At 39.2% G+C, this 121,896-nt stretch overlaps 15 protein-coding genes, 1 long non-coding RNA gene and 2 other non-coding genes across 22 annotated transcripts; 9 read left to right on the top strand and 9 right to left on the bottom strand.

The window, feature by feature from the left end:
• Window positions 1-771: 771 nt before the first annotated feature.
• LOC117731281 (tetraspanin-5) lies at window positions 772-10,333 on the bottom strand. The gene is made up of 10 exons (XM_034533527.1): window positions 9,851-10,333; window positions 7,710-7,760; window positions 6,287-6,433; window positions 6,024-6,194; window positions 5,801-5,926; window positions 4,427-4,474; window positions 3,647-3,763; window positions 3,507-3,568; window positions 2,688-2,740; window positions 772-2,568 (listed from the first exon to the last, which is right to left on the bottom strand). Exons 1-9 carry the CDS (start codon window positions 9,932-9,934, stop codon window positions 2,728-2,730), a joined length of 819 nt encoding a protein of 272 aa, XP_034389418.1. The 5' UTR covers window positions 9,935-10,333; the 3' UTR covers window positions 772-2,568; window positions 2,688-2,727.
• Window positions 10,334-11,773: 1,440 nt separating this feature from the next.
• acer2 (alkaline ceramidase 2) lies at window positions 11,774-24,366 on the bottom strand. The gene is made up of 6 exons (XM_034541327.1): window positions 23,907-24,366; window positions 23,387-23,501; window positions 20,667-20,808; window positions 20,006-20,143; window positions 14,436-14,573; window positions 11,774-14,105 (listed from the first exon to the last, which is right to left on the bottom strand). Exons 1-6 carry the CDS (start codon window positions 24,018-24,020, stop codon window positions 13,919-13,921), a joined length of 834 nt encoding a protein of 277 aa, XP_034397218.1. The 5' UTR covers window positions 24,021-24,366; the 3' UTR covers window positions 11,774-13,918.
• A 1,379-nt stretch (window positions 24,367-25,745) lies between these two features.
• Window positions 25,746-29,017, top strand: rps6 (ribosomal protein S6). The gene is made up of 6 exons (XM_034541452.1): window positions 25,746-25,812; window positions 26,414-26,545; window positions 27,004-27,214; window positions 27,802-27,948; window positions 28,512-28,669; window positions 28,883-29,017. Exons 1-6 carry the CDS (start codon window positions 25,807-25,809, stop codon window positions 28,976-28,978), a joined length of 750 nt encoding a protein of 249 aa, XP_034397343.1. The 5' UTR covers window positions 25,746-25,806; the 3' UTR covers window positions 28,979-29,017.
• Window positions 29,018-29,403: 386 nt separating this feature from the next.
• Window positions 29,404-32,011, bottom strand: LOC117737177 (perilipin-2-like). Its single transcript, XM_034542921.1, has 5 exons — window positions 31,903-32,011; window positions 31,430-31,601; window positions 30,781-30,863; window positions 30,432-30,681; window positions 29,404-29,636 (listed from the first exon to the last, which is right to left on the bottom strand). The coding sequence occupies exons 1-5, from the start codon at window positions 31,921-31,923 to the stop codon at window positions 29,467-29,469; spliced, it is 696 nt and encodes a 231-aa protein (XP_034398812.1). The 5' UTR covers window positions 31,924-32,011; the 3' UTR covers window positions 29,404-29,466.
• A 574-nt stretch (window positions 32,012-32,585) lies between these two features.
• On the bottom strand, window positions 32,586-32,667 carry trnas-cga. Its single transcript has one exon. It is a non-coding gene; the product is annotated as a tRNA-Ser (tRNA).
• Window positions 32,668-34,609: 1,942 nt separating this feature from the next.
• Window positions 34,610-42,271, top strand: LOC117733783 (WD40 repeat-containing protein SMU1-like). The gene is made up of 12 exons (XM_034537671.1): window positions 34,610-34,698; window positions 35,796-36,006; window positions 36,093-36,245; window positions 36,329-36,439; window positions 37,098-37,220; window positions 37,744-37,863; window positions 38,211-38,327; window positions 38,578-38,705; window positions 40,285-40,411; window positions 40,518-40,679; window positions 40,781-40,933; window positions 41,110-42,271. The coding sequence occupies exons 1-12, from the start codon at window positions 34,673-34,675 to the stop codon at window positions 41,206-41,208; spliced, it is 1,530 nt and encodes a 509-aa protein (XP_034393562.1). The 5' UTR covers window positions 34,610-34,672; the 3' UTR covers window positions 41,209-42,271.
• A 981-nt stretch (window positions 42,272-43,252) lies between these two features.
• On the bottom strand, window positions 43,253-50,735 carry dnaja1 (DnaJ heat shock protein family (Hsp40) member A1). 2 transcript variants are annotated; one of them, XM_034530936.1, is made up of 9 exons: window positions 50,609-50,735; window positions 48,930-49,081; window positions 48,333-48,525; window positions 47,718-47,822; window positions 47,232-47,459; window positions 47,034-47,148; window positions 46,706-46,821; window positions 45,430-45,530; window positions 43,253-45,123 (listed from the first exon to the last, which is right to left on the bottom strand). In XM_034530936.1, exons 2-9 carry the CDS (start codon window positions 49,059-49,061, stop codon window positions 44,890-44,892), a joined length of 1,224 nt encoding a protein of 407 aa, XP_034386827.1. In that variant the 5' UTR covers window positions 49,062-49,081; window positions 50,609-50,735; the 3' UTR covers window positions 43,253-44,889. The 2 variants fall into 2 exon arrangements, with proteins under 2 accessions (XP_034386827.1, XP_034386836.1); XM_034530945.1 differs by lacking the exon at window positions 50,609-50,735 and adding an exon at window positions 50,414-50,602.
• On the top strand, window positions 50,731-53,763 carry aptx (aprataxin). Of its 2 annotated transcripts, XM_034530958.1 has the most exons (7): window positions 50,731-50,944; window positions 51,344-51,390; window positions 51,523-51,801; window positions 51,932-51,991; window positions 52,078-52,304; window positions 53,071-53,174; window positions 53,284-53,763. In XM_034530958.1, exons 1-7 carry the CDS (start codon window positions 50,815-50,817, stop codon window positions 53,436-53,438), a joined length of 1,002 nt encoding a protein of 333 aa, XP_034386849.1. In that variant the 5' UTR covers window positions 50,731-50,814; the 3' UTR covers window positions 53,439-53,763. The 2 variants fall into 2 exon arrangements, with proteins under 2 accessions (XP_034386849.1, XP_034386856.1); XM_034530965.1 differs by lacking the exon at window positions 51,344-51,390 and having other exon boundaries at window positions 50,839-50,944; window positions 51,640-51,801.
• A 442-nt stretch (window positions 53,764-54,205) lies between these two features.
• On the bottom strand, window positions 54,206-54,279 carry trnai-aau. The gene has a single exon. It is a non-coding gene; the product is annotated as a tRNA-Ile (tRNA).
• Window positions 54,280-54,600: 321 nt separating this feature from the next.
• scpp1 (secretory calcium-binding phosphoprotein 1) lies at window positions 54,601-57,548 on the bottom strand. The gene is made up of 9 exons (XM_034536913.1): window positions 57,386-57,548; window positions 56,979-57,033; window positions 56,510-56,557; window positions 56,173-56,226; window positions 56,038-56,064; window positions 55,867-55,932; window positions 55,627-55,668; window positions 55,459-55,518; window positions 54,601-55,370 (listed from the first exon to the last, which is right to left on the bottom strand). The coding sequence occupies exons 2-9, from the start codon at window positions 57,030-57,032 to the stop codon at window positions 54,840-54,842; spliced, it is 882 nt and encodes a 293-aa protein (XP_034392804.1). The 5' UTR covers window position 57,033; window positions 57,386-57,548; the 3' UTR covers window positions 54,601-54,839.
• A 3,519-nt stretch (window positions 57,549-61,067) lies between these two features.
• Window positions 61,068-64,827, top strand: sparcl1 (SPARC-like 1). Its single transcript, XM_034538218.1, has 10 exons — window positions 61,068-61,121; window positions 61,219-61,284; window positions 61,377-62,453; window positions 62,729-62,837; window positions 63,189-63,310; window positions 63,402-63,522; window positions 63,613-63,749; window positions 64,001-64,149; window positions 64,481-64,629; window positions 64,799-64,827. The coding sequence occupies exons 1-10, from the start codon at window positions 61,068-61,070 to the stop codon at window positions 64,825-64,827; spliced, it is 2,013 nt and encodes a 670-aa protein (XP_034394109.1).
• Window positions 64,828-71,097: 6,270 nt separating this feature from the next.
• On the top strand, window positions 71,098-80,015 carry odam (odontogenic, ameloblast associated). The gene is made up of 9 exons (XM_034531174.1): window positions 71,098-71,157; window positions 71,235-71,270; window positions 71,373-71,420; window positions 71,537-71,788; window positions 71,882-71,938; window positions 72,023-72,145; window positions 72,673-72,705; window positions 79,802-79,864; window positions 79,980-80,015. Exons 1-9 carry the CDS (start codon window positions 71,098-71,100, stop codon window positions 80,013-80,015), a joined length of 708 nt encoding a protein of 235 aa, XP_034387065.1.
• LOC117735380 lies at window positions 73,363-76,967 on the bottom strand. Its single transcript, XM_034539955.1, has 13 exons — window positions 76,837-76,967; window positions 76,622-76,744; window positions 75,141-75,263; window positions 74,618-74,638; window positions 74,498-74,518; window positions 74,367-74,393; window positions 74,216-74,242; window positions 74,066-74,095; window positions 73,951-73,980; window positions 73,784-73,819; window positions 73,650-73,685; window positions 73,506-73,565; window positions 73,363-73,418 (listed from the first exon to the last, which is right to left on the bottom strand). The coding sequence occupies exons 1-12, from the start codon at window positions 76,960-76,962 to the stop codon at window positions 73,518-73,520; spliced, it is 648 nt and encodes a 215-aa protein (XP_034395846.1). The 5' UTR covers window positions 76,963-76,967; the 3' UTR covers window positions 73,363-73,418; window positions 73,506-73,517.
• Window positions 77,798-78,689, top strand: LOC117735389 (spore coat protein SP96-like). 2 transcript variants are annotated; one of them, XM_034539968.1, is made up of 4 exons: window positions 77,798-77,868; window positions 77,959-78,032; window positions 78,151-78,225; window positions 78,348-78,689. In XM_034539968.1, the coding sequence occupies exons 2-4, from the start codon at window positions 77,976-77,978 to the stop codon at window positions 78,558-78,560; spliced, it is 345 nt and encodes a 114-aa protein (XP_034395859.1). In that variant the 5' UTR covers window positions 77,798-77,868; window positions 77,959-77,975; the 3' UTR covers window positions 78,561-78,689. The 2 variants fall into 2 exon arrangements, with proteins under 2 accessions (XP_034395859.1, XP_034395869.1); XM_034539978.1 differs by having other exon boundaries at window positions 77,823-77,868; window positions 77,935-78,032.
• A 443-nt stretch (window positions 80,016-80,458) lies between the features above and the next one.
• LOC117736694 lies at window positions 80,459-82,192 on the bottom strand. Its single transcript, XR_004609988.1, has 10 exons — window positions 82,094-82,192; window positions 81,571-81,591; window positions 81,451-81,471; window positions 81,320-81,346; window positions 81,169-81,195; window positions 81,019-81,048; window positions 80,904-80,933; window positions 80,737-80,772; window positions 80,603-80,638; window positions 80,459-80,518 (listed from the first exon to the last, which is right to left on the bottom strand). It is a non-coding gene; the product is annotated as an uncharacterized LOC117736694 (long non-coding RNA).
• Window positions 82,193-84,721: 2,529 nt separating this feature from the next.
• LOC117736611 (spore coat protein SP96-like) lies at window positions 84,722-85,544 on the top strand. 2 transcript variants are annotated; one of them, XM_034542058.1, is made up of 4 exons: window positions 84,722-84,792; window positions 84,883-84,956; window positions 85,075-85,149; window positions 85,272-85,544. In XM_034542058.1, exons 2-4 carry the CDS (start codon window positions 84,900-84,902, stop codon window positions 85,464-85,466), a joined length of 327 nt encoding a protein of 108 aa, XP_034397949.1. In that variant the 5' UTR covers window positions 84,722-84,792; window positions 84,883-84,899; the 3' UTR covers window positions 85,467-85,544. The 2 variants fall into 2 exon arrangements, with proteins under 2 accessions (XP_034397949.1, XP_034397958.1); XM_034542067.1 differs by having other exon boundaries at window positions 84,747-84,792; window positions 84,859-84,956.
• Window positions 85,545-93,574: 8,030 nt separating this feature from the next.
• LOC117729630 (spore coat protein SP96-like) lies at window positions 93,575-94,336 on the top strand. The gene is made up of 4 exons (XM_034530928.1): window positions 93,575-93,618; window positions 93,725-93,798; window positions 93,917-93,991; window positions 94,115-94,336. Exons 2-4 carry the CDS (start codon window positions 93,742-93,744, stop codon window positions 94,334-94,336), a joined length of 354 nt encoding a protein of 117 aa, XP_034386819.1. The 5' UTR covers window positions 93,575-93,618; window positions 93,725-93,741.
• A 4,610-nt stretch (window positions 94,337-98,946) lies between these two features.
• On the top strand, window positions 98,947-99,714 carry LOC117737610 (spore coat protein SP96-like). Its single transcript, XM_034543680.1, has 4 exons — window positions 98,947-98,984; window positions 99,064-99,137; window positions 99,253-99,327; window positions 99,450-99,714. Exons 2-4 carry the CDS (start codon window positions 99,081-99,083, stop codon window positions 99,672-99,674), a joined length of 357 nt encoding a protein of 118 aa, XP_034399571.1. The 5' UTR covers window positions 98,947-98,984; window positions 99,064-99,080; the 3' UTR covers window positions 99,675-99,714.
• The last annotated feature ends 22,182 nt before the right edge of the window (window positions 99,715-121,896 follow it).

The raw sequence follows: 121,896 nt of genomic DNA, 5'->3' as shown, positions 1-121,896 counted from the left end.
GTTGTTGTGTTGTAAACGTGGTGGAATGCACAATTGTATGTCGTTTTGCATAAAAGTGTCAGCTCTATGAATGTAATTTAATGCAAAACTACTGATGAACGTTATCAAGGGACAATAACATCTTGAGCAGTACCCTGGTTGTGTGCTAATCAGTAAAATCATCTGAAATTACAGAACCAAAGTGATTTTGACAATTCTTTGTCAAATAGTGCAGTTGTCTGGACAACAAAAAGATCAGAAGAAGGGTAATTTACAGTAGTTGACTGTTGACTTCATTTATATTATGTTTGAGAGGAAGGTTGATTACATCAAGTCTGCTATTGAGTCCAGAAACGGGCCGGAAGTAACACTGAGGCATCTGGCCAAAGGTCAGGTCATAGGTTTGCAATTAATTGCCTGATAACACAGCAAAGACTTACGCTTATCAAAGCTGCGTATCTAAATTGCAAAGTATCAGTGTTGTGTTGAAAGAAAAGTCTGTCTCTGTGTGTGTGTGTGTGTGTGTGTGTGTGTATATAATCTGTTTTGCCCTTTCCAACAACTTTTCAGAAACTGATGCAGCTGAAATTGTGATTATTTGAGAAATGTAATAGAGACAGCACTCTTGAATGGATGTCTAGTGGTATTCTTCAAGTTTGAGCTCCTCTCAGGATATTCATGATATATTCAAATAAGAATTAAGTGGCAGTCCATTACTTTTTTTCCCCCAATGTGTGATCTATATAAAGTGTGTATGCTATCTATATAAGATGGGTTATCCACAGACAAGAGTTTACAAAGACCCACATTTATTTAGATATATATATTTACAACCAGCTATTTACAAGAATTAGGAGTACACATAAAGAAAAGTTATAATCAGGGGGATGTAGAAATCTCAAATATGGCACTGAGTGGTAAGAAAAAGTGTGATCAGTCAACAACAATCATATGAAGCTTATAGTGGAAAAAAGGATATTTAACCCCACTGCAGCTGTATTACATTGAGAAGATTTCAAAATGCTGAAATGCATTTATTTCATATCTTTTGTGTAAGGATGTTCAGTTCAGTTCATCAAGGCTGCAGAAGATTTGACTGCAAAGAAAAGCTCTGTGTAACACACTGCAGGCTCACAGCGCCTCTACATAAAACGGCTGCTTTTACTTTTCATGCTGTGCAGTTCTATTAATAAAGGTCGACATAAAGTGACGTCTAGAGAGAAAACATATAAGTTGTATCTCAGTTTGCATTTAAAATAATGCTGGTGAGAGCTTGTGTGCTCTACTTTCAAGTAATGTATCTATGTCGGCTATAAATCATTACTAGGTTCAGGTCAGTTCCACCAAGCAGCATGCCGCACGATGAGTATTGGAAATAGCTTGTATCCTAATTTTCCAGTGAAAACTTACAGATCAAAAAATCTAAAACACAACAAACAAAGGTATCTCATCAATTAGGCAGATTTCATTAAAGAAACACACCTCAGCAACAAACAAGAAAAAGAAAATAAGAGGAACATGACTGTGAACACTGACAGTAAGATAATGTGCAAGGAACGGCACAACACTCATATCATAATGTGCTGGAAAACATTTTCTGTCAATGCTTTTTGGGAGAAAAAAAAAAGAAAAAATGACATTATGGAGCACCATGAAGTAACAGATGCAGTTTGAAAGTGTTTAAGGAAAAGTGCCCCCTCCAGTGGCTGCTGTCAAAATAACAGCCCATCATGACAGAAATCACTTATAAGATTAAAGTGCTTAAGGCTTAAGTTTTAGTTTGGATGTCACATATTCTGGTTTCTTTCAGTATATTTGGACATTTCTTTTAATGTCACTGCCAAAACTCTCAGCGAAATGCACCTTTTGCAAAGCCTACAATATCAATCACTTCCCTTCATCATTCTTTATATCCACCTCGGCTCCACAAAAACTCTGCTTACAAACTGTATCTGTAAAATACGAGCATAATGTCACAGATGGGGAAACGGAGACTCTAAAGTTAATTAGCTGTTGCTTTGAGAAGAGTCCATTAAACATTCAACAAAGTGCCAACCAGCCGATTCACTCTCAACTATTGTGACTATTTTACAAATATTTTTAAAATACTTAACATTAATGAAATACATTTAGGAAAGCCGATGTCCTACCAGTAGACAATAGGCATGCAGTGCATTTCCAGAATCACTTTTATCTTTGTACACAACCTTTAAACGCAGTGTTAAAAACTGCAGCTGTGCGACATATAAAACCAAGCCCCTTCTCTGAATGAAGCACTACCTCTAATAAAAACATCAAATCTACCAGTTAATCTAGTTATGACCCTCTCCGCTCTTCACTTGTCCTTTGAGCCACTACAGCATCAAATCTGCTTGTATTGCGATACATTTACATTGCATTTCTTTGATTTGTGCTGTACGAGAGCTACAATACCATTTAGAGGCTGTGCTTCATTCAGAAATAGGGCCACAAAAAACTCTAAAAATAACTCTACATTTACTATTTACATGTCAATGAGACTCTTCGCTCTAGACACGTGAGCCGATTCATTTATTTCCCTTCATTGCTGGCGTCTGAAACTGCAGAGTCCTGTAGACACAAAGAAAACATTTCAGTGCAAAGAGACATGGGAACATCAATTGATTCAATCAATATGAATATAAATATGTATAGGCTGCAACATTAATGGTGAATCTAAAAGTGCTTACCTGGTACATCCGTCGTGCCTTTGGAGATGCTGTGGAGATCTTAGGTAAACAAACTGCACAAAAACAAAAGAAAGATTTAAGTGCGGATGAAAATGTTGTAAAATTAAGACATAAAATGAACAACTACATAACAAGACTTACCGGCGGTGCTTGGTGGACAACACAATCTGGCACAACTTTATATATATGTATTAGTGTTTGTAAAAACTACATAAATACTAAGTGTTGCTGGAGTTTTGAGTCTCAAGGCACTTTGGGTGAAATGCTACTGTCTGCATGCTGCCATCCTCACAATGAACATGTCTAATGTTTACTATGTTCAACCTTTTTAGTTAGGAATGTTAACATGTTAATATTTGCTGTTTAGCAGTAAATACTCAATACAGCTGAGGATGGTGGGAATGACATTAGTTAGCAGGTATATGTTGAAAAACCACGAATGCCAACCTCATGGTGGCGCTATAGGAAAAGTCAGAAGATCCCCAAAGTCTGTAAGGAGTCATTCTCTACAAACCATGAATCTCTACACCAAATGTTATGCTCATCCATCATGTATATGTTACAAAATCTCTCAGGATTAATTAACATTTTGACCCGTTGATGGTGATGGCTATAAAAGGGATCACCAGAGTTAATCCTGGGGGGAACATGAATCTTGGTATCATATTTCTGTACCATCCAATAGGGGATATTTCATTAGTCCTAAACTTCTACAGCTAAAGTAAAATGATTCTTCATCAATTTCCCAAAATGTATTATTAATAAATCACTATTCCCAGAGTAAAATTGTGCTTGAATGAACACAAAGCTGCCACCTACCAACTCTCTCGCACAGCTTCGATGTCGCTCACAAGATTCTGTGCTAAACAGATGCCAAAAATCTAAAACAAAGAAATATGGGTAAATACAAAGTAAACAGAGACGAGATACTAAAGTAAAGCATTCACATTGTTCCTCACCTGTAGTAATGCAATCCCAATAAAGATGCCTGCCACCACTGTCAAGTTGTCTTGAAGCCACTTCTCAAACTGAGGAACGCATCCTTTGATATAGATGAAGGTCCGCTGCTCAGAGTCCTGACAGAACATTAAAAAACAGAGTTAAAGCCCAACAGGTAAGTGCGGATGAAGGATTTGGCTTTTACTTTGTTTATCCTTGTAAAATTAAAAAAAAAAAAAAAGTATTTACTTTGCGGCACTTGACAACATAGTTATTTTTAATGGTATGACATGATTCTACTTGTCATTACATTACATTACATGTCATCTTGAGGTCTCCTTGAAAGCCCTTCACAATCAAATCTTTCTGTACTAATGTTGCCTGGTTGTTAACACACACTCAGCTCAATGTTGTTCTACTCTGACTCTCAAAAACCTAGTCCACTCTGCCTTTTACCCCACATTTCAAGTCAATAAAACAAACACAGCCTTTTCCTTACATTATGCTGCTGTGGAGTAAGGCCAAATCTAATGATGGGGGAGGGGATTCAATTCCCAGTGCATTGCTGCAGCATGAGTAATACCACCCGGGCCAAAGTGCTGATGGGGAGCCAGCTGCTGTATTCTGAAGACCGTGCAGTTGAGAAACATATTGAAAGAGGAATATTGTGCCCAGGGTGGAGTACCTGATGCATGACCTCATGCAGCCAAATACACCTGGACGGTTTTATAGCACTGGCTTACTTTAAGATGAGGTTCTCAATCTCTGTTATGAATGGAAGTTTCTGTTAAGCCACTCACCGTTTTTGCCCGAACGTCGTAGCCACACTGAGTGTTGATGACATCCTCCTGTGAAGAGAAGATGGTTCACGCTTAAACATTTTTCAAAAGTCAAGACACTTTTAAAGACGGGATATCGGGAAGATGCAAGAACGGCAATGCTGCTTGTTTTCAACCTGGACTTTATTTTCATATTTGTCGCTGCCGAGATTAACATATTGGTCTAATGTATTACTATTAGTTGCTGTGAACTAAACCAGCGCAGACCAAGGCTTGGATTTCACTCAGATTTAAGTCACAAATATTGGGACTTTAGACTTGAGTGCTGTTAGAGTTGACCTGAAACATCAAACAGACACAGGGCAGGCTTGGATTGACAAAACTCTGGTGATGCTATTTTTCTTTTTGTCAACAAATCCCATGCAAAGTCTAAAAAAAACAGCAATTTAACCTTTTAACAAGTATTGTAAGTGCTGAATATAGCTCATTATTCTGTGCCACAGAGCTCCACTGTTGAGCTAATGCACTCATTATTCCTCATCGATTTTGCTACAGAGAACTACATAACCCAGCTGTCTGGGGAAATTACAACCTCTTGTTTTTCTGTTTTTTTTAAATAACACAGCATTTATGACCCTTTTAAAAAAGGTAGGAAATAATTAACTCAGACCGAAGGAACTCAGTAAATATTGAGAGAAGAGCAACATTATTGGTTTTAGTGTTTTTATGGTCTTTGATGACAGTAAGAAAAATACCAACCTTATTATTTAATTGTGGTTTCATTTTAATGGTCAGCAATCAGAGATCCTAAAGACTTGTAATTGACTTGCATTTTATTTATTTAAAAAATTGTGATCGCCTCAAAAGACTTAAACACACCTTTGCTTAGCACTTCAGAGTGCTTTAATTTTGAATCATGTGTTAAATATGTTATATCCATGCTAGTTGTTATGAAGTGCTGCTCTCAAAGAGGATGGCCTTTAGGTCAGCAAATAAAAAAGACTCGCTGCTGAAGCAGCAGTTCAAGCATTTTTCTGGCCCAAGATAACTCCTCCTATTCGCTTTCATACTTTGCTGTGTTGGCAGGGTTAGAGCGGACTAAACACTGAGGCCTTGACGTCCTGTTGAAGGCAAGCCATGATAGTCGACAGCGTCAGCCAGCCTGCTGGAGGACGCAGATAACCAAGCCATGAGTCACAGGGAGGACCTTCAAAATATTCCCCCAAACTAAAGGTTTCAACATGTTAGAAAGGGACTTACTCAATTTGTACTCCAACTTTTAGACACAAAAGGGCCAAATTCCACCCCAAAGGCTTGTTGTGTTTACCGTAAATGTGAATGAATTGGCTGTGGATTAGAAATATTGAAGTGTGGCGAGTTTATGTGATGACGCACCGCTGGATCTTTGGTGCAGCAGGAAAAGGGCACTCCACATTTCTCACGACTCGGGTTTGAATCGGTGCAGTTGAAGTAGATGTTCAAGTTCCAGTCGTCGGCTCCGAAGGCTCCACAACACTCCCACTACAAGGTTAAATAGACACAAAATAAACTCTCATATATGTCAACAATGGCCAACAGAAATGGTCAAGTACAGTGGATAAAGAAACATCGTGCTCACATATTCCTGGGTGAAGTCTATCAGGTTCTGCAGATCAATGTCGTCTCTGTAGGCCCGAATGTTGTTGTTAATGAAGAAATTGAGCTGGTCCTTGATCCAATCTTTGAAGACAAAGGCCAGGATTCCTGCAGTGAGCTCCAGGAAGAAGATGATACCCAGGAACACGGAGAACTGAAATACATTGGACCAATATCATTATGAGAGCAAAAACAAAACAGCTTTTCTCACTTCTTCACACAAGATTGTTAGACAAGCAAACATACAAATTTGAGCAAGAAAGAGTTTTCTCGCAGCGCTCCGATGCAGCCAGCGAATCCGAGGATGAACATCACACCACCCACCACCAAGAAGAGCCAGACTGGGTCAAAGCCGCCCAAGTCTGTGATGGACGAGATGTTGGAGAGAACACCCTGGAAAGACAGAGAGGGGTTAGAGCAGGGGTCACTAATAGGCGGACCGCGGCCAGGCCCAGATTGGCTTTTTTGGGTGACTTCACTTCACACCTGAATTACCTGAATTTGAAGCTGAAGCACAATTCAGTTCAGTTCATTTTTCTCAAATATTTATTTTCTTTTTTTTAAAGCTTTCTATTATGTATTTTATGTTTGTATCCAGTCCTTTTACTTGAAATGAGAGAAGATCATTTATTTATTATTAGAGAGTGTATTATTTATAACTCATCCAGTTCAAATGGAACTTTCTATATTTGAAATGACAGTCGGTAATTGACTACTTCAATATATATGGCACTAAATCATAGTTAGACATCATTATGATGTTCCGGACATTTGCGTGAGCAAATTCTCGCTAACTGGACCTCGTTGAATTTTAATTAAACTCTCCTGGGTGAAAGGCTAAAAGCCATTATAAAGATAAATCATTAAGTCCACCGTCTCCGTGAGCTTATAGTGTCCACGAACCCAAAACGTCAATTGTGTGATGAGCTGAAACAGCTCGTGCATTGCCAACTGTTTAGATAATCACTTAAAAGGAAGAGTCTGATATTTTGGGTAATACACCTATTCATATTCTTGCCAGAGTCAGATGATGATGTTTGTGTACGGATTAAACAAATGAGGTATGTTGTGTTAGTTAGTGGGCTTCATAGGTGCCTGTAGGTGAATTGTGTTCCCTTTGGACAGAGCCAGACTTCCCTCTGTTTCCAGTATTTGTGCTGAACTAAGCTAACAAACAGCTGCTTCCAGTTTTATACTTAACAAACAGACATGCCTCTTTTTTCATATAATGTTAAACTGCTAATTCAATTGTTGAAGTGATTTATTTAATGTCACATTCTCTGGTTGCAGTCATACATGAAAGATGAAGCAATAATCCACGAAATGATCTTGACCTTTAAAAAGTTCTTCAGTGAAAGTCAAGATGAAACCTCACTCGACTGCCTGTCTTCCCCTTCGACACCCCCGGAGCCGGACCGCAAATGGATATGTGACGTGCATCACATCTTTCCTTCTGTGCATTGTTCAGAGGGGCGTCTGACCGGAAAGCATGACATTCCTTTCTGACTCAGTAAAGCCACTGCCCTCATGTTGTGCACTCAGTTGGGCGTAGGCGAGCGCAGATTCATTGATAGGATCTGCTTCGTTTATGGACCATTTGCAGGTATTTAATTCACACAATACATTGATTCATGTTATTGTTACACAGAGAGATACGCAGTGAAATCACCTTTTCGCTCCATGCCCACAACCCGATGCCGAGGAACGCCACTCCAAGGAACTAGCAGGCAGACAAGGAAGAGAGAGACAAGAGAGCAGGGTTATTTTTTGCTGCGACTGCAACACGTAGTCATCACACAGAAGAGAAACCGCAGAGAGATTTTCCTGGCAGTGATCCGTCAACCTAATATTTCTGGTGTCGATCTGCTCTGCGGTATCGTGAGACTCCCACATGAGAACGCATCTTCTAACAGCCTGAAAGCTGCATGATTTAAGTTCCTCACATACTCGCATGACAACACTCCAAAACAACTGAGCAAACGTTATCTGCTGATGACAACCATCAGATCTGGTTAAAAGCTCTAGAATGTTCACGTTGACTTTAAAATTAGGATATTTAAAATTATAAGACTGGTATTTATCAACAGAAGGTAAATGTCATGAACATTACAAGAATAAAAATCCACTAAACCCACTTATCGAGATCTAAACAACTGCTAGTGCCAATCAACAAATAATGATGCTCTTTAAAAATAACTTTTTTTACAATTAGACCCACTTAAAGACTGGATCCTAGTTACGGTTTGTTCCCCTATAACATACAAAGCACTTTGCAAAAGAGCTCGTCGGGGGATTTTCTTTTGTGAAACCGTTGCAGAGGAAGAAGGCGGGAACAAGATGTGTGGCGTAGCCAACTTCTTCTGATGACATATGAATGGTGAAAGGATCACAGAGGTCACGGGCTGAAGGCTGAAACCCTCGGCAGGGCCTGACAGACGGCCTTCCTCTTCATCACTCTAATGTCCATGAAGGCTTCCCTTATGGCACAGACGGTCAACAAGGAGATCTAATTGCCGGGCACTATAACTCTGTCGACATTCTTTTTTTAATACTTTGATAGTTCTTCTTTTAATGTTGCTGGGACACAGAGGACATTTTGACAATATTGCAAATCTGCTGTTTGACAATAGTTTTTGATGCACATGCATTTTGCATCAAAATGTGAAGTGGCAGTTATTTGTGGAAGTTATTGTATCACAAACAATACATACTAATATCAGGAGGAGAGCAGTCTGCAACATTGCATTAGTCCATCATAAGCGAATTAACTCGCAATAATTCTGATAATTAATTTATCATTGCAGTCAATTATAAAAGCCAACATGCAAATAATTTGCAGTTGTAAAGTTTATGGAGGTCTATAGAACTGGTGAAGATGCTCATCAAACTCCAAATAATTATATTTACTATAATCTAAGCAGTGAATTCTCATCAAATGTTGGCCATCTTTAAACAATTACTCATATTAGTTTTCTGTCAATCGAGGAAACAACTAGTCACCTAATCAGGTTTCAGGTAAGGCATACTGTCATACTTAGTACTTCCATTAATATGGCATTTATATCTTTTTTATTTATACTTGTGTTATATATTGTAGCATTATGTACATCATTTCCATGTTATCTTACATGGCCCTTTATATATATATATTTATATTGTTTTATTTGATTTGGATTACTAATGTCTAACATCCCTAAAGTCATTTGTTTTGCCTTTAACAATAAAGCATACCTTAACCTACTAAAGCACTCAGCCAGGTTCTGTTAACTGGAGGCCCAAAGTGGGACATACAGAAGTCTTTACTGGGCTTACTGGTGGGTTTCAATGCACAAGAGCAGGTTATTCCATCCTGTGAAGGTCTGGTTTCATGGGCGATAGTCTCAACAAAGTATAAATGCATTTGTCCTTCTAAAACCAGATCATGTGTTTGTTTCCCCTACGATTTCACTCAGATCGTGGATGAAGATATATGTTTTGCTCTGCACAAACATCACTGACACCGCAACAATAATAACAAACATGTCCTCAGACGATGCAGCCAAGGCAAGTGATGGTGTCAGGAAAGCCCTCTCGCTGGATGCTGTCTGCACAAAATAACAAAAGGCTGCGAGGTGACACTCGTGCGAGCTCATAGCCGGGGATGACGCAATGAGCCATGTCTCCGAATGCAACCCAACGGGGAGAAAGAAAACGGCTCCGGCGGAAGCCGTTGATGGTTGCGGACACAAACATGTAACGCCAGTGTGTATTAAGCCGAGGGAGGACCAACCAGGCCCGAAGTCTGAAAAACAACAAACAAGGGGGACTTACCCAGAATATGATGTTGAATCCGAAGATGAAATACTTGATGCAGCAGCTCACTTCGTGAGCCTTGAAATGCTTTCCTGACATCATTTGGATGGATGTTGTATCTTAAACGCCGCCCACAGTGGGAAAGGACTCACATTTATCCTCTTATGTTGACAGCCTGGCTGTGGAAACACCTTTATTTTTGTTTTAAGCCTCGACAAACGCGTCGACAATTGTTTTAGCGTCTGCTGATAAACATCCCCCGGGAGCTCTTTCCGCGGACAAAAGGCGCAGGTGAAGCCGCAGAGGAGCGTCAGACCTGTCGGTATCAGCAAAGATGTCTGTTTGTTCCCGAAATAGGTTTTCTCAAGAGGTATAACGGTCAAATAAATCCACTGAAGTCAAGCAGATTAAAGCTGATGGTCTTCTATCTGACCCATAATGTAGACATGGCGAGTCATTTAATTGACATCCGTGGGAGCCAATGATAATGGATGGATGGATGGATGAATGGGAGCCAATGAGAGCCTTTACTGGTCACAGGAGGCGGGACTTCCTTCAGAAGAGGGCGCCACTGCCCTCGTGTGACCATGAATTACAGTATGGCATGATATTAATCACTTTAGAGTATAATTTATTCATATATCCATCCATCGACTAATTCATTTGGCTCATAATATAAATTAGGACTGTAAAAATTAAACTTTATGAGACCTATTGAGCTATTGCTACCCAACGTGTTCAACACAAAGAAATCGCGGTCAGACATTATGTAATAAATAAATACAAGCAACACATATATAAAAAGTTCAATAATAATAACAAGCTTTAAAAGTCAGATGATTAGTATGATGTGTTGTATGATCCCGCTTCATTTCACACTAGCAAGATTTATTGTTAGTTATTTTAGTCACATTGCATTACATTTTTAATTTTATTTCACTATGTCACTCCTTTGTTCTCTGTGTCTGTCAATCAATACTGAAAAAGGTACCTTTAGAAAAAAAACCTGGAAAAACCTTTATCTTCAATAATGAATTGTGAATATAAGTAGAATAAGAACAATTAATACAATTGCATTTACTACGTTTATTCTAGTTGATATAAATTTAAGTTGACCAAAATAGATTAAATTGTGAGATACTGTGAGATGACTTTTCTACTTGTTTACATTCTTACATGCAGTGTAGCTTTTTCTTCATAGTTTATGAATACAACTACATCTTTCGTCTTCTGTAATGTATTTTCAAAAATATGCTGATATTCAGAATGAACCCAAGAATAGATTTAAAGCAGAATTGAATTCATGTTTTAGTTTATATGTACACATCTGCAAATAACTAGTTCATATGTTGCTTTATTGACGAGCTTTTTGTTATTTGGGCCCTCTCATTGGAACAAACTGCCTGATGACCTGAGAATCATTAAATCGATGTGTACATGTTAACCCAATAAAAGGATATTTTCAGGCCTAAACTGTTTCCAACCAGTTTATGTGGTTTGTGTCTGTGAGGTGGATATGCAGTTTGTCAATTTCTTTTGGAAGGTGGGTGTTTTGTTTTTTCTTGTAAACATGTTACCGTTACATACAGTATGTAAATAATATGTATATTTGAATGTACAGTAAATACCCTGATTGCACTGCTGCAGCTGCGTGTATAAATTAAATCAAATATGTTCAAATTTTATTACAGTAAAAACTCAAAAGTTGTTCTGGAGTTATCAGCTGAAGGGAATACAATAAAAGTAGATGTGGAAAAGAGTTGCCCCCTGGTGGCAAAAAGTGTCATTTTGGTCATCTCCAATCCCGGTCCAAAGAACAGGTCAGTTAAGAGACATAAAGCTACAACATGTATAATTGGATGTGAGAAATATTTTTGATGCATTATATATCAACATGATAATGTTTGTAAAATGTAAAATAAACACCAGCAAACATTTGTAATAATTGGCTTGGTTTATTGCATAAAATAAAATATACTAATGTTCGAGTCTATTACAAATATGGGTTTACAAAACAGGATAAATTATGAAAATAAATATTTATGTGCAGTGTGTCTGTATTGTCAATGAAGGCAGAGAAAAACTGAGATTTATATACACATTTGTCCATAAAAATGTGGGAACTCAGTTATAAGATCATAATCATACCTCATGCCAAGACAAACATCACGATGCAGAGGGCAGCATTTCACAGGCTGTCCTGTTCACACAAACTCCTTAATCTGAGGGTGACTCATACCATCGTGGATCAGATGTGTAATTCTGTAACATTTGCAGCACAGTGAAAGTGTGCATGAGCACAACAACAGCTTTGTTCACACATTGTCAATACTGTCCCCAAAGTTTCTCCTGAAGATACAAAAAAATAATAATTAAAAATACAAAGGTTGTAATCATGAAATAACAATCATTCTCCCTTAGAATTTGGCTGCACATCACTTTGAAAAATATATATTTGGGGTGGGGATTTAACAAAATACTTGAAAATATTTATTTCTGTACTTTCTAAATCATGATTTTTCATTTGACCCTACATGTATGCACAAGATATTTTAGCAGGTTGAGTTCCCAGAAGCCTCTGCAGGGGAACGGGAGTAAAATATCAGTGAACACAGCTTGAGGCGGTTTCCAAGAACATTTAAAACAATGGTTTGTGGTGAAAAGCTTTGGTGAAACTTGTGTTTTAGGGTTAGTGTTTAGCTGTACAACACTCAAACATTCTTCCCTTTTATATTCAACACACAGAATGTCTATTTATTTATGTCAAATGAAAACATTAGACCAAGTAACACTAAGTTTAATAAGGTCAGAAGTGATAAAACCTCATCTGTCCCACAATTCTTCCGCTATAATCTAAACATCATTTCCTTTTGTTATCCAACACATTCATTACTCTGCATTTCCCCTTTTAGAAAAAACAGCTTCAGATACATCACACAAGGACACAGTGTACCTTCATTTGCTTTTGTCGTCCGTTATCCTGTTTGATTAAGGCCTTTTGCACCGTTTTAAATTATATTTAGCACAGTCTAAAATACTGAGCCTATAATAAATAACCCTGAAGAGGTATTTAAAAGTTGAGACGTTTGGATGAAAATAAATCAGCTGTAAAAACTTCAGCATTAAAAGCTGTCGGGTGCAAGCAAAGTTTTGAGTACATAATTATCATGGCAGTGTGCATTAAGCCAAAGGCTTTGAGAACCATTCTTCTTCTTTTGTGCAAAATATATAATTATTTCGTTGAATAGTCAATCTTATTTCCATACATTTTAAATTCACATTAATTTTTTTTTGTTTTACTTTGGGTTTTGGCCAATATCAATATCAAAGGGTACCTATTCATTCAGTAATATACAAATGATATGCTTTTCATGGGAAAATATCTGCATATCACATTTAATATATATATATATACACACACACACACAGGAGTACATTAAAATACATTTCTCATATACTATGTTAAAAAAATCACAATGGCATGCTGGCAGCAAAACAGACACTTCTGTAACGTCTTATGAACCAGCTTGTTGATAAGATCTGCTAAGCATTATAATATGAAGCTTTAATGCATTATGCATTAATCACAGTTAATGGATCCAGTGCTTTATTGTTTGTTTCTGTCTGCTTTCATGATGGCCAAACTGCACCTATGAGATGCTATACTTGTCTTTATAAAGCCAATACAATGCTTTATAATGAGGTTTCTTTAAGTTACTATAAAATGTACAAAATCTTCTTTTTAAAGAAGCCAGAAATGCATAATACTAATACTTACATGATATCATATGCAAAGCCTGAGATTATGTTTGGAACACTGTAAAGGTTTCTCGGCTTTACTGTGTGCTTTGAAATGTCCCTTTTTTGGCGTCATGTTAGACTAATTTGCAACAAGTTGAGTTATTTGAAAGAGTTGCACAAACACTGCTGTGTAATGAAACCAGACAGGGATGGGAAAAAAGGAACAGATAAATCCTCACCGTTGGTCTACATCACCCAGTCACAGGCGCACCAGATGCAGCAAAGCTTCCGTGTGGTTTGAATGCATCTTGGCGAGGAAGTGTTAAAGCACAGACTTGGGTCCCCTTAAGTAACCTTGACAGCAGACTTCTTGTGGACGCAGAGAAAGTAAATGTAGGGCACGCCGATGAAGGCCCATTTCTCGTTGGGCCAGAACATGATGACGGGTCCTCGCTCCGGAGCCTCAGTCGCAACATCAAAGTAGGCGAAGCAAACACAACCCAAGTAGGAAGCCAGACAAATGAGGATGTGCCTGTAAAAGCAAAGTTTGAATGAAGCAAACTGCCTAAGAAAAGACTAAGCACATCAAGGTGTTTTCACAGACTAATTTGAGTAAGAAAGAGTTCTCCTTGTGTTCAATTCCAATCACCTCTTTTCTTAAATTTTTAATTTCTTGTTTCATTGTTCCTGATTCTTGCTGCACTTATACTGGTTTCAAGATCCAGACCCTAAGCTCTTAACTTAACTAAAAACAGAAAAGGACTTGATAAGATGGAGATCTTGTTGTGTAAAAATATGTGTTCATTCTAATAATTAGTGTACATTGAGTAGATTGACCAAACTACACTAACTTTGGACTTACCAAGCACAGTGTAAGTAGGGAAAGTTGACAGATGACCACATCTCACAGAATATCCTGTCACTTATCCAGCAAAGCAGAGCCAGTGCCCACCAGATCCCTGAGATCAGACCCAACTTGAACACACGTGGGTTTTCACACCTGCAATGACCAAAGAGAGCACTGAGAAATGTGTATAACTGTGAAAACACACAACAATATGTACTTAGTTTGGTGCATACAATCGGTCTATGCAGATACACAAAATACAAAAACAAAATACAAACCTTTTTTTAGTATCTTTGATGAGCAAATAAACTTAAAATAAAAAATACATAAACTTTTTTTTTTATTGCTTTTCAGACTTGCCTTAGCAGATTTCTTTTTTGGGGCCATTTATTTGATCCAATTACATATTTGTTTGTCCCCTATTTTGGCTGTGGCACAATATTACATATCGTCACCTTTTAATTTGATACAATGTGCAAACGGCTGTCTGCTTTAGCTAAAACTGAGAATTTAGCTACAACTGAGAATGGACCAAAACATTGGTATTATTATTAGTAAACCCCGAAAAGTGTGCAGAAAGATGTTCAAACACTCTGAGGGGCTTAGGGGAACTGCAGACAACATGCAGAAACATAAACCATAGGACGTCCTCCACCTAGTCTCACTTGATACATATGGGAGAAAGAATTTTATTTTCGGTAAATACAATTTAATTATTATAAATCTAAAATTTAATTTGGGATATTATATTTCTTTTATTCCAGACTCATGAGTCCATAAAGCAATAAACACAAATATAACAACAATATATAAAATACAATACAATACAGGGACATAGGTACAATTACTGCAGTTAAAAATTCACTTGTGGTTTAAAAACATACAAACACTTGTTCCAATGTTTCCAGAAACGGGAAAAATACCTTGTATCACTTTGTGTTGGCTCAGTTAAGACTTTTATAATTACATTTTCTGAGTCATTTAATCAACATTTAAATTTGTATATAAAATTCCTCAACACAGCATGATAGATGGGATATTTTTTTTCTCCATATTCTTTCAAACCTGAGGCATCTTCATCCTCCCAGAGTGCAATAATTCAAACAGATTTTATAATGATTTCACAGTCTATGGTGTCCACTCTATCTAGCTGGGGGGGACTGTTATAGTTACAGCTGAGATGTCCATACCAGGATGTTGCATTGTAGGTTGGCACATTTATTTTGTATCTTCTTTCTTTCTGGGAGCTGATGGAACTGTGATCAAAGTATTCTGGTCTCTAAGCAAGTATCTCCTAGAGGACAGACCACTGACCTCCAGAGACGTATGCTAATCCAAAGTGCCACTGCCAAAACTATTCTAGTCCTGTCCTTCTTAGACACACCAGTTACACCCCCGCTGCTGCTGGCTGAGGCAAAACAAAGACAGAGGCAAGGAAGCCTGGCTAAACTGTGTAGTTACTGTGTTACTAGTTCATCACCTTTCTTTAAGACAGAGCGGTTGATGAGATGATATCACGTTACAAGCCTTAAATTTGAGTTACCAGTGTTACATGGAGAGACACAAAGACTTTCCAGAAAGCATTTCAGCGCAATAAGATTTAAATGAAAATGTAAGTCTAAAGCTAACGGAGCAGCCATCACGTCTCTGCATCAATAGAAAGAGAAGTAGTGTGCCATTCAAAAGCTTGTTATTGAACTTGTTATCCTCCTGTAAAGTTGTTATTGCGACTGCAAGAGCAAACAGTTGCTTACAAGCTACTGTAGGACACGATTCATAAAGTCTGTGAAGCATCTCATATATTTGATCAAACGTTAGAACAATATTTCCGTTTAAGTAACATCGTGAGCTACTGGTCATACCAGTCTTAAGTCAGGCTGAAGCAGCAAACCTTTGGGAATATGTTGAATCGAGGAAGGCGTTGGTGTCACGGCTACTCATCAGCAACAGGATGTACACAAATAGCTGGCCAATGATACAACTTCCCAAAAGGAAATAGGCCATTAAATTGTCATCAATATTCTATTTTACTGTGAAGGCATTCGATCGATTATATTTACAGAGGAGCTGTGCACCAGACGTAGTAAGTCGCTGCTCAATAACGGCCTTTACTTAAGAATATGTATATATTATTTTACTTTTTATTGACAAACTATGTGACTTAAAAAAACTGTTCATTGACATTGCCATGAATATATATATTTATCTTTTACATTTTATTGAAAAACTGTAACTTTAAAAAAAGACTTTTTTATTGACATTATTTTGTACTTATTATTGACAAAACTATGTGGTTTAAAAAACTATGATTTCTTTTCTTTTTTTAAATTTTATTGACAGACTATGTGACTTAAAACACTTTTTATTTGCATTATATGATTTTTACAACTGCCATAAGTAGGCAAACCCCACACAGCTGGATACTGTGCCTATCAGCTCAAACAGAAACTTTTAAGATAAGAAACATGACACGAAACCAGGACTTCTGCTTGGAGACGGAAGCATTAGGAAGTGTGATGGAGAGTTTAAATGTTGGAGGCAAAGATAAGTGAAGGAAAGACCAGTCTGTCTATCTGGGGTGGAGCACTGTTGAGAGGCTCCTCTCACTCAGGGGGGAAAAGGAAGAGGATACATAGAATGAGTGAAACAAGGTCTGATATTTCGCAAAGACTGTGGAGGGCTTTCTGCATTGGTTTTCATGTTTTAAATTCTTAACTTTAATGTTAGATGTCAAACTCTGATATGTGACATTACAAGTCAAAACATGTTTTTTGTATAAATCTGGTCTTATTTTCAAATATGTTCAAAATTATCAACTGACCGCTTGTGTTGCTTGACCCATCAGACTTATTTGTAAGCAATGTCACCACATTCAAAAACATCTGCAATTAACTTGATGGGTAAGAATGTTGTGTTTACAGAAAGGAAACGATGGCCAAAACTACAAAAATAAGATGTCAAAGAATCCTCCTTTGCATGCTGACAAAATATGAGAAAGATCTACTTTTTAAAACCGGGACTTATTACATGTATGGCATTTTGATGGATTGTGTGATCTGTTAATACGTGTATATGAGAGTATAGTTATTTTGTATAAACAGTATTTTTTATTCTTATTTGTTTGGGTTATGCCTTTTTCAACACGTGTTTTTTGTTTTTTACATTTGAGTCACGAAATATATCTGTTGTTTCAATCAAAAATAATAAATATCTGGTATAATACACACTATGGATCCACCTCTTAGCTTGGTGATGTGCGAATTAACTTCGCTCTCAAAGAAAAAAAAAAATATATGTATAAAATTGTTTTGTACTGTCCTTTATGAATAACTATTATTGCACGACTATGACTGCTTAAACACTAGTCTAATATTTGAAAAGAATATCCTATCCACTGGACAAGTTGTTCTTGTCCAACTGGAAGTGACTTGAAAAGAGGCCAACAGTCGTACTGTAAAACAAACAAACAACTACAAAACTACCTGTCGTTTCTGGGGGCAAAAGTCCATCAGCGAATGGATCCCAGGAATTCTCTGGCACTTAGCAGAACAAAGACAAGTGGCCTGAATAGATGACTGGCACCTGCAGTAATGTCAGGAACAACCAACAGGTTGAACAATGGATGACTTATAGTTACAAGAGTGACGGTGGCGAGTGAGGGATGTAGGAAACGGAAACAACAGAGCAACTCCACATTGCTGTGACGGAGAAAAAAGCAATACAAACGCACATAAAAAGGGCATGAGTGGCTTGTTTAGTGTTTTCAACGACATTCTTTCACATCATAATATCCTAACAACATGCCATTAGACAATGTCAGTACAAAAGGCCAAAGGGGACATGTTAGCAGACTGCAGGAACTATACATCTTGAAACTGTTTCCCTTTTGTACACTTAACGACTTTACATTACAGCAGCTGATTTCACTGACTAGACGGACATGGTCACTGATATCTGCTGTTACTCGAAGTTCAAACGTAGCCTAGTGAGAGCAAGTGGAGATTTGTGCCTCACGGTTGCCATTTTATGTGGAATTTAGTGAAGAAATATTTACACCTAATATGTGCCGCGTGTAACCGAATTATGTTGAGTGGGTGAGTGAGGAAGCTATCCTGTGCCATCCTTGATTGAACATGGTTTGTATTGACTTTAATGGAAGAGAACTTAGTTGGAGAAAACCATGTTTGTTTTGTTACTTTGCACCCGTCTGACATATTAGTTGCCCTTTATTTAAAAGCTTTAAATAGCCTCAGACCTTAAGTGCCTCGTATTACTATCGACTCACACCGTTGAAAAACAGGTGAAAAGGGTCAACTTCAAAAACCTGAGGAACCAATTGTCAACAGATGGTGCTAAGATATACATGCACGCTACAATTTTCCCACATCTGTCATATTGTATTACCATTTGGTCCCAGGCTGGAAAAAACACTCATTCATGAGAACTTTCAAAACATAGACAGAGCACAACACTTCATACTGTGAACGCAACAACATGCCTGTAACTAGCTAAAAACAAACAATTTCACTATGTGAATTATTATTTTAGCACCCTGTCTACCAGGGATGCAGTCGATAGCTACAATTACACTCGACAGTACATATATTTATTAATATAATGGAGGGACAAGTTGGCAAGCTAAGGTTAGCTATGTGTTAGCAAGTCAACTTACCATGGTAATCTGAAGCACTTGCAAACATAATGCTGCATATCTTTCTGATTTATCCACGTTCAACTATAACACAAGTTGTATGCTGTCATTGAAATATATCTAGCCTAAAACCGACATTTAGAAAAGAAATTGGTGCAAACATAACATGAGACATACTGAGAGTCAAGATGCCCCAGTTACCCCGTTCTTCCTGCTGATGCCTCACGTTTTATTGGATGTATCATCAGTTTTTCTGTTTGGCTTCATATCAAAATTTAGTTTTGGGTTCCATATCCTGTTGTTTACCACACAGCGGCTTTAAGGCATTTTTTGGTTTTGGTTTTTGGTTGCTAACATACAAAAGTGAAAAAGAGGCCCCTTCACGCGATACAAAGCCAACGGAGAGCGATACATTGTTTTACGCTCCAGCGGGGGCTGGACTCAATTGCGCTCCATCTCTGTTAAATGTATCATCACCATAATATAATTACAAAGTATAACCTTATGACCTCTGATAATATTGTCTACCTCCTCCTCCTCCTCCTATAACGTTGCTCATTCCCCACTGGCAGAATGTGTTTCACTATGTTCTAGAAACATCAGGCAAACAAGAGCAGCTGCTGTACCAGAGATAAGTATCTAGTATGCCCAGAGACTGTATACAGGTCCACTGAATTTGGCCGGTCAGCTTTCCCCATTAGAGCTGCACACTTTTGGAACACAATACGCAGCACTATCAGACAAGGCTCCACTCGTCTCCAAATATAAATCATGGCTGAACCATAACCAATCACGTGGCCATGAACCTCAAAAGAACTAACCACAGATAATCCTATCTGATTTATTTTATGATGCAATGTTCATCTGGATTAGGGCTGCACATTCAGCTGCCCTCACTCACATCTGGTGTTACATTTTTTTAAAATGTACTAACCTTTTAAGCTCAGTAATGAGGAGTACGGTGCAAGGGATGCCCAGAGTCATGAGGGACAATGAGTTGACAACAGGTTTCACGAAGGCCAATCCAGTGGTGATCCCTGACAAGATGCCGATGACCACTTTGAACCTTGACCTAAATTGAAAAGCAAAACAAGTAAGAACAACCAAAATAGCAGCAACGTTGCACTCCATGAACAGCATTGGCAAATTCAGAGAGAAATGTCCTCCCAGAAAGCACCATGACACACTAACACTCAGGGAACAAGAATCCCTCAGCTGGAAGGACATTTTTAAGTGACAGCCTGAAGTGAATGAGCAGCCATGATGGCTCTGTGACAATGGAATGAGAAGTAAAGACACGTGATGCAGCTTGTACTGGAGTCAGCTATCTCGGACAGGCCTATTATTAAACAGGGAGTCATAAGAGAGGGGACACATCACGTGACAGTGAACAGTGAGCTGCACCAACACTGTTGGTCTACCTGAAATATGAGATCAAAATTACCTTTGCCTTGTTGTGAAACTGATTTTATGTAAACACAAAACCTAATTGGAAACGCCCAATCTCCTTTTTGGTAAAATATGTGTGCAACACAACGAATACCCTATCAGACACCGTCATCTGTGTGTACACAAAGTTTCACTAGCCAACATACCGATCCCTCCTGAACATCCTGGGTAGGTATCTCTTGGGAAACCACATGGCGATGGCACACATAAGCACCCATAAGATGGCCAGCTCATCCAGCATCTGGCCAAGGAAGCTGAGCGTGGCGTGAAAATATGTCGATCCAATACCTGAAAGAAGATGTGACACGGAAACACACAAATATTTGTCAAAGGAGAGACCTCATCTGAAGATTAATGAGATTGTGTCTCCTAAAAAGAACATTTGATGTGATCAGTGTTGGTTCTCATTATGTCAAAAGAAAGGAAAGTCATAGAGATGTACGGGTAAGACAAAACAGTTTGTTTCAGGAGATAAACTGTTAAGATGTTGCCATTTTCAAAATCGTTTTTAAAAAACTAATAAAGTTGTAAATGTCACCTCTAAATGAGAGCACTTTAAACAGATAAAGTGACAGAGAATAGTAATAGTGACATTAAATGTTTTAGGAAGACAAGATTTCAGGGACAGGAATGAATACTGGAATAAACCAGTTAATTAGAAAGGGCAACTTGGAAACCAGTGTTAAACGTTGTTATCACGGCCCAACAGACCTTCTCTTATCAGAATAATCTGTTTTCAACAGGAGATTCCTACAGTTCAACGAACTTCTTATCCAAAAGGGACCACTGCTCCCAGTCAGAAGTTACTAATCATGACAACATATATTGGATTAATCAATTAGTTGGTCGGAAATGATTTCAATAATCAAATGGAATGGTTGAAGTCATCTTTCTTCCAAAAATGCAAAACATTATCTGGTTTTAGCTCCTCAAATGTGAATATGAGCTGGTTTCTTCTGTGATAGTAAACTGGATCATTGTTTTGAGTTGTGGACTGTAGGTTGGACAAAACAAGACATTTGAAGTCATCACATCGGACTGGATTGGGAAATTGTGACTGCCATTTTCCCTGTTTTTTCTGCCATTTCATAGATCTAACGATCAATCAAGAAATCAAATCAGCAGATTAACCAATAATGAAAATAATCAAACACTGTAGATGTCTTAGTAGCAGGCAATGCAGTCATCCTTAACTTCATGTATAACTCCTACCAAACACAGCTGAGGGCAAAACCAGCAAAAAGCAGCTGAAGGTTGTGTTCACACAAGAACCTATAGGGTTGTTTTGGGGGGGTCAAAGGTCGTCCCAACTACAGAGACAGTTGTTGGAGAGAGCAAACCATGTAACCTCCTTGTCTGCTGTGTATGTTTTAACAGCCTCCAGGTTCCTAACAGTGGATACAGTCAGAGCTACTAGGCCATATATACAGTCAGCATTGTGGTATGGAACAAGAAATGTTTGAATGAAAAAAAGAAAACTGAATTTATTTTGATCACTGGTTTGGAAGGCAGGAGTTGAACAATGTTTGGAGACACAGGACTACTCTGATACAAAAAGAAAAGCTTACTACAAAGGTTACACAAACTGAAAATACATGGACAATAGTTCATGTCCAATTATGCAAATCCTAATCAACAGCTCCTCAGTTATCAGCCAGTCACCTCTCAGGAACACTGGGAAGTCTGTCAGGTTGACTTGGCTGACAGTGCAACCAGAGTGTTTTCATAACAGCTGTAAGGGAAGTAGGCACTGTAATCTCTTTCGGACTGTGCGGTTATGTACATACAGTGGCACCATTTACCACTTGACTGTGTCAAATGAAAAATAGAGGCAGTAGGTTTATTCATCCCACCAATGAATAAGCCTAGTCATGGTAAAGTGTTTATCTTAGAGAGTAAAATTATCCAGAACAACCTAAAGCAATACTGTGGACAGTGACAGAGGCCACGGCTGAGAAACATACACGCGAACAGTTTTGTTGTTGCCGTTTAACAATGTGTACTTTGTATACACCTCACAATGTTTGTGTATTCCATTGCTGCAATTACAGATTATTTCATTATCCATTAATCTGCAGATAATTATCTCAATCAAGTGAACATTCTTTTGGTTTATTTTGTTGGAAAATGCCTTTCACAATATCCATAATTTGAATTCCTTATTTTGTCTGACCAACAGTCCAAACCCCCAAATATTTGTTTGTCAAGCAGTTTATTTTTCTGATAATTTTCATTATTGGTTTATCTGTTGCATTTTTTCTTAATCAATCATTTGGTATATAAAATATCAAAGAAATATCAGAAAATAATCTAAATTATAATTTTCTGTCAAATTAATTAATCGACTAATTGTTTCAGAAGCAGTTTATTTTCTCTTATAATATAATTACAGACCACACTCAAAATAAAAAAATATTGATATTGTTGTGAGGAACTCTGGTCTTTCAACCATAGTTCCTACATGAAACTGCTCACAGCCAGGTCTGTGGATTACATTGAGTAACTGGGTCATAAGAGACATAGCATTTGAGTTTTTCAATTGTTTTTGGCACTTTGAGTGCCACCTAGTTCCATTACACTCTACGGTGATACCTCCAAAACAAGGCAACTCCACACAGAACGATCTAAATGGATAAATAGCACAACAGGTACGAGGAAACATAGGTTATTGTAATTTGTGGTTTAACTGTTAGTTTAAGTATTACCTACAGAAGCTATAAAACATATAACAAATGTAACCATTTACCAAATGTATAGTTAAAGTGTAATTACAACATGAAGGTCTCACACAAAGCCGAACAGACGTGAAAGGTTAAAAAGGTCATCATCACAGAGTGTAGACAATAATGTCAACCAGCCAACTTACCAACCACAACCAGTAGAATCCATATGAGGTAAATCCCACTGTTGAAATGTGTTGCATATTGGCGGAACAAGCACATTAATATGGGCGGCAAAACAAAAAACAAAATGTTGCTGATCTGAAATGATAAACAAAAAGGAAAGCTATGAGCAAACATAAATCACAGTCGAACTGATCGTGTAGCTCAATGACAACATGCTTGTCAAAAGGTGATCAGTGCGCGAGCCTCGCCGACCTTTAACAAACTTGACAGCGAGTGAAAATGAGAAGAAGAAAAAAAAGAACATTTGAAACCTGAAGCTAACAGTAAACAACGTGATGCTGAAGCTGAAAAGCAGCCCAAACCTACAGCTACTTATAACTAACCTGGGAATAGTGTTAAAAAGGAAGCAGTGCAATACAAATAAAAATAAAAAGGCAGACCAGCTGTGGTCTAGCCTTAGTTAGCTGCGTCTGCAACTTACATAAAACTATATTATACACACACAAAACACACACGTAGTTAGCTAACGTTCAAACCGACCGTGTTGTAAAATTCAGCGATGCCGGGGTAAATTAGGTAATTGCCTTCACACCAGTCCACATCGGAGCTGCCAGCCTGCAACTGGTCCCAAAAAATCAGATTGACGTTACTCATGTCTGGACTAGTTCTGTCGGATGGACAGTGACGAGCAGACAACACTCAGCCGACAGCAATGGACAGAAGAAGAGGGGAAAAAGCCCACTTGAGAGGAAATTGTCCCAAGAGCTGAGAGCTCGTTGTTCACCGATAGATTTGAACGTTTTGAGAACTGACTCGACAACGTGGTAAACTACAGAAGTCGTCGCTGAGCTGCATTTTTAAGCCGTTGTCCTTCCACAAAGCCCCCTGCTTGTCGTGACACTGTGCACTGTGCATTGACAGCTGCTCGGTCTGTAGTCAAAGAGTGTTCAAGCGCTGCAAGACCATTCACCCCTATCTGCTTCCTTCTTCGGTGACACGTGACCACAGCGGCATTGAGTCCGGAAGTAGTCAGACCTGCTTTACTTCGACTTGTCACATTTTTTTGTCTGGTATTGTGGGCATGCTGACTTACTGGCATGGGTTACTGGTGTGAATCAGAGCCATCATTATCTATGATCGATACTACTGTTGAAGTAAAAAACAAGTATGTATTGTTAGGAGCTAGAAATCAAGGAACTTGGACACAGTTATTTTATCCAGGTGCTAAATGAACCTTACATTACATGTCATTTATCTGATGCTTTTATCCAAAGCGACTTACAATAAGTGCATACAACCATGTGTACAAACTCAGAACAAAAAGAATCAAGAAAGTAAACCATTCAAACCATTCAAAGTGCCATTCAAGTGCCACTGAAGTTCTAATCGTTTTTTATTCAAGGTATAGTCAGAAAAGATATATTTGTAGTTTCTGGCGGAAGATGTAGAGACCATACTGCATTACTTAAGTCGACATGTAAAGTTATATATCACTCAGGCAATTCTTTGACTGTTATTTGGACTTAACTGGAACGGCTACATGTTCTGTGTTGGAAACATTGACATCAATTAATGTATGATTGTAATTGTAGCCTTGTAAAACTGTTGATGTACATTACTTGACTGATTAATTCAAAGTGGATTTACAAGGGAATAACAACATCTTGGTATCATCATGACAGACAAATGTCATCCTAAATACAATCTTAGTAAATTAAGATTTTGGAAACGGAACCATATGTTCTGACTTTTTATAAATAATTCAATGTAAATCAAAAGATCCCTTCTGGGCATTTGTTTTCTTCAAATATTGTATTGCTTACCTGTATGTATAGATGCTGCTATCTATCTATCTATCTATTATTTGAAAATCCCTTGTGTTTACATCAGTTAAATAAGTTTCAAGTTTGGTTTAGCTTTTCTTTCATTTTATGTATACATTTCCATATTTATTCATCCATTATGTCAAATATGTTGCTCTTAACTGTCTGGTGATTTTGGATTTTGGATTAATGTCTTTTTTTTCCATATTTGTCTTTGTGTTGTCAATAGGGTTCATAAAGGTGTCTGTTTTTTCAAAAGGAATGGAACTCCATATATTGTCTCCTATACTTAAAGTGTAATGTGCAAACGAAAAAAGAACACAAATAAAAGAATTAAATAAATACGAATTTTGAGCAAAACTACCAATTATGTGTACAGGATAACTAAATTAGCATATACTTACTTATATGTTCTATTCAGATAATCAGTTTAATGTAGTTGTGTTGGTCTGCATTAATATTTAGTTTGTAAAATTTGCTTAATAACCTTCAGCTTGAGCCGATAGAAAACTACAGTGATTCAGTTATCGCGAGAACATTTCAGGCCTATGTGAGACCAAGAAGCGGATATCCGGTCTCTTTTTCGTGGCGGACCGTTGTTGGGCCGGTTTAGCAAAATGAAGGTACGATGCTTTCCTAACTATAAATGTTCGTGGAAAGCTATTTTCTTTAAAATACTACCGTGTGGTTGATGCTAAATGTCTGCACTTTATAGCGAACCAGTTTAATGTGTCCACCGCTGCTCTGACTCTTAGGATGACATTTGATTACGATGAGAGCTCGCCGCTGACGAGCCTGTGGCAACATGTCGGCACACTGAGCAAAATGTGCAGCCTTTTCAAGTTTCCGGTTCACTGCAATAAAGAGTTCTTCAAACTTTTCTAGGCTAAATCTTCCGTGTTACACGCGTTGTCAGTTTACAACGTTATCCGTTAAACCGGCTGTGTTCAATGTTAGCGTCGTCCAGAGTGCTAACGTTAGCGAGAAGACATTGATGCTAACGGGCCTCCGAGCTGCTTCGCCTCTTTACGAACTTAAACTCAGATGCGCGGTCGATAATGTGCCACCAGCAACTCCAGTTGTGCCTTATTTCTCCCTACTTTAAGTAAATATACGTCACCTGCTACACCTACCTGTATTAGGACTATCGGCTACCTGTCATGACCTGTGAGGAAACAAAGTACACGCAGTAACAACTACTTTGCAACTCTTGTGTTTTTCCAGCTGAACATCTCATTCCCCGCTACTGGCTGCCAGAAGCTAATTGAAGTTGATGATGAGCGCAAGCTGAGAACTTTCTATGAGAAGCGTATGGCCACGGAGGTGCCCGCTGACCCTCTGGGAGATGAGTGGAAGGTAACGTGACCGTTTGACCTGATCATGTTTTGTGTCAGTGCTCTGTATAACATGGCACAGGAGTGCATGTGTATACGTTTATTAAACCTGATTTTGCACACCAGTAGACCCTTTCTAACTGATCTATAGTCATTAAGGGGGGACGGCTTGTTGCAAGAGTAAATATGGAGCTCCATACCAGATACAACCAGGTCCACCATCAGTAGATGGTTGAACGGTATCGCTCTCACATTGTCTTGCGTACAAAAGTATCAGAAACATAATTAAACTGCTGTTATTATAAGCGTATATATTTTAACCACCTGACTATCCAACTTTAACAGAAATGTGTTTGTTGTAAAAAATGATCAAAGTTGGTGATCTTAATGTATTCTGCAGACTATCTTTATTGTTAGATGTTTCATATCAAGTTACCCTAAATGAAAGCAGAAGTAACTTGTTTATCTCTACTTCTGCAGGGTTATGTGGTGCGCATCAGCGGAGGCAATGACAGGCAGGGCTTCCCCATGAAGCAAGGTGTGCTGACCCACGACCGTGTGCGCCTGCTGCTCAGCAAGGGCCACTCCTGCTACCGTCCCCGCAGGACTGGCGAACGCAAGCGCAAGTCTGTCCGTGGGTGCATCGTTGACGCCAATCTCAGCGTTCTCAACTTGGTCATTGTCAAGAAAGGTAATGCGCACGTTCACCATTTAATGGAAATTATACATTGGATTACAGCAAACTAAGCACAAGCTTATTTTGAAATCTATGTTTAGCAGTTGTACATATTGTTTATGGCACACCAGTAGACCCTTTTCGATTCTTCTATAGTCATTAAGGTGGGACAGCGTGTTGCCAGAGTAACCGTGGAGCTACTTACAAATACGACCAGGTCCAGGATCAGTAGATGGTTGAACTGTATTGCTCTCTCATTGCGTATCATGTAGAATATAGTCAGAATGAAACCACAGCTGTTGCTCTTTGTTATATATAATAAGACTAAATGCAGCAGTGTGTTTGTCCTTTATATTGGTGCAGTTTCCTGTTGATGAACAGAAATTGTCCACAAAGTCTCAATAGTAGTACATTTGGTGCTTTGGGCTGCAGGCAGATGCCTCCTTTCTCTGGGGGACTAAACAATACCTTTTTTGCATGTCCTTTTATTTAGTTTTTAGTGATTGTTGAAACAACTTAGGCAAGTACTTAAGCTGTAGGAAGTGCTTGTAACTGGACTTGAATCAAGTTGACTCATCTACTCCTGATCTGGTTAATTTTAGGTGAGAAGGATATTCCCGGTCTGACCGACAGCACCGTCCCTCGCCGTCTTGGTCCCAAGAGGGCTAGCAAGATCCGCAAGCTTTTCAACCTGGCTAAGGAGGATGATGTGAGGCAGTATGTTGTGAGGAGACCCCTGACTAAAGAAGGTAAGACTAGAGCTGGTTTCCCACTGAGTAAAGTGCTGTTGGATCACTGAATGTAGCTTTCATTGAAGCTTGACAATCAGGAGCCACATGGCATTTATGAATGTTATTGGAAGAAAATTATATAAAATTGAGCTTTTTTTAATCTGTAAATGTTAAATTAAACTACTATGAAAGCACTCTGGGAATGTTAAACATAACTGTTTTTAATGGGTAAGATTGCAGGTCTTGGTATTGAAGCTTTGTCTGGAAATGTCATCCTTTTTTCAGTGTAAGCTGAAACTCCACTTGTCAGTATTCTGTACAGCAAGAAAGTTAATGTAGTCTATGTTTCTGCAATTCTTTGCAGCAACACAATGTAAAATTGTGTTTGGGTCCCTGTTTCAGAATTATTGCACAAAGTTTAATGAGCAGAATCCTTGGCAGTTAGTTCTTCGCACCTCACCTGCATGTAGAAAACCACTTGAGCTGTTGGTGTGAGTGTGGCCAGTTCACAATTGCCCAAGCCTCTACTACCACCAATTTTTACCGTTATCAATATTTAATAATCCTTTTCTTTTGTGTAGGCAAGAAGCCCAGAACTAAGGCTCCCAGGATCCAGAGACTGGTGACCCCCCGTGTGCTGCAGCACAAGCGCCGCCGCATCTCCCTCAAGAGACAGCGTACCCTGAAGAACAAGGAGGAGGCTTCCGAGTACGCCAAGCTGCTGGCTAAGAGGATGAAGGTAATGTTTCTTAGTTTTCCTTCAGTCTTGAAACTTCAGTTTTGCTTGTACTATGATGGTAGGATCAGGTCTTCTGAAAGTTGGGATATTTAGTTAACAATGCAACAGTTGTGTAATTGTTTAAGAAGCCTGATGACTTTACTGTGCTTTGGAGGAATAACTTTTTTGCAAATTTCTGCTTTTTGTATGTTAAAAATGTTTTTGTTCCTGCAGGAGGCCAAAGAGAAGCGCCAGGAACAGATCGCCAAGAGGCGCCGCCTTTCTTCTCTGAGAGCATCTACATCCAAGTCAGAGTCCAGCCAAAAGTGAAATCACAAAATCAAATAAAGTCATGTTTTGCTGAAATTATGCTGTGTAATGTCATCTTTTAATAGCCTAACAATAAAAAAAATACAAAGATGGGTTTGTCAGTTAAATGAATATCAATTAAAGTACCTAAAATAGCTTGGTTGCTAGACCAGCCTTTGGTCCATTAGCCAAAAATAAATGTGCCATTAAAGACTACAAGTTGCGGAATTGGATCCAACTGCCCAAATGTTACGGGACCGCCATGTAACGTAAGGTCCCGTTTTTAAACTGATCCACTGCCAGTTCTACCATTACAGCGTACCGCTGCCAGACAAAGGACAAGGGAAACAATATTTAATGTTCAACTTTTAATTGGTTGCACCATCTCGGCACAATAAAACATCCTTTAACATCACACTCAGTCAAAAGCAGGGATCTTGGTTAGGCGCCTCATGCGGCAGGGAGGCACTGCTCGTGGGTGCACCTGGACCGCAGCATTGAGAGAACTTCTATCCTGATACGATCCGTGGTGGTCTAAGTTGTACATCTGGGAGATGAAGAACAATGCAGACACAAGCTGATGCTGCAGGTACTGAGGCAGCACCTGGATGCTCCAGGTCAAGTTCAGCCAGCTGCTTTCCTGAGCTGCACCAATAGACCTGGACAAATTCTCTATGACCTGTTGCGAAAGAGACAAGTACTTATTTAACCAGGTTTACAAAGATATTTTCATACAGACTAATGGGCCTTTTTAAAAATACTTACTTTTCATGGTAGGAAAAGCACAGGCATGAATAATTTAAGGACACCCGATTGGCATAGCTGCTTTGATTTCAACTATCTCCATTTTATTATGGTCACATTAAACTTGTGTAAAAGTTGAATTACCTGAAGAAAAAAAAAAACTTTCATAGCTGCACCACAAACTCATGACTGCAAAGAGAACCTGCTCATAAGTGTAATTATTCCTATTAAGGAATAGTTTGGCATTTTTGGAAAATAAACTCATTTGCCTTTTTCATTTGTGGAGTTAGATAAGATCACATAGTTGTATTTCAATAAACTCACCCAAAAGTCAAGTATCTTCTCAGAATTCATCGTAAAACCCAGATTTATTGGTTCTACTCTTCTAACCGGCTAGCTTAATATTTAATGGACAGATATTAAAAAAGGGTTAATCCTCTCATACAACTCTTGGCATATAAGCATATTTCCAGGTTGTCAAACCATTCCTTTTTCACTGTACTCACAGCACACCTGAACAGGTTGCATCTGGAAGCCGACCATGCGGTACGTCCTCCAGCACAGCTTGGCGGCGAGTGAAACCAGTCGCACAGGGTATCGTCTCACGAGTGTGGCCGCCTCAAAACCCTCCACCAAATGGGCTTCTTCCTCTAGAAAGACCAAATCATAGTACATTTGCAACGCGACTTCCAGCTGTTTCACATCAGCATCTCTGCATGACGCCACGCACCTTTATCCTCCTCGGTGGCAGGAAGCATGCGGTCCATCAGGGCCTCGGACGTGACCAGAGCCGAGTCCAGTCCCACGCATGCCACACTGAGGGCCCTCTCCACAAGTGATTGGCCCGTCTGGTCATCAGCCTGCTGCACGCTGCCCGTCACCCACGCGACTGTGTGCTCGACACAGCCCATAGTACCGTGAGCCGCAATGCTCACCACATCCTGGATCTCATGCATCTTGTTCCTGGCAGAGGCAACAATCTGGGGGAAACAGTCAAAACCAGGGAAGAGCGTTTTAGTTTATTGTGCCTTTTTGGAGGAGTATGCGTGCGTGTCATTAAGATTTGAAAAAAAGGTTACCTGCTCCGTTGGTGTGTGAATTACTGGGAATGCAGTCTCCAGCCAGTCAAGACTTCTACATGCAACGCCATTTGCAATGGAAACTGTGGACATATTCCAGACAGCGAAGTCAGTTACTCAAATATATCATCTGCATCATCTTTTTCCACACAGCAACCTAAAATGTATTACCTATTAAATGATTCAATGTAAATATATTTTATTACGTACACTTATGCTGTTAATATATGAAACTGATGTTTCTAGCTGTATGACTGCACATGGATTAAATGATCACTGGTTATTGATAGTTCAATCCCTGTAGGGTTGTCATTTTGTAATTTATTCTTGGAAAGCTCGCCCTGTGATAGGTCCTCAATAAACCTTTTATGTAGACCTAAAACAATGAATCAATTATTTTTTCCTCTAAAATGTGAGACTTTGATGTGCTTTTATACGATTCTAATTTATAATCCAATCCAAAAGATATTCAACATGGAACGTCGACATCTAATATCGTTGGAGTCTGAACTGAAGTAAACAAGAAACTTTTCGCCAATTTTTATAATTATAATTAACAGATTCATCAATGATGCAACCTTATTGTCAATTCACTGACAATCACAATTAGGCTCCATCACAGGCAGTGCGAACAGCAGCCTCGACTCACGCTGAGGCTCCAGTCTGACGATGACCGCCGTCACGCTGCTCTCCAGCACGTCACACACGGACCTCAGGTTGGGGTGGCTGCATTTAGTGTCGATGTACAACACTGACAGCTGGGTGCAAGCCGAGCGGACCACGGGCAGCTTGGCCAGTCTGGCAGCCGCACTCTGCACCTTCTATAAAGAAAGAAAACCGCACACATAAAACAAGTCAACATGCAGTCAGTCAGGAGTTTACAGTGACGTGAATGATTGAATTGAACCACTAATTATCAAAATGGAAGCCCTCACTCCAATTAAGATGGAGGACCTTTAATTGAATTATAAGAACCTAGCTTGCGCTCATGTAAAAAAACTATTCAACACCAAATGTAAACTCACTTGGTATAGAAACGAGAAATACATATATTATATGCATGCGGTGTTGATGCCTCGTGAATACAGGTAATGAGGGTTAATCTACCTCGATTGAACTCACCTGGTTGTTGTTACTCGGCATGTTTCGTACACTTTGAGAGGAGGAAAACGGAAATTGATAAGTTGATAAATGTGAATTTCGTTGATTGTGTTGAAATGGATGTTCAAGACATTACAACGCTCACCCTACACAGTGCAGCTTCATCGGAGAAAACTGTCGTGGAGTGAAATAGCGCACACCTGCTGAATGCTGAAGTTCCCTTGCAGTTCTCGCGATAGGTCAACGCCGCTGTGACGAGATGCTAAAACGCTAATATTTCACTGTGCGTCAGAGCGCTTTATTATATTATTATTATTATTATATAGGCTACTAAGATAAGAAAATATGTCATTATTATTTTGTATTCTAATATAATCTTCATCATAACAGTTACGTTCAAGAGCTTTGAATATATATATATATATATATATATATATATATATATATATATATATATATATATATATATATATATATATATTATCTTTAGACGAATTTCATATTCATGGACACGTTTTGCACTAACTTAAGACAACTCTCTATATTGTGCACGTGATTAATGGATTATTGTAAATATTTTTACTTACTTTATTTACCAAACCGTTGAGAGATAGAGAACAAAACCTGTGATATTTACAACATGCAACATCGTACTTAAAGGGATAGTACAGTGGTCTCCGTTATGGGCGGTACCGGTATGTTTACGCTGTGAGTAGTATTTGAATCTACGCGGGGAACCTCCATTGGATTTCGAATCCAACGCCTTAACCACTCGGCCATCACAGCTGATGACGGTTATGTTGATAGTGAGGGAAAGCCTCAAGCGAATGACAGATGGTGCCATAAAGGTCCAACAAACTGACTTAAATGTGGGAGTCTTTTTAATCCTGAACCTTAGGAACAAATCAAACACCAGCTGATCTTTGCAGCCTGCCGTTTTGTTGCAGACCTTTGAGAAGTGATCCACGAAGGATGCTGATTCTGATGCAGAGAACATAAACACATCTGGAGGCCTCAGCGAGGTCAAATTATATTTGACAGTATACACCAGGAAGGCTAAATCCTGTATGTTTCCGTAACCAAGAGGCGTTTGAAAATAAAGCTGCAAGCAGTGGCGGCTGGTGGAATTTTTTTCTGGTAGGGCCATCCAATCAATTTCAGCAAACATCCCAGCATGATTCAATGCAAAAAAAAAAAAAATTCCGACAAGTGCTTCATGTCCCTTACTCCCGTAACTGTCCATGCTGGATTTGTCCCCGTTGATTTATAAAGCACAATACGTCATTAGCACGACAGCATCCAGCTAGCCAAACCTTCTAGGTGTACCGGTCTCTACAGAAGTTTCCTGTGCTGCTTCCCTTTCAGCCAGTCTGTTGTCTTCTTGTGAGGTTGATCTGGGCCCAGTTGTTTTACCTGTAGTGTCTCCGCCAAAGTTCTTCTCTCAAACGGGTCTTGGAGGAGGGATTTTAGTGGGTTGGGTCTTCTTGGAAGAGAAGTGCTTGCACTTACGCTCACACGCTGAATCTATTTTAGGACGCTGATAGGCTAAAGTGTATATCACTCATTTATATCTTTAATCAGTAATTGGCTAAACTGCTTCTTAGAGTCATCTCTTCTGGGCCGAAACAATTCGGCCCCAGTGCAGCTGAGACATGCAGACAGGCGGAGAGGACGTGCAGGAAGTGCAGGAAAAGCATATATTTTGCGCAGATATCCTATTTTACAAATATTACTGGGTATATTCCATATTTACAAAATAATTTGTATAATTTATAAATATTATTATTTCTTTTTTTTGTTGGGGGCTCAAGGTGGGTGGCTCCCTATCGGCCAGCCGCCACTGGCTGCAAGTATCTGAATGTATACAGCCAGAGAAGAAAACAATGTGGCCGTCTTCAGCCCGAGTCAAAGACACATTACAGTCTTGTGTTAATTATCATTATTTGTATTTATTCTGTTTAAATGTGGGCAATTCTCACCATGTAGATTAAATACAGACTATTATATCACTGTAGGCTAACTGTTAATGCCCTCATGTATAATCTATTTTTACGTGGGATTTGACACACACACTGGTGTGAAAAGAAGGTTGTAGTTGTAGTTGTAGTTGTTTTCAGACTGCTCAGCATAGTGATGAAGCATCTGTCTTGGATTACCAAGGCTCCTGTTTACCAACAGGTTTATTTGCCAGTGTGGGCCTGCAAGCAAAGGCAGGCAGATTAAAGAAACACTGATTAACACTCACATCCCACTACACCCACAGTGTGTAATTACAGGAAGACAGTGGTAATCACCATGTGTGGAGGGATCGAGTCAAATAAGTCACAGACGCACCTGCATGGATCTGTATTTGCATACTGATGAGCATCGAGGTGATTTTCTGTTAGAGGACGTTAAGAGCGAGGCTTGTTGTGCAAAGGTTCCTAACAGCGAGCACGCTCTGGGCCACCGCGTTCTGTCCGTGGTGCTGATGCTGCTGCTGTGGCTGACTGCAGCATCTCTGAACGAGGACGCGTCTGCTGCGACGTGTGCAGAGCATATTTCTTCTATGTATCGACATGCGTCAGGGAGGGAGGGAGGGAGGGAGGGGGGGGGGGGGTGCAGCTCCAAGATTGTGTGTGGCAGCGGCAGTCACAAGGATTGGGACTGCTGCCCGCCGGAAATGATATGCGAGACACACTGGAAGCACGTGTGGTGGGTGGTCCTCAGCACACCGCTTTCACGTGGCTCTAGCGAGCGTCGAGCCCACCCGTCGGTCCCGTGTGGCAAAACGGCAGGAGACCACCTCAGCATGGCTACGGAGATGGAGCCCTCGGAGTAAGTGCCATGCCCTTTTTCTTTTCATTTTTTTCTGGGTAAGTAATTTTTCAGTGATAGTTTTCAACAGATAAGTCATTATACGACCACCTGTGTTAGAATACAAAGAGACACTACCAGTGAATCTTGAATGGAGAGTGGTTTGTGAGTTTTATTATGGATACTCCATTTGTGCATTACGCAATTTTGCAACGATTATCGCGTATTTCGAAAAGTTCCCTCTTTCGACAATGTGCGACATTATTAATAATAACATGTGAATTAATCAATACTATCTTTACATTCTTCTGACGCTGCTATTATTTACTGTCTGCGTATTGTGCACCCATGTGAGGTTTGTTCAGTCGGCTGTGGAACCTACAATCACTGCAACGCTTTCTTTAATAATACACTATTTGTTGTGGTGCAACTACATGTGTCCAATGTCGCATGCGAAACCATTTAATCTGTTGTTCATGCTCATAGTGCCAGAGAGGCGGGTCGGGGCTCTGCAGTCACTCTAGTGTCCGTTTCATCCACATGTGCCTTTTGATCTGATTGGCTCTCCACCCCTGGCAAGGATGTGGGTGTGCTTTTTTATTGGTTAATCTGTCTGTGGGGAAAAGTGTGGATGGAGCATTGTTGCCAAATTGAAACTCATCTTGTGGTGGGTTTTGAAATAGGGGTGGGAGGGTACATTGGGAGTCAGCATTCAAACTGGAATAGAGGCCGTGGTGGCTGCAGCGTGGTGCTGATGGAGTTGTGGAAATGAGAAGCAGATGGCTCCAAAGCGGGGCAAAAAAAAATCAAACACATGAAGCATGTGCGGGCTGGCACATGATCTTTTATTTTGAAAGTTGTGCCAGACAATCTCCACATGTGTTTCAGTTTTCAGATGATCACCGTAGTGTGTCAGCAGTGATACACACGGAAATCAAGACTAGACAGAATAGGAACATCATCAGAACCACTTCAACAAAACAGTGTTATGTTGGTGTTGCTCGTACACAAACTGCAACGTGTAAGTTAACTCTAATGCTTGTATGACTTCACTCCTACACTTCAAATGTTTCACAGTAGGTAGGAGTGGGGTTGTAACATGAGCCTTTCTCGTCTAGTGTGATCCGCCTCATAATGCAGTACCTCAAGGAGAACAACCTCTACCGAACACTGAGCACCTTACAGGAGGAAACAACTGTCTCGCTCAACACAGTGGAAAGCATCGACAGCTTCATCGCTGATATAAAGAGCGGCCACTGGGACTCCGTCCTGCTGGCTATCGAGTCCCTCAAGTTGCCCGACAACACGCTCATTGACCTCTATGAGCAGGTGAGGTTTCGCATCGATCAGATAATACTTTCCCCTGCTTGGTTATTTAATAAGCAGAATCTGACGAACACCCATCTCTGTGTCAGGTTGTAATGGAGCTCATTGAAATGAGGGAGGTGGGAGCCGCTCGCTCACTCCTCAGGCAAACTGACCCGATGATCATGCTGAAGCAGACGCAGCCAGAGAGGTACATCCATTTGGATAACCTGCTAACATGCTCCTACTTTGACCCTTGTGAGGTAAGACGACAAAGTGTTCTTCTTTTGAACAGCTGAATGGCCAAGATCGTCATTAAGTAACGTCCTTTCCGATCTCACTACAGGCGTACCTGAAAGGCAGCAGCAAGGAGAAGCGGCGCAGGGCGATAGCCGAGGCGTTGGTGAGAGAGGTCAGCGTGGTGCCGCCTTCTCGCCTCATGGGGCTTCTGGAACAAGTCGGCGTGAGTATATAGATCAATAACACTCTACGTACTCACTCTCTAATTATCTATCAAGGGAAGCTACTTAATCAATATCCATCGGACTCATTGATTGTGAAGCAAAGATCCAAAACTATCTCCCTTAATATTCCCCTCACTGTATGGCCCCACCTTGATTAGAGGTTCTTAAAGGCCCTGAATAAGATTTAGCATTCTATGTCCTCAGTTTTATAATGTCACAGTAATATTTTAACACTAGGATTGTGACCTTGCAGTGATTCCAAGAACGCCATTAAGAAATACATCCCACTGATGTTTAACACAGAGACAGTGGTACTGGTTCCCATGTTGTTTATGCAGGCGCCAGTAGGATATTTGACAGTTGTGTCAGTGTTTTGGCTATACAAGCTATAGCAGCTATACCTGCCATTTGAAATGCAAAAAGTATATTTCAGAAGGATTTTCTTTCTTTATTTTGGAATCTGGGGTCATTCACTATTTGATTTTACATTTTTTCAAGCTGCAAGTAGCTTTATCTCCGTCATGCATTGCATTGTGGGACTCCATTAAACAAACAATTCAATTGAATATTCAAATTGGCATTTCTAATCTTGACATAGGCAGAGTAAAAAGGCCAACATACTGACAGTGTTTTCTTTTGACTGTTCCACAGTCCATGAGAATACAACCATATGCAGATCATCTCCCCACCGACACGACCGTGGACACATCTGTCCACAGAGACAGACAAACGGAGAAGGAGAGCTTTCCAACGCAGCTGTACCGCCACATCAAGGTAGACCACCACCTGTTATACTACATGCTATACTATATATATATATATATATATATATATATATATATATATATATATAAGGATTTAGGACATTTAAAGTCTGCTTGGTAGTTGTGAGAGTTTAAAAAATAAATTTTTGTAGTAAATTTAAAACAGTGAATTTACAATAAAGAAGACATTTCTCTTTTTACTAATGTTGATTTGTAAGGTTGACTGACACACACACACACACACACACACACACACACACACCCACACACTCACACATTAATTGCTTGACACACCTGAAGGCACTCATCTCAGTCTCTGGCTGCGCTCCCATCATTTCCATCCAGATGGAGCCTCATTTGCTCGTCCTTTCCTTCTTGTCCTTGTTTCCTGGCAGCGGTCAGCGTGGCATAAAGCTTCACGCCTCCCTGAAGCTGCCGGAAATTAGTTTGTGTTTTATCTCTCAGAGCGTCGGGGTCACAGGCAGCAATCCATAAAGCTGACCTTATTATCTGTGTGCCGTTTCATCCTGCAGTTTGGCCGGCGGTCACATGTCGAGTGTGCCCGTTTCTCTCCTGATGGCAAATACTTAATCACTGGGTCGGTGGACGGGTTCATTGAAGTCTGGAACTTTAACACTGGAAAAATTAGTAAGGTAAGCCATGTTACATATCATGACACTTAAATATATTTTGTTCATTCTATTTAATTACTTTTGTGGGGCTTATTTTGGAAACTAATACCTGTTAATGCATTGTAACTAGATATTGACTGTAGTGTTTTGTAGCGTGTGGTCTTGAGACTTCGTCTGTTCATGTGGAATGCGTTTGTTCGATGTTGCCGTCTTGGCCAAACATATATTAAACTGTTACCTGGTTAGATAACAGAAACAAACAAATAAATACCAGTCCATATGACAAAATATGATAGAAATGTATAATTCTGCCATTTATTTAGTTTATGTCAGTTTTATTGTTGTGTGTGTTTGCATGAATGAATTAGGATTTAAAGTACCAGGCCCAAGACAGCTTCATGATGATGGATGATGCTGTGATGTGTATGTGCTTCAGTCAGGATACAGATCTACTGGCAACTGGAGCTCAGAATGGCAAAATGAAGGTTTGGATCTCATAATACCATCTTAAAATACCATCAGTTAATATTATTCTGCATATTCGTCAATGTAAGCAACCAGTAATTGTTTCCTCATTGATAAAGTCTCAACTTATGGAAATGTGAATGCCACAGCAATGTCAAAAATGTTTTTAAAGAAATGTTGTGCTATCAGCCGAGTTAATAATGTTTTATTTAAATGGTAGTCTCATTACTTCTTCTATCCCAAAAATGTGTATGCGTGTTGCTGGCCTAGGTGTGGAAGGTTCAGAGCGGCTTGTGCCTGCGAAGGTTCGAGCACGCCCACAACAAAGGTGTGACCTGTCTGAGCTTCTCCAAGGACAACACCCAGATCCTCAGTGCCTCCTTTAACCAGACCATCAGGTGGGATGTAACACAACCCCTGTACACTGCAATAGTCATAGTAGAAACATTACTTATATAAACTGAACTTGACTTACTGGAAACACATTGTACACACAGAGGACAGAGAGAGCTTCAAAAATGGTAAAAAGTGCATGACATTGAACTGGACCGAAAACAGTTAGATCTAAATATATCTATATATGGGGGAACATATATATAATTGATTGTAATACAAAAGTAATAGCTAATACAGTAAATTCAATTTTAGTTATCAAGAAAAGTGAATAACTAACTTTCACAAGTGTACCAACAGTTTTAAAAGATAAACAAAACGTTGCTTGTCTACTGTGGGAGGAAGGGAGAGCTCTCACTGACCTCAGACATGATTCACAAAAGAGTTCAGCTGGAGACCAATAAGCTCTTTTTACATCCCATGGAGGATTAGCATGAAAGTATATGGTTTTTCAAAACTGATTATTGCCATGGAACACAATTCAATATCACCAGGTTATCTAATTTTAAGTTGTCAATATGTTTAATAAAGTACCATTGTATATTTGTTGAATTTGTATTTTTAGCTTAATTCTTGTAAATGGACAGCAGAGGCTCATAATTAAAAACACATGAAGTCAGTAAATGAAATAAAAAACATAATGTTTTGTTAGTAGAGAAGGGACTGTTATAATAGATCAGATTTATATAGCGTCTTTCAAAGTTCTCAAAGATGCTTTGCATATTGTGGATTAAAATAAAGAAGAAAACAAGCAGTGAACTCTTTATCACATAAATAATAAGAATAGGATTAAAGAAAAGATTAGAATAAAGTGGTGTTGAAGGTTTAATGCGCTTTCAGATTCTGCTATTTATTATGCACCTGTTAATATTTTTATTTACCTATTTCTTTGTTGTCCAGTTTTAAATGGTAATTCATTTGAAGTGAACTGCTTTTTAAACCTTTGAAAAGCTCCATCATACCAGCAGTTGATGCCTGATATCACATGTTGCATGAGTACCACACCTGCATGTAAATATGTCAGGGCAAGAGCGTTTGTCTTTCACTTCACTTCCCCGCTCTCTCTCTCTCTCTCTCTTTCTCTTACTCACGCACACACACACACGCGCACACACACTGAATCCCCTTCCTATAGAAGTTATAGAAGTCCTACTTGAGAAGTTGAATATCTATTTCTGACTGCCGGTGTGTGGGCTGAGCCTTCCTGCTGTGTCGGAAGCCCTGTGTGGGTTTAGCTGAGAGAACATGTGCTGAGGCACAAAGCTGCAACGTGTTCCTTCCGTTGCAAATTTTACGAGACGGGACTCTGAATTGTTTACATATGCAAAATCCTCCTCCCAGAGATGGAGCGAATCAGTGAGCATGAGGCTTTTTGTCGTGGTTTAGCTGGTCTGCACCCAGTCACTCCACACAGGAGCTAAACATAACACATTGGCAGCTCGGCAACATGCTTTGTCTGCTTCCAAGAAAACCCACTCTTTAGTTGAATAAACATGGATTTAATAATGAGTCAGAGCTGGTGGTTTATTTGAATTATTTGTTTTTTTTTTAATCAGTTTTTTAACATGTCAATGTTAATTTCAGAATTCATGATCTGAGATCAGGCAAGACACTGAAGGAGTTAAACAGCCATTCGTCGTTCGTAAATGATGCATTTTTCACCCAAGATGGATTCCACGTCATCAGTGCCTCATCTGATGGGACAGTCAAGGTACATTGAGCAACTTCTGTTCATGTCTGTGCTGCGTCGGTATTATTATGTAGCTGGGAGAGTGTCGCTCAGTGGATTTATTTCACATTTGTTGTGCATATTTTAGATTTGGAATACAACTTCCTGCCAGTGCATCCACACGTTCAAGTCTCTGTCCCGGGCCTCAGACGACCCCGTCAACAATGTGATTCCTCTTCCCCAAAATCCAGAGCACTTTGTGATTTGTAATCACTCCAGCACGGTGGTCGTCATGGACATGAACGGACGGGTGAGAGCTCCCTGACTTCTAATGTACACACGATTGCAGGTTTTCATAATTTGGTTATGCTGCTACTCACTCAGTGAATGTCTCCTCCTCTTTCCCCTCAGACGGTGAAGAGCTTCAGCTCAGACAGAAAGGAAAAGGCCAATTTTGTGTGCTGCACCCTGTCACCCCGCGGGGAGTGGATCTACTGTGTGGGAGAGGACTTAGTGCTGTACTGCTTCAACTATACAACAGGAAGACTGCAGAAAACGCTGACCGTAAGCTCTGCTGATAATATTCACTCATTACCAAAGTCTGTTCATCCTCTCTGGGCTGCTAATGTTTTACATCTAGTTGTTTTCCGTCTCACTTGATTCTCTGACTGTGTCACTGCGGCTGTGTAGCAGTCCTAAACCGAGAAAGTGTGGTGATCCATGTTCCTCTGTGCCCACAGGTTCACGAGAAAGATGTAATTGGCATCGCTCACCACCCACATGAGAATCTGATCGCCACGTACAGCGAGGACGGCCTCCTGAGGCTATGGAAACCTTAAAATGTCTCCTGCATCGTCATATGGAAGATCCACAAAGCCTTACACATGCTTATGAAGCAATTTGTTCACTTAAAGATGACCTAAATGGATACATTAATCATCCATCAATAATTACTCACCACAACGTCCATTAAGTAGCTCGTCTTTAGCTTTAGGCCATATCACGACCTTCATCAGCTGATAGATTTGTCCAATTGTCATGGAATTGCAATGTTAAAATGTACAGCAATTACATTTATGCTGGTCAATGTTGCCACACAAGCTGAGGTTCCAAATTAATTTTTTGATTTGAAAATCCGTTTTGAAAATCCCATGTCAAATGGGCCAACTCCATCTGGTGATGAATATAATGTGTTGTGGATGAAAGAAGCACAACAACAGCTGCTTACCGGACCCTGTGGTGAAGTTGTTTCCTGAACTGCTGTTTGCAAAGGTCCAGAATAGACTGGCAACCTCAGATATTAATTGGTATTTTTTTAATAAATGGTGAGAATTTCTGCAAATAAGGTGCTAGCCAGTGAGAGTGTTTCATTTGACAGTAAGAACAATCTAGAATATCACTTGAGTCTTTTGAGCATATTGTTAATCTATTTTAGAAACTAACTGGGTCTTAATTAATATATTTTTATTACGTAGAATGTGTCAGTTATTTATACATTTGTTTTATTGATTGATTGATTTGTAAGGTATTTGCTTTATAGACATTGGCAGCACTGTCTAGGTCCTCCATACACACACACACACACACACACACACACACACACTCTTCCTCATGGATCACCTTCACCAGTGCCATTTGAATCCCCATCTTAATCTCTTCTGTCTTTATGATGAACTGTTGAGCAAATATTTTTTATAGAAAATGCCTCTTGTTTGGGCATACACAAACAATATCAGGTATATCATTTGTCAGCTTTGGTTAATAAAAATACTTTTGTAACTTTAATTCAGATGAAATTACTTGTTTTGTCCTCTGTGTTCCCCGCATGCTACCTCAGTGCACTGTATAAATGTGACTCTACAATAACTTTAGTAGTCCTTAATATGCATGACTAATGATAAACCTCAATGGAGCTCCAGTGACACTTGTTTGTATCCTCTGAGTATATAATAAATGTATTCAGTATTGTCAGTTTGTTGCACTGACTGTGTTCATGTGCATCAGAGACACTGCCTCGGCTAGTATTTATTTGTACTACAGTATTTGGCACTTTCTATCATCTGTCTGTATTATTAATCATTGTTGCAAAATATCTTTTTGTCATTACACTCTATTGTATATTCATTATTGTATATACACTACTGCCAGTGATATAAAACATGATTATCAATCAAATAAAAAGAACTTTGCAGTTCACAATGTTTGTGTGCCATTTCAAAAAAAGAAAGAACTCTCACTGAAGTATCAGATATGTTCCCCTTCATGTCAGAGTATTGTTGGAAAAAGTTGAGAGATATTCACTTTTTTTGTCATACCAAGAAATGACAGACCAAGACATTTTGTAATTAGTCACACTTGGAACCAGTAATACATGTCAGTTTTGATTAAAACAAATTAGACATGATGGAATAATCAAATAATCAAAATAGAATTACTTCTTAACCTTAAAGACAATCAATTTTGTCTGAGTGGAACATAAAATGCAGTTCGGCTATGAAATGAAGACTTAACAAAAAAGATAGTTGCTCCAAATAAAGAAGAGAAGCGCTGTGGCAGGTGTTTTCAATTCTTCTGGCTGATTAGACCTCGGCTCAGGTTGAAGGAGGGCTTTGATGTGAATTACTTAGGTCACATCTTCATCTACCAGTAAGAATGATTAAGGTGTAATTTCTCCCGCCCTAATTGGTTGCACAAAGCTAACGGGAGACTCAGAAAGATGTCAGTCAGTCTGTCCACGCCCACAGGGCCCAGAGAAGAGGTCCAATCAGCCATAACTGAAAACACCTGTGTGGTTGTTCAGAGGGAACCATCATTACCGGGAGCAGGTAAAACAGAAAGCTTGAAACTGTAAACTAAAGTAACTCAGAGAAAGTAATTCCACAATTTAGAGAGACCATCAAACTGCATTTATTAGAAAACATGAGCATAAACAAGTAGATCATTGGTCCTAACACACACATACCTTGGTCAAATTACCAACTTGAAAACACTTATTTTAAATTGAACTTTGAGTTGAGTTCCCTGGACATTAGGAGTACTCACTAATTTGCATCTGCTTCAACAATTAAAGGAATTGCCCTTCTGGTGAGCATAGTTGTGTTTTACAATAGCCAAGGCAAAGTCGTCACTGAGAAAATAAAACCTGCATTATAGCTTCAAGTTAAGTTATAAGGCTTTCAAACAAGCAGACACTTCAATGAGGTACCAGGTGCGCTGATTTTAAGTCCCTCCATAACTTCCCGGCTTATTTGGCATTTACGATTTAAAAGAATTATCTTCTCGTGCGCCTACATCAGTAAAAACCCATCAATAAGTTTCTTTGCTTTAAAAATGTGTAATTTCCAATGATTTTGAAAATCGCATAATCTCAAGAACATTCAATCTTTAAAACAACCTAAACAATCACTCTTTTCTTTGTAAGACTTGGGTGCAACTTGGCACTCGACACTTTAAAGAGAGGGAACACATTTGCCATGAAGAGTTATGGACCTGTTATACGAAGTGGGTTTAACAGGTTATCTGAGATCTCTTTTTGCCAAGTAAAACCACAGAAAATCTTGACCATAAAATGATGTTAAAATACCCATTCTGAATTTGACTTATTCAGATAACCTGCTTCTTGGAAACACCCCTGATCTGTGATTTCAAAATAAAGTGACTTTTTAATCTTTGACCTACCCTGCCATTAATATGCAGTCATATTTGGCTCATATCAAACTGTGTTGTTTACACATAAGATGTTCTACTTTACACGATAGGTTTCCAAAAAAACAAATGTGACATCACCAGACAACTGATGCAGCTCCAACATATTAAACCTAACTTAAATATTAGTTTGAAAATCTACATTAGTGGCGTAAACCTAAATACTGCCATGCCTGAATCATGATCGCCTTTACTACTAACTCGCTTCTTCTTGCCACATTTTCAAGATCGTTAAATGTCTAGAAAATAGCCCTTGAAAGGGTAAAACAGCATTAACGTTCAACTCAGGTCTCAATGCACATCCAACACACCATCTGAGGATTGGTCTTTACACACACACACACACAACGGATTGAACAACTCATCAACAAGTGGTTTACAACAACTGCTTTAGTAACACTATAAAAAAAAGAAGTTATTTTCATCTTAATATTGGCATCCGTTTTAGTGTAAATGCATAAAAAGCAGGCAGTCTTTATTCAGACAAAAGTTTTTCTGAAGCCTCTGATACCCCTCGTCTCTCACAGTGTGATTAAAAAAAAAGAAAAAAAAGAAGTTAAAATAAAGGTCCAATAGATGAAGTGGAGTCCCACTCACCCAGAAGTTTATCCTGGAACTATGATTCTCTACTCCATCCAATGAGTATTATAATAACACGTCAAGACGGTGTTCGGACAGTTTTCTGATTTGAGATTGAAAAAAAAAAAAAACGTTGAAAAACACCAGTTAAATAAAAAGTGCACTAAATTCCAAAAAGGTGCTTTACTTTAGAGATGAGGGGATGGCTTCTGGATTCAGAACAGGCCAGTTGTCACTTAAGACGTCTGGCACTGAACACCACTTGTGCTGGCGTAGTCGTCTTCCTCCATGTAGTAGTACTGATGGTTGTTTCTTTTCCTGTTGTCAAGGTCACAGTCCTCCAGGTCGGCGTAGATGTAGAGGTCATCGTCCATACTATCTGGCTGCTCTGGATCCAGCTTTTCTGGGAGGAAGCGCTCCAGCATCTTCAGCTTGTCCTCGGAAAGGAAGTTGGCTTGTGGGAACACCACCTAAAAAGGAGACGAGCATAAACAATGTTATTACACAAACCATGTTTAGCCTCAGCAGTATATTTTAATTTTTTTCTTTGGTATTTTAAAAGTGAAACAAGAAAAAGCATAACTGAGACAAATGTGAAAGAACAGTGAGACAAACTTCATATTAGGGTTGAGTATGGGTGTGGCAAGTGTGTTGCTTGTTACGGATGATGGACGTGTGTCTGATGTAGATTTATTTTATTTTAAAGAAAAGACAGCATGTGTAAAATATAAGCTGAAAACCAATTACAAAAAAGTGGCTAAGGAAAAGCTTCTTACCGAGAAATGGATAATAAGGCGCCCCTTCTCAAACGGTCTGCGGTACATGGGCATCCCTTCAGTCAAGACACACTTTGTGTCTCCAGGCTTGATCAATTCCCCTGTGATTAAATACAATTGGGCCACATTAGTCATGAAAAAAAATAATATAAAACATGAAAACCATGTTTTATGTTCTCCTGTCATCGTTAACACCAATATGTGATGATTGCATCGAGTGAATAGAGGCGTGGGCTATAATTTATTTATTTATTCTTGATCAAAAGACTGTATATTTCATAGATTGGTAGAGAACCATCAGGCGTTCTTTTGAAAAGTTGGCCTACACTCTGGCGAGTATAAGTTTAGCACCTCTGAATAAATAAGTACAGGCCCCTTCTCTCTGTGTTACTCCTGTATTCCCTGGGCTGTTGTCTCTTTTCCTCTCTGGTAGCTCTGCCCAGGTGTGCTGCATTATTAACGAGGTGCACCTGGCCTGGGAAGGAGGTGCTTAAAAGCTCCTGTGCCAGCAGCAGAAGAAGAATGAGGTCACAGGCGTGGGGGCTGGTGGTCATGCTGCCTCCCAGACAAGGAGTTTGTCTTGTCGGTATGTGTTCCTGTTTATAAAATTATATGGATTTTAAACAGTGTTTTCTGTGGTAGATTTGAGTAGGTGGTGGAATGTTGTTCACCCCAAAAGGGATGCCCAGGGGTGAGGTGAGCCCTGGTGATAACATCTAGCCCAAATACTGCTACCAAACATACATTTGTATTAGTACAAAATAAAATAAAAGTTTGTAGAAATCCAATACATGGAAAGAATGTAACTGTTTTGGGGGAACAAAAGGCATTGGATGTATACTGTGGTCAGAAACACACCAGACTGCATTCTAAAATAGTTTAGTTTACCAGCACATCAGTCCGACTGCTGTCTTTAAAAAGACTCAACATAAAGGGTGTAATTCACACATTTGAGCATCAATACAGTCAATGTATTGGAGTGCACAGCAATGCAGACTTCTAAAAAGTACCTCTCCAAACTCACTCATTGAGTGTTCATGCAGCTGCATTGTTTGTGTGAATAGTAAAAGGGGCAGTGTGATTGATTACAATTCTTTTTTTTTTTTAAACACAGAATTGAATGAAACAATTCCTCTGTTTGTTTACTAGAGTGTGCTGGTGCAAAAATAAAATACACATTTTTTCCTTTCAAATACCGGTATCTTCCAATGTGGGAGCTTGACCTTCAACTTGACATTCAGTAAAGGGTAACTGTGCATTTAATGGTTTGGTTCACCTGGACGTGAGGTGATGAGGAGTGTTCTGTTGTCCAGTGTCTGAACAGGTTTCTTGAAACCACATAAAGCCTCAACCAGCTGCAACTCCATTGACATGACCAGGTCCTCTCCTTTCCTAATGACAGCAAGTTGAGAAGAAAAACAATCAGACCGGTGATTTCACTGTACAGACTGGATTTAAAAGAAAAGTGTGCTGCTATGAGGCACGGGGTAGCATGCCAACTAATATGTGAAGATTTAATTAAAAAAAAATATTTGCAATATCATTACTACATCTACCAGGGTAGGCTACGTCAGGAACAAAAGACACTTGATACCATATAGTACCTGGTGAATTGTGAATGTTCTCGTTGGTCCAAGACGATGATGATGTCCCCTGGCTCAATTCCTGGCTCCTGGTCTCCCTCTCCATGGAAAACAATCTTTTGGCCATCTCTCATTCCTGTGATAGTAAAGTGACGTTGTGATGTAATATTTGTTTTTCTAGTTCCCTCTTCGGGCAGATAGATTTAGATAAACTCTCACCTTTGTCAATGTGGACCTCCAAAATCTTCTTTTGGCGCAGGATCTTGCGACCTGTGCATGCTTTGCAGCGGTCCTTATTGCTGATTCTCTGACCTTGGCCCTGACAGCTGTGGCACACTGTAGACACCTGCTGCACCATACCTGGTATTAGTTGGTGCATGCGCACCTGCATCCCCGTGCCATGGCAAGACATGCACATCTGTGCAGCTCCTTTTCTACTCCCACGACCTGCCAAGAAAAATAAACATCATCACAGACGAAAACAAAAATTAAGGCTTCGTTTCCGGTTTGGTATATTATATAAACTGCGGGACCTGGTGATCGATGACTGGATTACATTTAAAAGAATGATGCGTTTTGTTATTGGACAAGGAGCCTTTTCATTGCCTGCGTGGATCAGCGTGTGGTAAAAATTGGTTTACAGAACAAATCCTGTGACGGACAACAAGAGCACGTAAAAAGTAACTTGCGCAGAAAAAGACGTACCTTCACATCTCTCACAAATAGTATTCTTCTGGAGAGCAAGCTTTCTTGTAGCTCCATTATAAAGATCTTCCAGCGTCACTGTTATCTGATGAACAATGTTCTTCCCTGGGGCAGACAAATCAGAGATGTCAGCAATACTGAGATATTTTAGGAGTTGACTTTTTTTTTAAATATATTGATCTGCCAATATACATTTTCTTTACATGAATACAGCTTTGGGATTTGGTCCCCGTAATTTAATTTTGTCAACATTTGCAAACAAGGAAATGTACTGGGCCGTACATTTTACAGTTAAAAAAATATTAAATTAAAAATAAACGTGTCACTTTGGGGGACCGACTATAGACTTTGGCATTTCTGTGCTTACATTTCTTGTCATTTGATAGGTGAAATTTACACCAATACTATTATCTACTTGGTCTTATGCCACAGTAAATGTAATATTTTGTGGTTTGGACTGTTGATCGGACAAAACAATCACACACACACGTCTCGGATTAATCTATAATGAAAAGAATCATATTTCAATCAGACCTCAAAACTGTTAAAACAGAAATTCAGACCCAAACTGAACATCTTCTCAGCTTAGTGATTATTTCTTGAATATTTCTGTACCTTTTCGCTCTCTGTGCATCCGACTACCCCCACCAAAAAACAAGTCAAAGATGTCCATGGGCGATGCAAAGTTTCCTCCACCACCACCACAGCCAGTCCCGCCTTCCTTTATAGCCTTTTCACCTCCACGGTCATATACCTCTCTCTTCTTGACATCTGACAAAACCTCATATGCTTGCGAGATCTGCTTGAACTACAAAGAGAAGCAACACAAATACATACATACTTTTTAGAGGGTCAAAGCACATTTCTAGCAATATACAACTTCTTAAAAGGTTATTCAACTATTTGGCATTGTATGCACAATAATAATGTAGGCCTTTAGATTTTATAGACAAGTCTTCTTATATAAGATCTTTAAGTTTTTATATGGCTTTGGCATATGCTACAATACAATTTGTATAAACCCATCAAACATAGATTTTACAGTGACAATGTTTTTTTTATCTCTAAAATCCCAGTAGATTTAACATGTTATTATAAGATTAAGACTGGTATGAGGATACTTCCGTTACAAATTCCTATGCAAGGAAAATGACCTGCATACAAATTAAATACAGCTGCAAATGTTTCCAAGTGCAAAAAAAGGGTACTTACTTTCTCTCCTTCAGTGGGATTTTTGTCAGGGTGAAATTTTAAAGCTAGTTTGCGATAGGCCCGTTTCAGTTCGTCAGGAGTAGCATTAGGTTTCACACCCAATGTATCATAGAAGCCCGTTTCCTTGACCATGTTTCTCTTTGACAGATTACCTTGAAAAGTAAAATAAAGTGGAAACACAGGCAGTATTTAGATCTTCAGTTCCAGTTGAGCTCATAAACACTTCCAAAACCTACCAATATTTAGTCTCTGAACTAAAAACGAAACAACTTGGTGAGAAAAAAACGAAACAACTTGGTGAGAAAGTACAGATCTGAACGGTCATTGTGAGGAAAGAGAGCCCTTTAATTATTAAAGGCCTCTCTTTCCTCACAATGATGATATACTTTATTTTGTACATGTATTAAAGATTAATACATAAAAAGCATATCATGATGCTGTGATGTCTGTGAGAGAGGCCTTTATGTTGTTGGTGGAGGAAATGTTAGGCATAGGGCCTTGTGGATTTGGATATGCTAATTGATGTTACTGACAAAAAAAATGTATACATATTCCGTCTCCCTTGTGTAAGAAAATTTAGGTGGACAAAAACATTTTAAATATATGAAATTTCACACAATCAAATACAACACAATCATTAAATATGTGCTCAAAATGAACATTCAGTTGAGCCATCCTTGCAAGACTGTTGAAGTAGCATTACCCTGTACAGATGTAATTAATCAACCATTAAGGACATGCTTAATACAGTATCCCTGTTCACTGCTAACCTGTGGGATTCAAATGAAAAGCGACCTATGCATAGACGGAAAAATTAAACCATGTGAATGTTTCTCAGGTGTGTGTTAAGATTTTATAGAACTAGTTGTTATGCATCAGCATAATTTCAGCCATAACTCGGGCTGTGATAAGGGTCACATGTTATGTGTAGATTAATACTCCCTTGTCCTTTAGGGACACCTGAGATACACCCACATATAACTAATCCAGTGTAAAGTAACAGCCAGGTGATAAATCCAACGTTCACGGTTGTAAGTAGACATTATTTATTTAGTGAATGATCCTAACAAAGTGGTAGTCGTTTCTCCTTCCCTTTTGAAAACGAGCAACGTTAGTTAAGTGTAATGTTGAGTAACAGTATTATTGTGTGACATGGAAAATGATTGATTGTAATAAAATAGTCCATCTTTATCTTGCTTTATATTTGGACCATGAGCCCGACATGAAATGAAGCTGTTACGAGGTAGACAGCTAAAAAGAAATCACAAAAGAGGATACAATAAAAAGTATTTTCTACACGTCATGCTTGTTTTCATTAACGTTACTTGTGTTATCTAGTTAGCTAACTTAAATGTTTCCTCAAATTAAGGGAGGCAAGAGCTATCAACCACGATCCCCACCGCTTTGTGTCACGAGATCCCCACAAGTGTATGTGTTGGTTAACAATAATATTATTTAATCGATGCTGATATATTAGCAACAACCTGCATGATGAAGGTGACCAGGTTTCAGACCTTTTAGGCCCTTTTGACTTCAGCTAGCGGTACTGAACCTAGCACAAGATAGCCTGGCTAATGCTAGCGTGCTAACTCTACACTGTTTTTTCTAACGATTATCAAAAGAATGAAATGCGAAACTGGTATACATAAGGCATGTAGTCACAGTTGATATTTTCCAACCTTGTATGAAACAGTAGTTTGATTCCTCACGACCTCCGACCACAGAGACTCTTCCAGAAGCTTCTCTTCTAACCCGCCTCTACAAAATCTGATTCGTTGACGTCAGTTTCCTGCGACGAGGCGACTCACCAAAACAAAGCGTGGCGCTGGAACAGTTTTGCAACATTGTAAAACAAAACGAATAGCTAGCTACATAAAATGATAAAATGCCGATTTGCTGGCTCACCAGTGATGAGGGTAGTCATAAACCCATTCGACTGCCACACCAACAGACAGTTGTCCTGGGTCGAGGTCCAGAGACGACTATTAAAGACCAAAAATGCTCTCGGCAGCAAGGTAATATAACGACACATTGCTGCGTTAACGCTAGCTCTCAACCTCAAAGAAGGAAAAACAATTGGAAATGTTTGAATTACGAAACAAACTTTAAAAATATCTGATGGTGATTATCATACAATCTGAGTATATGAACAAAATGTATGCCATTTTTTATTTTAGGGAATGATTGCAACTATACAATCCTCTGTTTCCAAAAATGGGTTAATACTATACCTGAGTGTAGGAGATACAATTTGAATTGATCTAAATTACTTATTCCCCCTTATCGTGTATTTGATTGTGTAGAATGTTGTTTTAATAATTTAATAATTGGATACTATATATCTTCTATTTTAAAATCTCAATAATTTTAAAAACAAACTTTAATTTATGCAAATGTTGTCCCTTCTCAACCAGTTGAATTGAAAGCAGAGTGCAACAAAGGTTATGTCAAAGTTAAACAGGTAAGGAACTTTGCTTTTATAATAGGGAAACTCATAAGACATTAGAAATAACTTGTTATGCAGAGTTTTGTTAAAAACTTGTAATCAACCACAATTTCTTTATAATTCTCATTTTCTGTCTTTGTTCCAAAGCTGGGCTTGAACCCCACCTCCATAGATTCTGTGGTGGTGGGTAAGGACAATGAGGTAAAAATGAAAGCTGGACAGCTGCTTCATATTGTCAACCAGCTCTACCCATACACTGTACAGTTCAAGGAGGATCCCACCGGGGACCACGGCGGCACTAAAAGACCACGAGAGCCGTCTTCAGCAGACAGAGAGCGCCGCAGAGAGGAGCAGAGTGTGAAAGCAGCCAAACGGACAGAAAAGGTCTCTGTGTCAGTCAGCCTTGGAGAAGCCACAAAAAGCAGTGTAAGAGAAGGAAGGTAGAAAGTGTGCGCGCAAATATTGTTTTTAAGATGTTCAGATGTTCTTCTATCATATGGATTTTCTATAAAGCCAGTATGTTTTATTTGTTATATTACCTTTTAATTTGTTGTAGGAAAGTTTTGGACATTGGAGCCAAGGTCTGAAGACATCAATGCAAGACCCAAAGATGCAGGTAGCTGTTTACAGTAGTGCGACGCTAACTCCTGTTTAAATGTGACTGATCATGTTTTAACAAAAACAGCATTTACGCTTCTCCAGGTATACAAGGATGACAAGGTAGTGGTTATCAAAGATAAATACCCCAAAGCTCGCTACCACTGGCTGGTCCTCCCGTGGCAGACCATTTCCAGCCTGACGGCCTTCACTGAGGAGCACTGCGATCTGGTGAAACACATGCAGCAAGTTGCTGACCAGATGGTTCGGCAGTGCCCAGATGCTGGCTCGCTACGTTTCCGTACTGGGTACCATGCCATCCCTAGTATGAGGTAAGCAATCATGGTTTGAATGGTGCTATTACAGTGAAAGACCGTATTGGTGTTTCAGACTTTAATACAAATACTGTATATTTTACACCACTGGCAGCTATTTTTCTAAAGCATACTATAGGTTTTTAAATCAATTCACATATTTCCCCTTCTTATAGACAACAATTGATTTCAGTTAAAGATGGTACAGTACAGATTTGATGTTTGTAACAAAAAAATCAAAGGTCTACTTTTTGTTCATCACTTCTGTTTATTGAACCTCAAGCATTCATCATTTTCCACTTTGCACTTACGTCTTTACTTTTCTTCTATTAATTTCAGTCGTTTCCTTTTTACACGGTTTATGTCCTTTTTGAATTAGTTTTGTAATGTTTTATTCCCTTCTCTGTGTATGAAATGTGCTATGCCAATACAATTGCCTCACTCTTAGTGACATAGTAGCCTAAAGCCAAAGCAAATAACATACTGAATGAGTCAATTTGAAAAGACTTTACTTATTTTTATTCAGAGCTCAACATCTCTTTTTGTGTCATGTTGATACTGGATCTTTACACTTTACTGCCACTTAGTGGTAAGAGTTATAAGTTTAATGAAAAAAAGATAAATAAATATATCGGTCTAAAACACTTTGAATAAAAGGTATTCCAAAACGCATTAAAATAATTGTCATGGTCTTTTTTTAAATGCAATTGATGAGGAGATGAGGATCAGTGCTTAATTGATGTAGACACGTCAAAATATAACCCGTCTAAATTCTCTTTTCCAGTCATATACACCTCCATGTGATCAGCCAAGACTTTGACTCTCCTTGTTTAAAGAACAAAAAGCATTGGAACTCATTTACAACTGACTATTTCATGGAGTCTCATGGTGAGAGCAAATAAAATAAAAAACATTTTATTCTGATGTTTGTGTTTACTGAGTTGCTAATACATGTTTTTTTTAAACTTTTTTTCTTTACCCTTTTCGTTATCTACAGATGTCATTCAGATGCTTGAAACGAATGGAAGAGTCAATGTGAAAGAAGGAACCAGCGAGTTGTTGAAACTACCTCTCCGCTGTCACATGTGCCGCAAAGATATTCCCACTATACCAGCTCTGAAGGAGCACCTAAAGTCTCACTTTCCCAGCTAAGAAGGTGACCTCAAAGGAAATACATGCCTCTGATGACTGAAGTGGGTTGGGCTCTATTTTTGCCTGTAAATTCTGATTCTTGGTTTATATATAAAAAGCCATAATGTGACAGGAACACATTGTCGTGGCTGCAGTTGCATTTTCAACTCGTTATTTTTTTTCACTAGGTTTCAATAGGTTTAAGAGGGTCATGCATGTCATTTATGTTAGATTTCATCCGTTTTTTGCAAAAATGTCCTCCTGTGAAATCTCATGTTTTTGGAAATAATATTCCCACATTTCACACATCTTAAAATTATGTATTAAATGTTTTCTAAAATTGGAATTCTGGATTTATTTTTATTTTTAATATGCCCTTCCCTGATGGCAGAACACTTGTGTTTGCTTAAAGTTTGAAGTTTTGGGAACCTCTGTCCTGTAGCGAGACTACTACCTAAGATAGTTGTTACATAATGACTGAAGCTTTCTGACTCTTTATCAATTAACCGTTATCAGTTTGTCATTATGTGCTTCCCAGAACGGGTCTGCTTTATGTTAAATTGAGCAAATGTCTAACCTTCACAATAAGTGAAACATCAATCAGGCTGAGCAGGGCCTTTCAGAGCTATGCCACTCCAGCTTGAACAGGCTGTCAAGTGTCAGTCATTATATAGGCGGGGCTACATAGCTTTTATATCCTGATGCTGCGCGAAGAATGAAATGACACGTTGTCATATCATATTATTTAGTTTTCCGATGGAAACATTTGAAAAAAGAGAAAAAACGAATGGCCAGTACGGGGGTCGAACCCGCGACCTTGGCGTTATTAGCACCACGCTCTAACCAACTGAGCTAACCGGCCGTAATTCCCGCTGGAAAGTAAACGGATATGAACCAATACCGCTCGATTCTTTTTGGTGGTTATTTCAGAATGATCTTTCAACATTAACGCTTCAATAATAGTATAATGATACATGCAGTGGGATCAAGTATAATATTTTATTATTTTATTAATCAAGTTTAAATGTAAATGTAATATGCCCTGCTATTTTATTTTATTGTGTGTGTATATATATATATATATATATATATATATATATATATATATATATAAACATGGATGAATAAAGTAACATCCTATTAGCAAATGTACACATATAAAAACATGCAAAGACCCATACCATGGTTATATTATTCGTTTATTATTATCAATACAGTAAAAATAAATGCTTCGGCTACATTATCGTCACAATAGTAATCACATATACAAAAATCCATCAGTTGAAGTTAAAATAATAATGCCAAAATCAACATTCAGAAGCGATGGGCAAGAGCACAGTGTCCTGAAGTCTTCAGGCAAGTCATTTAATGGTGCAGTAGTTCATAGTGGAAAAATATAGAGCTGCACATAACTGCATGTCATCATCTCCTTAGACTTAACTCCCTCTCATTCTCATCTGGCATCATCAGAGAGTCCACTGAGTATTCAGCGTCGTCTCCTATATCCTGGAACAAATACTCGTCACTCTCACAGCTCTGAGTTCCATTCACACAGTCTCTGGTTTTGGTTTGCACCAGCTCGGCGCTGTCACTGGCATCACTGTCCTCCGCGCTCTTGCTGGCATCACTGCTGTCACTGCTGTCACTGCTGTCACTGCTGTCACTGCTGTCACTGCTGACACTGCTGTCACTGGTTTCACTGGTTTCACTGGTCTCACTGGTCTCGTTGCTTTCACTGCTGGTGCTCTCACTGCTCTCATTGGCGGCACTGCTGTCGGTGGGATTCTCCACCAGCGGTAGGTTTGGGATGGTCCCCTGTCTGAAAGTGGTGCTGTTGAAGGTATGAGTGGGCTGTTTCTCAGTCAGGTGGTCTGATTGACCCTTGACCTCTGCGATGCTGTTGTCCTCTGCACTCAGGATTTGGATGACACTTGCAAACACTTGAAACCAAGTCTGAGGTGAGGAATGAGCAGAGCACAGTGTAACTCAACTTGAATCAGCTTAATCAAGACATTGTGTAAAACTAAAATGTTGCACCCACCTTTCGAACGTTCTCCTCACTGCCCATACTATTATCTCTGGTTTCAGCCATGGAGTCTGCCTGTGGAAGTACAGAGAACACAGCTAAGTGGAGACCGGAAGAATGAAGTGCCATACATTAACAATTGACAAACACACTGGGTTTGAAGAAATACTTGATTTATCTTACCACATCATCCTCATCTGATAGACTGTTACTCTCCTCTGAAGTCTGTGTGCAAAAGAAACATACCGTTTTAGAACATAATGCATTTATTTCCAAAATGGACAGTGCAATATTTCTTCTGTTTTATCACTGCACTAAGGACACTTTTTATTACATCCACAACTCTTAAAATATGCTGAATCTGAAGGTATAAACCCATCAATGACATGCTTAATGTAGTTTAGTGATGATAATAAAACCCACCGTGTCCTCTGATGTGGATTCGAGTGATTCAGATTTAGATTCAGACTCAGACTCTGAACTCTGACTCTGAAAAGATATACAAGTTGAATTCAGATGCTGAACGTCTTTAGAGTCATTCAATCCAAATGTTTTAGATCGCATGCAGAAGATTAACCAATCAAAATAACTTACTTGACTTGAGGTATTTTCTTCAGAGCTCTGCAACAGAAATAGGAATACATACAGGGTGAAAATCAGCCAGCAAAAGTATTGCACAAAGTCCCAAAAGAATACTTTGCCCTTTACTGTAATAAATGTATGCATTACCTGAAGCTCTGATGTACTATTTTCCGATGATTGTGAAACAGACAAACTTTCAGTCTGGGAAAGAAAAACACATTCAGCACAAACCACAATATAGTTAATTATACTGTATAACTGCAACACCAGCAATCATCACAATCAAGCTATTGCTGCATATGGGTGCAGACATAGAGTATAGTAAATTGTCTTGAGGTCTGGAGAATCTTTCAGTAAAAGCATTTATTGTTCGGTTTTCCGCTGCCTTTGTCAGGAGCACAACCTGCCTGCAGTCAAAGGATTTATGTGTAAACGGTGTTGAGTTAAATGTCTTAAGAGGGGACTGATTTCAGAGAGCACTCACCGAGTTTGAGTCAAGCTCATTTGATTCCAACACGGCGTTGAAGGAAATCTGTTGGGGAAAAAAATTCAAAAATCACAGGTCATATTTAACATAATGGTAGTTTCTTGATGTGGAGAAGATAGAGCAATAAGTGAAGTGACACAGACTTTGACCATCTAACATGCTTCCTAAACTACTGAGCCTTCCTGCTTTGCTAGTATAGTAGATGTTCACACTGACAACTTGTGCCATTATGTCTGCAACTGGAAGAGGCAATGACGGTATTAATTAAATCTATAACACAGAACCTGATGCTGTTCATGGTGGAAACTCGACTTTCTTGTTAATTTGACAGGATATACAATACGTATATTAGATACATTCATCTGTAGAAGCAAGAACATGTGCTAAATGCCTATTCGATTGCATGATGCTTACATTGCATGTCTTAATTGTTTTTTTTTCTTTTATTTCTGTTTATCATACTTACTGGGGTGGCAAAAACTACTCCAAGCAGACAAAACATTATTATGTTGACCATCATTCTGTAACAGACAAAAAGCATGTGATTAATATTGTTAATGATTTCATGTAATTCATTAATCAATACTCTTACTTTATACAATTATCAAGGGAATTTTAGGGTGAAACTGGTTTGCAATCATAAAAACACAAAATAAAAAAATAAAACTTAACATAGATAATCAAAACATCTTATAGTTAAGAGAGCGTCTCTCTTCACACAATAGTTACTTTTGCACTTATACTGCAGAAACAGACACTTGTTGAACTGACAATACAACTTGGAGGCTCTTAACAACAATCAAACTTTGGAACACTTTTAACCAATAGTGACAAAGAGTTATCCTGTAGTACGTTATAAAGTCAATATTTTACCTTTTGTCCGTTATATTCAGAACTGGTGTGAGAAATGTCCTGTTCAGTGTATGTAGCAGCAAACAGGAGTGCCTATTCTGATCCACGTATGAAAATCTGCTGGTAGAGGCAGTAAAAGCCCGCCGTGTGGATGTGATGTACACTCCGAGGACAACTGCATATAAGTAACCTTGATTGCATCACTTCCTTCCGGTTGACTGATGGAATGCGTAGGTGTTCTTGTTTCCGGAGAGCAGGCTCAAAACAACATTCACACTGGTACGATTATAGGTGCACACAAAAACACCAGAAATACACGCACACAGTTGCTTCATTCAGCCACTACATGCCCTCCACCCCCTCCCAAGTCTTCAGTGAAATATAGTGTAGCATACTAAACCATAGGGTTTGTGGCCGGTTGAGAAAACAAGCTCACCCACTCAGAGAGGAAAGGAGGGCATGTTCGCTTCCGGTGAAGAGGTTGTTTTTGTTTTTTGACTATCTAGTCTACCAACAGTTCATTATTAAAAGCATTAAGGATAAGGTGAGACGTAGTGCCTTGCTCAAGGGTAGATTCAAAATACTTCAAAATAATAAGAAAACAATTGAGTCACACACACACACACATTAAGGCTAAATACACTAATTCTACTTTTTTATTAAATAAAACAAACATGTTTTGTAACCCATTGTCCTGCAGTGTTACCTGATGTTATTGGAAATGTGTCTTGCTCTTAGAAATAGGGCCTAAAAATAAGACCTCCCTTAAGCTCAAAATTGTTTCCTGGATGTCCATATATGGTCAGGCCTAAAATACGATTATAGAATTCCTTGTTTAACCTCACTTTGGATTTCAAGCGTGCAAAAGAAACCTGTAATTAGACGGGATGTTCACCAGTCTGGAGATGTTTGCCAAAAACCACAGCTACCAGTTGTTGTAAGGTCCTGCTTTAGAAAAGGGGAGGAGTGAGGAGAAGACGATTGGTGCTTGTTGTGGCACACAGACCAGCAGTCAACAGTGTCTGTCCTCTGGTTACTTAAGTTTTTTATGATGTATCGACCCTTTCAGCCAAGCATCCAGGTTAATAATAATAATAGTAATAATAATAATAATGATAATAACAACTTGATGGGATTTTGAGGTGCTTTACTTGTATCTATTTTATGCTACGTTGAGTGAATGGCCCTCTAGAGTCAGTGTTTTGTTTATCCCTTCTGGGCCACTGTTGACTGGCGGCTCATTCTAATCTAAGGTAACACAACTATTTTATTTTCAATTATTATACACTGAATAAAACATACTTATTAATTTTATTTTTCCATTTCAGATCCTCCACAATGCTTCACACTGTTATTTTAATAATCCCAAATAAATAAAAACTAATACATTTGGATTCTATTTGGCGTGATGATTATAAATCCAATTTTATTAGATTATTCTAAAATGGGTTGTTCTGTACAATGAGTACATTTTGCTTCCAATCTTTACTTTTAATTAAGTAACAATTGTAATGCTGGACTTTTACTTTTACCAGAGTATGTCTACACTGTTGTATTTGTACTTTTACTGAAGTAAACGATCTGACTACTTTCACTGCTTCTTTATTTCTTGAGGAGCTAATGATCTCAGACAAAGAACTAACATTGCTGTAACTAGGATGACAGATATATTCTACTGAACTGCTATTCAAAGAAAATTTTCATCAGCAGAGTTTGCAGGTGTCACAAAACTGAGTGCCCAGAATAATATGTACATTTTAAATAACATCCATATTACCGTTACAGCATTTCCACTGATGTGAAAGTGTTTTGTCAAGTATTAGTGTATTATAATGAGAAAAACAAATGAGTGACTGGAAATACTTGAAGCTGATAGTGACAAATATTTATCAAGTTGTTAATCATTTCACTCATCCAAATAAAATGTTACCACTTGTTATAGTTGTGGCATCAGGATCACAAAGAAAGAGTGACATCTAGTGACCAAAAGTAGGTTATTTCTGACAGGTTTCACTGGTTTAATGTTACTCTGTAATAAACAAACTATACACAACACACCAAAAAAGAAATTAGTAATTTGACATTGTTAATTTTAAATGCTGCCCTATGGGTATTGCGCAATATCCAGAAAATTAAATTAAATTAAATTCAGTTTATTTTGTGTAACCCAAAATTGACAAATTACAAATGTGCCTCAGGCTTTACAATCCGTACACATACGACATCCCTGTCCCAGGACCTCACATCGGATCAGGAAAAACTCCTAAAGAAAAGAGGAAAAAACCCTTTCACAGGGACAAAACCTTCAGGAGAGCAACAGAGGAGGATCCCTCTCCCCAGAGGTACATGCACGGATTCCTGTTTTGCAGGTAATTGTAACAGTATTAGTCATTTACCACCTAAATAGAATAAAATATCTAACAGTGTTCTATTGAGTTGATCTTGTTCTCTCTTTCTCAAGTCAACCAATTATGTATAAAATAAGTGTAAATACATTTCACACAGAAGATCAACATGTGGGCTAATTATGTTGCTGTTTTTCACTGTAAAGTGTTTTTCCTGAATTTCTTTCTGTGAAACAAAGTATCCAAATGAAGTGCAGTGTTGGATCTCTTTCTCTCCCTCGCCCGTTATCTCTGGAGCTCAAAGACCCTCCCAAAGTTTAGAAAAAGTGTTGGCACTATTGACCCAGAAAAAAATGTGTGTGTGTGCGCAGCATGCCAGTCTGTGTACACAGTGTGAGCGCTCTCTCGAATACAAAAGGACACCTTCACAGGTTCAACACAGACAAATTCACAGTCGTTTCTCTCAGCCTCAGGTAAGCTCCTAATTATTGAGACTTTTCCATTGCTTTGAAAGGTAATTTGTTGATGATCCAATAGAGATGTGTGTGACATCGTGTTGACCACTAGTTTAAAATCAAACTTGCCAAAACGTTGCTTTGTTTCCATTAATGCCTTAATTATCAAGAGATTTGGATTATTAATATTCTATCTGCACTGCGATGTACTAATATACTGTAGGTAATGTAGACATATTTAAATGTCGCTTACTCACAGCATCTATAGTAAAATAAAGTAAAATATCCCTAAATAGAGGAGACGATCATATATTATGATTGTTGTTTTAGAGATGAAATGTTAATATGTGTCATCTCAACAGTACTGTGGAGAGAATTTTCCCCTTGGGGACAATAAAGCATATAAGTCGATATTAAAAATATCTAACCCCTCAACCCCCACCCGTCTCCACCTATTTGGGGTGTAGTGGGCCGAACCAGAGAGCTATTGTTCCCCTGGACAGGCCCAGTACAGTCTGTTTTGTTTGTCGAGAGAGACAAAAAGTGTGTGGACTTAGTCAACTTTTTCCAGTCTGGTAGCTTCTGATGTTTACTTTAACTCTGAATGTGACTTTTGAGAGAGCGGCGCATCTCAGAGGCCTGTAACCATGACAACAATGAAGGCCAATCCTGCAGCTCCGCTTGTCATGAAAGTGTTGGCAGCACACGGATGCACTCATTTGTTTCAACTTTGATTTGCCAAGTTCCTGTCTGTGTTGTGAGAAGTCAGATGATACTGCAATGATTGTTTACGGTGTGTTTTCTTAAATACATTTATCTAAACTCCAGCTCTGCTGTGATTCACAATAATTTATACGTCTAATTCAAATTTATTTTGATTTTTGTTCCTTCCATGTTTCAGGTATGAGGGCCTGCTTAGTATTCCTTTGCCTACTGGCAGCAACATTTGCCCTGTCTGTGAGTAAAGCTCTTTTATTCGACACTAGACTTTGCCATGACAGAAGTTGTGATGTGATATTTGTTTAATGCCTTATGAATTATCCTTTACATCTAGGTAAAGAGTAAACCTCATGGAAAACATCATGGATTGCATAAGTCTTCCCATAAAGCCGAAGAAAAGGTAGAGCAGGACTCTAAAATGACTTCTATAAAATGTATTTGATGAGGATTTCACATTGTAAAATGGGTATATTTTCTTTTCTCCTGAATTAGGCCTTTGTCACAGAGGAAGCCAACGAGCCACAGATCTTACCCACTCTAGTCACGTTTGAGGCCAGCAGCCTGGAGCAGGAAGATGAAGAACTGAGCTCCCAAGACAATGCTAACATTAACAAGGAGGGAGAGTTTGAGGAGACCGATGGGAGCGACAAAAGCACTGCAGTCCTGCTGAGCGAGGAGGAGTTGGTAGACCTTTTGAAGAAAGAAGCAGAAGAAGAGGAGGAAGGGGAAGAAAGAGTACTAGAGGAAGAGAAAGAAGTGGAGATGGACAAAGGCAAGGTGGAGCCTGAGGCCGTGGAGGACGACGAAGCTGAGGCAAAGGAGAGGAAGCTGGACGACAAACTAGAAATAGAGGTGATAAATGAGGAAGAAGAAGTAAAGGATGAGAGTGTAGAAGATACTGAAATGCTGGAGAAGGATGAAGATGAGGGGGGAAATGTTTCACTCAAGGAAAAGGAGGACAAGTCTGTTGTAAAAATAGCAGATGGAGAGGAGCAAGGTTCATTTCTGGAGGAAACAGATGGAAGCACAGAGGTAGAGATCCCCGTTGATCTTGATTATGCTGCTGATAGCGGCATCTTACAACCTCTACAGATTGTATCTGCTAAAATAAAAACCGAAACAGATGTTAAAGAGAGGGAAAACCATGAGCAAGGACCGGCCTCCATTGCAGAGGACTTTGAACACGACACTGAACACATGGAGGCTGTGGACAGTGAGGAAGTGTCTGATCAGGACACGGACAAAGATGCACAGGCCAAATCCAGAGATGTTGATGAGAAGAAAACGGAAGCAAATGTGGACCCTCAACAACCAAAGAGCAGTCCAGGGTTTGAACTCGGTTCTGAACTGTCTGCCAAGGAGGAGGAGAAAAGTAAGAATGACAGCGCAAGTTACACCAAGGGAAAAACGAGGAAGCAAAAGAAGAACAAGAGGGCAAGGAAGCACTCTCCTCAGACTGAGGAAACAGAGTCTGTAACAGAACAGAGCCAACAGGTTCCTCAGGTGTCCGAGGGCAGCAGTATTGACAACAAAGCCCAAAAGGCAAAAAGGAGAAGGGCAGGAAAATGGGTAATGCATACACAATGTACATTCACTTTCTTTTAAGTGGTTATGATCAATATTTTTGAGTTATAATGGATCACTTAGCTACTTGAAAAAGGGTTTTTGCTCATAGTGGCAGAGTTATCATTCTCCTCTGATGTTCCCCTTACCTCTGTAGGGCTTTTAAGCGCCCTTCAGCTTATATTGCTGTGTTTACGGGCCTCAACTGTTCACTCTCATCACTCCTCACAGCAAAGCTGAAGAAATATCTCAAGAAATTGCACTCTCATTTTCTTTTCAAGGGTCCTTTAGTAGGAATGAATCCAGTGCAGATAAGAGCCACAGTGGATCTCTACCCCGGCTCCAGGCCCTCTCTTGGTGGAGGCGTACATCACCCAGAAGCCCCTGCTGGTTGGTTCATTCAGCACTCACCAAACTGACTAATGCACTATCCCAACAGCCTCACACGGGAATCTGCTGACTGAGTCATTTAGCTAAAAACTTCCGCATGACTAGTGTCACTCCGCTTCATGGTCACTACCAAAACACAGCTTACGGTTTGTATAATGGAGATCAAGTTGAATTTGATCGCTGTGCAAACTCAAATGGAAGAGGAATGTAGGCTCATTGGTTTCCAGTCATCACACGGCAAAATAAGACCAAGCCAGTCTTGAAAAATGATTCTCGATGTAACTGGTTTTAAAAATTTAGACGAAGTAGACAGGTCAAAGGTCATTGCGGTGCATGTTTTTTCCCTTCTAGATCCGTGTGATAACTTTCCCTGCAAACGTGGAAAGACGTGTAAACTCGATGCGGAGAATAAGCCGAGCTGTGTGTGTGAAGAGCCATCAGAATGTCCTCCCAGTGTGAATGAGTTCGATCATGTGAGTTTCGATGGCCTGTTGGAAGATACACTGGAGTGGATTTTAACAGCTGTTGCACTGCATTTGATTGTTGCTCATTCAATTTCTGCAGGTTTGTGGAACAAACAACAAAACATATAATTCATCGTGTGAACTCTTTGCTACTAAATGCAACCTGGAGGGCACTAAGAGAGGACACAGACTTCATCTGGACTACACTGGTCCATGCAAACGTGAGAGTTAACCTCTGCACAAAGTATATGGTTTGAGCAGTTTTCTGTTGGATTATTTGAGCCTGATCTTCGTCTCTGTTTCTCTCCCAGTAATACCTCTATGTGTGGACACTGAGCTGGTCCAGTTCCCTCTACGAATGAGGGATTGGCTAAAAAATGTGCTGCTGCAGCTCTATGAACACGACTCCATGTCTCCTGGCTTCCTCACACCTAAACAGCGTTTTAGAGTAAGATCCACTGCTCAAATTAATAAATGGGAAAAATTATATTAAAAACTGTTACGTACTATGATTTCTCTTGATTCTCTCTGCAATTTGCTGTGTTACTTTTATTCAATCAATCCGTCCACTGGTGAATCAAAAAATTGTCACACAGCAGCTTTGGGACATGAGCAACTTGTATAAAATGTATGTTGGTACCAGTTTATATGTTTTAGGTAATCTCAGTCAACCACACTTTGGTGTTCTGTATTCTGTAGGTGAAGAAAATCTTTGAGAGTGAGAGGCGTCTCCATGCTGGGGACTACTCTGTTGAGCTGCTCGCGCAGGACTTTGAGAAGAACTACAATATGTACATCTATCCAGTGCACTGGCAGTTCGCACAACTGGACCAACACCCTTCTGACAGGTACATTTTATTACTCTGCCTTTACAGTTTGTCAACCTTCAGATTACATTCAAAATTGACCCATTGCTCAGGAATGGGTTTCGCTATAGTTGCTATACACAGAAGTCAATGAAGCCAATATGTTTGCCTATGGTGTTTATATATCTAATCTTCATGTAGAAAATGTAAAGTTGCCAACGATAGAATTGTCTATTTAACAAATCCCCAGCCAGAACCGGACATGGTACATAATCAAACCTATTCATGAGTCTTACTGTAATGCAAACATACTGTACTCTATGTAATGTAGACACTCACAATGATAAACACTGGATGTTCCTCCGTCCTGCAGAGTCTTGTCCCACTCAGAGCTGGCCCCACTTCGAGTCCCTCTGGTGCCGATGGAGCACTGCACCTCCCGCTTCTTTCAAGAGTGCGATGCTGACAAGGACAAGCAGGTGTCCTTTAAAGAGTGGACTTCCTGTTTTGGTATCAATAATGGTAAAAGCAACACTATGTCGCCAACATACTGCGGTACACTTTTGTAGGCATTGATGGCTTTAATTGTGACATATTCGTCTGCTATAATTCTAGTGCAATTCTAAAGCATATGGCAAATACTGTTTATTTTTTTCATCATATTAATGCCTGCAATCTCTTTTGTCCACAGATGATATGGATGCCAACCTGCTATTCTGAGCTTCATTTTGTCATCCATTAACTACACCAGCAGCTTGAGACAGTGCAGCATGGTGATTGTGCAGCTTGAAGCCTCCATGAATCTCCTCTGACACAAACGGATGAAAGAAACTCATTTTTACCTCCTGCTATGCAAGTGTTGGTGGTCATTGCTGTTATTTTGTGTCAGACTAAGCTTTGGATCTTTGATCTGTATTTAGACTAAGCTGCTAGAATAATTGTATTAGAATTTAAGAAAGTGTTATGCTTAGCTGGCTGTTTCCTGATGCTTTCTAAACTGAGGAATCAACAGCTCATTAGTAGAAAGGTTGTTGTATATAGTATCAGGCTTTTGGTGTGGATTTAGTGGATAATTACTCTTTAAATCAAGGTGAAGTATCATTTTACAGTGGGAAATGTAAAACAATATCTGTGTTTCTTATCTTAGTGGCAAATGTTGTAAATGTTAGTCAGTACATACTGTATATGTTTTATTGCAGCTCTAATTAAAACTTTATGGATAACAGTGGACTTCTTAATATCACGAAGTACAGTAGCATAGTTCAGTAATAATTACTTTTCCTTACCCTGAAATAAAGTTATTGCAACATATTTGTGGATCCCAGTTGGTAAACATCCGTTTATTCTTTAATGACAAGTTTTATTCAATGGTCAATTTCCGCGATGCCACCATGACATGAAAATACAACCACTGCGACATTGGTTTTGAGAATGCAAGTCACTGTTACCTGGTTATGGTTTGCCACATAATCCTGAATAATGGCCTTCTGTAAGGTAACTAAGCAAAAAATAGCCTCCAGCATGGTCATGATTATTACACTAACTTGTTGTTTTGAGACAAAACGCCGGACTCTGATTGGACCGTTCTTGGTGATCATCGAAGCTGATGCTCTCTATAAAAGCAAAGAAAGAAGCAGCTCTTTACCTGTCGACTGTCTGCTGTCACTGAGATAATGTTCTGCATACTGTGGGTCGTCTTCCAGACCGTGGCGGTTGTGGTGGAGGGTGGTGTGTCTTCAGGGAGTGCTGAGGCACTTGCCAATGGGGGAGTGAATATCAATGGAGCTGCAGGTGGAAACAATGCTAACCCTGGGGCTCAAAATAGGGTCCCAATAAATGGCGAGCACCTTGTGGCGCACTTAGTCCAACATGGCGGCTCTTTTTTTATCCAGCTAGTTGGAAACCAAGTAGGTCAGCCTCCCCTGCAGCAGCTGATTCCAGTCGGAGCTCTCCAACAAGGTGGGGCGTTTCTCGCAGGCCAGGCAGGCATACCCAATGTGAGTCCACAAGGTCGGCTGACTCAGGGAGCCAATGGTGGGCCGGTCACACTGTTTGCTGTGCTGCCACAGAGAAATGCTGGAAGAGGGAACCCACAGGGTGCCCCGTTTACTCCGGGCCAAGTGCAGCTGATCCCGGTGGCAGGGTTGAACAACCAGCAACAGCTGGGCGCCGCTGGTGGGAGGGCCGCCGGCAGACTGAGGTTTCAGCGTTCAGTGGCAGCTCGCCTCTCGAGGACACAGTTTCCGGTGATGAAGGCGATGGCAGCTGAAGAGGAGGAGGAAGAATGCTCTGGAATTGAGATGGAGGGGAAGCAAGCACAATGAGACCGTACAGCTGTCGTATCTCGTGATGCATTCATTCACTACATCCTGATTCTGTCTGAAATGTTATAAATCAGTGTCACCATAACTAATGACCAATAAATGATGAAAGTCAGTGGTTGAATCGATGTGGTCTTTATTCCAATTCATTAATAAAATACCTGCTTGACTGCACATTATTTGGAACCAGAAATATGCTTAAACACTGATCAACCAGTTCATGGGTGTGGCTCCTCTGATGTTATTTTTGTGTGAGAGACCAGTACAAATATGCTCACGTTTCTATTTACAGTACACTGCTTGGATCTACGTACAAGATGGCGATTTTTGTCTCTAAATATGAAAAACATCTTGAAACACATTGCTCACGTCAATGCAGAACAGATGTGTGTTTATAAAGAAAAGTATGAAAAACAGATTCTACAACTCATTCACACAGCATACATATAAAAACATGTATATTTACATAATTGCACGTATCATTCGTCAAATAATGAAACAGCGAACAATTTGAACTGCATGACAGTGTGTAATTAGTGTAAAGCTCCAGACCAGACTACAGATGGTGTTTACCTGTTCTGCTGTGGGCTGTCCAGTCAGACAGCCTCAGTATTTGACAACAGACAACCACACTGGGAAATATAATAACTCTAAACAACTTGAGAAAATGTGCTGATGAAACATGACAGACAAATATCTGCTCCTGTAATTAGGCAGCATCCGAGGTTTTGACCAATTAAAAGCTGCCTGGCATTTTGCGCTCACCGCTGTTGTGTTGCCGTGCAATATGGTAGTTGTTATAGGCTGCTGGGCGAAGAAACCCGCTTGGGACAAACATAAACAGAACACAAATCACAGTGAGGCTTCCCTCCAGACATGCATGTATTTCACCTCTGCATTATAATAGAGCAGCAGGAAACACGAAATGCCATATTCTGTTTTGCTGAAGTCATGGCCATCGTTTGAGTGTGCGGCTTGTTTGATAAATATATAATTACCTCTAAGCTTACAGACGTATTTTTTCAATGTCTGTGGTCTACGGTCTATGGTCTATAAAAGAACGAGATGATGATGTCAGTTGTTTGCCTCCTGCGACCACGACCCAAAACATTTAAATGGATCATCTACTGGTTTTGAGCTTCCAGAAACCCCCAGAAACCCTTCCCCAGACACTGAATCACTCTGTTATTCTTTGAGGTCACTCTTTAGTATCGAGAACAATATATGGTTGAATAGGGTGAAGTGCTTTTAAAAACAGGGAGCTCAATGTCATATAGTTCTTTAAATATTTTACCATAGCAAAAGAAGATGTCATATCATACACAGGTTCCCATGACACACAGGTGTCACATATAGTTCATGATTAGGTCGGTGTTCTCCTCTCTAATTGGCTCATAATAATCTATGGGACTGATAAAAGGTGCTCTGAATTCAGAGCGCAAACTATAGTTCTCCTTGGTACATAACATTTAACTAGAACAAAGAAATATAAGGTATGTATTGTGATTTTATAATAGGATTGGAATGTACAATTTAGTTTGGAAATGCAAAAATAGTCATGCTCTAACTAAAATCATGAGCATACAGGTATTACCAATTAGATTTAGATTTTACAAGGTAAATGTATTCATTCTTGTCTTTTCACACGTTTCAGGCTGCAAAATGAAGCTTCTTCTCCTCACTTTTGTAGCAACCATCTGCTATGTGAGCACAGTCTGTCTATCTATCTATCTATCTATCTATCTATCTATCTATCTATCTATCTATCTATCTATCTATCTATCTATCTATCTATCTATCTATCTATCTATCTATCCATCTATCTATCTATCTATCTAATAATTCATACATGATATCTATCTAAAAGCAGTGTGTGTAACTTCTCTCCGGTTTCTTTACTTTTTGCAGGTCAATGCAGGCAAGGTAAGAAACAACTATGACTATTAACTTAAATGTGATTAGTTCATACATCCAACATTATTACAACCAAATGCTCTTTCTCCCCCTTCACACAGAAACAGAGGATGCTGGCAGCTATGAATGCTATGAACGGAGGTATGATGGGAGGAATGAACGGAGGTATGAATGGAGGGATGATGGGACGAATGAACGGAGGTATGAATGGAGGTATGATGGGAGGAATGAACGGAGGTATGAATGGAGGGATGATGGGAGGAATGAACGGTGGAATGGCAAACGGAGTGAACCCTTGGATGATGGCTGGAGGCTTGAACCCACCAATGGTTGCTGGTGGTGGAGCAGGTTTCATCGGGCAGCCACAGTTTGCTCAGGTGAGTCTATCAGGTTGTCACTTCAATAGCAAAAGAAAATCACATGACATCATTCAAAAATGTGTTTCAAATTGACATTTCAATTGTTTAATGTATATCTGCTTTAATTGTATAGGTTATAATATGTAACAAACATCAGAGAAAAAAAAAGTATTGACTTAAATTACATGTTGTAAAAAAAGAGACAACTAATCCAAGAAATAAGCAGAACTTGCATGGTATTGCAATGAATGAGTAAAGCACTTCGTAGATTGAAAACACTATTATGTGCCACCAATGTGTGCATTACAAACTGAATACAGATTGCTATCATAAGAACAGTCACATCTGAACCCTCTCTCTCCGTCTCAAAGTTTGTTCCTGGAGTTCCCGTTCCCATTCCCAATGTGTACGCTGTCCCTGCAGTCAAAAGGGTTAGTGTTGCAGAACACATAATTGTGTGAAGAACACACATCTTTTGATATTGCGTCATGGTTTAGAGTAATGCACAAAATGGATTAATGTCTTTTTTGTCTACTATCAGTTTCCTTTCATGGGAGTTCCTCAAATGGCTCAAGTGAATCCTCCTCAGCCGTCTCTGATGGTAATCTTTCACCTCGATCACTGATACTCAGTCCACAACACACTTTTTATTACAGGTTACATGATGATTTGTGGAAATTCAACTTCACTTGAGTCACTAAATCTCGCTGCCTGTGTTTAGGATTTCACAGGCGGTGCCACTCGACAGCAGCTTCCTCTTCAGCCAGATCCATTCAGAAGATTCAGGGTAGGAACAAAGAACACTTTATGTGAATACTGAGGAAAGAGAAACCGGCTAATTGTCGTTCTTTGACTCTCCAGCGTCAGGTTATGAAACAGGACAACACCTTGAAGACCACTGTGAATACTCAGGTAAGATTAGAGAAGCAGATTCAGGTGGATAACATCATCAACGCTGTTCATTCACTCTCTGTTCCCTCTTCCATTCCTCAGATTCCAGCTCCCACTGAATCAACCACAACAACTCCCTGTGAAGACTATCATCATGAAGATTATTAACATGACACTAACTTTCAATTAACAACGTGATTCAAATTTGACTTGTATGATTTTTTTCTTCCAGTGATCATTAGAATAAATGCCAGGACAAACAATGTATGTGACGTGCTAACTGTCAAATAAAATAAAGAAATATTTTAAATGAAAGTTTGTTTTGAGTCATCCTCTGATTTTACACCAATGCATTTAGATAGTTCAGACAGTTCTCGCAATTAAACTGTGGTCATAATTGCATTATGTAGTGGATCTCTACTGACATCTAAAGGATATAAAGTATATAAGTCCCAAAATACGCTTGATGATCAGCAAAATATGCTTTTTTGGGGTTTCACTCACTGTATTTGAATCTAATTGAAACAGGTGAAGATTTACACATACAAACACATTTTAACATGTCACAGTATAAAGTAAATATGTAAATAATTCATACTGTCATGACTTATGGAACGGAGGCAAAATATCTCCTATGAAACAAGGCCTGTTTGACACAGTGAAGGTTCACAAACAAAGGCATTTGTTTAAGCACAGATTTCATTGTAATTACAACCAGAAAAACAAGTTATAACAAAGCAGAAAAAAATATCATCACCAAAAGTGCAAATGTGCATAAAAAAGACTTGCTGGAAAATGATGTTTTTGACGTTTAAACTAATGCAGAAGACGAACTTTTCAGACAGACTTTTTGACAGTTTTTTTGCTGTGTGTCTTCAACATGAATCCCAACTTAGTCAGCGATTACTGCAATACACACAATTGACCAATTAGATGCCAACATAAGTCAGCGCACGATGAACAATTTGTGACAAATATCCAATTATAAGGTTCTGTTTGACTTTTCTTTTCTCATGACATGCCAAAGAAAAAGTATAAGCACCCCACTTGAACATATGCATAGAAACTTTAAATATAAGGCGTGTTAACACTAAAGTACTGAGACCAAAACACTGGTGTAAAGTGTTTGTAGAAAACACACAGAATTTAGAAACTATGGAGGATAGTTAACAACTTGACGCAGAGCATGTCATGGTGGTTAGAGACATGACCTACACTAATAACATACCTACCTGCCCTATGTTGTAAGAGTCTGAGTCTGAGTCTGATGCCATGTCATGTCTGTCACATTGACCACACACTGTCTGGATGGGCTGGCCGTGGACTATAACAGGTCACATGGACAGAATTTAAAAGGGACATTGATGGGGTGAGGAGACACAGCAAGGCAACGCAGAACCAAAGGAACAGTAAGGCGGCTCAGTGAAAGTTATATGTCTGTCATGGTGAACTCTATGGCAGGAGATGCTTTTTTAAACATGCTTTATGTTTGTACATAGGACATCATGAAGCTGCAGACTGCCCTTCTGCTGATCTGTCTATTCAAGACAAGCTTCGCTCTTCCAGTGAGTTAAAGATAACGTAGGATTCTCATATCTTCTAAGATGGCAGAGATGATGTGCTATTTTTTTGTGTTTTACAGTTGCAGTTTGGAATTATTGCAAGCAATAGCAATGAGGTAATTATATCTGTTAAAACTGTTATGTTTATTGGTTGCAATGTCAAAATCCCGTCTCATATGTAATTCATCAAATTGAATACAACCCTGTTTTCTGTTCAGATTCTACGACTAAATGGGCTAACTCTTGCAACTCTTGGACAAACACAGGTACTGGAAGTGTATAAAACATTGTTTCCTATCCTTACAACACCAGTATTAAGTGCATTCCTTGTGTGGATGGAAACAAAGCAAAAAAAAACTAAACCAAATCCTTGCTTCTGCAGGGGTCGTCAATATTACCCCAGTATGTGCTGCAGCAGCAGCAGCAGCCAGAGGTGCTGCTCAGTCCACAGCTGGTGAACTTTAACCCTCAAATGACCAATCCCTTCGGGCCCCAGGGGCCCCAGCTGTTTTATCCCGCCCAGGGCAACCATCTTATGCCTATGTTCGTATCAAATGGCCAGCAAGAGCAGCTTGGACCACCACAGGATCCCAACTCTCCTAATGTTCCTCAGCAGGCCCAAAACCCCTTTCAGGTACAACAAAAGCATCATGCAGATTCAGTTATTCCTTCAGCTGCACCTCACAGTCATATGGAGAAATTAATAACAGCTTTACATTTCCTTCAGATGTTTCCACATTTCCAGTACCCGTCTTATGGATTTCCTCAGCTTCCCAGACAACAGGTATGAAGGAAAACATATTGACCGTTGTGCAAACCTCAATATGTTCATTCAGATGCTGATTTAAATTGATTTGATCATCTACAGGGCTTTCCGTACTTTATGCCTCCTTACGGCTATCCCCAGCAGAGGAACAATGTGCTGTTGCAGCCCAACAACGGTCAGCAGAAGCTGGAGAGAACCACACAGAGACCACAGCTACCTCTGCAGGTGAGAGGACATAAAGTGAAGCTCCAAGGTGCATGGAGTAGGGTGAAGGAGGGCATTAATAAAATTAAGCTCCTAAAGTATTTCAAAATATGATTGTGTTTTTATAAACTTCCCTCTTCCTCTCTGAATTAAGGTTAAGAACCGACTTAGACTATTTAGACTATTATGACTAAAGACAAGACTTATTGATAATAACATAGCTGCAGATGTTGAGTTATGTGCGGTGACTGTGATGCAAAGTCGACTGTCTTCCATATTGACCACATCGTGTCACCTCAGTCACATTTCAGTGTTAAATAGATGTTAAGCAACCAATATGTCTCAACAGTTTCGATTCTTGTTGCATCCTGTAGGTTGGTTTTGTGGCGAGAATGCTTTTTTAACTTAAATTTTGTATCTGTTAATGTTTTTTTTCTCCTGAGAGCCACTTCAAAAATCCTCACATTTAAAATGTAAAATGAAATACGGAGGTGAATACTTAATATATTCTCTGAAATCTTATTTTTCTGCGTATCTTATTACTGTAGCAGGCTTCCCAACCTAAAGTGCAAACTGAAAAAGTGAGTTCAACACATTTATAACCTCTGATTGTTTATAATTTCACCAAAAATCAAGGGAAGAGACAAGAGTGCACCAGTACGGGTCTAATTGCTGTGATTTTGTACCTTTCTGTCTCCATCAGACATGGCCAGTGGGGACACAGAAAGAGTCTACTGCAGTTCCTCCTGATCCTCGTGGCGACACATCTGGCCCAGGTGTTGATGAGGTATGATTTTATTTTAAAATAAAAAAACTTGGATTCTGTTATATGTCACCGTCATTCGTGGTGTGCAGGATTTGATTCTGAATATTTAAACAACTATGTTTTTATGTTTCTCCAGGGTCAATCCAACTTCCAATTCCTCTTTGAGCCCTAGATGTCACCTGGGAAATAACAACAAGGGAATCTGTGAGAAAATACATTTATGTGTGTTTGGCCACATCACTCATTTTTTAAAATGTAAGGAGTGTGCCATTCTTCTAAAAGCAATATGCACTCAACTATTTTTATATTATTCTGAAACTGTTTTGCTTGTGTCAGGAATCTGTTTCCGGCTCTCACAACATATCAAATAAAAACCTTTGTCAAAGTAATTAGTTTCAGAGTTTTATTTTGGTATACAGAATGTATTCTTGAAATGGAAAATGCTGAGTGATTTTTCAGAATAGACCACAGGAAGGAAAACAGGAATCTTCTTTGAAGTTAGTCAATCGAACTTGTGGTTGTTTCTTCCTGAGAAAAGTGAGAGATGAAGTTAGTGTAGCAAACTGATGATCAGGGAATTCAAGTGAATCAGTTTCACTCCATTAACATTCTCACCTTTTATTGTTGTCAATAATCTTCATCATTGTTTTCTTCTCCAATAAATTCACCAAGTTTCTTGAAAATGGAAAAAGTTTTTCAAATTAAACCACAACAACTAACACACTCCAAAGTTACACAATATAAAGTGTCAATACTTACAGGTTTAAAAAGCCCAAACTCAACTGAAACTTTGTTCTTCAAATGGAAAAAGAGACAACGTAATTAGCATTGAATATATAAAGTTAGTCTATTAGATATTTCTATAAAATCCAGTAAAATATCATAGAGATTACCGGCTCTGTGGCGTTGTAGATGAGCTTCACAACTTGCTAAAATTGAGATTAAGAGAAACAAAAATCACAATGCCGTTGTTTTGAATACAAATCCAAAGATCAAATCAAGCGAAGCTGCAGTAGAAAATAATGTGTTTTAAACATTAGATGGAAATGAAAGTTTATACCACATCCTTCGGAGGCCCATGTCTTCCTCCCTGTAAAAGAAGTAACAGTGAAAATCAATTAGCTAAGAGTCTGAGCGTTGACACTGTAATCACTGCCTTCAATAACGTTTCATACCTTGTGGTTGTGAGCTCCTCTTCCTCCATGCTATGGATGGATTGCCCATTATTAGTATTCATAGATAATGAAAAAAATCTTTATGGGCTTTTTTTCAGATTATTTAACTGTTATATATATTATATTAAAGTTAATTCTTCAGTCACTTACCCTCGGCATCAGAAATATGTTCTCTCCCTGTGAAATTTCACACAAAAGGTCAGCGGAATCATAACATTTCATGAGATGGAATAATTTACAAAATAGAATGAATAATTCCTTAATAAAAGGTTAAATCAAGCAACTAAATCCTACTGTTTACCTCCTTCAGGGTTACATCAGTGATGTTCTATGGATGAAATGCCACACGGTTAGGTCAAATATAATATCCAGTGTCAAGCCTGTCCTTTCAAACATTCATACAATCTGTTTATAATAGTTTCACAATCTTACCTGAAATGTCACATTGTCAACCTGAAAGGGAATTATAAACACAAGAAAATTAGAGTTTTTGCCAACTGTTCTGGAAAATATGATTGTGCGATTGTCACTGAGAGATGACAGGAGGCCTACCTTGAACACAGGGGAAAACACCTAAAAGAAGAAAGACGTAACTGTATATTATATTTTGTTATAATGTAGTATAATTACAGGGCTTAGCCAGCAGGTTTAAGAAAGGTTTTCAGATGCAGACATTAATGATAAAAGACAGAAGCCAGACAAAATTGAATACAGATACAGAAAAATGAAAAATAAAAAATGAAATAAAAATAAAATGAAAAAAAAGAGGTGCAGTAAGTTGGATGGGTGTCTATGCTAATGAATGCTCTGCCTGAAACGGTTTGACTGTGTAAGTCATGTTGTCTCGTACACATGCAAGCAACTTTGGTTGTTATTTGTTATAATTGGACCTTTCAATTTACGGTTGTATAAGATATTATATAAATAGTCATATGATGTAAATTATCCTAAAACAGCATTTTGAATGACATCAGGAGTGAACGTAAGACTTTAATGAGGTAAAGACACAATTTGTTACGCTTTCGTCTTCCTATTTTCATTTGAGTACAGCTATATCACGTCATTGTGAGCTTACCTTTGCACCGGGGTTCCTCCTGTTGGGCCTCTGCCCTCTTGAAGGTCCTCTGCCTCTGGATCCCCCTGATTGCCTGGCGGGCCGAGGATGATGGCTTTCAGAACCATCAGAAATGAAAACAGTCTGTGTGAAGCACATATGGTATGTTATGTATAAGGCAAACTTTGAAAGAATAGGTTGACATATTGGGAGTCACTCATATTGGTTTTCTTTCCCAGATAAAGTATGATACATTTCCTACAGCTTAGTGTACCCGGCTCAAATGTAAAGTAACTCCATGTTCATATAAGTTCACAAAATCATAAAAAAAGGAAATTCTGTACGAAGCTCAATTCGGTCCCAACTATATGTTCCTTTATCCCCCTTCATGTCTTCCTTTTGGTTGACATCTTAATCAAAGTGTATTGGCTACACCCCCCCAGTATTAAAGTTGTTCTGCATGATGAAATGACTATTGCAACTCCCTCCTGGCAGGTCTACCTGCTAATGCCATTCGACCTCTACAGCTCATCCAGAATGCAGCTGCTCGACTAGTCTTCAACCTCCCGAAATTTACCCACACTACTCCGCTCCTCCGCGACCTTCACTGGTTACCGGTGGCCGCCCGCATCCGCTTCAAAACATTGGTACTTGCGTACCGTGCTGCGAACAGATCGGGTCCGGTCTACATCCAGGACATGGTCTAACCTCACACCCCAGCCCGTTCACTTCGCTCGGCTTCTGCCAATCGGCTTGTAGCTCCGTCACTTCGAGCTAAACACTCAACAAAGTCATGACTGTTTGCTGTGCTGGCTCCTCATTGGTGGAACGAGCTCCCCATTGACATCAGGACAGCAGAAAGTCTCTACATCTTCCGTCGCAAACTAAAAACACATCTTTTTCGACTATACCTTGAATAGGGAAGGTAGAGCCGTAGTAGCACTTTAGTAGCACTTAAATGGCACTTACGGATAGTACTCTGTAGTTTAACGTTATTGAAGAAATTGTACTTGCTTGATTCTTGTTGTTCTAAGTTTAGACTCATGGTTTAATGCACTTATTGTAAGTCGCTTTGGATAAAAGCGTCAGCTAAATGACATGTAATGTAATGAAATCTACAAAAACTTTTATAAACTAAGGCTGGAAGCAGGGGCGCTCGCCAAAACATTTACCTGCCACAACCTCTAAAGTTCTCTGCTTATATATTGTTTGTTTAATGCCTTCACAGACAGAAATATAAAAAGGTTGAATACTGCAACTATTGATTGATGGAACACAGATTATACATCTGCCCAGTACGCTGGTTGCCAGGCAAGTCTGGGAAGTCACTTCGCATGGTTACCACAAAACAGTTTCAGCATTTCTCATAGAAAAGCTAAAATAAAAACCCATTATTGTTTGTGGACTAACAAAACTAAACAAACTCTCGGAATTACAACGAATGTTTCCAATAATGTTTAAATATTCCTATAATGAGACTAAATAAAATAGCATGTAAATACCTGTCTTTTGCCGGAAGCAGAAACTTGAGACCGGTGGTCTGAGTCCCATGCTGGCCAGCCTCCACCCAACCCTTCTTGTCCATCTTCTGGGGCATGTGTCACTGACTGCTCGTCGTCAACACTCTAAAAAAAGAAAAAGAAATACATAAAGAAAAATTTGACATTGACCAATTTGGCAGAGGCTCCTCTGGACCTGTGGGTCTTTCCCCTGATACCTTAGAGTCTGCATCCAGCTTCGGTTCACTGGTAGTCAGGAACTGTCCCTCCTGCCATGGCCTCCGGGAACCTGACTGAGCAGCTACCGCTGACAAAAGTAAAGCTGCAATACACAGGAGCTGCATTGTTTCTGAAGTACCTGCAAGAAAATATGAGATCAAATTGAACTCTAAAAATAAACCTTGCCACTTTAAGCGTTTAAGACATTTGACATTGCAAGGCACTGAGCAGCGACTGTAACACTCACCTGTGCTTTGAGTATGGCCCCTCATGCATTGATACTTATATCACACATAAAACATTGAGACACACTACGTATTTCTCAAAACAACACATCTTAGTCACGCTTCATTATGTGCAACACAGCAATTACTTCACACGTGGTTTGCTAATGTCTTCTTAATTTACTTTGATCTCTGCTTTTACTCTACACAATGAAAATAATGATTAATAATGAATAAATACAAACAGGGAATAGAAAACCTATTTATGATCATAAGTGAGTGTACTACTGTGTACATTATTTAGTAGAGGGAATAACAACAATTCATTTCCTAAAACAGAAGGAGGGAATACTCATTGGGTGTTGCTTGTTACCTGCCAAAGCCACTAAGTAACCTGATTAGTAATAACAACAGGATTTCCATGTATTACATGTTTTCTGATTTGCCAATACTGACGAGTGGAGACACTAAACCTAAATAACATATTCAATGCTCTCTGACTATAAAATAGATGATATTTAGATTTAAATTATACAAAAATCCAATGTGCACTGTATTATTATAAGTTATTAAATGAATGTTACATATCATAAGGTCCAGGTGTCGTTTCCATCTCTGTTCATTGGCCACACCTTGAAAGGTGGAGGTGGAAGATTTCCTAATAGTTGCAGTTTCCCAACAATGCTGTTTGCTAATGAGATGACATCCGGTCCTGTGACTGTATATAAGAACGGATCAACATTCAGACCAACAACAACCTCCTCCACCATCTGCAAGACAGTCTGCTGAAGTTGTGAAGAATTGAAAGTAATATTATGAAGCTTATGTTTCTGTATGAGTTTGCTGATATTTGCTGATATTCATCTGAATAAGTCTTTATTATTTCCCTTTTAACAGGAGAGATCACTGTAACCATGCTGAAAGAAGTATTTGTGCTTGGATGCCTCCTGAGCCTCGCTCTGGCTCAGCCTGTAAGTGTGACATCTCATACTCAATATCAATACCACTGCTCTTATATGCTGACACCATGAATATTATTGTGTCAGTGATTATTGTGAAGGGAATATCAAACATGTGTGTTTTCTACAGGTGGACATGGAGCACATACGACTTGCTCGGTCTAGCTCTGACTCTAACTCTGACTCAGGCTCTAATTCTAATGAGGTGAGTGCTTTCTCGATCCTCAAACAATTCAACATCCAGCACTCCTGAATGTAAATTACTGTAAAATCCTTAGAAAGTCCTCTGCTGTCTATTGACAATTAATCTTTCTGATTTTTTTTAAGGGTGCCACCACATCAAACAACCAGCCTACTGTTGATCAGTGGCTGCAGATCTTGATTCGCATCCTCAACCAACAAACTACGACTGCGGCTACAACCACGACTGCAGCTACAACCACGACTGCTGCTACAACCACGACTGCAGCTACAACAACTACAGCAGCTACAACTACTACAGCAGCTCCCACTACTACTGCAGCTGCCACTACTACATGAGCTCAGCTTTGTGTCTATCTTCACAGTTTGATGATGTCTTAACAGCAGTGTTTGCACATTCATCAATATTCAATTAATCTGTGTGTTTATTCTCTGTAAATTCTGCTGAATAAACTTAATTAATGGAAACGTGGACAAGATGTGTTTTATTTTCTTAAAATCCACATGAGAAATATCAATGTTGTTATAGAGAGGTTATGATTTTTTGAAAACTGCTATCTCTGAAAATAAAAATGTCCCATCCAATGAATCCAAATGAGATTGACAGCACTTCTAGCCACCCAAAATCCTAAAGTGTCCACATTTTGTGACACAGGTTTGCTGAGACTCAAACCGACCCCACATGGAGACTGTAACTCGAAACTGCTCACGGATACTTCCCTGAGCTGCACAGGAAGGTTGTTGTCATTTTGAAGCCAAATGGCGTGTGTGGACCTAGCGAAGCCCTAGTTTTTCATCAACAAGGTATATATCATTATAAAGTGCCTTTGGTGTGTAGCAGAATAATGAAACTCTGAGGTGTTAATATAAACGACCAAACATTTACACACATATCAATAGAATGATAAGTCTTTTGAAATGTGTTTCCTTCATTATATACTGTTTTGTTTTATTGGCTGTACGTGATTTGGGCATGTCCCACACACTGCTCTGCTAACTACAGTGTGTGTAATACATTGTTAAATGATACTAAATCCCCAAAACAAGTACATGGTTATATTGTCCAAAACAAGTTATTAGATACAATGAGTCATTTTGATCATGTATATTCTATTTTCACAATGTCACAGTGTCACCTCAGTCACATTTCAGTGTTAAATAGATGTTAAGCAACCAATATGTCTCAACAGTTTCGATTCTTGTTGCATCCTGTAGGTTGGTTTTGTGGCGAGAATGCTTTTTTAACTTAAATTTTGTATCTGTTAATGTTTATGTTTTTTTTCTCCTGAGAGCCACTTCAAAAATGAGATGTCGCAATCCTTACATTTAAAATGTAAAATGAAATACGGAGGTACTTAATATATTCTCTGAAATCTTATTTTTCTGCGTATCTTATTACTGTAGCAGGCTTCCCAACCTAAGGTGCAAACTGAAAAAGTGAGTTCACCACATTTATAACCTCTGATTGTTTATAATTTCACCAACAATCAAGGGAAGAGACAAGAGTGCACCAGTACGGGTCTAATTGCTGTGATTTTGTACCTTTCTGTCTCCATCAGACATGGCCAGTGGGGACACAGAAAGAGTCTACTGCAGTTCTTCCTGATCCTCGTGGCGACACATCTGGCCCAGGTGTTGATGAGGTATGATTTTATGTTAAAATAAAAAAACTTGGATTCTGTTATATGTCACCGTCATTCGTGGTGTGCAGGATTTGATTCTGAATATTTAAACAACTATGTTTTTATGTTTCTCCAGGGTCAATCCAACTTCCAATTCCTCTTTGAGCCCTAGATGTCACCTGGGAAATAACAACAAGGGAATCTGTGAGAAAATACATTTATGTGTGTTTGGCCACATCACTCATTTTTTAAAATGTAAGGAGTGTGCCATTCTTCTAAAAGCAATATGCACTCAACTATTTTTATATTATTCTGAAACTGTTTTGCTTGTGTCAGGAATCTGTTTCCGGCTCTCACAACATATCAAATAAAAACCTTTGTCAAAGTAATTAGTTTCAGAGTTTTATTTTGGTATACAGAATGTATTCTTGAAATGGAAAATGCTGAGTGATTTTTCAGAATAGACCACAGGAAGGAAAACAGGAATCTTCTTTGAAGTTAGTCAATCGAACTTGTGGTTGTTTCTTCCTGAGAAAAGTGAGAGATGAAGTTAGTGTAGCAAACTGATGATCAGGGAATTCAAGTGAATCAGTTTCACTCCATTAACATTCTCACCTTTTATTGTTGTCAATAATCTTCATCATTGTTTTCTTCTCCAATAAATTCACCAAGTTTCTTGAAAATGGAAAAAGTTTTTCAAATTAAACCACAACAACTAACACACTCCAAAGTTACACAATATAAAGTGTCAATACTTACAGGTTTAAAAAGCCCAAACTCAACTGAAACTTTGTTCTTCAAATGGAAAAAGAGACAACGTAATTAGCATTGAATATATAAAGTTAGTCTATTAGATATTTCTATAAAATCCAGTAAAATATCATAGAGATTACCGGCTCTGTGGCGTTGTAGATGAGCTTCACAACTTGCTAAAATTGAGATTAAGAGAAACAAAAATCACAATGCCGTTGTTTTGAATACAAATCCAAAGATCAAATCAAGCGAAGCTGCAGTAGAAAATAATGTGTTTTAAACATTAGATGGAAATGAAAGTTTATACCACATCCTTCGGAGGCCCATGTCTTCCTCCCTGTAAAAGAAGTAACAGTGAAAATCAATTAGCTAAGAGTCTGAGCGTTGACACTGTAATCACTGCCTTCAATAACGTTTCATACCTTGTGGTTGTGAGCTCCTCTTCCTCCATGCTATGGATGGATTGCCCATTATTAGTATTCATAGATAATGAAAAAAATCTTTATGGGCTTTTTTTCAGATTATTTAACTGTTATATATATTATATTAAAGTTAATTCTTCAGTCACTTACCCTCGGCATCAGAAATATGTTCTCTCCCTGTGAAATTTCACACAAAAGGTCAGCGGAATCATAACATTTCATGAGATGGAATAATTTACAAAATAGAATGAATAATTCCTTAATAAAAGGTTAAATCAAGCAACTAAATCCTACTGTTTACCTCCTTCAGGGTTACATCAGTGATGTTCTATGGATGAAATGCCACACGGTTAGGTCAAATATAATATCCAGTGTCAAGCCTGTCCTTTCAAACATTCATACAATCTGTTTATAATAGTTTCACAATCTTACCTGAAATGTCACATTGTCAACCTGAAAGGGAATTATAAACACAAGAAAATTAGAGTTTTTGCCAACTGTTCTGGAAAATATGATTGTGCGATTGTCACTGAGAGATGACAGGAGGCCTACCTTGAACACAGGGGAAAACACCTAAAAGAAGAAAGACGTAACTGTATATTATATTTTGTTATAATGTAGTATAATTACAGGGCTTAGCCAGCAGGTTTAAGAAAGGTTTTCAGATGCAGACATTAATGATAAAAGACAGAAGCCAGACAAAATTGAATACAGATACAGAAAAATGAAAAATAAAAAATGAAATAAAAATAAAATGAAAAAAAAGAGGTGCAGTAAGTTGGATGGGTGTCTATGCTAATGAATGCTCTGCCTGAAACGGTTTGACTGTGTAAGTCATGTTGTCTCGTACACATGCAAGCAACTTTGGTTGTTATTTGTTATAATTGGACCTTTCAATTTACGGTTGTATAAGATATTATATAAATAGTCATATGATGTAAATTATCCTAAAACAGCATTTTGAATGACATCAGGAGTGAACGTAAGACTTTAATGAGGTAAAGACACAATTTGTTACGCTTTCGTCTTCCTATTTTCATTTGAGTACAGCTATATCACGTCATTGTGAGCTTACCTTTGCACCGGGGTTCCTCCTGTTGGGCCTCTGCCCTCTTGAAGGTCCTCTGCCTCTGGATCCCCCTGATTGCCTGGCGGGCCGAGGATGATGGCTTTCAGAACCATCAGACATGAAAACAGTCTGTGTGAAGCACATATGGTATGTTATGTATAAGGCAAACTTTGAAAGAATAGGTTGACATATTGGGAGTCACTCATATTGGTTTTCTTTCCCAGATAAAGTATGATACATTTCCTACAGCTTAGTGTAACCGGCTCAAATGTAAAGTAACTCCATGTTCATATAAGTTCACAAAATCATAAAAAAAGGAAATTCTGTACGAAGCTCAATTCGGTCCCAACTATATGTTCCTTTATCCCCCTTCATGTCTTCCTTTTGGTTGACATCTTAATCAAAGTGTATTGGCTACACCCCCCCAGTATTAAAGTTGTTCTGCATGATGAAATGACTATTGCAACTCCCTCCTGGCAGGTCTACCTGCTAATGCCATTCGACCTCTACAGCTCATCCAGAATGCAGCTGCTCGACTAGTCTTCAACCTCCCGAAATTTACCCACACTACTCCGCTCCTCCGCGACCTTCACTGGTTACCGGTGGCCGCCCGCATCCGCTTCAAAACATTGGTACTTGCGTACCGTGCTGCGAACAGATCGGGTCCGGTCTACATCCAGGACATGGTCTAACCTCACACCCCAGCCCGTTCACTTCGCTCGGCTTCTGCCAATCGGCTTGTAGCTCCGTCACTTCGAGCTAAACACTCAACAAAGTCATGACTGTTTGCTGTGCTGGCTCCTCATTGGTGGAACGAGCTCCCCATTGACATCAGGACAGCAGAAAGTCTCTACATCTTCCGTCGCAAACTAAAAACACATCTTTTTCGACTATACCTTGAATAGGGAAGGTAGAGCCGTAGTAGCACTTTAGTAGCACTTAAATGGCACTTACGGATAGTACTCTGTAGTTTAACGTTATTGAAGAAATTGTACTTGCTTGATTCTTGTTGTTCTAAGTTTAGACTCATGGTTTAATGCACTTATTGTAAGTCGCTTTGGATAAAAGCGTCAGCTAAATGACATGTAATGTAATGAAATCTACAAAAACTTTTATAAACTAAGGCTGGAAGCAGGGGCGCTCGCCAAAACATTTACCTGCCACAACCTCTAAAGTTCTCTGCTTATATATTGTTTGTTTAATGCCTTCACAGACAGAAATATAAAAAGGTTGAATACTGCAACTATTGATTGATGGAACACAGATTATACATCTGCCCAGTACGCTGGTTGCCAGGCAAGTCTGGGAAGTCACTTCGCATGGTTACCACAAAACAGTTTCAGCATTTCTCATAGAAAAGCTAAAATAAAAACCCATTATTGTTTGTGGACTAACAAAACTAAACAAACTCTCGGAATTACAACGAATGTTTCCAATAATGTTTAAATATTCCTATAATGAGACTAAATAAAATAGCATGTAAATACCTGTCTTTTGCCGGAAGCAGAAACTTGAGACCGGTGGTCTGAGTCCCATGCTGGCCAGCCTCCACCCAACCCTTCTTGTCCATCTTCTGGGGCATGTGTCACTGACTGCTCGTCGTCAACACTCTAAAAAAGAAAAAGAAATTCATAAAGAAAAATTTGACATTGACCAATTTGGCAGAGGCTCCTCTGGACCTGTGGGTCTTTCCCCTGATACCTTAGAGTCTGCATCCAGCTTCGGTTCACTGGTAGTCAGGAACTGTCCCTCCTGCCATGGCCTCCGGGAACCTGACTGAGCAGCTACCGCTGACAAAAGTAAAGCTGCAATACACAGGAGCTGCATTGTTTCTGAAGTACCTGCAAGAAAATATGAGATCAAATTGAACTCTAAAAATAAACCTTGCCACTTTAAGCGTTTAAGACATTTGACATTGCAAGTCACTGAGCAGCGACTGTAACACTCACCTGTGCTTTGAGTATGGCCCCTCATGCATTGATACTTATATCACACATCAAACAATGAGACACACTACGTATTTCTCAAAACAACACATCTTAGTCACGCTTCATTATGTGCAACACAGCAATTCATTTACTTTGATCTCTGCTTTTACTCTACACAATGAAAATAATGATTAATAATGAATAAATACAAACAGGGAATAGAAAAAACCTATTTATGATCATAAGTGAGTGTACTACTGTGTACATTATTTAGTAGAGGGAATAACAACAATTCATTTCCTAAAACAGAAGGAGGGAATACTCATTGGGTGTTGCTTGTTACCTGCCAAAGCCACTAAGTAACCTGATTAGTAATAACAACAGGATTTCCATGTATTACATGTTTTCTGATTTGCCAATACTGACGAGTGGAGACACTAAACCTAAATAACATATTCAATGCTCTCTGACTATAAAATAGATGATATTTAGATTTAAATTATACAAAAATCCAATGTGCACTGTATTATTATAAGTTATTAAATGAATGTTACATATCATAAGGTCCAGGTGTCGTTTCCATCTCTGTTCATTGGCCACACCTTGAAAGGTGGAGGTGGAAGATTTCCTAATAGTTGCAGTTTCCCAACAATGCTGTTTGCTAATGAGATGACATCCGGTCCTGTGACTGTATATAAGAACGGATCAACATTCAGACCAACAACAACCTCCTCCACCATCTGCAAGACAGTCTGCTGAAGTTGTGAAGAATTGAAAGTAATATTATGAAGCTTATGTTTCTGTATGAGTTTGCTGATATTTGCTGATATTCATCTGAATAAGTCTTTATTATTTCCCTTTTAACAGGAGAGATCACTGTAACCATGCTGAAAGAAGTATTTGTGCTTGGATGCCTCCTGAGCCTCGCTCTGGCTCAGCCTGTAAGTGTGACATCTCGTACTCAATATCAATACCACTGCTCTTATATGCTGACACCATGAATATTATTGTGTCAGTGATTATTGTGAAGGGAATATCAAACATGTGTGTTTTTTACAGGTGGACATGGAGCACATACGACTTGCTCGGTCTAGCTCTGACTCTAACTCTGACTCAGGCTCTAATTCTAATGAGGTGAGTGCTTTCTCGATCCTCAAACAATTCAACATCCAGCACTCCTGAATGTAAATTACTGTAAAATCCTTAGAAAGTCCTCTGCTGTCTATTGATAATTAATCTTTCTGATTTTTTTTAAGGGTGCCACCACATCAAACAACCAGCCTACTGTTGATCAGTGGCTGCAGATCTTGATTCGCATCCTCAACCAACAAACTACGACTGCGGCTACAACCACGACTGCAGCTACAACCACGACTGCTGCTACAACTACTACAGCAGCTACAACTACTACAGCAGCTCCCACTACTACTGCAGCTGCCACTACTACATGAGCTCAGCTTTGTGTCTATCTTCACAGTTTGATGATGTCTTAACAGCAGTGTTTGCACATTCATCATTATTCAATTAATCTGTGTGTTTATTCTCTGTAAATTTTGCTGAATAAACTTTATTAATGGACAAGATGTGTTTTATTTTCTTAAAATCCACATGAGAAATATCAATGTTGTTATAGAGAGGTTATGATTTTTTGAAAACTGCTATCTCTGAAAATAAAAATGTCCCATCCAATGAATCCAAATGAGATTGACAGCACTTCTAGCCACCCAAAATCCTAAAGTGTCCACATTTTGTGACACAGGTTTGCTGAGACTCAAACCGACCCCACATGGAGAGTGTAACTCGAAACTGCTCACGGATACTTCCCTGAGCTGCACAGGAAGGTTGTTGTCATTTTGAAGCCAAATGGCGTGTGTGGACCGAGCGAAGCCCTAGTTTTTCATATATCACTATAAAGTGCCTTTGGTGTGTAGCAGAATAATGAAACTCTGAGGTGTTATTATAAACGACCAAACATTTACACACATATCAATAGAATGATAAGTCTTTTGAAATGTGTTTGCTTCATTATATACTGTTTTGTTTTATTGGCTGTACGTGATTTGGGCATGTCCCACACACTGCTCTGCTAACTACAGTGTGTGTAATACACGGTTAAAAGATACTAAATCCCCAAAACAAGTATATAGTTATATTGTCCAAAACAAGTTATTAGATACAATGAGTCATTTTGAACATGTATATTCTATTTTCACAATCATATTGAAAATCTTTCATGTGTCCCTGAAATGGTCCACCCTGTCATTATGAGGTAAGTGCCCCTTTAAGAAACCCTCTGATGTTTTCATTGACATTACTACCAGCATTTTGTAATTCTTCACTGGAGGCTGAAACAGTGTCAGGTTGCAGAGTAAGCATTTACGCTTATGTTTCGTAAATTTTCATCATATTATGTGAGTAGTGTTATGTGTGAACAATAGGGTTGACATTAGGTTAATGTTAGCATTTAATAAGCACATGGTGGACCTTCATCTAGCAACACAATTCAGTTAGTAAGGTGACTGTGTACTATTTAACAAATATATTTCACATTTTTGAAAGGTTTTTATATTAATTGATATTTCATTATGACAGAGTGGACATGTTAAGCTTGACAACCTGTCAGAAAGCCTTCCATGACAGGGTGCACATGGTTCTTGACACTGCAAACCAAGGGTTGCTGTCCTCAAAAAACATTGAGGAAGTGTCTGAAGCAACCATGTGTGACCCGAAAGCCAAGGTCTGTGCTTACGGTGAGTGCAGTGAATGCCTCCTAACTAGTCACCCAATGCTAAAAACTCCTGGGGAAGAGAACATTCGTTGTGGATGACAGAGAAGATCACGAAGGATGAGAAGGTGTCAACAATCACAGTAAAATGGGAGATAACAACAACGAAGCACAGATTTCCAGGAGAGGCTTCTCCATTATAAGCGCCATGTCTTCAACATTAAATGGCAGTTTGATGCCTACAGGGAGCTCAAGAGGATCCTGAAGTACAACGAGTCAGTCTTGCATATAGATTTTAGCGAAGATTACTCATGCAAGTACAGCGAAGAAATACAATCTTTGCATTTTGGAGGCTCACACAAGCAGACCAGTCTGCACACTGGAGTGCTCTACACCGCTGGTGAACAAGTGCCACACACCTTCTGCTCCATGTCACCCTCCAGAAGATACAACCCTGAAGCCATCTGGGCCCATCTTGATCCAGTTCTGAAGATAGTGAGAGAATGACACCCTCAAGTCAGCATACTTCATTTTTTCAGCGACGGGCCTGCAACGCAATATTGACAAAAGGGAAATTTCTTCTACCTCTCAACGGAACCCTACAAATATGAAATAACGTGGAATTTCTTTGAGTCTAGTCATGGTAAGGGGGCACCAGTGTGGGTGGGGCTCTCAAGAGGTTAGCAGACCGGATTGTGGCTCATGGAGGAGACATCCCTAATGCCCAGAGTTTGTATGACAAGCTGAAAAGCCTGGACACATCTGCGGAGATGTTCTTTGTCCCAGAGAAGGATATTGAATCAAAGACTGAGGTACCTGCAATAGCTGCCGTAAAAGGCACTATGAGAATCCACCAAGCTATCAGTCTGACACCCGGCCAGATGAAATACCGAGACAATTCATGTCTGTGTAAAAGGGAGGAAGGTGTTTTGGACTGCCCCTGCTTTAACCTTCAAGAGGCCACTGTAGCTGATGTTCCTGTTTCATCTTATGTGTCCCCAGCATGTGGAAAGAGACCAGTTAACCCTAGGAGACCTGAAATGATTGAGGTAAAGCACATTGGAGAGTGGTGCGTCGTTAATTATGACAATGAAGCATATCCAAGAGTCATCATGGATGCAGAAGGGCATAGTGTGAAAGTTAAGTGTATGCACTGTGATGGCATAAACAAATTCCATTGGCCAAGTCTCCGGGAGGACATCTGCTACCATGACTGGAAGATATTTTGCCTAATACTAGAACCACAGGCTCTGAACAAGCGCTCTGTACAGATTGAAGCATCTGCTTGGAAGTATGCGGAACAGCAACTGCAGAATTGAGCCACGTCTTTGCAGAAGGGAGAAACTGTTTGGAGACGCGTCAAAGTGACCTCTCTGTAACATGCCTATTTTTTAATCAATCGTTCTCTACTTAAAAACATTTTGCTTCTTGTTCAACAGTTGACCGTTTGACTTTTACTCTGCAGAATGATGTACAGAGTTTAACTCTAGAAGGCTACATGTATGCCTCATTTTGGGCATCTGTATTCCATCTACATACGAAAAGGACCTCTGACATTTTTTTGTACATCGTTTCATTATAATTTATTGCATTTATGAGGCTATTTAATGACATTTCACAACATGTCCACCCTGTCGTGCCCAAGGTACAACCTGCCATGTTATTGTCCACCCTTTAATTTTCATGTTTTATGAAAATAAGCAAATTATTTTCACAAGTTAGGAAAACCTTTTGTATGATTTCTTTATAAACAAATGAGGGACAAATAGTATTGTTTGAAAGTTTGACCAGATATCTTTGTTGTCAGATTTTATTTAGAAAAGAAAGTGCAACTCTCGCAGATTTGATAGAGAAACAAATAGTTTGCCATCATTTCATTATTTTCCAAATACTTTCCCCATTAACTAAAACATATTGTTGAGAAACGGACTAAATAGCTTTCTGAAAATGTAAATTTTATAATCACTATGTAATTACAATGTATTTACTCTACTTTGAATTTGTCCATGGGTGGATATATTTTGCGGTTTGTATGTACATTGTCTGCTTGCAGTTAATTTATAAAAAGTGGTGGAGCTTCAGCAACATGCATTTCTAACAGCATAACATCTACTTAAAACAATAAATATGAAGTGCAATGGAAGTCTCAAAGGCACTTTATGGTGATATTGACTCAAAAGGTATTAGTATTTCTGTACAGTCGCTGGGAAAAATTTGTTTGGTTGTATGCAGTTTTGGTGATATTTTACTGATGTCTGAGAAGCCCAGAAAACGGCCCCCCGCTCATCCTTCTGGGTGACTTCAACATCCAGACAGAGAAGTCATCGGACCTGCTACTCTTACTGTCTTCCTTTGCTCTCTCGCTCAGCCCATCCCCTCCTACTCACTGCTGAGTAGGAGGGGATGGGCTGGCAACCACCTTGACTATATTTTCACCAGAAACTGCTCTACATCTAACCTCACTGTAACTCCACTTCATGTCTCTGACCACTTCTTCATCTCTTACTCTCTCCCACTCTTTGGAACTGAAAACCCTCCCACAACGGACTCTGCACCTGTCCGTCGCAACATCCGCACCCTCTCACCCTCTCACCCTCCTCTCTGGCTTTGTCTGTTCTGTCAGCCCTCCCTTCAACTGACTCCTTCTCACTCATGCAGCCTAACTTTGCCACTGACACTCTCCTCTCTACGCTGTCGTCCTCTCTTGATTCTCTCTGTCCTCTTATGACTCGAAAGGTCCGCAAGTCCTCTCCGGCTCCGTGGCTGTCCGAACCAGTGCGCGCTAAGAGAGCCACTATGCGAGCATCTGAAAGGAAAAGGCGAAAATCCAAACACGCCAGCGACCTGCTCGCCTATCAATCTCTTCTCTCCTCCTTCTCTGCGTCTATCTCTGCAGCCATAAGCTCTTCATTTACTAATCCATCTTCCATAACTACACCTCCAGTAACTTCATCTTCTTCCCCCTCGTTTTCCTCTTTTATCCCCCTGTCTCCAAATCAAGTTCTTACCTTGGTAACCTCTGCTCGCCCAACCACCTGCCCCCTTGACCCCATCCTGTCTCACATTCTCCAGTCTATTGCTCCTGACCTTCTTCCCTTTCTCACCCATCTTATTAACACCTCCCTCTCAACCGGCTGTTTCCCTAACTCTCTGAAGGATGCAAGAGTCAACCCTCTCCTGAAGAAACCCTCTCTCGACCCATCTGAAGTCAACAACTACAGACCTGTCTCTCTCCTTCCCTTCCTTTCCAAAACTATAGAGCGAGCTATCTCTAACCAAGTCTCCTCCTTTCTCCACAGCAACAACCTTCTAGACCCCCACCAGTCTGGATTCAAGGCAGGCCACTCAACATAGACTGCCCTCCTTGCTGTCTCTGAGCAGCTTCACACTGCTAAAACAGCCTCTCTCTCCTCTGTTCTTATCCTTCTAGACCTTTCCGCTGCCTTTGACATAGTGAACCACCAGATCCTTATTTCCTCCCTCCAGGACCTGGGTATCTCAGGCACCGCACTCTCACTCTTCTCATCCTACCTCACCGACCGCACTTACCGGGTAACCTGGAGAGGATCTGTGTCTGAGCCTTGTCCTCTGACTACTGGTGTCCCTCAGGGCTCAGTCCTTGGTCCTCTTCTCTTCTCTCTGTACACCAACTCTCTCGGCTCTGTCATTCGCTCGCATGGCTTCACCTACCACAGCTATGCTGACGACACCCAACTGATCCTCTCGTTTCCCCAATCTGAAACACAGGTAGCAGCACGAATCTCTGCCTGTCTGACTGACATCTCTCAGTGGATGTCCGCACACCACCTGAAAATTAACCCGGACAAGACTGAACTTCTCCTCCTTTCAGGAAAAGGCTCTCGCACCCACGACCTGACTATTAACTTCAACAACTCATTGTTGGCTCCGACTCCGACTGCCAGGAACCTCGGTGTGACACTCAACAGTCAACTCTCCCTGACTGCCAACATTACCGCAATAACACGCTCCTGTAGGTACATGCTGTACAACATCAGGAGAATACGACCTCTTCTCACTCAGAAGGCGGCACAGGTTCTGGTCCAGGCTCTGGTCATGTCACGGCTAGACTATTGCAACTCCCTCCTGGCACGTCTACCTGCTAATGCCATTCGACCTCTACAGCTCATCCAGAATGCAGCTGCTCGACTGGTCTACAACCTCCCGACATTTACCCACACTACTCCGCTCCTCCGCGACCTTCACTGGTTACCGGTGGCTGCCCGCATCCGCTTCAAAACATTGGTACTTGCGTACCGTGCTGCGAACAGATCGGTTCCGGTCTACATCCAGGACATGTTCAAACCGTACACCCCAGCCCGTTCACTTCGCTCGGCTTCTGCCAATCGGCTTGTAGCTCCTTCACTTCGAGCTAAACACTCAACAAAGTCACGACTGTTTGCTGTGCTGGCTCCTCATTGGTGGAACGAGCTCCCCATTGACATCAGGACAGCAGAAAGTCTCTACATCTTCCGTCGCAAACTAAAAACACATCTTTTTCGACTATACCTTGAATAGGGAAGGTAGAGCCGTACTAGCACTTTAGTAGCACTTAAATGTCTCTTACTGATAGCAGTTGGTAGTTTAACACTTTAGTAGCACTTAAATGGCTCTTACTGATAGCACTTTGTAGTTTAACGTTATTGAAGAAATTGTACTTGCTTGATTCTTGTTGTTCTGAGTTTGGACTCATGGTTTAATGCACTTATTGTAAGTCGCTTTGGATAAAAGCGTCAGCTAAATGACATGTAATGTAATGTAATGTAATAATGAGAAGAAATTGGAATATAGCGTCTCAATCCGTAGGTTGGGAGCTTTACGGAGCCGTTCGTGTGTAGCATATTTTTAGCGGGCCCGATAATATCAAACGTGGCCTATGTTCCATAATGTTTGAGTACTTTTCATCTTCATAATTGGTTATGTTTATCTTTGATGGTTGAGTTGTGTTTGGAGCATTTACAAATTGCTTACTTATTCTTGTAGCCCATCCTATGCTGTTTAATATGGTGTGTAGCATCATTATATTAATTATTGATTCTTGACATGTACATTTACACAGGTACCCATGCACATACGTTAGCCCCCTAAATAGGGGGCTCTGCGGATTATAAGGGCACATTATCATTAATAATGGCCATTATAATTGTGCAGCACAAATGTCACATTACCACTTACGCTCCTTTAAGAAGAATACAATCCTTTGTGGAAGAAATTAATGCATTTTTACACTTATTAGTCCATATGAAAGTCTGTAAATGAGTATATATTCATTGATTGCAACAGGCTTTGAATAATATCAGTTAATAAACTTATGAAGTATTGAATGTTAGCCAGACATTTTTTAATCTTGTATTCCTTCTTTTTACGACACCTTTCTGTGTGTGTGTGTGTGTGTGTGTGTGTGTGTGTGTGTGTGTGTGTGTGTGTGTGTATGTAAGCTGAACTAATTCTGGTGTGTTTCCTGCACACTAGGATCCCTGCCTGCCTCCATGCTTCCTACCTGTGACCTCAAGTGTCTGCTCTCCCTCGTCCATTCTATTCCAAATATTTTCATTGGATCACTTTTCATTGCTTTTACACAAAATGCATTCAATGACCACCTCACAAATAGTTTTCTCACTCAAACTTGACCACCGCCATAACTACATTCCAATAGTCTATTTTAATTAAACAGTTCAACTCATATTTATCTGGGAAAAGGCCAAATCATTGTAAATATGTGCTACATTCCTCTACATCTACAAATAAATAAGAAAATAAAATGCATTAACTGGCCTATAACACTGTGGGCCTCATTTGATTCCTTAATGAGGTCTGTGAAACACTTGCTCCAGGTGAGTAAAGTAGTCATTTTGTAATTGGATGGGACAATGTGGTGAGTCACTATTCTCTCCCAGCCACAGACTGATTTACAGCCCATCCCACACTGGTGCAACCTTTCCTCCCACCTTACCTTCCATTCCTAAAGCCCATAGAGTAATGCTTTTCCTCATGAAGGTGTGAGGTTTTTGACTACCAGCCAAATGCTCAGATGTCTCTCTTGAACAATGAAGGCTGAATGTTTGGACATCTCTGCAGAAGGTTGCCAGGGATGGATCAGGCATGCCACAAAGATTTGTTCCCAGGTGTATTGCAAGAGAGGACATAGAGTAGTGATGTCAATGAGAGCTTGTAGCCACATGCAGAAGACAGAAGCTATAATCTACACTTCTAAAGTGAATATGTACAGTGTTCCATTGCATTACTTGACTTACTATAAATTCAGTTTGTGCATTTGTATTTTCTCTATTCAAACATGAGAGAAGCATTGATGAAGCATATTGCAGCATTTCTGATTAATTTCTCTGAAATACTGTAAGATAGCACCAATCTAAGCATTAAATAAGTGACCTTATTTGGAATGTGTTGGATTATTGGTTTATGCTGAATAAATAAAGACAATAGTGATACATATTGTAATGTTACATGTTGTTTTATGTCATTGTGTAATAAGTGAGACACATTAGTCTAATTTCGATGATGAACTGTTATGTTGAGCTGCATGTTGGTAAAGAGAACTGTATGAATAGTCTTCAAAGGATGAACATGTAATATGGTTAAAAATGGTAATAAAATATGATTGATGGAATGGATGAATGTTACATAAGGTCCAGGTCTTTTTTCCATGTCTGTTCATTAGCCACACCTTGAAAGGTGTAGGAAGAAGATTTCCTAATAGTTGCAGTTTCCCAACAATGCTGTTTGCTAATGAGATGACATCCGGTCCTGTGACTGTATATAAGAACGGATCAACATTCACACCAACAACAACCTCCTCCACCATCTGCAAGACAGTCTGCTGAAGTTGTGAAGAATTAAAAGTAATATTACGAATCTTGTGTTTCTGTGTGAGTTTGGTGGTGAGTTTGCTGATATTTTGTAAAAGCTGTTCATCTGAATAAGTCTTTATTATTTCCCTTTTAACAGGAGAGATCACTGTAACCATGCTGAAAGAAGTATTTGTGCTTGGATGCCTCCTGAGCCTCGCTCTGGCTCAGCCTGTAAGTGTGCCATTTCGTACTCAAAATCAATACCACTGCTCTTATATGCTGACACCATGAATATTATTGTGACAGTGATTATTGTGAAGGGAATATCAAACATGTGTGTTTTCTACAGGTGGACAAGGAGCACCGACGACATGCTCGGTCTAGCTCTGACTCTAACTCTGACTCAGGCTCTAATTCCAATGAGGTCTGTGCTTTCTCTATCCTCAAACAATTCAACATCCAGCACTCCTGAATGTAAATTACTGTAAAATCCTTAGAAAGTCCTCTGCTGCCTATTGACAAAGAATCTTTCTGATTTTTTTTTAAGGGTGCAACCACATCAAACAACCAGCCTACTGTTGATCAGTGGCTGCAGATCTTGATTCGCATCCTCAACCAACAAACTACGACTGCGGCTACAACCACGACTGCAGCTACAACCACGACTGCTGCTACAACTACTACAGCAGCTACAACTACGACAGCAGCTGCTACTACTACAGCAGCTATAACTACTCCTGCAGCTGCCACTACTACAGACGCCAAATAATTTTCTTTGCACATGAGCTCTGTTTTGTGTCTATTTACACAGTTTGATGATGTCTTAACAGCAGTGTTTTCACATTCTTAATTATTCAATTTAACTGTGTGTTTATTCTCTGTAAAATCTGCTGAATAAACTTAAAATAATTAATGGAAACATGGACAAGATGTGTTTGCTTTTCTTATAATCCACATGAAAAATATCAATGAAGCTGTTGTAGAGAATTGTGAATCATATAATTTATAAAAGAAAAATAACAACCCACTGTCTAACGCTTGAATCAGATACACAAATGGTGGGACTACTAATTTAGAGTTTATAAAGTTTTGAAAACTGCCATCTCTGAAAATAAAAATGTCCCTGCAAACATATGAATACATTTTTACAAAGTATTTGCTTTTAGCCGCCTCTCTCTCTTGTTAATAGTCCTTAGCCGTTTTTTTTGCAAAAATTGGAAAGGTTTGCATACCCATACTAAAACTAATGTATCTCATGAACCACAAGGGCTATTAGAATGCTGTTGATGTTAAAGGAAACAAGTGTGAGATGAGTTTAGATGTGTATAAAGCAATATATATATACTGTATATATGTTACTGGTTAAGTGTTATTGTAAACTCTAGTTTACAGACCTCGTTCAGATTCATTGATATGTGTTTGTAAATATATATTTATGTCACTGCATCCTTTGTTCTTTTTATGTCTGCTTGTAAAACATTTTGCTGTTTGTTTTGATATGTGTTATATAAATAAGCTTTATTATTATCAACCACACAAGATATGTCTATATTTATTTAATTTGTTTATTTTACAGGGACAATACACACCAATCAACAGTAAAACTGTAAGTGAGCAAGAGTTAGCCAGAGAGGCTAATTTTCTTTTGACAGACCGAACATTAATGCTTCACACCTGATTGTTAACAAGCCATACCTTAAGGATATGTTTGAATGTTTTGGATGTGTTTTCTGTGCATCTGTGTGATGGTAGAGCATTCCACTAGTTGGCTGAATTCACAGAAAATGCCGATTTGCTAAAAGAGCTTGACCTATATGAGATGACACAATCACCTCTTGAAGCAGATCTAGTGTGTCTGCCACTTAGAGTGCGTTGTTTAATAAAATCACTCAGCGGAGGTGGAGCCATACCATGTACAATTTTAAAAACCAGACACACATCAGTGCATTTAATGAGGTTCTCCCAACTCAAGATATGGTGCTTGATGAGGATATTGCAGTGACGGTGACTCTTTGTTTTTTTTATCAAGTGTTTTTTGAGCTTGTTTATTGAGAATATGGATAGATTTTAATGTTGTGCTCCTGGCTTGTGCCCAGCTGGTTAAGCAGTAGGTCAGGTCATTGCATCAAAATACAGTTTCGCAGCCTGCATGGTTAGACTGTTTCTTATATATATAAAATTCATGAGGTTCAATGTTAAAACCTTTGTCAATTGTTTTACTTGCTTTTTAAAAGAGAGATTAGAATCAATAAAAAATCCTAAATATTTAAAATCTGACACTACCTGTAGCCTTTTCCAGCAACATAAACATCTGGCTCCGGTGACACTTTGCAAGCCCTCTTTGCGAAGAACATACAAACAGTATGTTTAACATTCAGGTGAAGGCAGGAATCTGAATGCCGTTTAGTTACGTTTGTCATTGTGGACGTGAGCGTAAGTGCAGCTTGCTCTTTGTTTTTTGCGTGCACATAAATCACTGTATCATCAGCGAATAGATTAAACCTGAGACTAATAGTCAACAATCAAGCGTTAAGTATTACAACTACACAGAAAAGTAGGATTTTCTACAACACGTGTTGTTTGTTGTTGTAATGAAGACCCTCCATTACAAACATTGGAACACAGCATTAAGGAACGAGACACTCAAAAGGGTTAATGATTTATTTTAATGTATTGATGATTGATTCTGGGAGATGCGGGGACAAGTATGTGTAAAGGCAAACCTGTGAAGACAATTGCAAGATTAGTTTGGCTACTCCTTACTCAAATGATTGTGAATATAAACTGTTTCTTGGTGCACTCAAATACTATGCAATGTGTACTGTGTTCAAGTCACTCACCTCTGTTGTGTCTCCTCTCCAGGGTGTTCCATCTAAATGAGTCCCCCAGGTGCCTGAGCACCAATTTATACTTCCAGGAGATAGTAATAATTAGTATAGTAAAGTCTATTTCCCTGTTTGGGCTTTTTATCTCTATGGTGACATGTGGCACCAATAGAGATCATGCAGATTATTGACATTAGAGGTTAAGAATGTATGTAAATGTATTTATTGGGTTATAGGTAAATGTGTTATCAGGGGAGGGGCAGAGTTACCTGGTTTATGGAGGTGTTGAGGTCCTCATCAGTAGCAGGCTATATAAAGCTGGCTCATACAATAGAGCGGGGTCTGTCGCTGCTAGGACCACATGCTACCCTTACACAATGACTGTCTTGTTTGTAAGTGTTGGTAAAATAAACACCCGGTTGGCCTCCATGTAACCTCTGTGTTGAGCGTCCTGCTTCCAAAATCCAGCCACTAGGTGGCCATCCTAACAGTTGTCAAATCTAAGAGCCAATCAGCTCACGCATGTGGTGACAGCCAGGCATTTCCCATCATGCACTGAGCCACGCAGCCGGTGGAGAGTTACTGTGGCACCTGGCTCTCAAAATCTGTGGACGCCTCGCTCACGTGAGACTATCATTGACCACGTGTGCATGACATCAGAACAAGTCGGGATCAAGTTGGACACAAATCTAACTGGCATTCACTGCGTGCCGATCGCCGGGGATCGATTCTGCGCAGGACTGGCTCATTTCGAACAAACCTAATATCTCCCCCTTACACAGTCCAATTTCAATTTAAGAACACTCCTTTTAATCGTGAGAGCATATGGGAGCTGTCTATAGCAATCCAAATGAGATTGACAGCACTTCTAGCCACCCGAAATCCTATAGTCTCCACATTTTGTGACACATAGGATCACATTTGCTGAGACTCAAACCGACCCCACATGGAGACTGTAACTCGAAACTGCGCACAGATACTTCCCTGAGCTGCACAGGAAGCTTGTTGTCATTTTGAAGTCAAATTGGCGTCTGTGGACCTAGCGAAGCCCTAGTTTTTCATCAAAAGGTAATACACATTTCTGTACAGTCACTGGGAGAAAGTTGTTTGGCTGGATGCAGTGTTGGTGATATTCTACTGATGCTTTGTCTGGAAAGACATTGGAAGATAGTGTCTGAATCCATAGGTTGGGAGCTTTACGTAGCCATTCGGCGTTTGCGTGGAGCATATTTCTAATAGTGAGAGTATCGAACGTGGCCTATGTTCCATAATTTGAGTCATTTTCATTTTCATCTTCATATTTGGTTATGTTTATTTCTGGTGGTTGAGTTGTGTTTGGAGCAAGTACAAAAGGCCTACTTATTCTTGTAGCCCATGCTCTTCTGTTAAATATGGTGTGTAGCATCATTATTTTCATTATTTATTCTTGACATGTACATGTATACAGGTACCCATATACAGTATATACGTTAGCTCCCTAAATAGGGGGCTCTGCGGATTAAAAGGGCACATTATCATTAACTATGGCCATTATATTTGTGCAGTACAGATGTCACATTACCACTTACTCTCCTTTAAGAAGAATAAAATCAACTTATATTTAACTGTAAAAAGGCAAAATCATTGGGAATTAGACTGACATTTGCTACATTCCTCTACATCTACAAATAAATAAGACAAATAAAATGCATTAACCGGCCTATAACACTGTGGGCCTCATTTGATTCATTGATGAGGTCTGTGAAACACTCCAGGTGAGTAAAGTAGTCATTTTGTAATTGGATGGGACAATGTGGTGAATGACTATTCTCTCCCAGCCACAGACTGGTTTACAGACCATCCCACCGTGGTGCAACCTTTCCTACCACCTTACCTTCCATTCCTAAAGCCCATAGAGAAATGCTTTTCCTCATGAAGGTGTGAGGTTTTTGACTACCAGCCAAATGCTCAGATGTCTCTCTTGAACAATGAAGGCTGAATGTTTGGACATCTCTGCAGAAGGTTCCCAGGGATGGATCAGGCATGCCACAAAGATTTGTTCCCAGGTGTATTGCAAGAGAGGACATAGAGTAGTGATGTCAATGAGAGCTTGTAGCCACATGCAGAAGACAGAAGCTATAATCTACACTTCTAAAGTGAATATGTACAGTGTTGTATTGCATTAATGGACTTTCTGTACGTTCAGTTTGTGCACTTGGGTGTACTCTACGTTGGGAGACACATTAGTCTGATTTGGATGATGAACTGTTGATGAACTGTTGTGTTGAGCTGCATGTTGGTAAAGAGAACTGTATGAATAGTTTTGAAAAGATGAATTATAATGGTTCAAAGTTGTAATAAAAGATGATTGATGGAATTGATGAATGTTACACATGTAAGGTCCAGGTGTTTTTCCATCTCTGATCATTAGCCACACCTTGAAAAGTGGATGTGGAAGATTTCCTAATATTTGCAATTTCCCAGCAATGCTGTTTGCTAATGAGATGACATCCGGTCCTGTGACTGTATATAAGAACGGATCAACATTCACACCAACAACAACCTCCTCCACCATCTGCAAGACAGTCTGCTGAAGTTGTCTTGTGTTTCTGTGTGAGTTTGGTGATGAGTTTGCTGATATTTTGTAAAAGCTATTCATCTGAATAAGTGTTTATTATTTCCCTTTTAACAGGAGAGATCACTGTAACCATGCTGAAAGAAGTATTTGTGCTTGGATGCCTCCTGAGCCTCGCTCTGGCTCAGCCTGTAAGTGTGACATCTCATACTCAATATCAATACTGCTCTTATATGCTGACACCATGAATATTATTGTGACAGTGATTATTGTGAAGGGAACATCAAACATGTATGTTTTCTACAGGTGGACATGAAGCACCGACGACTTGCTTGGTCTAGGTTTGACTCTAACTCTGACTCAGGCTCTAATTCTAATGAGGTGAGTGCTTTCTCGATCCTCAAACAATTCAACATTCATCACTCCTGAATGCAAATTACTGTAAAATCCTTAGAAAGTCCTATGCTGTGAATTGACAATGAATCTTTTGGATTTTCTTAAAGGGTGCCACAACATCAAACAACCAGCCTACTGTTAATCTGTGGCTCCAGATCTTGATTTGCATCCTCAACCAACAAACTACGACTGCAGCTACAACCACGACTGCAGCTACAACCACGACTGCTGCTACAACTACTACAGCAGCTATAACTACTACAGCAGCTCCCACTACTACAGCAGCTATAACTACTACAGCAGCTATAACAACTCCCAACAGATTAGATTAGATTAGACATGTACTTCATTCATTCCCAGGGCTAAATTTGTTTGAAGCAGCAGCAAACATGTTTACAATATATACAATACAATGAAATGAACTACAGCTGCCAAATCATTTTTGTTTGCACATGAGCTCTGTTTTGTGTCAGTGTTGTGTCTATCTTCACAGTGTTTGCACATTCATCATTATTCAATTAAACTGTGTTTATTCTCTGTAAATTCTGCTGAATAAACTTTATTAAGGGAAAACATGGACAAGATGTGTTTGCTTTTCTTAAAATCCACATGAGAAAAATCAATGAAGCTGTTATAAGAATTGTGAATGCAATGATCTGACCTACTGCTTAACCAGCTTGGCAAAAGCCAGCAGCACAACATTAAAATATATCCATATTCTCCATAAACAAGCTCAAAAAACACTTGATAAAAAACCCAAATCACTGCAATATCCTTATCAAGCACCATATCTTGAGTTGGGAGAGCCTCATTATGTGTCTGGTTTTTAAAATTGTACATGGTATGGCTCCACCTCCGCAGAGTGATTTTATTAAACAATGCACTCTAAGTGGCAGACAGTCAAGTTCCTACGTGGTTTCTTCAACTTTTGCCCAACTTGAAATGGCCTGGTACATGAACCCCAACGGACGCACGGGACAACTCTTTCCAACACAGTTCAATATTTATTTGTTCCTTATTCAGGTTTCAATTCAGTTCCTCATCAGATCAGCTTGACTTTGGCTAAAAGACTGAAAATCCCATAATGCACCACTGGCAGGCCAGTGCAGGCTGCTAAGAAACATTTCAGCAGAGAGAGAGAGAGAGGCAAGGAGGATTCAACTTATGGTGCAACCAAAGAAGCCACTGGTACTGTAACAAGACTTTTGTTGTGAAGTGCTTTCTTGTTTGAATTCATTTGTTGGATTGAAATTGTTTAAAGTTTATTTACATTTTTGTATAACTTTTTGCTTTTTGTGTTTTGAAAGTTTTCAACCTGATGAACCAACCAGCCAACAACTAACAAATAATGGCAAAATTGGAGAATTCCACGATTTTGTCTCAACAGACACACTAGATCTGCTTCAAGAGGTGATTGTGTCATCTCACATAGGTCAAGCTCTTTTAGCAAATCTGCATTTTCTGAGAATTCAGCCAACTCGTGGAATGCTCTGCCATCACACATGTGCACAGAAAACACGTCCAAAACATTCATACATAGCCTTACGGAATGGCTTGTTGCAAATCAGGTGTGAAGATTAATGTTCCGTCTGTCCTGCCTGCTTGTTTGGTTTATATGTGCATTTGTCTCGTTCAGTGTTGATGTATGTTATGTGCCTCAGTGTTATACATGTGCTCCTACTGTAGGTACACTTTCTTCTTTTGCTTATATTTTAATTGTTTTTGTCCATACATCACTATCTGTCTATTGATGATTCTTAGTTGCATTATGTTATTGGACATTTTGTAATTTCAGGCTGCCTTCAAAAGAATATTAGCCTCTCTGGCTAACTCTGGCTCACTTACAGTTTTACTGTTTATTGGATAGACTAATGTTTCATTTGATTTACGATAGCTAGCAAACGTTAGCCTTACATACACCATGCATAGCTAAATTAGAAGATCAGACACCTGTCCCCCCGCCCCCTACCCCACCAAAGATATACTCCAATGCTGTGTTGGTCTTCGTCACCACTGTCGTTTGTTGCGGGAGTAGCAGTTGCTTCCATCATGAAATCAGCCATCTACTCATGTAGTCGCTCGCTCGCTAGTTAGCATCCTGGGCATCACTGGGAATAAAATAAAGGCGGCTTTGAGAGCACTTGCGCAATAACGTGTCTAACCAATGACTTAACTTGCAAGCTAGGACCAGTGATTCGCCAAACCTGCTTGCTTGGAGTCTGTGGTCCACCATAGTCCCCGACATTGGTCTCATGATTCACTTTTTTCTTAAGATAGATTTGATTTTGTAGCGAGTAATGAAGGTTTCAGGGGAAATGTATCAGTGAAAGTAAACAGAAATAAAAATAGTAAAGTACAGATATCCAAAAAAACAACTTAAGTACAGTAACAAAGTATTTCTACTTTGTTACTATTTATATATTTGTTACACTGATAAAATTGCAATAGCACACAAAAATCCAAAACGCACGATTTGGAGATTCATCTGTACTGAAAACTCTGATCAGAGTCAACACTTTGCAGATAGACTTTTAAGATATTGTGCTATGATATGGTAGAGGTTTAAGGATATCAGCTGCATCACTCTAAAGAGATAATCATCCTGGAAGTGTTTTTATGTATTTGTGTTCCATCTTCAAAATACTTAACCAGTAACATATACTGCTATATACATATCTAAACTAATATCACAATTGTTTCCTATATAACATCAGCATTATTCAAATAGCCCTTGTGGTTCAGGAGATACATTTGTTTTAGTATGGGTATGCAAACCTTTGCAATTTTTGCAAAATAATGTCTATGGATTATTAACGAGAGAGAGAGAGAGAGAGAGAGAGATGGCTCATAGCAAATACTTTGTAAAAATGTATTCAAATGTTTGCAGGGACATTTTTATTTTCAGAGATAGCGGTTTTCAAAGCTTCATAAGCTTTTAAATAAGTAGTCGCACCATTTGTGTATCTGATTCAACAGTTAAATAGTGGGTTGTTATTTTTTTTTGTTCCTAAATACATCCTGCTGTATTGAAAAACACTCAAAGTTAGCGATTGAGACCATAAACTCATGTTTACAATGTGTACCGAGGTATTAAATCAAGTGAGAGGTCATTTTGTCACAGACTTTACTGCAATCTGACTTCTTTTTGGCAACCAGAGGACTCTCCCCTCTGATGGCCATTTGAAAGAATGCAATTTTATGGCACTTCTGCATTGGTTTCAGCTTTCAGAACCAGAGGTTGCCCCCTGGGTTGCACTGCATCGCCATGTTTCTACAAAAGCCAAGAACGAACAAACAGGTTTTGCATGTCAGCCTCTGTAGTTCTCCTTCACGCTTGGCACACGGGAGAAGTTTCAGTTGGTCGCAGGAAGATAGCTGATAATGATGATAATTATAATAATGACAATAATTCATATTTTTGGGATGAACAGCTTTCTACACAGTGTCATGTCAATTATAAAAAAAACACACATATTTGGTCCAGGTTTTCCATTTAGGAAGTTTATTTGGCTCCACATGTTGAATTGACCTCCACAGATTAAGACCGGAATAGCTGTAGATGGTTATCTTGGCCTCAGGAGGGCAAGTAGGGCCTGGAACCATTGTGGGATCACTATAGGTTGCGTTGTCGCTGTAGACTGGGTAGTCGTCGTAGACTTGGTGGTCACGGTAGGCGACTTGGTGGTGGAACCCTTCAAGAAAATCCGAACAATTCATTGTCAATAGCCAGCAGAGGACTAAGGATTTCTAAGGATTTTACAATAATTTAAATTCAGAAGTGCTGAATGTTTAATATTTGAGGATAGAGAAAGCACAGACCTCATTGGAATCCGAGCCGGAGTTAGAGTCAGAGCTAGACCGAGCACGTCGTCGGTGCTCCTTGTCCACCTGTAGAAAACACACGTTTGATATTCCCTTCACAATAATCACTGTCACAATCATTTTCATGGTGTCAGCATATAAGAGCAGTGGTATTGATATTGAGTATGAGATGTCACACTTACAGGCTGAGCCAGAGCGAGGCTCAGGAGGCATCCAAGCACAAATACTTCTTTCAGCATGGTTACAGTGATCTCTCCTGTTAAAAGGGAAATAATAAAGACTTATTAAGATGAACAGCTTTTACAAAATATCAGCAAACTCACCACCAAACTCACACAGAAACACAAGATTCGTAATATTACTTTCAATTCTTCACAACTTCAGCAGACTGTCTTGCAGATGGTGGAGGAGGTTGTTGTTGGTCTGAATGTTGATCCATTCTTATATACAGTCACAGGACCGGATGTCATCTCATTAGCAAACAGCATTGTTGGGAAATTGCAAATATTAGGAAATCTTCCACATCCACCTTTGAAGGTGTGGCTAATGATCAGAGATGGAAACACACATGGACCTTATGATATTTAACATTCATCCATTCCATCAATCATCTTTTATTACAATTGTTAACCATATTACATGTTCATCCTTTCAAAACTATTCATACAGTTCTCTTTACCAACATGCAACTCAACACAACAGTTCATCAACAGTTCATCATCCAAATCAGACTAATGTGTCTCCCAACGTAGAGTACATCCAAGTGCACAAACTGAACATATAGTATGTCCATTAATGCAATAGAACACTGTACATATTCACTTTAGAAGTGTAGAGTATAGCTTCTGTCTTCTGCATGTGGCTACAAGCTCTCATTGACATCACTAGAAACAAGTATTTTTCTCTCTTGAACAATGAAGGCTGAATGTTTGGACATCTCTGCAGAAGGTTGCCAGGGATGGATCAGGCATGCCACAAAGATTTGTTCCCAGGTGTATTGCAAGAGAGGACATAGAGTAGTGATGTCAATGAGAGCTTGTAGCCACATGCAGAAGACATAAGCTATAATCTACACTTCTAAAGTGAATATGTACAGTGTTGTATTGCATTACTGGACTTACAATATGTTCAGTTTGTGCACTTGGATGTACTCTACGTTGGGAGACACATTAGTCTGATTTGGATGATAAACTGTTGATGCACTGTTGTGTTGAGCTGCATGTTGGTAAAGAGAACTGTATGAATAGTTTTGAAAGGATGAACATGTAATATGGTTAAAAATTGTAATAAAAGATATTTGATGGAATGGATGAATGTTAAATATCATAAGGTCCCAATGTTTTTCCATCTCTGATCATTAGCCACACCTTCAAAGGTGGATGTGGAAGATTTCCTAATACTTGCAATTTCCCAACAATGCTGTTTGCTAATGAGATGACATCCGGTCCTGTGACTGTATATAAGAACGGGTCAACATTCAGACCAACAACAACCTCCTCCAACATCTGCAAGACAGTCTGCTGAAGTTGTGAAGAATTGAAAGTAATATTACGAATCTTGTGTTTCTGTGTGAGTTTGGTGGTGAGTTTGCTGATATTTTGTAAAAGCTGTTCATCTGAATAAGTCTTTATTATTTCCCTTTTAACAGGAGAGATCACTGTAACCATGCTGAAAGAAGTATTTGTGCTTGGATGCCTCCTGAGCCTCGCTCTGGCTCAGCCTGTAAGTGTGACATCTCGTACTCAATATCAATACCACTGCTCTTATATGCTGACACCATGAACATTATTGTGACAGTGATTATTGAGAAGGGAACATCAAACATGTGTCTTTTCTACAGGTGGACAAGGAGCACCGACGACATGCTCGGTCTAGCTCTGACTCTAACTCCGGCTCGGATTCCAATGAGGTCTGTGCTTTCTCTATCCTCAAATATTAAACATTCAGCACTTCTGAATTTAAATTATTGTAAAATCCTTAGAAATCCTTAGTCCTCTGCTGGCTATTGACAATGAATTGTTCGGATTTTCTTGAAGGGTTCCACCACCAAGTCGCCTACCGTGACCACCAAGTCTACGACGACTACCCAGTCTACAGCGACAACGCAACCTATAGTGATCCCACAATGGTTCCAGGCCCTACTTGCCCTCCTGAGGCCAAGATAACCATCTACAGCTATTCCGGTCTTAATCTGTGGAGGTCAATTCAACATGTGGAGCCAAATAAACTTCCTAAATGGAAAACCTGGACCAAATATGTGTGTTCTTTTTATAATTGTCATGACACTGTGTAGAAAGCTGTTCATCCAAAAAATATGAATTATTGTCATTATTATAATTATCATCATTATCAGCTATCTTCCTGCGACCAACTGAAACTTCTCCCGTGTGCCAAGCGTGAAGGAGAACTACAGAGGCTGACATGCAAAACCTGTTTGTTCGTTCTTGGCTTTTGTAGAAACATGGCGATGCAGTGCAACCCAGGGGGCAACCTCTGGTTCTGAAAGCTGAAACCAATGCAGAAGTGCCATAAAATTGCATTCTTTCAAATGGCCATCAGAGGGGAGAGTCCTCTGGTTGCCAAAAAGAAGTCTGATTGCAGTAAAGTCTGTGACAAAATGACCTCTCACTTGATTTAATACCTCGGTACACATTGTAAACATGAGTTTATGTCTCAATCGCTAACTTTGAGTATTCTTCAATACAGCAGGACGTTCATTTAGGAACAATGGTCCCATTGAGAGTAAAGTAGACCATAAAGACAGGTATGCTTTAGGGCGTGGTTAACTTATGATTGACAGCTTGCTACCTGAGCATTATCTAGTCTCTATGATGGCGTCACTCCTCCACATCAAAATATGGGCTGCGGTCTAAGAGTACTCTTTTGCTTCGGAAGGTTCCTATCTGAGTGAAATGAACCGGGAGTATCTAAGTGGCCGCCATGATAATAGCTGTTCTAATTCTCTAAGTGCTATGGAAAGGGGCTTCAATGCTTCTTTTCTTAGCCCCTTTAGCATAGGATACACTGGACTTCCCTTTCCCAAAGCAAAGAAGATAATGCCGCCTGACATTTAAAGTGACGCACCATTGGGCCATCCATGAAACAAATGATATGCTTATCTTGTTAACAATTATTTTCATACATAAACTAACAGGATTCATGTGAATATAAATAGACATTGACAACCCTTTTGTTTAATTTTATATGTATTAATTTACTTTGAACATGTAACAAATAAGTCAAAAAACTAAACAACAATACAAAATAAAACGAACAGTAATTATAGCAAACTGTCAATGAACAAATTCTAGGAAATTTAGTCGGATTCTCTAAGTACCACAATTGTCTTTTCCTACCTCTTCATGAATTCTCCTTCTTATTTTTCCATGGTCCCAAGACGCTTCCAATCGAGGTCAAGGAAAAGTGGTTAGGATTGAATGTTTAGGAGGTAACCTTCGGAATTTCGACGTGCATCCATGGTCACTTCTTTTGCCAGGTAAAAAACAAACAATATGGTGAAGGCCAAATGCCAAACTCAAGGCATCAAAACCGCAGTTCACAAACCAATGGGCAAACTAAAGAAAACTAACGTTTTAAATAAAATCCTTTTTCTGCCATTAGATTCCCTATAAATGAATGTTACATATCATATGGTCCAGTTGTTGTTTCCATCTTTGATAATTGGCCACACATTGAAAGGTGGATGTGAAAGATTTTCTAATATTTGCAATTTCCCAACAATGACTCGGATTCCAAGGACGTGAGTGCTTTCTCTAGCCTCAAAAATTCAACATTCACCACTTCAAATTTCTCTGCTGTGTATTGACAATTCATCTTTTTGCTTTACTTGAAGAGTACCACCACCAATTCACCAACTGTGACCACCCAACTACTACAACTACTACTACAAAGTAAAATCAGAAATGTAACCAGAGATCAAAAACTTAATGACAACCAGAATTGGATTCCATAGATTATTGTCATAAGCTTTGTTTTGGTCGAAATTATGTTGCATTAACTTAACAAAGTTCAATTAAACATGTGAATCAAAATCACTTTATTCTCTCTAGTATCTGCTAAATAAACAGCTTCAATGGGAAACTTGGACCACATGTGTTTTCATTACAAATTCATACGTATGAGACACATTAATGAATGTATCATGCATTGTATATCATATGAAGTATTAGATAGATTGATAGATAACTTGATTGATTGATGGATGGATAGAAAGATAGATAGATATACAGATATATATATATATATATATATTGTGGCATCACAAGGGGACAGGTAGTGGAGGGGCGCTACAAAATGGCCGCCAGTGCAAGAACTACATCTCCCAGCCTGCCTCACCGCTCACCCAGCTGCAGCTGCTTAAGGCACCTGATTGAGGCAGGGCTGGAAGACTTAAGAGAGAGCACCTGGGAAGGAGAGAGGACACAAGCGGAAGGTGAACCCACAAGCACCTGGAAGAGGACGACAAAGAAGAGGACCTCGTAGCCTGGATTCACCAGTGTTGAGTTTTGTTTGGTTAATTAACCACTTTCTCCTCCGGGATGTTTTATGTTTTCTAACTGGACCCTTTTTTGATACTTTGTTGTTTGGACGTTACCTTGCTGGTGGGATGGGAAATAAACCTTTACTTTTTGTTAAATACCCTCGGACGTGCCTGTGTCCAGCTCTCTTTTTGCACCGCCCCAGGCTAGCCTGTCCTAGCGACAGTCCGTGACACTACAATATACATAGATACGTCAGTGATTCAACAGTAATCATGCAAGAATACAACAATAAGTGTGAGAAATGACCTCATCCCTACATTGCCCCAGACCACAGATGAGAGTAAAACATCAAATAACAAAGTATAGCAGACCTCAGTTTTCCAGGCCTTTGTGGGATAATATAATGTACTTATATGGTAAAACAATACTTGTATGCAACAGTATGATTCATAAATATAAACTTAAATATTTACAGAAATAGAAAATATCAATTGTAGGCAAACACTCCCTGGTTTTATTTTTTAAATCCCAAAATGTGCAACAGTGAGCTTGAAGAAAAAAGCATCCCCCTCTACCGTATATTGATACAAACATGATAGCATTGCATTAAATTCCCTGGTCTGACACACCGTAATATTTATTTGATTAATGTGCAAATCAAATTTGTATTTCTTAATGGGTTGTTTCATGCTAATGCTGACTCTGTTGGTTAAATGTTACTGAAAGATGTGTATAATTAAGCAAGTTAACCTATGCTAGCCTCTGTCAGCTACATTAGAGACCATTAAGCATATTGTTTGGAAATCGCCGCTATGTGCAATACTCTTGTCTTGATGTAACGCACAATAAATGTGAGTCTAATTTGCGATGACTTTAGAAAAAAGTTATGACATCAAATATGTTTCAGTATATTAATATATATATATATATATATATATATATATATATATATTAATATACTTAATTGTATGAATAAGATGTCCTTATTATGTCAGTGTTGGAATGAATGTTAAATATTTAACTACAAAGTAGAAATGCTACTTTTTTTGCATTGACTCATACTGGGATGTTTGCTGAAATTGATTGGATGGCCCTACCAAAAAAGAATTCCACCAGCCGCCACTGATTTTACCATTTGATATATAGAAGTTTCTCAAGGACTTGACTCAATGATCTACTGGTTTAATACAAATGAAAGCCATAAAGAGGTTTAAAATACACTACCAATCTTTATTTTCTGAGATATTCTGAATATCTAGTTGTAAATAAACAAATTGAATACCCTGTGGTATAGTTTTAGTCTGTAAAAACATTGTTGTCACAATAATATCAGAATACAATAATATTTTAATTTACAATCCATTAATATTTTGGTATTCTGTGTGCATGCTAGTCTGATTCCCATATAGCTGCATTAGGCAAACAACAGCGCCACAAAGCAACTGTTACAGCTGGCTGCTACCCCACCAGGCTTCAAGCACAGACATATATATATATTTCACAAGTTGTGCAATGTCAAATTAACGACTACGGTTTGTGTCTGATGTTGTGAGATTCAAACCTGGAAATATAATGTGCAGAGAAAGAATAAACAGGTTATGTTGGATGGAGGATCTTATCTGTCAGACATGTCTAACTGTTTGATTTTATATTACATGTACACTTCTTGGTCTTAATACAAAATAATTCATGTCTTGATGCTCTCTGTTGCAGTTTGACACAGTAACACGGTATTAACTGAATATGTTCTCCTGCCTCCCTTCATGATGATCTTCTAAACCGTGTCAGGAGTTGTTTCTGGTGTTATCCTAAAATGTAGCTTTCTTCACATTAATTTCACACCAGTGATGAAAACACCATCTAAAGAATATTCTTGGGTTCCTTGTTGAAAGAGACATTTTATTTCACTAGGAGTAATAGAGAATATATTATAATAAATGAAAAAAGACCTGGTCAGCGGCACAAGCTGGACGTGGCTGTTACACTCCCATCGAAGTCTGTAGGAGCGAAACATAAAAGTTAAAAAGACCATTCATTCCCCGGTCCCCAAACTAAACTCTCAATACTGAATTACAGTTTAGGACAATATTATGTATTACTTCCACTCAAAAGTTAAACAATACATTCAAACAATTTAACTAAGACCAAAACAAAATAGAGAAAGTTACATTTTACTTACAAAAGAGAGCAACAGGAAGTGGCATTTTAATTGCTTATTTGTTTTTTTGCAGATTGAAAACAATGTGCAAAAAAACAAATAAGCAATTAAAATGCTTCTAACATAGATTAGAGTCACTTTAAAAATGTGTAAAATTCACGGTGTCTTGGCATGGCTGCGCATAATGACCTTAAAGGTATTAAAACTCCCAGATGTATCATCACATGCTAACATTGTGTGACTCCTGCATTGCTAAACATGTAGCGTGTCAGGAATCTACACATTCTAAAAATAATTTTACCTTATTCATTTTGCTCTTGTCCCTGAGGGCAAACGTCTCTGTTTTACGATATATTCTGTATGTTATATTCTGAAGCTGCTCTTAGTCGATGACAGAGTCTACATTTTACGAGTGAATTTCACAATAAAATATATATATATATATGTTATGTTGGATGTACAACATTGCTTTTTAAGTTTCTTCGCTCCCTTATTCAGCTTGTATTTTGTAGGTCTTTTAAAAAGTTGTTTACCCTGGTAGCTTAATAAGAACAGCTCGAAGAGTTTATGCAACTTCTGTTAATTCAAGTGGTATTTTAATAGGAGTGTTGGTCTTCACACTTTTGCCCCTTGTTGGTAAATACAACCTTTTTTTTGTTGACACTTGCAGCAGGTGATAACATTTCACGACTTTAATGAAGAGTTTCACAATGAGTAAACAAGATGATTACAGTATTTGAAAAAGGATTGAGCAAGTATTGTTTTGCAGGTGGAAATATAGCTCTATGGCAACAGATATAAATCACTGTTTCGCAAGTACAGAGCTTTTCAACATATATCAATCTTCTTCGACTTTGACAACAACATATATGAAATAATTTCCCAAATATAACAATAATATTGTAGAGCAATTAGAGCATATATGCATTTTATTCGTAATTTACAGGTTTTCTTTAAACACAATAAGGGGAAGTGTGTGGTAGTGTGTGTGAATTCAGCTGTACAAATTGAGCTTAGTGGTTAATTTGGCTCAGCATGTGTCAGAACATACTTTAAGTCTATGAGGATTATAAACAGGATGTGAACCTTTAATGTGACAAAAACACAGTCTAGTCGGGTAATGAAATTGTGTCCACGCCTATTTTGGTTTTGTCTCGGAAAGGCGAGACTGACCACATCTGACATGAAGTAACACACCTTTAAAGTGCGAGAGCATTGTGAACACACCAAGGCTGTTTAAAAGCTAATGGAGTTTCCTGAAGGACCCAGCTTGATGGAAGCAAACATAGGGTTAATATTGTATTCATTATTTAGCTCTTTACTCTGGCGCACTGGCAGCTCCAACTACGAAGGGATTTGAATTACGGTTTGCGAGATGAAGTTTTTTCTCCTGATGATTTTCTCCTTGATCAATTGCCCTATAGCTGTAAGTACCAACATATTCTTTCCTTGCCACAGTCGTCATGGTTTTCAGCCAATACAGGAAACAAACCAGTATATAATGTAATGTTTTTGGCAGAATTGTGATCACAGCAGCAGTGAGTCAGACAGTAATGAGGTCAGAAAGAATTCTCATGACAGCAGCAGTGAGTCTGACAGTGATGAGGTGAGAATCCTATTAATCCTATTGTGTCAATTATAGAGAAATCATAGAAAAACAACCTTTTTAGATTAAAGATTTATTGTGATTATATTTTCTTGCTACAGAGTGGCAATCGGCGCCCAGTGTTTCGTCCGTTTCCTCACTGGCCTTTTCCTGGTCTGTGGCCGCAGCCCCCACGACCTCCTCCTCCTCCTCCACCCCCTCCTCCTCCTCCTCCTCCTCCTCCTCCACCCCCAACCCCAGCACCAACGCCAAAACCAACCACAACACAAACAACAACCACAACCCAAGATCCCCCCCAGACAACAACGGTTGTTGCTACCACTGAGACCCCACGAGGAGACAACGATTGAATTGTAGTGATCTGAGAGCAGGAATACCAGACTGGGTTACTCAGTTAAAAGGAAATGTATGCTGTGTGTTTATATTGTATATGTGTTGGTTGTATTTTATCATGTTGCCATGTTTGAACCAGACTTTTACAAACATCTAAACGTATTTGTCGTTGTATTTCAGTATTGGTTCAGCAACCTTTCCACATTCTCATGTATTTTTCTGTTGACTACTTTCATGCACTTTTCATATAATTTCAATGAGCATAATGTCCCACAGCCCATATAACAACCTAAAGAATGTTTTGATACATTGTGATTTAAAAGATGTTAAAGTGGGGTTTAAATATGAGTTTTGTTGGAGGTTGGTCTCTGGACGGCTGTGGAGACACCTGTGGGAGGTTGCTGGCGAAACACTGGTGTATCATCCTGTCAGTGGGCACACACATCACCACCCCAGGATCAACACAGCTTAAAAAAGGGCTGAGTATTGAACCTTTAATACCTGACTCTTTGCTTCATCAGTGAAGTCTGTCGTACGGTACTTTTATCATGACTCAGCACATTCACTGCACTGACAACTCTTTGATGCATTTATTCACACTAACATTATTGTACAACTCCAATAACATTCTCACAAGTATATTATTATATGTTGTCCGATTTAAAAAGAGATCTATTGTCTATTTTCAGGTTTTGTGCCAAAACAGTGGGCTTTGCACAGCTACCCATTAAGAATGTAACCTTTTTTCCACTTTTTTTTGTTTGTCAATGTCAATTTAACTTGCAATGTAAACCAGCCAAACAGCAGTCAGGGGTTGGTGTGAATCAATCATGTTGAACCGTGCACTGAATAATGACTTTTGAGCGTTTTATGAATTGTAGTTGAACGTTTGGTAAATTGTATAAATGTTTTAAATATTGAGGTCACACTTTTGTGGTAAAACTTAATCTAGTGTCTTCTGTCTGTCTGTCCATTTTTTACATTGTCACTCCATAAGACTAAATCGTGGAAATTAGAAAACTTCCTGTGTTGAGCACCTCACCATCAAAAGAATTATGATATTGATACGGTGTAGATGTTGCACTCGATAAACAAATAACTCTGGGCATCTTCCTACAATAAAGCCGTTGTTGTTTCAGGAGGTGTTTTTTTAATATATATATATATATATATATATATATATATATATATATATACAGGATATATAAAACGAAGAGGTAGGAAACCGATACAATAAAGAGCTGAACGTGATCTACATCACATATTATAGATCATGTGTGTGACATGACTTGAGAATTGTGTAGAAAGCAAAATGTAGAGAAGTAAAGACTATTCCTGGTACTTTAATTATATACTGTACAATATTAAATAACAGTGATTCAGATCTCTTTCATTTGCATGGAAAATTGTTGGGTTTTATACTAGCCAAAGCCTCAAATGCTATGACTCACATGTAATAAAATGGTTAGATGTTTCACTTCATGGTGCATGCTGGGATCGACTCCAGAAACATATAAGACATAAATAAGGTGTCCTTTTCTGCCCACATCACTGAAAGCACCAGCTGTTACACTACATGTGCACAGCTATTCTGGGATGAAATGTAAATTTTTGACTGACAGTAAAAGCTTTAAGCTGCTCACCATGCACTTGTGAATATGTGCAAAGCCTGACTGTGTCCAGCTGAGAAGACACAGTACGTGTTCAAACACGTTACCTGCTTTATATACCAGTATACCATTATACCAGTTTACATGAGTATGAGTGTACACCACAGAATTGGAGTATGTTATGTTTCATTGATTTCTTTGTGTGTTGCTGTCATCTCCCTTTCTGCTATGGTTGGTTTGTTTCGTGTTTACTGTTTTATCTTGTTAATTCCTGCCTTTGTGTGTTTTCCCACTAGTTTTGATTATCTGCCCCGCCCCAATTAGTTTCTCCTGTTCCTCTTTACCTCTGTGCTCACCAGTCCTCATACAGCCTGCTCTCCTCTCACTTCCCCGATCAACCAGCTTTTGTTCTTTGTCAGTTTGTCTCTGTTGCTTTGTTGCTGTGTGGAGTTTAGGTCTGCCTATCTCCTGACAGCTGCTTTAGGCACTTTGAGCCTGTAAGATTGCTCTTGTTAATTAAAGTATCTTCAATATATCAGCGTGTCTCTGAGTCTGCTTTTGGATCCTTCCTGTCTGGGCTGCTTCATTATTCACAGCAGCAGCATTCATTCACCCTTTTCTGCTGTGTTTGTATCTTAACCTCAAGGAAATTAGGCTTTAACCATAATATTCTCTAAATGTCTACCTTAAGTGCTCTTTGAATTAAAGGGCTTTAGCAATATATGAAACTACACACCTAAATAATAGTTGTCTCATGCACACCTGGTAGATGTGCTAGTTTATTTTGTCAAGACATTTGAGTTCCTCCACGGTGAGCGTTTGAGTTTATCAGAGAAACAACATTTTGGTCTTGGCCCTTTAGTCAGGCATCAAATTCACTATATGAAACCCCATCCTGATACTTCATACAGCCAATTACTTTCTTTTTTTTGTTTGGATGTTTCAACTTGTTGCGTCTAGGATAAAGATGTTTCATATTCTACCTTTTACTCTTTTTTTGGTACATGTCACATTTGGTTTGACCATAATTACATCAGCAAAACACTGACGCATCAGCCGCACCCATGTGCTCCGAGTAACAGGAAAACCACAAGTCCTGGGTTCTTATGTGTTTGTCTATTCATTTCTTTAGACATTACTGCATCATAATTGAAGGAAAACAGGCAGTTTGGGGCATTCAATGGATTTTCTTTAGCTTCCACTTCATTGCTTCATTCACACCAGCAGATGAGTTGTTTTTCTGTCAGGTGATTGGTTGTTTCACTTTGTGAGCAGAGCATAAGTCAATGCCTGCTCTCATAGTGTTGAGTCTACTCTGATGTGCTGTTAGTGGACATTCCCTGAAGACTTTTATTGATCTTGTGGGAATAATTTACTTTGTGGGAATGATTATCTTAATCCTGGCATGTTTTACCATCATGGTGTGTGCAGTACCAGTAAGTAGATTAATTTATTGACTATATTAAAACATCATTTGAAAGGTTTTCTGAGTTTGCCTTGGCCGTTACGCGAAAATCTGCTGTGACAACGATCATTTAGACATTTCTCGTTATTATCTTTAGGTCCGTTCGCATGTCCTTCCTCCCTTGCTTTCACAAGGGGGAGCCTCTCAAGCCCAAAGAGTTGTTGAAGCCAGAAACCAGCTACTTGACGTTCAGACGCCGGCCCCTCAGCAACCACAGCCTGGGGTCCCCCAGCAGCAGGGTCCCCAGGGGGGCCTCCAGTTCCTGCCTCCCATGCAACACTACACATGGCCTTCACTAGGGGGCAGTCCAATAAACCTTCCTCTGCAGCCGAGCTTTTACGGATCCCAGCCTGCTAACCAGCCAATACTCCCACAGCAGCCTCTGGTAAGATATATATATATATATATATATATATATATATATATATATATATATATATATATATATATATATATCTTACCAGAGAGAGCGATGCAACTAATTTTAATGGTGGTTGTTTTTTTCTTACAGATTTTCCCTCCTTATAGATACATCCCACTTTTCTCATCTCCCTATGGGAATCAACTGGTAAGATACTAAATGTGTATCATAGAAATTCACAGTCTTTGTTTTGTTGGACTGATCTTCCCATGAGCTGTAAACAGTACTGCATGTACTGCTCCGAACTGAACTCTATACCTGCAGATGCAAGCTTCAAATCACAACCTTGAAAAATTTCACCTGGGGGATCTTTAACATGTTTCTACAGCTGTGTTTTGTGCTGTCAACATGTACAGTATAGGAAACCTGCAACTGTAAAAGACATCTGTCACTTGATTTATGACTGAGATGAAAACTTGGATGCTGTTTCTCATTTCAACATGTTTTTTCTGTGCGATATTGTAATTGTATCAAATTGTCAGATTTTGGGGAGTTATGAGTTGTGGGGGGTTAGAATTTCAGTTTTGCATTTTCTCCGCGCAGAAACTGTTTACAAATATCAAAATATAAATGTTTATTTTTCCGTCTTGCAGTTCTCCCCAAATGGATTCCCAATGATTCTTGATTCACCTCTTCCACAAACACCAGCAAATCAACCACCGAACAGTCCGGTGCCACCTGCAGAAACGCCTTCAGGAGCTGCTCCTTCAGCAGGTGCACCTCAGCAAGTGCAGCAACAAAAGGTGTCTCTACCTTTTATATAAATTGAGTCGGACAGTATAAATAAAAACAACATATTCTACTTTAATATGTGGGAGAGCAATTATATAAGACTGATTTTCTTCCACAGAATCCCCACATTGTATACATGCTCCAGCAACCCAAGGTATATGCAAAATACACTCTGTAAACATAAATATCGATTAATGCTCAGACTGTTTTTGTAACTTTATTCCTGTTCATGTTTTAGTTGACATCTGCTGTTGTTCTCCAGAACGCTCCACTTGGTAGTCTTAGCTCAGAGGAGCTCCAGGTAACACAGCCAAGATTTATATCTGTCCCTTAGCTTGTTCAAACAATCTGCTTCGTGAACCAAGGGATCCCACTGACGATTCCGCCCATGGCCTCTTACTCTATACCTTTCCTGTCCTCTTTGTTTCAGATGGCAGCTAAATTGGGCCAGCTTGGTGCCTACCTGACCACTGTGCTCACAAACTCACCTGCAGGAGCGGTTCAGCCTGTGAGCCAGAGTGCTGCGCTCGTAAACCCAGAGCAGCAAAGCGTTGTGCCAACGTTGGGGGCCTCCTTGGCTGGCACCCAACCGACACAGGGGCCAGCAAGCTCTGGACCACAGCCGAACACTAGCGGGGTCCCTTCAGGTTTGGAGAGACATGCGCAGGAGGCAGCGACTGTGAAAGCCCCTATTCAAGAAAAGCTGGTCTGTGACTGCAGCAACCGGCAGAGAGAACTTATAACACACTGAGAAAAAGTATATATTTTTTTTGCCTTTTTAATAATCATAATAAAGATTCATCCTGACTTGTTTCAACTTGTTCAAATGTGCTTTTGTTGACAATTTCAGTTTAAATGTATCATCTTAAACCTTTGCTTGTGAGCACTGACAACAAGCTGTGAACACAACATTGACATATTATCAGCTTTTAAGTTGATATGTTGAACATGTCACGCAGAATGAGTAATGATTACATTCATATGGAGCACTTTTCCCCGATCAATAAAAGGACAATATTCACTCTCTGTATCTGTCTCTTTAATCGCTCAATGCTCCACTTTGTTCACAAGCCTGTTGCTAACTGTGTCTGCTGTGCATGTAGTACGACGGGTTTTAAGTGCTTTAAAGCTGAGAACAGGGTTGATGAAAGCTGTGAAACTGAACCAAACCGGTAGTAGAGTTGAGAGGAACTGCTGCATTGGGTGATAACTCTCTGTGGGTTCATAACTCTGACCGATAAATATGAATCATAGCATCTTCAAATTCAGTTTCATGCAATTCAATTGCAACTGTGACTTTTTTTGTTATAACAGATTTTCTCAGAAATGTCATGATCATGTTCCAACAGTAATGTACATCACAAACTGCCCTGCAGCAGTTTTTGCTATAAACACAAGACATGTGTGTCAAGAAAAAACAGAACTGTATGTGTGAAACTGTATTAACTTCTATGTAAGAATGACAATTTAACTCAAGTCGAATGCCTTGAATGGTACTTACAGGTTTCCGCATAGTAACACCATAATGAAAGAGGCCGTCTAATCCCCAAGCTGTTGCCTTTTCTTTAAAATTACTGGATTTGGCTAAAGTGCAGTATTAAAGTATCCCCAGGCTCACATACAGGTGACTGTGTATACCAATTAACGGAAGCCCCTTAATCAGTCTGTATTTATCAAACGGGAAATGATTTTAAGTCAAAATAGCCCTCAAACATTTGAGAAATGGTACAACTGCAATGTAATCATACTATTCATAATAAAATCACAATCAGCCATCAGGCAGTATGTCACCCATTATAGCAGGTATGGTCTATGATAACATGCTTGAGAATAAACACCTAAGTGACAACAATCTATTCCAGCTACATTATGTAATGTTAGTTTCAAAAGCTCCAGTTTACAAACTCTGCATATGTTCGTCTCCTCCTCACATGCAACTGGAGGCCTTTTGGGCCGCAAGGCTTCACCTGATACAACAGATCAGTGGGGGATAAAATGTGATTAATGTGCGTTTCAAGTCTTACGAGATTTCACACAGTGATATGGCTGCCAATTCTGTCATCATAAAAATGAAAATCCTTGGCTTTTTACCAATCGCTGCCATAGGTTTGCTCGTCCTTTTTTTTGTCAGCAAATAAATAGGAGTAAATCTCTCTGCAGTGATCACACCCCAACAATCCGTCAGTACTTGTGTGTTGCCAGAAAGAAAAGGTAATGTAGACTAATATCATATGACGTGACATTTTAATTTTGAACTACAAGTCTCTTATCAATCATTATTTGACTCATAACAAAAAAAGAAAATCTCTTTTACAGCTTCATTCAAAATGAAATTCATCCTGCTTGCTGCCTGCATCGTCTGGGTGGCTGTTTGTGCTCCTGTAAGGAAAACACCTTGTACATATTTATAGGTTATAGACAATGTGGTCAGTGATCTGCATTCCATTGATTCTACAGTATTTTCTTTGCTCCTTCGCAGTCACAAATGTTCATGGAGTTTGACATCCGTCACGCTCCAGCTGAGGTACTGTAAATCATGACTTATACACACAAAGTCCCACAGTAAAAGACACCGTTTCAAACATCAGTGACTGGACACAGGTCTGCTATGATGTCTTCTTCTTCTTCTTCTTCTTCTTCTTCTTCTTCTTCTTCTTCTTCTTCTTCTTCTTCTTCTTCTTCTTCTTCTTCTTCTTCTTCTTCTTCTTCTTGCCCCCATAGGTAGCCCATGTTATTCCTGCTGGAGTCCCAATTGGAACTCTGGAAGTTGTAAGATTTAATTTGTATTGTTTAGACTCATTTTTAATACATTTTATCCAACACAATCTATCTTGTCTGATAATCTGGACTGTTTCTATTTTCAGCTGCTCCCTGTCGATGCCCAGAGGCGGCTTGTTGGCGGACCTGTGAGTGATCTATGTGTGTGCATATGCTTTAGCCAAATAATTTAAGATGCATTAACACCTACTGCCATTTGAATACAAGATGATTAGTTTAATCAGCCCAACACAGTCAAATCATGTATTGTTTTAACCTTTTTTAAATGTGTACATTTTGCTTGTAATAGTATATATTTATGTATATAAGTGTGTCTGTGTGTGTTGTCGTTGAAAGGTGCGTGGCTTCATCAAGCAGGAGATTCTTGAGCCCAACGGTAGAGATACAAAGGATGTGGTAAGTGCCTGCAGATTGTAATTCCTCTGAAATAAGTTGTGTGCAATTTTATTGAACAAATGATCTCTTGTCTTTCTCAATTTTTGCAGTTCTATCCCTTCGGTTTTGACCTGCCAGTAGCTCCTGCAGCTCCTGCAGCTCCTGCAGCTCCTGCAGCTCCTGCAGCTCCTGCAGCTCCTGCAGCTCCTGCAGCTCCTGCAGCTCCTGCAGCTCCTCTAGCTCCTGTAGCTCCTGTTGTACCCATCATGTCTGCCAGTGCCCCTGTAAGAAAGACTACAGATTTTCATTTTGAGCCATTTTCATTTTTGTTGACGTTTTCTTTGTATAAGTCTTGGTGACTGTCAGCTGTCGACCATATAAACGCTTTGATTGATTTTACTGTGATAGCTCTAAATGACCGCATCAGGTAGGAAACTGGAGTGAATCAAAGTGGTGACGAGGGAAACGGGCTCATTTTGATGAAGACATTTTGCATCAGAGAGAAACAGCTTTCCAACTCTTCTGGCGGGGTGTTGAGAAACATTGACTCATCAGCACATGGTCCTCACTCCTGATTGGCTCATCAGAGGCCTCTGTCATTTCAGGCTGCCAAACCCAGCAGATATGATGATGATGATGACGATGAGGAGGAGGAGGAGGAGGATTAAACAATCAGAGTCAGCAGGATAGGAGTGGGTGGAGCAGGACAGGTACACGTGCACACAAAATAAATATTGACATATTTACAAGGCACATATACTGTGCTCTGTTAATCCATAATTCAACATTTTAGTTTTTAACGTTTTAATGTTTGACACATGGGCTGCACGGTGGTGTAGTGGCTAGCACTGTCGCCTCACAGCAAGAGGGCCGCGGGTTCAATTCCCGGTCGGAGCGGTCCTTCTGTGTGGAGTTTGCATGTTCTCCCCGTGGCAGTGTGGGTTCTCTCCGGGCTCTCCGGCTTCCTCCCACAGTCCAAAGACATGCTGCAGGTTAATTGATCTCTAAATTGCCCATAGGTGTGAATGTGAGAGTGAATGGTTGTATGTCCCTACATGTGCCCTCGATGGACTGGCGGCCTGTCCAGGGTGTCCCCTGCCTTCGCCCTATGTCAGCTGGGATAGGCTCCAGCGCCCCCGCGACCCTAATGAGGATAAGCGGTATTGAAAATGGATGGATGGATGGATGGATGTTTGACACACAATCTTACAATCATATATTCTCTTTATTTCTCCCCTTCCCTTCACACTTTAGGTGACCATTGCAATAAGTCCAGCAGCCAAACCCCGGTGAAAGATGACCAGCTAACACTACTGTTTACCAAAGTATGAAAAATATGGTGCAATAATGTTGAAAAGAAAACAGCAGATGCCGCAAAAAAGTCTCATAATAAAAATTGGTGCCATGTAAATAAATATGAGTGTGTTTTTTATCCCAGTTTTGAGCCACTGCATGTTGTAAAAAACTATACATAATACATATGAATTACTCATCTATTCTTCTGGTTATTTGCTTGAAATATTTTGAATATTAAATATATAAAAAAACACACTTATGTGCTCATTCCACAGAACCAACATTTTGTAATAAGATGGTTATAAAATGATGTAATGTTAGTTTGTAAATCAGCTTTTTTACTAATTTAATTTTTATAAACACAGGCAGACACTAATATATGAAGTCTATGTTAGCTAACTTATAAAGGAACTTTCTTTCAGTTTGTTGAACTTCACTGGAGAAAAAGACTGAGAGTTAATTAATGATAATAATTCATAATTCACAATTCAGTACATTCACCATCAGTTGCCTGGATAGACTTGTGTCTCTAAAACTGCTGCTCTCATGATTTGGAAACACAATTAACATCGAGCAGCTGGAAAACAAACAGAATACATTCATTATTGCATTCAAATAAGTAGAATAGAATAGCATATATCTTTGTTAACCTTTATTGTCAAAAAAACATTCGTAATATTGCAATTTCTGATGTTTATGCCACAACGCTGCAGTTGCACAGAAGTAATGAAACTGTCACGACGGCAGAATGAGGCACAAGGAGAGTGCTCCAGACTGTGTAATCAAACAGTCTGCTATTACGCAGAAAGGGGATTTGACCACTGGTCATTTAGTAAAGCTGAAGACTAGACACATGCACTGCACCTACTCATTGGGTAACAGCACGCCCATCACTGTGATTGGCTCTCAGGTGAGCTGGCATCCTATAAAAGACAAAGTAACTCTGGAGAAGATACAATCAACTGGCATCATCTTCCACATCAACATTCACCATCCTCCCCAGTGGCATTCTTTTATTGCAAAAGGTGAGTTATGAAAATCTTCAACATGAGTTCCTGCTTGCTTTCCTATTTAGATGCCAACCATCCAGTATGACGGATCTTTGTTCATGTAATGATACATTTTCTTCGTAGACTCGGACAATCTGCAAAAATGAAATTCATCATCTTGTGCCTCTGTCTGGCGAGCACGGCCTGTGCTGCACCTGTAAGTTTAAAAAAAAAAATGGATAACGGTTGCTTTTGTGATTTCATTTTCTCAATCCAGGCTCCAATTCTGATGTTTCATTTCATCTGACTATTTCCGTTTTTCTCTTCGTTCTCAGTCCATCTTTCATTACCTACCTCATTACGCAGGTTCTAGGCAACAGGTACCACCCTCACAGGTAACCATGCATCGTGTGTGTTGTTTAACTTCTTTGTCAAAGGTTGTTACTATGCAAAAACGAATAATATAC

Source organism: Cyclopterus lumpus, chromosome 1 (assembly GCF_009769545.1).
Source record: "Cyclopterus lumpus isolate fCycLum1 chromosome 1, fCycLum1.pri, whole genome shotgun sequence".
NCBI classification, from domain to species: Eukaryota; Metazoa; Chordata; class Actinopteri; order Perciformes; family Cyclopteridae; genus Cyclopterus; species Cyclopterus lumpus.
The sequence above is the reverse complement of the archived record's forward strand: the minus strand, read 5'-3'. Positions and strand labels throughout refer to the sequence as shown.

What these genes read in the sequence shown, in the direction of transcription:
- LOC117731281 (XM_034533527.1), bottom strand. Translation starts at nt 9,934, where the DNA reads ATGATGTCAGGAAAGCATTTCAAGGCTCACGAAGTGAGCTGCTGCATC. An exon ending in GATTCAACATCATATTCTGG is followed by an intron (nt 7,761 to 9,850) that starts GTAAGTCCCCCT and finishes TCTGCCTGCTAG; the next exon opens with TTCCTTGGAGTGGCGTTCCT. An exon ending in ACTCTTTCTTGCTCAAATTT is followed by an intron (nt 6,195 to 6,286) that starts GTATGTTTGCTT and finishes AATGTATTTCAG; the next exon opens with TTCTCCGTGTTCCTGGGTAT.
- acer2 (XM_034541327.1), bottom strand. Translation starts at nt 24,020, where the DNA reads ATGAGTAACGTCAATCTGATTTTTTGGGACCAGTTGCAGGCTGGCAGC. An exon ending in TCGCTGAATTTTACAACACG is followed by an intron (nt 23,502 to 23,906) that starts GTCGGTTTGAAC and finishes TTATCATTTCAG; the next exon opens with ATCAGCAACATTTTGTTTTT. An exon ending in GATTCTACTGGTTGTGGTTG is followed by an intron (nt 20,809 to 23,386) that starts GTAAGTTGGCTG and finishes ATCTTCTTTCAG; the next exon opens with GTATTGGATCGACATATTTT.
- rps6 (XM_034541452.1), top strand. An exon ending in CTCTGGGAGATGAGTGGAAG is followed by an intron (nt 26,546 to 27,003) that starts GTAACGTGACCG and finishes CTACTTCTGCAG; the next exon opens with GGTTATGTGGTGCGCATCAG. An exon ending in CTTGGTCATTGTCAAGAAAG is followed by an intron (nt 27,215 to 27,801) that starts GTAATGCGCACG and finishes GGTTAATTTTAG; the next exon opens with GTGAGAAGGATATTCCCGGT.
- LOC117737177 (XM_034542921.1), bottom strand. Translation starts at nt 31,923, where the DNA reads ATGCCGAGTAACAACAACCAG. An exon ending in CGTCAGACTGGAGCCTCAGC is followed by an intron (nt 30,864 to 31,429) that starts GTGAGTCGAGGC and finishes ATATGTCCACAG; the next exon opens with TTTCCATTGCAAATGGCGTT. An exon ending in TTCACACACCAACGGAGCAG is followed by an intron (nt 30,682 to 30,780) that starts GTAACCTTTTTT and finishes TGTTTCCCCCAG; the next exon opens with ATTGTTGCCTCTGCCAGGAA.
- LOC117733783 (XM_034537671.1), top strand. Translation starts at nt 34,673, where the DNA reads ATGGCTACGGAGATGGAGCCCTCGGA. An exon ending in TCATGGGGCTTCTGGAACAA is followed by an intron (nt 36,440 to 37,097) that starts GTCGGCGTGAGT and finishes ACTGTTCCACAG; the next exon opens with TCCATGAGAATACAACCATA. An exon ending in AGCTGTACCGCCACATCAAG is followed by an intron (nt 37,221 to 37,743) that starts GTAGACCACCAC and finishes TTCATCCTGCAG; the next exon opens with TTTGGCCGGCGGTCACATGT.
- dnaja1 (XM_034530936.1), bottom strand. Translation starts at nt 49,061, where the DNA reads ATGGTCAAGGAAACGGGCTTCTATGATACATTGGGTGTGAAACCTAAT. An exon ending in ATCCCACTGAAGGAGAGAAA is followed by an intron (nt 48,526 to 48,929) that starts GTAAGTACCCTT and finishes TTCTCTTTGTAG; the next exon opens with TTCAAGCAGATCTCGCAAGC. An exon ending in GAACATTCACAATTCACCAG is followed by an intron (nt 46,822 to 47,033) that starts GTACTATATGGT and finishes TGCTGTCATTAG; the next exon opens with GAAAGGAGAGGACCTGGTCA.
- aptx (XM_034530958.1), top strand. Translation starts at nt 50,815, where the DNA reads ATGCCGATTTGCTGGCTCACCAGTGATGAGGGTAGTCATAAACCCATT. An exon ending in GTTATGTCAAAGTTAAACAG is followed by an intron (nt 51,391 to 51,522) that starts GTAAGGAACTTT and finishes TTTGTTCCAAAG; the next exon opens with CTGGGCTTGAACCCCACCTC. An exon ending in CTATTTCATGGAGTCTCATG is followed by an intron (nt 53,175 to 53,283) that starts GTGAGAGCAAAT and finishes CGTTATCTACAG; the next exon opens with ATGTCATTCAGATGCTTGAA.
- scpp1 (XM_034536913.1), bottom strand. Translation starts at nt 57,032, where the DNA reads ATGATGGTCAACATAATAATGTTTTGTCTGCTTGGAGTAGTTTTTGCC. An exon ending in AAGAAAATACCTCAAGTCAA is followed by an intron (nt 55,933 to 56,037) that starts GTAAGTTATTTT and finishes ATATCTTTTCAG; the next exon opens with AGTCAGAGTTCAGAGTCTGA. An exon ending in TATCAGATGAGGATGATGTG is followed by an intron (nt 55,519 to 55,626) that starts GTAAGATAAATC and finishes GTACTTCCACAG; the next exon opens with GCAGACTCCATGGCTGAAAC.
- sparcl1 (XM_034538218.1), top strand. Translation starts at nt 61,068, where the DNA reads ATGAGGGCCTGCTTAGTATTCCTTTGCCTACTGGCAGCAACATTTGCC. An exon ending in CAGCAACATTTGCCCTGTCT is followed by an intron (nt 61,122 to 61,218) that starts GTGAGTAAAGCT and finishes CTTTACATCTAG; the next exon opens with GTAAAGAGTAAACCTCATGG. An exon ending in GGAGAAGGGCAGGAAAATGG is followed by an intron (nt 62,454 to 62,728) that starts GTAATGCATACA and finishes TTTCTTTTCAAG; the next exon opens with GGTCCTTTAGTAGGAATGAA.
- odam (XM_034531174.1), top strand. Translation starts at nt 71,098, where the DNA reads ATGAAGCTGCAGACTGCCCTTCTGCTGATCTGTCTATTCAAGACAAGC. An exon ending in CTCAGCTTCCCAGACAACAG is followed by an intron (nt 71,939 to 72,022) that starts GTATGAAGGAAA and finishes GATCATCTACAG; the next exon opens with GGCTTTCCGTACTTTATGCC. An exon ending in CTGGCCCAGGTGTTGATGAG is followed by an intron (nt 79,865 to 79,979) that starts GTATGATTTTAT and finishes ATGTTTCTCCAG; the next exon opens with GGTCAATCCAACTTCCAATT.
- LOC117735380 (XM_034539955.1), bottom strand. Translation starts at nt 76,962, where the DNA reads ATGCAGCTCCTGTGTATTGCAGCTTTACTTTTGTCAGCGGTAGCTGCT. An exon ending in CTGCTTCCGGCAAAAGACAG is followed by an intron (nt 75,264 to 76,621) that starts GTATTTACATGC and finishes TGCTTCACACAG; the next exon opens with ACTGTTTTCATTTCTGATGG. An exon ending in AGTTTGGGCTTTTTAAACCT is followed by an intron (nt 73,566 to 73,649) that starts GTAAGTATTGAC and finishes TCCATTTTCAAG; the next exon opens with AAACTTGGTGAATTTATTGG.
- LOC117735389 (XM_034539968.1), top strand. Translation starts at nt 77,976, where the DNA reads ATGCTGAAAGAAGTATTTGTGCTTGGATGCCTCCTGAGCCTCGCTCTG. An exon ending in GCCTCGCTCTGGCTCAGCCT is followed by an intron (nt 78,033 to 78,150) that starts GTAAGTGTGACA and finishes TGTTTTCTACAG; the next exon opens with GTGGACATGGAGCACATACG. An exon ending in CAGGCTCTAATTCTAATGAG is followed by an intron (nt 78,226 to 78,347) that starts GTGAGTGCTTTC and finishes ATTTTTTTTAAG; the next exon opens with GGTGCCACCACATCAAACAA.
- LOC117736611 (XM_034542058.1), top strand. Translation starts at nt 84,900, where the DNA reads ATGCTGAAAGAAGTATTTGTGCTTGGATGCCTCCTGAGCCTCGCTCTG. An exon ending in GCCTCGCTCTGGCTCAGCCT is followed by an intron (nt 84,957 to 85,074) that starts GTAAGTGTGACA and finishes TGTTTTTTACAG; the next exon opens with GTGGACATGGAGCACATACG. An exon ending in CAGGCTCTAATTCTAATGAG is followed by an intron (nt 85,150 to 85,271) that starts GTGAGTGCTTTC and finishes ATTTTTTTTAAG; the next exon opens with GGTGCCACCACATCAAACAA.
- LOC117729630 (XM_034530928.1), top strand. Translation starts at nt 93,742, where the DNA reads ATGCTGAAAGAAGTATTTGTGCTTGGATGCCTCCTGAGCCTCGCTCTG. An exon ending in GCCTCGCTCTGGCTCAGCCT is followed by an intron (nt 93,799 to 93,916) that starts GTAAGTGTGCCA and finishes TGTTTTCTACAG; the next exon opens with GTGGACAAGGAGCACCGACG. An exon ending in CAGGCTCTAATTCCAATGAG is followed by an intron (nt 93,992 to 94,114) that starts GTCTGTGCTTTC and finishes TTTTTTTTTAAG; the next exon opens with GGTGCAACCACATCAAACAA.
- LOC117737610 (XM_034543680.1), top strand. Translation starts at nt 99,081, where the DNA reads ATGCTGAAAGAAGTATTTGTGCTTGGATGCCTCCTGAGCCTCGCTCTG. An exon ending in GCCTCGCTCTGGCTCAGCCT is followed by an intron (nt 99,138 to 99,252) that starts GTAAGTGTGACA and finishes TGTTTTCTACAG; the next exon opens with GTGGACATGAAGCACCGACG. An exon ending in CAGGCTCTAATTCTAATGAG is followed by an intron (nt 99,328 to 99,449) that starts GTGAGTGCTTTC and finishes ATTTTCTTAAAG; the next exon opens with GGTGCCACAACATCAAACAA.